Below are 101,000 nucleotides of genomic sequence, written 5' to 3' on the forward strand. Positions count from 1 at the left end.
ATTCGAGAACTAAGCTGTTCAAAAACCAAGGTACGACTGCACTCTGGCACTTTAGTCTGTGTGAGTGATCTCATGTGCGTAGATTAGCTGTTACAAAGGACTGCTATAGAGGGGGCAAGTGTACCTTGCACTCTCAGGGGCGGAGAACCTATGATCCTCCAGTTCTTATTGGACTACAACTCCCATCATCCATGGCCACTGTCTACACTGGCAGGTGTTGGAATCCAGTAGCAATTGGAGGGCAACAGGTTCCCCAAGCCTGCCTTGTTTAGTACCTGGGATGAATTTGCAAAGCTCCACTCTGCATCGACAGTACCGATCAGCACTTTTACAACTGCTAGCACTGCTAACATTTTAGATGCTAATGGGTCTTCAGTGAGTGCAGCAGTAGGTACCCCGATCCTCTGCTGGATTGGGGCCATGGCCTTTTGGCTCAGGGGCATCGGCCGCTTGCTCAGTTATTGGCAGTGTCTAGGAAAACACTGGCTGCAAAGAGCAGACATTTCCCTTTCCAGACAGAACAAAAGCCTGCCAAAAATGTGTGAGCAAATGGGGAGAGGATTTGCTTAGATGTATTTGCTTGAGAGTCCCATGGACTGCAAGAAGATCAAACCTATCCATTCTTAAGGAAATCAGCCCTGAGTGCTCACTGGAAGGACAGATCCTGAAGCTGAGGCTCCAATACTTTGACCACCTCATGAGAAGAGAAGACTCCCTGGAAAAGACCCTGATGTTGGGAAAGATTGAGGGCACTAGGAGAAGGGGACAACAGAGGACGAGATGGTTGGACAGTGTTCTCGAAGCTACGAACATGAGTTTGACCAAACTTTCGGGAGGCAGTGCAAGACAGGAGTGTCTGACGTGCTATGGTCCATGGGGTCACGAAGAGTCGGACATGACTAAACGCCTAAACAACAACAACATATGTGTTTAGGATCCTAATCAGACATTGTTATCAACCACTTATTCCAGTTTGGGGATACTTCATTAGTTTTTTGACACTGCAGTACTTCAGGGATGCTGTGAACATTCAAACTACAATCTTAAAACTGACTTGTAGAGAATCTGCACCATTTACCTTTGTAGAGTTTATTATTTCTGAGTAAATATACACAGGATTGAACTGTAAATTTCCAAGAATTATACCACTCTCATACTGATAGCACGGAAATATAAACAAACACAGCCCCAGCAATATTTGAGTTTTAACAAGTCTTGAGAATAAGGGGTTGATTGCTAAATGAAGTCTTACCTCAAAGGAAGCGCTAGTCTGCAATTCTGAATACAGTAATGTCTTTTCAGTGCCATATGAATTTCTCTTTATTTTCTAACACCATTTAAATTTTTATTATGTTGTGATTTAGTTCTCTGATAGGTTTTACTTCTTTGCTCTCTACTTTAATTGTTATGATTCTGTGGTGTTTTATTTGTTTGTTCTAAGTGATCTTTTGACTTTAAAGCTATCTGGTTTTAAAACTGTGCTTTTGCTGCATTTAAATTGTCTTTCACAGAACTGTGATTTTTTTTAATTACAATATTTTTTTATTGGTTTTTACAAATATTTTCTTGCATGACATCATAGCAACCTTTTTACAAAAGTAGAACATCTGGCTCCAAGAGCCTGTGACTTCCCTCCTCCCCGAGTCAACTGATGGTTTTCAAACCAAATCTCTATATATTGCATTTTCCTATATTTCTTATTCCTGCTAAATCTTATCCTTATATAATTACTGAATTAACTACAGTTACAGGTAGATAGCCGTGTTGGTCTGACGTAGTCGAAACAAAATAAAAAAATTCATTCCAGCAGCACCTTAGAGACCAACTAAGTTTGTCATAGGTATGAGCTTTCGTGTGCATGCACACTTCTTCAGATACACTGAAGCAGAAGTCCCCAGACGCTTATATGGTGGGGGGGGGGGGAGGTATTACTCAGAAGGGTGGAGGGAGTGGGTGATTGACAGACTGATAGCTGTTGATGACCATTAACGACTGCAAATGGTCTACAGGAAAAAGCAAAGGGTGAGAATTCCTTCCAGCTTTATCATGTATAATGAGATAAGAATCCAGTGTCTTTATTCAATCCAGGTCTCTCCGTGGTTTTAAGCTTGGTAATAAGTTGCAGTTCAGCAACTTCTCTTTCCAGTCTATTTCTGAAATTCTTTTGTAATTAGACAGCTACTTTGAGATCTTGTATAGAATGTCCTGGGAGATCGAAGTGTTCTACTACTGGTTTCTCTGTCTTGCGATTCCTGATGTCAGATTTATGTCCATTTATCCTTTGGCGTAGGGTTTGGCCTGTTTGTCCAATATAGAGAGCTGAAGGGCACTGTTGGCATTTGATGGCATACACAATGTTAGAAGATGAGCAATTAAATAGTCCTGAGATGGTATGTTGGATGTTGTTGGGGCCAGTAATGGTGATGTCTGGGTGTATGTGGCAGCAAATTTGGCATCTGGGTTTATTGCAGGCTCTGGTACCAGTGTCCATGTTAAGTCTGGTGGTTGTATTATTGTGGGTGAGTAGTTGTTTAAGATTGGGTGGCTGTCTGTAGACAATGAAAGGTCTTCCTCCCAGAGCTTGAGAAAGAGAGCTGTTATTGTCTAGGAGAGGTTGTAGATCTCTACAACCTCTCCTAGACAATGACAGCTCTCTCAGGAATATAAGCTATAAGAATTTCTGGGTCTTGGCTGCACTGTTATCTTTCAAGGTTAGCACATACTGCTTTGCAAAACTAACAGTTTTAAGTTCTCAGTGTACCCGGGTTAAAACACAGCTTTAATTAACTTTCATAATAAAATACCACAACTTTATTGCATTAAAAAATGCAATATAGAATAGAATAGGGGGTTTACTACAGTGATATACATATATTTGAAAGCATTATATCTAATAAAGAGTAAATGTAAATAAAATAAGAAGTAAAATAAAGCAAAATTCCAAGTATGTTGGTACTTGCCCAATAAATAATAATAATAATAATAATAATAATCTATCATAAACAAATGTTACAAACAAGCCTTGATTTACTGGGTTGCCAAACACACAAATTGGTCATGGCGCTTCTGCTTTATTAAGGCTGCCAACGAACCGCGTCGAAACAATACAAGACGCGGTGTAACCCTGACAACCCCTCCCAGGATTTGTTGCTGTTAGTCAGTGCTTCCCTCCAGATCAATGCTTAAATTTCAGGGGACTAACGAAGCAGGAGGAGCCCAGACCACTCAACTTCTCCCTTTATAAGTGCTAGAAACCAGACCTTTTAAGCTACAACAATTTGCAAGCTGCCCAGCTGAGTGCAAAGGGAGAGCTTTGTAGGCAACCAGGGATTCTGCGCCTCTCTTCTTCTTCTTCCCTGTTATTGGGGCCCGGACAGGCGTTGAAGTGACGGGACGCAGCCTCCAGGGGGAGCCCGCGGCGCCACCTACCTGGACCTCCTCCTACCCAGCGGGCCGCTGCTTCTTACCTGACATCTGATTACATACTGGAGTTCCGCCCGGCCCGAGGGCGCCGCGTCCCCCTGCGCGCATGCGCGGCGGCTCCCCGCCTCTCCGCTTGCCCTCTTGTTATCAGAGACTGTCTGCAGCCGCCGAGGAAGGAGCAGCGCAGGGAGCCGCTGCCACCGCCGGCAGGGAAGCGTCTCGCTCGGCTTGGCAGGTAACCCTTTTCTGTCCTCCTCTGCAACTTTGGCTCCCCGGGGCTCCCCAGCACCACCTGTGGCACCTTCTCACCTCCCAGCCCGTCCGGGGCTCCTCCTCTCCCCGGGCAGGGGCTCCGCAGAGCACCCGAAACACGCCGCTCCCGAGCAGCCGGGACGCCTGCAGGAGGAGAGGCCCTTCCCTTCCCTTCCCCGCCGCCGCCTCCGTCCCTGCTGCTGTGCTTTGCTAGGCACCCATGGCGGAGAGGCGCTAGGGTGGCCAGGAGCGCCTTCCTTTCCCCGCTCTCTTTCCACGCACCCCACGGCAGGGTGCCCCTCCAGGATCACCACTTCCAGCCCATCCTCAAACTCGACGGAGTCACCTTGCCCAGATACGCTCAGGAGCGGCTCCTCTCCTACCCCACGTTAGTTAGTGCACTCATCAATGAGGGTGTCTAACAGCCATATACCGATGCCACTAATTTAGATGCGAGAAGAGGGTGAATGAAGATAGTATTTGAAGGAGGGGGTAACCTGATGCTAGATAGCACTGCATTTAATAGTCTTTCTTAAGAGAGGGTTTGACACCCAGGATCTATGGCTGCTCTGTGTGTTTTTAAACCCTTGACACTCTTTTAAGTGGCTTTGCATTCATCTAAACACCCTAGGACTCAGCGCCTGTGTGGCCCGGGCATCTGCAGACGGCCACATTTTGCACAGTCAGTCTTTCTGTTGTTTTTCAGAAAGCCAGCATTTGCAAGTTGGAAAGCCTGCAAACGCGCAGAGTAATGTTTGCAACCCTGTGGCAGCCATAATGATGTCTGGCCAGCCAGTCGTCTGCTGTATTCTCCAAGAGGGTTTGTTGTTTCTATGCCCTGCTTCCCCGGCTCTGTCAGCTACATAATTTAATGCTGTTCCCAGCTGTCGTCCCCTATATTCCATCTTGAAAGCAGAATAAATTATACAAGGACAATTTATGCAAGTTTAATGAGGACAACTTATTCTGAACTTTATCTTGACTGAAGGGGGACTAGAATTTGGGAGGATGATAGAGAAGGCTTTGCATAGGAAATGAATTTGAGGCAAATTTCATGAAGGGAATGGGAAGGTGCTGGTAATTGTTGCTTAAAAAATAAACATTGAGAACAGATTGGAATTACTCTTCGTGAAGAGTTGACAGTAAAACTTTGTTCCTGGAGTTAAACATTGTCGGTTTTTCATTAAAACTTCTTTAAAGTTTTGATATGAACTTGACAGTTCTGCTGGATGTAAAGCAGAATGTGTTCATTGTTCTTAAAAATAGCGTCCATTATGTTGTCTAGAACAATTTATCAATAGGAGACCTACTTTCAATAGCATGCTAATACCTTGTAACTGGAGATTACCAATACTGTAAGTACTACAGATTTAAGGTAACAGTATTATGAAATTCAGGTTAAGTTGAAGGAAGGATAAATGGAGTCTCTGTTCCTTCCCAGTTAATGTTAAAAATTCTGGATGGTGGCTTGTGGGGAACAAAACAACTATTTTCTGAAGCAGTGTTTGGCTTAAAAAGTTGTGAAAGCAGCTTTTATTTTGATAGTTTTTCTGTCTCTCATTTTGTACAAGTTCTTCCTTGTCTGCTTGGTTCATAAATACTAGAGCATTAAAAATAAAGAAATAATGTATGGTTCTTTGAAAATTACTTCTAACATAAATAAAAGGTTGATAATGCATGCATTTGAATGTCATTACTGCATAAGTTTAATCTATTATACATGAAACAAGGGGGACGGTATGCAGAAATTTTAAAAAAATTGTGCGCTTTTTTGGTTTCTGGCAGTTTATGTATGTTTCCTGTTTTCTGTGCATGGTCAACATCAGCCTTTATCTGTCCCCTCCCTCCCTTAAGTCCTTTGTCTATTCTAACCCCCAAGGCCATTTAGTAGTGCTAGAGTTCTGTTACGCAAGGTTAACATTACCTTGAGAATAAAGAGGGATAAATAATTTATCCTAGTCATTATGCTTTTAATAAATAACTAATGTCCATGTAACTTGCAGCTGACACTTAATACTCAAATCTCATTTTAGAAGGGCCATATTTAGTGGAGAATATTCAAGTGTGTCTTAGAATTGTCATTTTCATTAGAGGAAAACATATTTTGAGTGTCATGACATCTTAGCACCCTGCAAACAAATGTATTTTGAAGATTTAAAAAATGACATAGAAGCAAGTTAATGGATATTCTAATGGTGGAAAAGTAGCATTGCACTCGGCCCAGATTGCTATGGGCACAGGTATGCACACTTAATTTGCCCAATGCAAGTGGTAGACAGTATTACCCCTAGCTGGCCAAGGAATCTCGTCCTGATTCATAGCCTCATTGCCATGCACATTCCCTGTCAATTGCTGCTTCTCACTGGTTGCCATGCTCCTTGGATACATAGGCTACTGTCTCATTTGTTAACCTACAGCAGTTGTTCTTCACACTGTGTCTGAGAACTGGTTGGTCTGAGGAGCAGTACCACTAGTCAGACTGAGCAACTGATAAGGATTGGGGAAGCAGAGAGATTTAGGGGGCAATGTAATCATCTGGAAAAGGGGGGGACATTATAGCTGTCATTTGGAGTTTGGACCTAATTGATTTAACAGTATTTCTGGCCTTAGGGTTTGAGTTAGTAGGTAACATTATGCAGCCACAAAGTTGTTGTTTTGCTTGCCTGTAAAAGTCCTGCAATTCTGTTAGCCCTCACTCCGTTTCCAAGATCACCTTGGTTCATTGCACTGCCTGTTTCATGTCATCAAGCAAGTTGTTCGTAGCTAGTGATATAGCCCAGCTGAGCCATTGGCTCAGTGGATTAGGTGCTTATCGAGAAGTGGCTCAGTGACCTAGCAGAGCCGTTGAGCAACTTGATTTGTAACATGCACCAAATACATGTTTGTAGTGATTATATGTCCATGATACTAGGAAAAGAAACAAGCAAGGCATCCTTCATATAACCTCACATACTGTACCTGCTATTGAATACACAAACTGCCATTTGTAAACCACTGAGCCTCTTGCCAATCAGAAGATCAGCAGTTCGAATCCCCGCGACGGGGTGAGCTCCTGTTGCTCTGTCCCAGCTCCTGCCAACCTAGCAGTTCAAAAGCATGCCAGTGCAAGTAGATAAATAGGTACCACTGCGACGGGAAGGTAAACAGCATTTCTGTGTGCTCTGATTTCTGTCACGGTGTTCCGGTGCCAGAAGCAGTTTAGTCATGCTGGCCACATGACCCAGAAAGCTGTCTGTAGACAAACACTGGCTCCCTTGGCCTGAAGCAAAATGAGCGCCGCAACCCCATAGTCGCCTTTGACTGGACTTAACCATCCAGGGGTCCTTTACCTTTTTTTATACTACCTACTCTGACTGATAGCAGCTCTCCAGGGTCTTTGCTAGCCACCTTCTAACAGAGAACTTTTATCTGGATGTCTTATGGATTGAATCCACAACTCTCAGTATGCAAAACATAGCATATATCACTGAACAATAGCCCCTTCATGTAGGGTTTAATTCTATACACTCTTGCTGCTTTTTGCGTAATACAGAAGTGCAGGAGAGGAGCATTGTCTATTGGTCTGTGTAGATTTATTTTATTGTCACACCGATGTCCCTCTTGCCTCAAGAGTGCTGAAGGTGTTGTGCTTGCTTCTCCTCACAACAACCTTGTGGGGCAGGTTAGCCTGAGAGCCTGGCCCAAGATTGTCCAGTTAACTTCATAGCTGGGTGGAGATTTTCCAAAGTTCTAGTCTATTCCAACATTCTAACTGCTATACCACACTGTCTCTTTAAATGTTTGGCTTTAATGGAAACTTGAGATTTAACACTAAAAGTGCAGAGGATAAGAGAAGAAGAAGAAGAAGAAGAAGAAGAAGAAGAAGAAGAAGAAGAAGAAGAAGAAGAAGAAGAAGAAGAAGAAGTGCCAAATAAACATTAACTCAAGGGAGATGCGCCCTTTGGTCAGAGTAAAAAAAAACCCATAGCTTTGTGTTGTGCAGAGATGGCAAAGATTGAAAGAATTTTGCTAGGAAGATTACATTTAAAATATTTAAGGAAAGACGCTGTCACAGTGGCCGGAGTAGGCTACTTCAGAGTAACGACGCTACGCAGCTCTGCATTTTATTCTTTTATTGGTGCTGCGTATTTACAGTGCTAAAGTCATTGCTATTTACACAGAGTGATGTGTTCAGTCGGTATCAGAACCTCCGAATGACTTTTGGCGCGTCTTTCCCCAGCACAAAAGCCTCGGAAGACCCATCCTCTTGCCCCTCCTCTTTCTGCGTAATTCTGGCGTTGGAGGGATGGGTCTCCCCCCCCTTACTTGCCCCTTCCTGTCCCACCTGGGACCCTGGCTCCGCTACCTTGCCTGAGCCTCGGACCCGACTTCCTGCTTCCCCACTGGAATCAGAGCTCCCTCTGCTTTCCCCTGTGGTTAGTGCTGGGCTTGAACTCAGGAGGGGAGGGACTTCGCGATATCCCCTGTCCCTCACATCCACCCCCCTTCCAAGCTCCCCTTCTCCCCTCCCCAGGTCCCCCCCAGGTGTCGGTGACGACTGGAAACCTAGGAACTCAGTGCTTTCCGAGCCCGTTGGTGTGAACACCTCCGCCCAGTCCTGCGAGGCCCCCCCTTCCGCCTGGGAGGACTGGAATCCCAAAAAGTCCGTGGCGTCTGAGCTGGTGGGGGTAAAAATGTGCTGCCAATCTGCTTCTGCCTCTGACTGGGTGGATCTTGGTGACACCCATACCTCGTCTCCCGATTCCTCAAACTCCGCCTCCCAGCGCCATGGTGAGCTGCTCTCCCGTGCCTCCTCTTCCTCCCCCTCCCTTTCCATGTGCCAGGGCTTGGGTCTGTGGGGAAAGAGGGCGTGAAATTCTTCCACCAAGAATTCCTCCTGTATCTGAGTGGCGGGGACCCATTCATTCTGGGAGGGCGGAGCGTCCTCCCATGCCATGAGGTACTCCAGGCCCCCCACCCCCCTCCGTGAATCAAGGATGGCCGTGGCTTCATTGAGTTGCTCCCTGCCTCCCCTCTCCCCCCCTCCCTCGGGGGTGTGTTCGCTGTCTCGGAGCCTGCTGCTTTCCCTGTACGGCGACAGCAGCGATCTATGAAACACTGGATGCACCCTCATGTCCTCTGGCAGTGCCAGCCTGTATGCCACCGGGTTGACCTGTTGCGTGACTGTGAAGGGGCCCAGCCTTCTGGGCGCCAGCTTTTTGCACCTCCCTCTGGTGGGAAGGCCCTCCGAGGACAACCAAACCTTGTCCCCCACCCTGATGACCTCCCCCTGTCGCCTGTGGCGATCTGCCCCCCTTTTGTACACTTCCTTGGCCCTCTCCAAGTGTTCTCTGAGCTGCTGGTGCACCGTCTCCAGTTCCTCTGCCCAATCCTCTGCCTGTGGGCCCTCCTCCTCCTCCTCCCCCTCCCTCTCTGGGAAAGATCTGAGGTCGCGCCCGTAATTGGCCTTAAAGGGCGACACCCCTGTGGAGACGTGCACCGCATTGTTGTAGGCAAATTCTGCCAGTGGCAGTCTATCCACCCAGTCTGTTTGCCGCTGGCTGACGTAGCATCTCAGGTACTGCTGCAGAATGGCGTTGACTCTCTCCGCCTGTCCGTTGGTCTGCGGGTGTCTAGCTGTCGACAAGCTGACCTCCACCTGCAGGAGGTTCATGAGCCGCCTCCAGAACCTGGAAACAAATTGGCGGCCTCTATCCGAAATAACCCTTAAAGGTAATCCATGCAGTCTGAACACGTGGTCCACAAACAGTTTGGCTGTCTCTTCTGCCGAGACCGCCCTGGCACACGGTATAAAGTGGCACATTTTGGACATGAGGTCCACCACCACCAACACTGCGGTCTTGCCCCTGGAAGAAGGCAGATCTGTGATGAAGTCCATGGACACCACTTCCCACGGCCTGTGTGGAGTGGCTAAGGGCTCCAGCAAGCCTGGTGGCGCTGCTCTGACCACCTTTGCCCGCTGGCAGGTGTCACAGCCCCGTACATAGTCTCGAACATCTTCCCGCACCCCTGGCCACCAGAAGTGTCTCATGACTAGGTGGGCGGTTTTGTCCCTTCCAAAATGACCCGCCGTTGGGTTGTCGTGCATCTGCTTTAGGACCGTACGTCTAAGCTGGGTGGTGGGCAGGTAGAGTGCACCCTTGTAGAAAAGCAGCCCCCTGCGTTCTGCAAAGTCTTTAGCCTGCTCCCTCCCCCCTCTCAGTTCTCTGAAGATGCGGTTGGCAAATTCATCCGCTGCCGTCAGTGCTGTGAGTTCTGCCTCGCTCACCACTGCTGCTCCGCAGGACCATGCTGCCGGGGGGAAGATGTGCCTGGGTGCTGGTGGCGCCTCCTCCTCCATGTACTCTGGCTTGCGGGAGAGGGCATCAGCCCTGACATTCTGTTCTCCCGGGATGTAGTGGATGGAGAAGTTGAAGTTCGAGAAGAACTCTGCCCACCGTATCTGCCGCTGGTTGAGCACCCTGGCCGTTCTCCAGAACTCCAGGTTCTTGTGGTCTGTGCACACCTGGATGGGGTGCTTTGCGCCCACCAGGAAGTGTCGCCAGTGCTGGAACGCAGCGTAGATCGCAAGAAGTTCCCTATCAAACACTGTGTAGTTGCGTTCAGGCTGTGTCAGCTTCCTGGAGAAGAAGGCACAGGGTCTCCACTCCCTGTTGGCGTCCAGTTGCAACAAAATGGCGCCCACAGCTTTTTCAGAAGCATCTGTCTCAATGCGTAGGGGCGCGTCCTGCACCACATGGAACAGGTTCTGGTCTGAGGCGAACACTCTCTTGAGGCTTTCGAACGCTGCTTGCGCCTCTGGTGTCCACCTGAACTTCTGCTTGCCTCTCAGGCAGTCCGTGATGGGAGCCGTAACGCGAGAGAAGTTCTTGATGAACTTCCTGTAGAAGTTAGCGAAGCCTAGTAGGCGTTGGGCATCTTTGCGCGTCCTGGGGCTGTGCCAGTCCAGGATGGCCTGCACTTTGTCCTTGTCCATCGCCAGCCCCTTGTCTGACAGCTTGTAGCCCAGGAAGTCCACCTCTTTGGTGTGAAACTTGCACTTCTCCAGCTTCACATACAGGTGGTTCTCCTTCAGGCGCTGCAACACCTCTCTGACATCTTTCACATGCTGCACTGGGTCATTCGAGTAGATAAGGATGTCATCTAGGAAGACCAAGCATTTCCTGAAGAGGAGGGACCCCAGGACGTGGTGCATGAAGGCCTGGAAGCATGCTGAGCCCCCTTGCAAACCGAAGGGCATCACCAGATATTCAAAAGAGCCCAGAGGCGTGAACATCGTGGTTTTCCATTCATCTCCTTCCCGGATCCTGATCAAGTTGTACGCCCCCCTTAGGTCCAGCTTGGTGAAAATCTTGCCCCTGCGTGCCGCTGTCAGGAGATCATCCACTCTGGGCATGGGGAAAGCCACTGGCTCTGTCACTGAATTCAGTCGTCTGAAATCCACCACAAGACGGCGCTGTTGCGTGTCTTTCTTGTCCACCCAGAAGACCGGGCTGCCCCCTGCTGCCTTGCTTTCCCTTATGAACCCCCGCTTGAGGTTCTTGTCGATGAAAGCGCGCAGATCCTCCAGCTCCTGGTCTGACATGGCGTACAGCTTGGCTGGGGGTATCGTCGCCCCTGGCACCAGGTTGATCTGGCAGTCAAAAGGCCTGTGCGGGGGTAGGTGGTCGGACTCCGCTTCGCTGAAGACCTCCTGCAGGTCCCAGTACTGCTTGGGTATCGCCTCACCCCCTTTGATATGCATGGTGGCCACCGTGGCTATCGGAGGCCCCTCCCCTGGTTGGTGCTGCATGCAATGTTCCAGACAAAAGTCCGACCCAAACGTGATGCACCTCTGGTGCCAACTGATGGAGGGGTCGTGGCGCGCCAGCCAGCTCATGCCCAAGACGATGGGGGGGTCTGAGATGGTGGTGACGTTGAACGCCAGTGTCTCTGAGTGCCTTCCCACCGTCATTCTCATGGGGGGGGTTTGATGTGTGATGGCCCCTCCCAGCAGCTCCCTGCCGTCAATGGTTGCCACGTGCAGAGGAAAATCTAACTGCAAAAGCTGGATTTGGTGCTCTTCTGCAAAGCTTCTTGAGAAGAAGTTGGCGGACGCCCCACTGTCAATTAGGGCGAGGACCGTCAGGGGATAGCCATTTGGGAGCGTTAGCGTCACTTCTAAAACCACTCCTGCTCTGGGAGGGGTGGGCTGGCTCTGCTCCTCTCTGTGCGGGAGGGCGGGCTGGGGCTGTTGTCTGCAGACTGTGCCTGGCTGCTGCCCCTTGTCTCCTGCAGCCAGGCTTTCCCGTTTCCCTGCTGTGGTGCTGCGTCAGTGGGGGAGGGCACCACCGTTCCCGCCTTTCCTTGCCACTCCCTGCGATGTGGGCAGTCTCTGACGAGATGCTGGGGTGAGTTGCAGAGAAAGCAATTCCCGCCCCTTCCCTCCTTGCGTCTTGGCGCCGCTGGGGTTTGAAAAGCCCGCGCGCGCGCGCTATCAATCTGCATGGGCTCCTGGTCCTGGCTGGCTCCAGGCGTGGCTTGAAAGGGTTGTTGAGGGAGTGGCTTCTCTTGCGACCGTGGGAACCAAGCCCGCTTTGCGCGCGTCGCTTGCTTGTCGTTCCACCGGGATTCCTGTCTCACCCCCACCGCCAGAGCCGCTTTGCTCAGCTGATCCATAGTACTGGGCTTTGGACCTCTCGAGAGTTCATCCTTCACCTCCTCGTGCAACCCCAAGTAAAACGCAGCTTGCATAGGAGGCGACTCCAAAACCCACCCCAGTCTGTGCACCAGCATGGTGAATTTCGCCCAATATGCGCGAACTGTCATATTTCCTTGGCGTAAATTATGCAGTTCCTCCTTAGTCTGGTCCAAATGACTATCGGACGAATACATCGTCCTCAAACCTTCTAGAAATTGTTGGACATTTTTCATGCAAGGATTCTTGGTTGCGATTAACGGTCTTAGCCACTCCCTGGCTGCTCCGGTCAGATGTTCCACAATAAACGCTACTCTGTGCTCATCATCGGGGAACTCATTCTGGTGCAGCTCAAGAGCATACACGATCTCAGTCTCAAAGCCATGATATTCCCTCGGGTCTCCATTGAACTTGCTTACAAGGGTCCCTGCTCTCCTTCCTGGCAGCACTCGGACTTGGGGAGCCCCTCCCGCCTTGTCTTTCTCTGCATCTAGCTTGCTTTGGAGGTCTACCGCCACCGCCCTTAATTGCTGCTCTCTTTCCTGAAGCGCTCTCACCTGTTCCACAAGTTGTAGCCGTTCTTCCTGGACCTTCTTAGTCTCTTCTTTTGCTGCCTTTAATTCTCCCTGTGCCTGCAGATGCAGCTTCTGCAGCTCCTCTTGCGCTTGTTCAGCGAGCTGCCGCCATTTCTCCGCCTCTGGCACTCTCATCCCGGCAACTCCAAAGTAGCCCAAAAAAGATTCGGAGGGTGCTGTCACAGTGGCCGGAGTAGGCTACTTCAGAGTAACGACGCTACGCAGCTCTGCATTTTATTCTTTTATTGGTGCTGCGTATTTACAGTGCTAAAGTCATTGCTATTTACACAGAGTGATGTGTTCAGTCGGTATCAGAACCTCCGAATGACTTTTGGCGCGTCTTTCCCCAGCACAAAAGCCTCGGAAGACCCATCCTCTTGCCCCTCCTCTTTCTGCGTAATTCTGGCGTTGGAGGGATGGGTCTCCCCCCCTTACTTGCCCCTTCCTGTCCCACCTGGGACCCTGGCTCCGCTACCTTGCCTGAGCCTCGGACCCGACTTCCTGCTTCCCCACTGGAATCAGAGCTCCCTCTGCTTTCCCCTGTGGTTAGTGCTGGGCTTGAACTCAGGAGGGGAGGGACTTCGCGATATCCCCTGTCCCTCACAGACACATTCTTTGGAATTTAAGATAGGTAAAGCTCTAAGCTTAAGATCTTTGAACAGCTCAACGCCATAGTAAACCAACAGTTAACATGTGTACTTGTTTCCAGAAATAGTCCATTCCTCCTCCTGCACCATAAGCTCACTTTACATTTCTGATATCATCTTTACAACAAAATTGATTAAATTCACACTTTCCCCCCAAAATATTCAGTTACATGTTATTACTCTTCCTTCCTTTTTATTATGAAAAAATTGCATCTGACAGAAATGGGCATTAGGGTCGCAAACAGGATTAGAAACCTCATTCCTTAATGGAAGAACACTGAAATGGGATTAATGCAAGTTCACTAGTAATGCATATAAGTTCCTACTCAAACAATTCTCATTTTTTAAAAAAATTGAAATGCTCACTTTTATTATACAATGTTTCTTAAAGTATGTAGTAACCTGGTGCAAATCAGCAGATGAAACTAGATTTTTTTTGTTGTTGAAAAAAATCTCACCGTAAACAGCAAGAGAAATCACAAAGCAGCTTTCTGTTTTATGCTGCTCTTGTTGATGAAGGTAGTCTCTGGTGATTGGCTCCAAAGGCTAGTGATGGCAGGAATCTGGGGAAACTTCCAGAATCCTCATCAAAGGTGTAACTATTCCCTTGCCTCCGACATTTTTTTTTTTAAAGTCTACTGATTTGATTATGCATTGCTTGCTTGGGATAAATGAGGTTGTCTTGCAGGCTGTTCATTAAGGGTTTTCATGCAGAGCCCTGATCTAAATGTGGCATTCTGCATTTGTGGGCAACTGCAGAGAGTGGGTGTAAGACGTCTGTGAATCTCAAAATGCCAAAAATAGCCCTAAATTGCAAAAGCCTGCTAGGGAGTCACGTGTGTTTATCAGTTCATGCTGTGAGCGGAGAATTAATTCTTCATATATAAATGTGCAATATCTTGAGTTAGCCTTCCCTTCAATGCTGTTGTTGCCCTACACATACAGAAAAAGCACATACAGTCTGTTGCCCTACACATACAGAAAAAGACACAAATCCTTATGAATCTGGTGGTGGGCAGGAAGTTGGAAGTTGAGCAGGGTCTGTGGGTTCTCTGGAGAAAGGGCCTTCCTGCTGAATCCCCATCTCTTTTGGCCTTGGCTTACCCAACTTTAGCAGCAGTCAGTTGCAGCCCTGGGTGGGCACTATTTAAATTTCCCACAATGCCCCAGAGTACCACTTCATTGGGGGAATTGGGGGGAATAAAATGGCACCTAGAACAGCCAGCCAGTGTGAGGTGGGGGAAAATCTAAAGTGGGGGGCTAGACAAACATTAGCACTGGGCCTCACCAGGGATTTGGGGTCTCGACAGCTGCCCATGGGCACTGAGTGCTGAAGTCTTCCCCTGAAGGGAAGACCATTACGGGGAAAAATGGCAAGATTATGTCTTTATTAGAAGTGGAAAAATATTTTTAAATCTAGTTTTTTTTTAAAAAATTGATTACTCATTTCTGATATGTAAGTTAGCATTCTAATGGACTGGAAAACTGAAACGGTATCTGAAATGGTCATTATCTACATAAAAGTTCCAATGTATATACAGTAAGTAGGATATGAGGATGGTAATAGTCTCTTCCTATTATGCACGTTTAAAATTATTTATATTTTTAAAACTTTGTAAGTTTTATAACTTTAGGATGTAGCTGGGAAACTGAACTGAGTTTCTATCTCAGACCCATAGCCGTCAACTTTCAGATTTGAAAATATGGGATCAGCAGCATCACCCGTCCTGGGGACAGTCTATGGTATATCTAACAATCCAGGATAGCAGTGGGAAACGGCACTGGAATAAGGGAATTTCCAGCAAAAAAAAGGGAAGGCTGACAGCTGTGGCTTGGAATATGGGAGTTTCCCCGCAAAAAAAGGGAGGGTTGACAGCTATGCTCATACCTTACTGAAGTACTGTACCCTCTTAATTAGCTGTGTGTCACATGTGCTTTCTGAAAATGTGGATTGACCCTGTGCTTGCGTGTTGTGTGGTGTATCATTGGAGAACTGTGTCCATGACTCCAATGTCTGGTGCTTACCGAGCTAAAGTGCATCATATAATTTATGAGCCACTTAACCAGAAATTGTACAGAGGCCAGTCCAAAGCTCTCTGTATTCAGAGCCTCTTTCCTTTAGTTAGCTTCAACTTTTGACACACGTGACACCGAAACATGTTTTAAGGTCTCCTCATAGGCTAATGCATTGTGTAAGCAAGCCCCGAGTGCTGCTGAAACCGTATCACTTTCACCCTCTTTATAGAAGTAAAACATAAGCTTTAAATGGTGGTTTGTTTTTTAAAGTGTTTTTACAACTTTCCGTCACTGTTTCACTAGGGATTTAAATATTGAACTTCCTTGTTTCTCCACACATGAGGCTTGAACTGGCTTTTCTTTGAGAGCGTAGAACTACTCTGGCAGTAATTTACCGGTGCACAAAATGTCTCATCTGCCATATAATAACTGTGACAAAACAGGGCATAACTATCTCTCTAGAAGTTCTAAGGTCCTTTTTACTTTTGAAATTGGTGCTTTCCAACACCATGCAATGCTTGGTAAGAACACAAAGTTGTTTTGTCTGTTTTAAATCTGAGTGAGCCCAAAACTGGTTCTTGTACAGTATTCATTTTCTTTGTTACCTCCAAGTGTAAATCACTCTCTCTAATAGCTGGTTTGGCTGGTGAGTGCTGACAGGATTGTAGCCAAAATGAGGCCACTGAAGCAAGAGAGAATGATTGGCATGGATCCCAGAAGTACAGAACATATTTGAGAAGAAATGCCCTAAGAGCTGCCCCCCCCAACCCCAGTCTGGCTAAAGCTGAGCATGCTGAGTGGACTCGAAAGGGACAAAAGTAAAAGGGGGTGGCATTGAATGGATTGGAGTATCCTGGAAGAGGGCGTTTCTTGACTGAGCAGGAGTTTTGTTGCAGGTCTCATTTGTACTTTACTAGTTCATCTTCTCCATGGAGTTTCCTTGGCAAAATACTGGAGTGGTTTGCCAGTTCCTTCTCCAGGTGGATCACATTTACTCTAAACTCTCATCTATGACCTGTCTGTCTTGGGAGAGAGCTGGAGAGCTGGACCATCAAGAAGGCTGATCGCCGAAGAATTGATGCTTTTGAATTATGGTGCTGGAGGAGACTCTTGAGAGTCCCATGGACTGCAAGAAGATCAAACCTACTCATTCTGAAGGAAATCAGCCCTGAGTGCTCACTGGAAGGACAGATCCTGAAGCTGAGGCTCCAATACTTTGGCCACCTCATGAGAAGAGAAGACTCCCTGGAAAAGACCCTGATGTTGGGAAAGATGGAGGGCACTAGGAGAAGGGGACGACAGAGGACGAGATGGTTGGACAAAATACGAATAGAGGTTTTTGTGCAATGCTGTCTCTAGAAACATTAAATTATTTACTGTAATTTGTTTACATCCTCTTCAGTGTCAATTACGTGCATTCCAAATCCTTTGTTTGAATGCAGCTGCCTGTCTTGCTAAAAGTCCTCAAGCCTCAAGATGTGCTTGGTGGGGGAAGGGAGTCCAGGAGTTGCATCAGGTGACAACCAGCTCCCTTGGGTCCCAAGTGCTAGAAGGGTTTGCATTATTGACTATATAAAACAAGGCTTTAGCAATGCACTGCCTTGGGAAGCTTTGACCCTCATTATTTTTACACAGTTGCTGTTATTAAAGATGTCCGGTCAGACACACTGAGTCAAAGTACATCGGATTCTACTGTAAATATTGAGTATTGAAGAACGGCACGGTATGGTCAAGTTATGTCTTCTGGTAGGCTGTGGACATTCTGAAAATAATTCTGGAAAAATCTTCTTATCTAAATTGGGGTGCTTTGCTTCGGAAAATGTCCAGATGTCCTAGAGCAGAGCTTTCCAAGCTGTGTGTCACAACTCCTTTGCTAGCTAGGGATGATGGGAGTTGTAGTCCAAAACACACACACACACACACACACACACACACACACAAACAACAAACAGCTGGAGACCCAAGTTTGGGAAACACTGCTCTAGAGGGTTGAGGGGAAACCCAGACCAGATTTGCGGTGGGGGGGGGGTGTTAAAAGGAGGTATTGTGTAAGTTTGTGCAAGTTGTATATTCAGACATACTTCTTCCTTACAAAGCAACCATTTGAGATGAGATGGGAGGCGATTTAGTTCTGGACAGAGTGTGTGCCTCTAGAAAACCAGTAGGACTACCAGGAAGTCCCTGTTTACTGCGCAGAGACTTAGTGGGGGGTTTCTTGGCAGAACACTTTGGCACTTGGGAGGTGCAGCAACATTCCACAGAAAATTACAGTGTTTCTTTTGTGTGGCTGTTTCTTGGATTATTTTCTTCGACAGTCAAAAGCTGGAGTACAGTTGTCAGGGTAGCAATTTATTGCACGCCACTTCTGCACGCAGTATGCCATAGGAGCGAAAATAACATTTTGAATAGAACTAAGCCGCAATATGCTTGTGGAAAAAAAGGATTAAGTGACTGAAATAGATATTAAGCTTTTACCTTCATGTTAGCAGAATCTCTTTCCTCTGACCCCCAGCCCCCGGCAAACACGTCTTTTCCATAGTTGGAACTTTCTCCATTTGTCCTGCATTAAATTATCTGAAAGCTTGTAGCTATCATTCGACGGTTCTCCTATTTTTGGTTTAAACCATGGGTAGGCAAACTAAGGCCCGGGGGCTGGATCCAGCCCAATTGCCTTCTAAATCCAGCCCACAGACGGTCCGGGAATCAGCATGTTTTTACATGAGTAGAATGTGCCCTTTTATTTAAAATTCATCTCTGGGTTATTTGTGGGGCATAGGAATTTGTTCACCCCCCCCCAAATAGTCCGCCCCCCCACAGGGTCTGAGGGACAGTGGACCGACCCCCTGCTGAAAAAGTTTGCTGACCCCTCGTTTAAACCTACCATCATTCCATGGTTTTGTTGTTTAGTCGTTTAGTCGTGTCCGACTCTTTTTGACCCCATGGACCATAGCACGCCAGGCACTCCTGTCTTCCACTGCCTCCCGCAGTTTGGTCAAACTCGTGTTCGTAGCTTCGAGAACACTGTCCAACCATCTCGTCCTCTGTTGTCCCCTTCTCCTTGTGCCCTCAATCTTTCCCAACATCAGGGTCTTTTCCAGGGAGTCTTCTCTTCTCATGAGGTGGCCAAAGTATTGGAGCCTCAGCTTCACGACCTGTCCTTCCAGTGAGCCATTCCATGGTATCCTATATATTTGTGGTGTTATCCTCTCCTTTCTCTAAGCATCTCTGAGCAGCATCTTAGTACCCTTGAAAGATAGGCACCATTAGACTTTACATCTGAATGGGAATGTGAAGCTGGGTTCCTCAACTGTATGTTTCAGCCACTGTCCCTATGTTACTTTGGCGAGGGCCCATTTGCTTCCCTCACTGTCTGTCTTGTCTCCTTCCTTTCGCTGTTTTAGCAACATGCTACTACTTTCCCCATTCTGCTGCTGCGTGTTACAGAGATGAAACGTAGGTGTGACCCCCCCCCCAAAAAAATCTGGTCTGAGTTTCCCCTCAACTCTCTAGAGCAGTGTTTCCCAAACTTGGGTCTCCAGCTGTTTTTTTGGACTACAATTCCCATCATCCCTAGCTAGCAAGACCATTGGTGAGGTATGATGGGACTTGTAGTCCAAAAACCAGCTGGATTTTCCCAAGTTTGGGAAACACTGCCCTAGAGCAGATTTAGGCGTTGTGCTGGGAAGGGAGGGGAAGGGAGAGTTTCATTCTGCTGCTAAAAGTGCTTGCACTAGTGGAATTGTTTAGTAGTTGGATACCACCCAATGGCTTAAGTGATTTCAGTGGAACTCCTAAGTATGACTTAGGTAGTTAGGCATCATCCAATGTCGCCATATCTGGCTACACTGTTTGCCTCTCCGTTTCCTAAGGGTAATCTCAGATAAACAAGCAATACAGCTGATATAGTGCAATAATTCAAAAATTATTCTCATTTTAGGACTTCGTATGATGAATCTTTTATTATGGCCAACGACACCCTGGAAGGTTTTCACGAAGTGAATCTAGCCTCACCCACCACTCCAGATCTTCTAGGAGTGTATGAATCCAGTGCTTCTGAACAAACTACCTCACCCACGGTCATCTACCGGCTTCATGCCTCAGCTGTGTGCTCCACGCCAATTCAGCCGAGTGCCCTGAACGTCTCTGATCTTCCTACACAACCCGTCTATTCATCTCCTAGGCACCTCAATTGTGCAGAAGCATCAGGTATCAGGTTGGTTGTGAGAATCTTCTCTTGATGATCTAAGCAAGCTTTGTTGCAAGCCGTTTTCTGGTGTATGTGTTGGTCTCTGTTTTGTTTTTTGTTTTTTAAATAATAATACTTTATGTGCAGCAGTATACATTGCTAAAATATGTATGCCTTTTTCTTTCAGCATCAATGTTACAGAAACCATTCCTTGTTCTACCTCGGGACTCCAAGGTGCGCCGTCCAAATATGATAATTCCAGAAAGGCAAGCGGCAATGCCGAGAGAGAATTTTTGCAGGGAGCAACCATAACAGACTCCGCTGAAGGAAGTGATGATGTTTTGGGACTGAGCACAGACAGTCTGTCTCGCCTACGGAGCCCATCGGTTTTGGAAGTCAGAGAAAAGGGCTATGAAAGATTAAAAGAGGAACTTGCTAAAGCTCAGAGGGTAAGATTAATGTATATGGTATGTTTTTTCAGTTCTGTGTAAGTGCAGTTTGCTGTTGAGCGCAGAATTCAGCATCCTGAAAATCTTGGAGTTTGTGCAAACTCCCAGGCTTCCTTTATTTATTCTCTTAATGTCATTGGTATATTGAAAATTGTTCATGAGGCACTTAATAAAAATATAACTTGTAAAATCAGCTGGAAGGAACCCCAAGGGTAAAAGATTTAAAATATGGTAGAAGCAGACAGATCTTCAAATTTCAGTCTTGATCAAGAGGTTTTGCACTCTAACGTTCCAGAGGAATAAAAATGTGATTGATTGCTTCTGAAAAGGAGGCAAATAACAAGGCCATATGGAATAGCCTCACATTGGGTTGATTGCAGAATATGCTCTGCTCTTAGCATCTGATCTAATCTTGCATCTGAACAAAACGTCATGTGTATATGGTGGGGAGAGTTAGGACTTCTTATAGAAGACTTTCCATGACCTGGACCCACTTAAGGCTTTAACGGTGCCTGGAAACAGTCTAGTAAGTAACAGAGCTGCTGTAAGATAGGTGTAATATGACCCCATCAGTTTCTTCCCATCAAAGATCAGGCAGCAGAATTTTGAGCTGAAGTTTCTGAACAGTCTCCAAGGGCATCCCCGCATAAAGTTCATTGCAGTAGTTGAGTGTGGAAGGTGCATGGATGACAGTGGGCATGTCTGTGGGACGATGAAGACTGGCTTCAAGCTGCATGGGCAATGCTTGGTGGAATCTCAAAGGTTGTGAGATAAGATGTCAATATGAATTTCAGTGGTTCAAGGGAGAGCGTTTCATTGCTCTGTACTCCCTCCCTATGAATAGTAAAGCAAACTACAAATATTTGCCAATTCAATGATTTATACAGGTTCTAACAGTACTATCCTTCAGGTACAGCATACTTCAAGTGTTAAAATACATAGTTATGAATAGCCAAATGGGCATTTTGCAAAGCTATCATTACTCTGTCATATTTTCTAACAGACCTCTAAGAAAGTGATGTTACAAGCCCCCCCCCCCCATTTTCTTGCTAATTACAAATGCTTGTTTAGCCAAGCTTAATCATTCAATCTCTTTTAAAATGAATATTATTTTTACTTCGGTATCCTGATGGCGATGATGTTGATGTTGTTAAATGTGTATATTGCCCATCACCCGTACATCCCAGGGCTTCAGTTCTGTGTCTATAAAATGAACTTAGGTTGACTGATTTCAGTTTGTAAAGTGATGCAAGTCTTGGGTTTTCCCTTCATTCATATAAATCACATATGACCATAGCCTGTGGAGATGCTGTGTGCAATGTAGGCATTGGTGTCATGAAAGAGAAGAAACAATTCTTCTGCTTGGTTTCTGTTTTTTTGTTTTGGAAAGGTCAGCATTGCTTTAAGCCAAGACTTCTCACGTCCCAATTTTCAAGCTGCTTAGTCCAGAGTAGCCCTATTCATGTAAACAGGGCTCTTTCTAAGGAACGGGCCTTGGAACTGCCTTTCCAGCTCACCTTGCTTTCAAAACGAAACCCTTTGCCACTTTGCAGTTTTGCAGAGTTGTTTGTGAGTGAGCTTTGCAAACCTTTGCAAATCTTATCTGTCACCCCGAAAGTATCCTGTAACCCTCCTGGAGATGTAACTCTTTGTTTTCCATTCTGTGTGAGCTTGTCATGCATGACTTCAAAATATTGGCTGCCCCCTAGGGCTGTCTCGCCTACCAGAGCCCATCGGTTTTGGAACACTGGCAAATTAAAAGGTGAAGGGATTGCTTCCATTTTGGTTCATTCTTGATGTCTTGGGGGGGGGGGGAGAGGCAAGGGTTGTTTGGCTGCGATTCCTATTTTGCCTGGAAGCATATCGTCAAGCTGAAACTCCTGGCTATGCACCAGTAGCAATTCTCTCTGAAGAGCTTGTATGGAGCAAGGTTTCTGTTCCAGCAAAAGACAAGCAAGGGGAAACAAGGCAACCCCATTCCCATAAGAAGCAGTGGGCCCTGTTTCTTTTGAAAATGTAGAGCTCAAGAACAGAAGGGCAGCAATAGCTTCTCCTCTCTTGCCTTGCTATGCCCCATTGCTTCAAGCACTTTTGTCTCCAGCACAACTTGCTGCTTCTGGTGTGAGAGTCATGTCAGGAGAAAAGAGCGGAAAGGAACAAAGTCTCCCATTCTTGCCTGCGTATTCCATTTCATGTAACGCCACTGCCCTTTTACACGCGAACAAAGCAGACACGTAAAATAAAAAAAATTCCTTCAGTAGCACCTTAAAGACCAACTAAGTTTTTATTTTGGTATGAGCTTTCGTGTGCATGCACACTTCTTCAGATACAGTGAAATGGAAGTTTCCAGGCACTTATGTAGAGAAGGGGTGGGGAGGGGTGGGGATGGGGAGGGGGGATCACTCAGAAGGGTGGTGGAAATGGGTGATTGACTGACTGATAGCTGTTGATGACCGCAAACGACTGCAAATGGTTTTGCATGAAAAAGCAAGGGTTGAGATGGCTGAAGATCGCTTATCATGTATAATGAGATAAGAATCCGATATCTCTGTTCAAACCAGGTCCCTCCATGGTTTTGAGCTTGGTGATAAGTTGCAATTCAGCAACTTCTCTTTCCAGTCTATTTCTGAAATTCTTTTGTAGTAAGACAGCTACTTTGAGATCTTGTATAGAATGTCCTGGGAGATTGAAGTGTTCTCCTACTGGTTTTTCTGTCTTCTGGTTCCTGATGTCAGATTTATGTCCATTTATCCTTTGGCGTAGGGTTTGGCCTGTTTGTCCAATATAGAGAGCTGAAGGGCACTGTTGGCATTTGATGGCATACACAATGTTAGAGGATGAGCAATTAAATAGTCCTGAGATGGTATGTTGGATGTTGTTGGGGCCAGTAATGGTGTTGTCTGGGTGTATGTGGCAGCAAAGTTGGCATCTGGGTTTATTGCAGGCTCTGGTACCAGTGTCCATGTTAAGTCTGGTGGTTGTATTATTGTGGGTGAGGAGTTGTTTAAGATTGGGTGGCTGTCTGTAGGCAATGAAAGGTCTTCCTCCCAGAGCTTGAGAAAGGGAGCTGTCATTGTCCAGGAGAGGCTGTAGATCTCTGATGATGCGTTGTACTGTTTTAGCTTGGGAGCTGTATGTGATGACTAGTGGTGTTCTGTTATTTTCTTTTTTAGGTCTGTCTTGCAGCAGGTTCTCTCTAGGTATCTGTCTGGCTCTGTTGATCTGTTGTTTAACTTCATCAGGTGGATATTTTAGTTCTAAAAAGGTTTGCTGTAGATCTCTTAGGTGAGATTCTCTGTCTGTAGAGTTGGAACAGATGCGGTTGTAACGTAAGGCCTGGCTGTATACGATGGATTGTTTGGTATGTTTGGGATGGTAGCTAGAAGCATGTAGATATGTTTGTCGGTCAGTTGGTTTTCTGTATAAGGTGGTGTCTATATGTCCATCCTGTATTTTTATAGTAGTGTCCAAAAAATGTATTTCTTGCATAGATTGGTTCATTGTTAGGTTGATTGTGGGGTGAAAGTCATTGAATGTCTGGTGGAAGGTTTCCAGGGTCTGTTGTCCATGTGTCCAGATAATAAAAATATCGTCAATGTATCGCAGGTACAGGAGAGGTTTGAGTGGGTAGGAGTTAAGGAAACGTTGTTCTAAATCTGCCTACCTGTAACCAAAGCAGACACGTGAGTAACATGCACATGGCTGCTGTATCGTGTCTAGTTTGGTCCAAACATCTCTCTCCTGGCCAGGGTTGGAAAAGTCGTAAATTGTAACTCTCAAAATCGACACCCATTTCTTTTTCTTAGGAGCTGAAGCTGAAGGATGAAGAATGTGAGAGGCTTTCTAAAGTGCGCGACCAACTCGGACAGGAATTGGAAGAACTTACTGCCAGCCTCTTTGAGGTTTGTTTGGAGACTTTGCTGTGATAGCATGCTCCGGATTGAGGTTGCCATTTCAGGATGTACTTGAATGTCTCCCCCCACCCCACCTTCAAAAATGGGAAGTTTGGGAAGTAGTTTATTCTTGTGAGCTCATCTACTAAAAGCGAAGCAAATTTCTTCACCAGTTGGGGTGACAGCAGATTCACCAGGGGGTGGGGGGGTGCTCATGCCTGTAAATGAGGTTGGGTAGTCAAAATTGTCCAAGCCATGCTTCTCCAAATAAATGGCGTGGGTGGAATAGCAGCTATATATCTACGTGGGGCTATCTTTGAAGGTGACCCGGAAACTGCAGTTAATCCAGAATGTGGCAGCCAGACTGTGACTGGGAGTCGCTGCCGGTACCATATAACACCGGTCCTGAGAGATCTGCGTTGGCTCCCAGTACCTTTCCGAGCACAATTCAAAGTGTTGGTGCTGACCTATAAAGCCCTAAATGGCCTTGGTCCTGTATACCTGAAGGAGCGTCTCCACCCCCATTGTTCAGCCCAGACACTGAGGTCCAGCGCCGAGGGTCTTCTGGTGGTTCCCTCATTGCAAGAAGTGAGGTTATAGGGAACCAGACAGAGGGCCTTCTTGGTAGTGGCGCCCGCCCTGTGGAACGCCCTCCCATCAGATGTCAAGGAAGTAAGCAGCTATCCTATTTTTAAAAGACATCTGAAGGCAGTCCTGTTTAGGGAAGTTCTTAATACTGAATGCTGTATTGTTTTGTTTTAATATATGTATGCTGTATACTCGATTGGGAGCTGCCCAGAGTGGCTGGGGAAACTCAGCCAGATGGGCGGGGTATAAATAATAAATTATTATTATTATTATTATTATTATTATTATTATTATATTATATTGTTGCCTTTTGAATGGCAATCAAACCGCAAAGTAACTGTCTCTCCTGATTGGACCTCGGACTCAAACATTATGACATTATGTTTCCAGCACTTTCCATCGCTTATCTTTAAGGCATGGGCGACTCGCCTGACGGTGCACTTGAGACTTTCAAAAGCAACGTGAAAAGCAGCTGTGTGGTTGGGTGACTTTAAAATCTTATCTCTACTATCTATTATTTATAAAGACCAAAAAAAAGAGAGCCACATTTCATAGCATCCTGTTTTCATGGGGCAGGAAAACCCGTGCAAAAGCATTTATATACCATTGCAAATGTTTGTTCTTATAGGAAGCACACAAAATGGTGAGGGAAGCGAACATAAAGCAGGCGACAGCTGAAAAACAACTGAAAGAAGCACAAGGAAAAGTGAGTTAATGATATGCCTGTGACCCAGAGGGGTCTGTTTTTGAGAGTATGCATTGCTTTCCCAAGCTTTTCACTCACAAAACAGCCTCCTCAAGTTGCCAGCTGACCTTTGAAGTCATGGTGTTAAAAAAAAAACCCACTATTGGAGTCAAGCGAGGATGTTAGATGGGCCTTGGGCTAGTTTCAGGTGGGCCTTGGTGCCACAGCCTGCCTTGTGCGTCCTCGTTGTGCCTTAGCTTTGTGGTTGGACCCAGTGCCAGTACCAACAACTCGTGCTGAGTAAAAGTAGGCAGGAGACAGCTGTTTTGGATGACACAGGAAGGAAAGTCTCCTTTCTAAGGAGAAAGGGCCAGAGGGCATGTTGTAGGCAATTGGAAAGTGAGGTGAAAGGTTAATATTATTAATAAAAATAAAAATAAAATCGGGAATATAAAGGAAAATTGATAACAGCGGAAAGCTGTTGCAGTTAGGAAGAAGTGAATGTGAAAGGACAGGGTCGGCTCTAGGTAGAGTCCTGGTGGCGCGGTGTGCTAGGGTGCCGGGCCGGTAGGCGGGAGCCGCGTGGAAACCATGCTGCACCCTGCGAGGGTGGGGGTGCCGGAGCGATCTCCACCCCTCAGTGCCAGGGCGCCCGGCCTGCTCGAGACTGCCCTGTGAAAGGACAACAGAGGAGGAGGAGGGGGAGGAGGGGGAGGAGGAGGAGGAGGAGGAGGGAAACATGAAGGGGGAAAGAATACAAAGTACAAGCTGAGTGTGAAGGAAGAACAGGAGAAGAAATTAGGAGTTGGGCAAAAATACTTTCAGAGGTAAATGGGGATGGGAAGGGGAGAATGAGAATATGAAAGAAAAAGTGTTTTCCATATAGAGCCCTCTGAATCAGCAAATTCTGCCCCAAATGGGGAGGCTGAGTCACTCCAGCTTGAGGAAAGCTTATACAGTGGTACCTCCGGTTACGAGGTTAATTCGTTCTGGAGGTCTGTTCTTAACCCCAAACCCTTCTTAACATGAGGCAGACTTTTGCTAATGGGGCCTTCTGCTGCCACCGTGCCGCTGGTGCGCGACTTCCGCTCGCATCCTGGGGTAAAGTTCACAACTAGGAGCATCTACTTCCAGGTCAGCGGAGCTCATTACCCAAAGTGTTTGTAAGGAGGACAGTACGTAACCCGAGGCTCCACTGTATATGGAATTCTTTGCCACACGGAAAATGCTGTTACATTTTGTATTTTTTTTTAGTAATTTCCAGAGGGAGATTAGATACCCAGTAGAAAATGATGTTAGTAATTGAGAGCTGGTGGTTTCAAACTCTGTCTCCATCCGATACTATTTAGAGATTGTTTGGCTTCGGTGATTCTCATTTATGTAACCTATAGAAATATTTGTATGACAATTTGAACAAATATATGAGCTAGTTCTTGCCAGAGGTTTAATTCACACTACCCACTTGGAGTTATGTCATTATTTCCCTTCGTAACTATTCCGCAGTATGTTACAGACTTCAGCTGGAACATTCTTGGCCCTTTCAGTCACTAGAGTTCTGTTTTTCTAGTTTAACAGTGAGCTGAGGTGATAGACTCCATTTGTAGTGTACTTAGAGATGAATAATTTCCTCCCCGGTGGACTTTCGCGTTTAGTCTGTTTCCATTGTATGGCAATGTGAGGAAAACAAATGAATGACCATGAATGGTAAACTGAAAGATCTGTTGAACAAGAGGATATAAAGTCGGCTGCTCTCTTGCTTTTGTGGAAATGACTTTATGTTGTGACTCTGGGGCACACAGGTGTCTTCCTATCTCCTGGTTTTTAACAAAACAGATCTTTCAAGCAGATGAAAGAATGAAACTAATAGTTGTGGCAGTAGTGCCATGCAGTGTTGCTGTTAAAGGCCTCTTACGTGGTGACCCCTAACCTCTGTAGCTAGCCCATTGCTGAGATTTCACCTTCAACTCTGCCAATAAGGCATTGCGCAAGTTACTCATATTCAGAAATGCCCCAGAGTATTCTTGTCAAATTATCCAAAACCAAACCCTAAACTAATTCAAATATACGAAGACTGCTAATGCAGAGTTCCGAATGGATAAGCTTTCTTCTGGTGTCTTACTGGCGAGTGAAATCCTAGGTCTCTGGGGCTATGTCCCTTGGTTACTTCAGGTCATTTTGGCTACAAAATACTTTATTCCATGAAGGACTTTGCCACCAATGGTGACTGTAGGAGAAGCAGCTTTTGCTTGCTTTCCGATCAATTACTTGCTGCTTGAAAGTTTGGTCTCTCTTTTCTTTTCATACGTGTTTAGATTGATGTCCTTCAGGCTGAAGTAGCAGCCCTGAAAACGTTAGTGCTGTCCACTTCGCCCACGTCGCCCACGAAAGAGCTTCAATCTAGTGGAAAGACCCCCTTCAAAAAGGGCCATGCGAGGAACAAGAGTACGAGCAGTGCGATGGGGGTCAGCAACCAAGATGTCGCCATGATGCAGCCAATTGTGAAAGACTGCAAAGAGGTATTTCACGTTTGCATGTGCTGTAGGTCTGCATCAAAACACCTGCAACAAACTAGTTGAAAACAATTGCACTTGGAAGCCGCCATGAGGCAATACCATCCATTGAGGCAATGGAACAAAGAATTTGCATTTCTCTTCCAAAGAACAATTTCTTAATTCAGCTGTCTAACTGTGGCCAGATCACCCTGTTCCCCCTCAAAAAAGTGGTGTACATTTTGTCTAAAGGATTGTCTTGAAGCACTGTTTTTTTGATTCAGTTGTTTTAAAATTCAGCTTCATTACCCAGTTAAGCAGGTCTTCAGAATGACCCGCAAAGAGAATATTTCTTATCGTTGTGAACTTCATAAAACTGGCTTATATCAGGTGTTCCATATTTCTTTCCTTTGTGCAAAATAATGCAAAATTTAAAGACCTGCAACCTTTTGTAAGTTAGTGTGAAGAGGATGAGCTGAGGTTAAGAAACAAAGGCAGATGTTGGCAGGTAACCAATGCCCTAGTTAGTGATTGAACAAGGAGGGAAATGTAACCTTTGTGCAACTTGATGCCTAAAGCTGTGGTATTAGGGTGTAATCTACCCGTGTTAAATATGTGTTAATCAGTGGGACTTAGGGGTTCTTATCACTGTCTGTATAGTCACGTAGATTCTGTATTCAAGGTGATTTGGGTGTCATCTGCAATATATGATTTTAGTATGGATCCTTCATTTTTCCTTTTTTTCTTTTTTTAAATGATAGGCTGACTTAGCTCTGTATAACGAATTCAGATCCTGGAAGGATGATCCCACTATGGACAGGGGATGCCCTTTCCTGGATAAAATCTATCAGGAAGATATCTTTCCGTGTCTGACCTTCTCAAAAAGTGAGGTAACGTTTTGGAACCATATACAGGAACTCGCTTCCTCAGGAGGCGGTGATGGCTACCAGTTTGGATGGCTTTCAAAATTTGTGGAGGAGAAAGCTTCCAACCATGATGGCTACTACTTTCTGCCTCTATGGTCAGAGCAGAATGCTTCTGAATGCCAATTGCTAGAAACCACAGGATCCTGCTTTGCAGGTTTTTCACAGGCATCCGGTTGCTTGCTGTCCAGAGACTCAGGGTTCAGCTACCCTGAAAAAGTGTTTTATATGCATTATAACACTGTGACACCGGATGGCGGTGTAATGTCCCGTCTTTCATCAACGGGATTTCCCGTTACGAAGTTTACAACGCGTTTTCCCAAAACACGTTTTTGATGTGCCTAGATCCAGCCTAAGTGTGTACAGAGGTACCTCGACTTACGAAGGCGATCCGTTCTGCGGCGCTCTTCATAAGTCGAAGTCTTCAGTTGCGAAGCGCTGGTTTTGCGCATGCGTGAAGCGTGATTTTGCGCTTCTGCGCATGCACCGACCACGCACACCACTTCTGCGCAGGCGCAGAACACGCACGCGGCGAAAAGACTTCTGGGTTTGTCGACTTCGGAAGTCGAAACCTTCGGAAGTCAGTTGTTCGGATGTCGAGGTACCACTGTAGTTGTTTCAGGGTAGCATGCTGTGTATTTAATATCTTTAGGAAATTTCAACAGATCTAAACTACGTGCTCCATTTTCAGCTGGCCTCTGCTGTCTTGGAAGCTGTGGAAAACAATACCTTAAGCATTGAACCAGTTGGCTTGCAACCTGTTCGATTTGTGAAAGCTTCTGCGGTTGAATGTGGAGGACCAAAGTATGTTCAAACTGGTGGAATCGGATCGTGCAAGAGACATTAAGATGCCATTTCAAAATAATGTCTGCCTGTCACTGGCATAGGTTTGCTAAAGGCCAGAAATGTCACAGGGTGCTGCAGAAAAGGGGCCATAGGGTTTCTTTTCCATCTGAGTTCCTTTTCCTTTTGAGCTGTTTTGTGCCAAAGTATCACAATGTGCATGTGCATCCAGGCATAGTAACATAAATGGCAGCTGCTGTGTGAACAGTGGGACATGCCTTCTCCTGAGTTCCTTTGAGGAAAGGTGGTGTTATGTGCCCTGAGTTCTCAGGCTCAAGAGTTGGGGAAGGAGCTGGACCAGGGTGGGGTTGCTCTCCTTAGGAAGGAGTAGGTCTCTACCTTGGGGGTGCTTCTCACCTGTCTTGGAGGCTCAAGTGGCCTTGGTGGCTAGGAGTCCCTTTTCCCAGCAACAGCTGGTTCTCCAGCTATGGCCCTTTGTTTGACAGAAATGACTTCAAATCTGCACTAAAATTTTGGAACTGAGCACTCCAACTTGATTCATTTTGGTATAAGGTAAACATTGCCATGTCACTGCCATAGAATCATGGAATTGGAACGGACCTGGGCTTTATTAGAGTGATTCTCGCAACTTGACAGTGCACTATAAAGTTAGCATAACATAGTTTTCTCTCTCTCTGTAAATACTGTGACTGTTTATTTATATTGCCTCATAATAGCTGAAAGTAGTGATAAGCACAGTCCTTTCAGTTGTCTTTAAATATTTGTTGTGTCTTGACTTTGAAATTATATCTAGCAATATAATCCACAGTTGAGAGTGCTACCGGATATCCTTGCCTCTGCTGTCCACCTGAGGCACATTAAGTTACCGAGAATTTATGGTGGATGTTCTCTCAAGGAGATTTTGGGACTCAATGAGCACGATTGAGGAAGAGAGCGTGAAAGCTGCATGACCATTGTGCACAACTATCGTTCACGATGTCAAGTGGTCTCTGTAAATCAGGGTGCAAGATCAGATTGCAGATTTCTTGTTTAATTGTAGGCAACTGTGCCAGACCTCAATTTTCATATAGATTCAATAGGTTTCAAAACAACAACAAACAAGCTACTTTTCTATTCTGTCCGTACAGGAAATGTGCTCTCAGTGGACAAAGTAAAACATGCAAGCATAGAATCAAGTTGGGGGACTCAAGCAACTATTACTATATTTCTCCTTTCTGTAGATATAGGGTAAGTATTGGGGGGGCTTCCTGTGCTTTGACTCTGCTCATGGAGCATACAGTTGTGTAATGTGCACAATTAAGTATATTAAATTATAACTCTTGCGTCTCTCTTGTGCAGATTACATCTGTATGTAACTTCTTCACATACATTCGGTATATACAACAGGGGCTTGTGAAGCAGCAAGATGGTAAGTAAAGCTCTATGTCTAATGCAAATACCAAAAATTACTTACTTAATGGTGAAATTACTGAAGGAAGGCTTTGTATCTATCTGTAGTTGAGACTTTACCGACCCTAAAGATTGCCTACTTCTTATTGGCAGTGACTCCCGTCTGAGTATCCATTAATTGAGCAAAGACTTCTACAGCAGGCTTTCCCAAAACGTTGCCTTCTAGATGCTTGGGACTACAACTCCCATCATTCCATCAACATTGGCCGAGCTGATGGGAGTTGGAGTCAGACAACATCAGAAAGGGCCAGAGCTTCCCCATCCCTGCTTTGCAACCTCTAGGGCTATGCATATAACATATACAGTCGTACCTTGAAAGTCGAACGGAATTCATTTCAGAAGTCCGTTCGACTTCCAAAACGTTCGAAAACCAAAGCGTGGCTTCTGATTGGCTGAGGGAGGCTCCTGCAGCCTATCAGAAGCCGTGGAAGCCCTGTTGGATGTTCGGCTTGCAAAAATAGTTTGCAAACCGGAACAGTCACTTCTGGGTTTGTGACGTTCGGGAACTAAGCTGTCTGACTTCCAAGATACAACTGTACTTTGGGAATATGGACAACTCAAGACCCTTTTCCCTTTCTTTAAAAATAAATAAATAAAAATAAGAATAAAAAACAAAATAACACACGCCTCTGTTCCTGGTGCAGTGGATGATATTTCATGTTAATATGTTAATGTTCTGGAATGTCTTTGTTTGACTCACACGACTTCTGCAACCAGTTTGCATACTGTAAAAGGGAAGGAATAACTTGAAAGGATACAAAAGTAGATAAGTATACAAAGCTGGGAGCTTTTAACAAAACACGTTTCCCCAACATGTCTGTTTTCTTTGTTTTACCTTTTGTTAAAATGTTAAAAGGAAAGCAGCACTAGTAAATCTTAGTAAAACAACACTAAACATACTAAAGGGAACAAAGGAAAAACGAAAACAAGCACTTCATGGAAAACCAAGGTAAGCACAAAGCAGAGAGGGAGCCATGAGACAACAAATGAAAAAAGGGAATGTTGTTAAGTAGGGTTGGGTGAAAGGGGGGCATGATTTGGACCATGCAGTCAAACAAAGTCAGGTGTCAGAGGTGTTGCCCAATAAAGTCATGCTTCACTGGGATAAGTAGCTTCATATGTTTATGTGTATGGCAAAGTCCTCCAAGTGGCAGCAAAGTCCACTGGTTGAGCAGTCCCCTTCAAAGCCTTAAGGTGATGAGTTAATTTTTCTGAGACACCTAAGAACAAACCTTTATTACACCAATAGTTCACCATAATAAACACATGCTTCCATTCCCCTTTTTACAACCAATCTAGCTGCAACTAAAATGTCTTGAGGTTTTTTCTTTCTTTCTTGTGCAGTGGATCAGATGTTTTGGGAGGTTATGCAGCTGAGGAAAGAGATGTCACTGGCAAAACTCGGATATTACAAGGAAGAGCTGTAACTGCGACACTTCTGGTGCTTGCATGCACTTCCATAAATGTACATATCTTCAGAGTGGTTCAAAATCCTTGTCACGACATTGATATTTATTTTGAAAAGGGTCCAAGGCTTCTCCTTCTGTGCAAATTGAGCTACATACTCTTGGAGTTCAGCAAGATTATTTTACTTAAGGATGGACATTATTGTTTTGTTTGAAATGAAGGCAAGAGGATTTTCAGGTGTACTATAGCGATTGTAACTTTTAACAGTTGAGAAACGCAGGTTTGATGCTGTTCAAATATTGTGTTCATTTTTGTGTTCTGGAGAGTTTATAATGTAGGATTTCAACTTAATAAAAGTTAACTCAAACTTGAGTCCTGTGATGTTGAACTTTAAAAGGAGAAGTGCGCATTCTGCAAATTGTGAGGGGCATGTTTATGCACAGATATTCCCATTACTACCAGTATAGGGAACTTGGCGTTAATAGCTTGGGGTAAATATATATGGCAATAACAACCAAAACCTAGGGCTTTGAAATAGTAAACCTGCTTCAAACTTGGTATCCCAAATTACCCATTTAGTCTCTATGGGGTTGGAAATCTTTTTATAGGGGTTTACCTCTGGAGTAAAAAGGTAAAGGTAAAAGACCCCTGGATGGTTAATTCCAGTCAAAGGTGACAATGCGGTTGCAGCGCTCATCTTGCTTTTAGGCTGAGGGAGCCGGCATTTGTCCACAGACAGCTTTCTGGGTTATGTGGCCAGCATGACTAAACTGCTTCTGGCGCAATGGAACACCGTGACGGAAGCCAGAGCGCACGGCAACGCTGTTTACCTTCTCGCTGTAGCGGTACCTATTTATCTACTTGCACTGGTGTGCTTTCAAGCTGCTAGGTTGGCAGGAGCTGGGACGGAGCAACGGGAACTCACTCCGTTGTGGGGATTTGAACCGCCAACCTTCTGATCAGCAAGCCCAAGAGGCTCAGTGCTTTAGACCTCAGTGCCACCCACGTCCTTTGCCTTTTACCTCTGAGTGAAGAACATGAGAAATCCCTTCTGGGCATTTAGTCCAACATCCTGTTCTCACAGTGGCCAACCGGATGCCTATAGGAAGCCTTCAAGCAAGGACTCTGTATGACAGCCCACCTGTCCACTTGTACAGCAGCTAGTCCTCCATGTCATCCTACCCCCCCTCCCCGGACCTCTTTTTCTGTATTGGATCTTTTACTTTCTTGGTTTATCTTGCATGTTTTCTTATTTTAACACCATTCTGTGCTCCACCCCTTTTCCCATATCAGCTTCCAAGAAGTGACAATTTACGCACCAGTCAGTTCTATTTCCTTCCAAAACCTAAATAAAATGCTTGTGCACTTAATGTAAGGTGTACATATCCCAACCATTCGGCGTCTTAAAAAGAAAATAACCCTGACAAATACTAGAGGACCATTTTTCCTTGCCTTGCGTGCCATTTTTTCATGGCATCTGAACTTTTGGCATATGACTTACCAGGGTATGGCCATAAATGTGTTTAAAATACCCCAGAGGCCTAGTCACATAACCACGCTGCTAGCAGCCAGATGCTGCTTTTCATTCAATCTGGATTGTGTAACTAAACAGGCAATCTGCGTATTTTGCACATCTATCCCATCTTTATTTATGGTAGTCTGCAAATATTCTTATGATGGGCAAGCCTTTTTGGTAATGTCCATCATGCAAGCTGATTTACAAAAAAAACAAAAAAAACGACCCGAGCCCTACTCAGAGTAGACCCATTGAAATGGATGGACCTGACTTACATTCATTGATTTTCATGGGTCTACTCTTCAGTAGGACTGGAATACAACTCCATCCCATAATAGCATATTCAGCATAACCGTAAGAAGTTGGGGTGTCAAAGATGGGCTCCTCCATTGTCTCACAAGGCAGAAAGATGCCAACAGCAAGGAGCTTACCTTCCAAGTCCCGGACTGCAGAATCCGGGACCGGCAGCCGTGTGACACCGGAAGTTGCGTCGACGTAACTTCCAGCTTTGCCCTTCTATGGGCACCAAAATGGCCGCCACTGACACCGGAAGTCGCATCTATGCACTTCTGGTCATGCGTAGACGCAACTTTTGAAGCCGGCGGCGGCCATTTTTTGTGCCCATAGAAGGGCAAATCAGAAAAAAATGGCCGCCGGCAGGAGAAAATAATGGAGAAAAACGGGAGACGAAGTGATACGGGGGACCACCGGGAAAAGGTAAGTAAAAACGGTAGTTTCCCGGGGAAAACGGGGGAGACTTGGCAGCTATGGCAAGGAGTTTGGGGGCTGCATGCCAGTGGTTGGCAGGGCCAGGCACAAAAGCAAGCAGAGAAGAGAATGTGAGTCTTACCACCGTATAGTTCATACGAACATTTGTACAGTCTTCTCTGTCCTCCAGCCTGGTAAGCAAAAAGTAGGACCAGAGTTTTGGCGGCACATTCCTGTCAGGCCAAAAGGAGGGCAAAAAAACATGGCTGGTAAGGAGTGTGGCCTGGCGAGAGTTCCTGGGACCAGCTAGAGAAACAGCCAGGAGGGCTGCATTTGGCTCCCTGGTTTGTGGTTCCATCCATGGTTCCCCATAGTTCCTCTAGGTGTGCTTCATGGCTTTAAGCGGGACTTGATTCCTTGGAGTTCCCTTCCTCAACAGAAAAGTTTTGCTGTTTTCCTGCCATGAGGGAAAATGGAGAAATGATTGCAAAGTTTTATTTGTTTGTTTGTTTTCAAACAAATTTGTTTTCAAACAAAGTACATAATTATATTATACTTTCAAAAAGTACATAATTATATGTGCACTAAACATGGTGAGATGTAAATAAAAAAGAGAAAGAGAACCCGTGTAGAAGGGAAAATAAAGGGGGGAAGGAAAAAAACACCCCAAAACTGGTATATTTTACAAGGTGGTTATTGTACTTCACCAGATGTTAACCTATTACAGTACAGTATTTGTAAGAATGGATTCCAAATATCATTGAATTTGTCCAGGGCAAATGGCAAAGTTAAAAGTTGTGCTCATTTTGCAAAAAAGTGCACAGAAATTAAAGCTGCCTAAAACTTCATTAACTATTTTACCAAATACAGTTCTGACACACACAGACACACACACACACACACACACACACAGACACACACACACACACACACACGGCAAATATATTGGAGGTTTGTGGTACCATACATAAAGTACATAAGAAGTGCAACTATGGATGGAGAAGAATGAAGTTTGTTCTGCATTTCACTTCCTAGACTTTAAACATGGAGACTGGAATATAATTACAGGATATCCTTCAGGTTTTACACTTGCTTTGCTATACAGGTGTTGGCTTCAAAAACAACAACAACCCAAATGTCAACTGTATTTTAAGATAAAATATGTCTGGAAATGTATATAGATATAAAAATGAGCATTTAAAACCTTTAAACAGATTTTTGTTGTTGTTTAATCAGATTAACACAGAAATGGGACAAAACAGATTTGTGAATGAATGTATCGTAACATTCATATCCCAACTTTTCTCCAAGGATCTCAAGGTGGCTTACATATTTCTCCCCCTCACAATAAACTCTGTTTGTTGGTAAGGTGGAGAGAGAGGGGCTGGTCCAAGGTCACCCAGCCAAGTTCATTGCTGAGTGGAGACTTGAACTCGGGTCTCCCAGATCCTAGCTCAGCAGTCTAGCACAGTGGTGTAACAAGCGACATCTCGAACCGGGACTGATCATCAAGAAATAGCTGCATCTTTAGCTTTTTAAAAAGGAAAGGAAAAGCAAGAAATCTGATCACACCTCCATTTATGGAAGTTACCTTAGCTATACATAGACAACATGCAGGGGAAGGAGAGGCAAGAGATAAGCAACCTTTGTTGCCTTCTTTATTGCACACATGCTACATAGCAGAGGGAATTAAAGGGTAAAGGTCCTTAAGGAAGGAAACTCTTACTGGGATCAGCTTTACGTAGGGAAAATACATGTTTTGGTCCTAAAGTTATTGTAGGATCTTTATTTGGTGCCGAAACCCTCAAATCTGACCAGGAGCTCATTTGCAAAAGTCCTGGATTCTCTCCAGCACACGTAGCCTGTGTGTTTTGACAAGAATGAAGGAGATCTTTTTTGGACATATTGACAGCCCTCTGAAAAGGTGCAAGCTCTCCGTAACTAGCTGAGCAAGTCTGAACACTCACAAAGTGGTTTGGGGTGCAAACTGCCTCCTCCTCCTCGTCCATGGATGTTGTGGGTGAAAATGAGGCTCTTCAACAGTTCTTCGAAGGTAGGTGGCCAGCAGCTAAAGCAAAAGGTTGTTTTGTCCACACTAAGGGAGTGTGTTGTATTTTCATCGCCTCTTCTGGTCATTCCTTATTCGTATACGCCAAAAGACTACTACTACTTTTTGCTGGGCTATTCTCCCAATTTCATTTCCAAAGAGAGCACATGTATTGAGTGAATGACTAGAAAAATAATGTATTTTAATATATTTATATCCTGACTTACCACCCAGAAACTTGAGATTGATTTATTTACAATATTCATATTTGGACTACAGGGACTACACAGTATATGAAGCATAAAATCAAATAACTCAATACAGAGAAAATGTAAACAGACCTCAGAGCAGACCTAAAGCCATTAAAATGTTTGGGTAAGATTTTTTTTTATTTAAAAAAAGTGTTTTCCCGGTGTCTAAAGAATAGCAGTGTTGGTGCCAGATAGTCTAGGTCTAGTTCCATGCATGACTCTACAACACAACAACCTTGTGCGGAAGGTTAGGTAGGTAGATGGTCACTGGCGTGAGCCCATCCAATAAACTTCATGGCTGAGTAGAGATTTGGATACACATGAATGTTCACCATAATGTCTGCAGCTTCAAGCTGTGATCTTATCCAGCACTGCATGCGTGTGGGATTTTAATTTTAAAAATCTTAGTACAGACGTACCTTGGAAGTCGAACGGAATCCATTCCGGAAGTCTGTTCGATTTCTGAAAAGTTCGGAAACCAAGGTGCAGCTTCCGTCTGGTTCCCGATTACACAGGTGTGCTGGAAACAATAGCAGAAGCCGCGACGGATGTTTGGCTTCCCCAAAAACATTCGAAAACTGGAACACTCACTTCCGGTTTTTGATCATTTGGGAGCCAGAATGTTCGACTCCCAAGTCATATGATAAGAAAATGAACTTTGTAGTCATCTTGTTCAGAAAACCCTAAAATTCTCTTGCAGCGACTTTACATGCATATTAATCAAAACATTTTCCTGAAATCTAACCGCATATTCACACATATTCATATTAGCCACATCCCATATTTTCTAAGCTATAAATATATAAAGGATAATTCAGTTTGTTTTTTTAGTATTGGACTACTAATATATATATATTTGCTGCTTTTGGTTCTGTATTCACCCCCCTTCTTTGGCATTATGATACTATTGTGCCTGGAATCTTTTGAAGTCATAATAATAATAATAATAATAATAATAAATAATTTATACCCCGCCCATCTGGCTGGGTTTTCCCAGCCACTCTGTGCGACTCCCAACAGAACATTAAAAACAGAATAAAACATCAAACATTAAAAACTTCCCTAAACAGGGCTGCCTTCAGATGTCTTCTAAAAGCCAGATGGTTGTTTATTTCCTTGACATCTGATGGGAGGCCGCCACTACCGAGAAGGCCCTCTGCCTGGTTCTCTGTAACTTCGCTTCTCGCAGTGAGGGAACTGCCAGAAGACCCTCGGCATTGGACCTCAGTGTCTGGGCTGAACAATGGGGGTGGAGAATTATGTGGTCACCGAAAAAATGAATATATAACAGCATTTTCAGCCAAAAACCATAGCCCGAGTTCTCCATGTTTAATCTTAAGGGCAAGATGTGCAGAGAGCATTGGAGAATGCATTGGTAGATACACGTCTGCTGGAAGAATTCATAGACAGTGATTTTGAATCGTTTGGAAGCCTGTAAGTATGAAAAGTACACCGTTTTCTTCATCATTTCCCTCCTCCCCCAGTTTCTTAAAATTGCACACAAATAACGGCAGGGATGACGCCCCATTCCAGAAACGGTGAAGATCCATGCCTTATTCAGAAAAGGTTTTTCAAGGGCAAGTGACTATTTAATTGCAGAATGGCTGCTAAACTAAGGTTACCAGACATCCCCGTTTCCTGGGGACAGTCCCCAGATTTACAAATCAGTCCCCATACAAAATCCATTGAAGTTGAAAAGTGTCCCCGGATTCATTGAAAAAAATCAGGTAACCTTATGCTAAACAGCAATGAGTTTTATTTTATCCCTGCTCCTGTGTCCTCCACCCCACATTGTTCAAGAGAGCCCCGTGCCACTGCCTTCTGAATAGGGTTGGGGCGGGGGAAGGTCGTAAGTGGCTGCAGGGGAAAGCAAGGAATTGCAAACTTTCCACTGTGAACTTAGGACCTGAGCCAATATCTTCCACAGCTCAATTGATACTTAAAAATACCCTGTGGAATGGGAGGGACAGAACAGCAAATGTGCCCCATGCTTCTGTTTCATGGAGCCATGCCAATGCCGAGAAGGCGGCAATATTATCAGTTCTGGATTATGCTTCTTCCTCTTCCATAGGCAACTCTTTGAATATGTCAATGCATCATATAACACATGTGAATGCGTGGTAAGACAAGTGCCAGCAGTCATTAGAATAGCAGACTCACTTTGGAAGGAGAAGGAAAGGATACAAATGCTGCTGTCATCGTGATTTCCCGAGAATCAATTGCAGATCTTAATAACCACAGTTTCTCTTCAATACTTGTTATAAAGCCATCCATGGGGGTTTTGGGTGGTGGGACCGACACATTTATTGGGCCTATCAGGAATCCTCGCAGAACGAGACTTTAATAGCTCACGTACATGTAGATCTGCATTAAAAACTAGTGTATCTGCATGGCCTTGGCATAGCTAACAAATAGGTTTTTTTGTTTTGTTTTGTAAACACAGAGAAACTACATTCTTGTTATCTGTATAATGGCTTTGTTTGTTTGTTTTTTGCCCTGCCCCTCTCAACTCCAATTCTAGGCAAAACAAGCTACCAGACTCCCCGCCAGATTCAGGATCAGAGCCCTGCTCTCCACCACAGACCAAAGGTGGGTTGTGTGAGTCCTGATTGGCTGGCATTCTGGACTGGAGTGTTCAGTGTTCATCTGAAGTGGTGACGCTGGATGATGCAATGCTTCTCTCTCTCTCTCTCTCTCTCGTCCCACAGTCGCATATTATGACATTTCATACCCTACCGGGTTGCGACCTTCAGCATCTCTCCCTTCTGTAGGGTCCACCAATAAGTTTCCTTGCAACTTTTTTGAGACTGCTTGTAAGACAAATGCTATCGGACAAGCGTGCGGTACACACCAAGACTTCAGGCTGAAGACAGGCAATGCTCCAACTCCCTGGAATAACTCCACGCCATCAAATAATCATGCTTTAAATGGCTCCCCGTTAAGACCCTCTCACAACCCCAGGTAATTTAAAATATATATTACTGTAACCAGTGCTTTTTTTCTGGGGGTACGCAGGGGTACGCATACCCCATAACTTTTTGTGAATCTAAGTTTGGCTTCATTGAGGGGCAGTATTTTAATATGAGTAGGAAAATGAGAGAACCAATTAAACATTTTTGTTTTGAAAAAAAAAAAGCATTGGCTGTAACTGAAAGAGATGGTAGCTGGGATGACTCATGGGTCAGCAAGAAAAAGTGTGCAGAAGAAAATGACTCTGATTTAAATTTCACCTGCAAAAAGAAATAAAAAACGCTGCTGCATCTTTTAGAGGCTCGTCATATTTTAGAGGCATTTCCTTTTGTAGGAAAGAGCTGCTGTCAGCAAATTCATGTTGTTAAGGCGCACGAAATAAGATTTAAATCTCTCCACAAGGTGGCAGCATTTAAATGTTTAACAGCTCAGTCTTGTACATGTTTTACTTAGAAGTAAGTTACAAGCAGGAGGACTCCCCTGCTTGAGTGCCTGAGGATGGATGGCGGCTAACAGATTGAGGTTGAATCCTGACAAGACAGAAGTACTGTTTTTGGGAGACAGGAGGCGGGCAGGTGTGGGGGACTCCCTGGTCCTGAATGGGGTAACTGTGCCCCTGAAGGACCAGGTGCACAGCCTGGGAGTCATTTTGGACTCACAGCTGTCCATGGAGGCGCAGGTCAATTCTGTGTCCAGGGCAGCTGTTTATCAGCTCCATCTGGTACGCAGGCTGAGACCCTACCTGCCCACGGACTGTCTCGCCAGAGTGGTGCATGCTCTAGTTATCTGTCGCTTGGACTACTGCCATGCACTCTATGTGGAGCTACCTTTGAAGGTGACCCGGAAACTACAACTAATCCAGAATGCGGCAGCTAGACTGGTGACTGGGAGCGGCCGCCGAGATCACATAACACCGTTCTTGAAAGACCTACATTGGCTCCCAGTACGTTTCCGAGCACAGTTCAAAGTGTTGGTGCTGACATTTAAAGCCCTAAACGGCCTCAGTCCAGTATACCTGAAGGAGCGTCTCCACCCCCATTGTTCTACCCGGACACTGAGGTCCACTACTGAGGGCCTTCTGGTGGTTCCCTCGTTGTAAGAAGCCAAGTTACAGGGAACCAGGCAGAGGGCCTTCTCAGTAGTGGCACCCACCCTATGTCCAGATGTCAAAGAGAAACACATCTACCAGAAGACATCTGAAGGCAGCCCTGTTTAGGGAAGCTTTTAATATATAATAGACTATTGTATTTTAATATTCTGTTGGAAGCTGCCCAGAGTGGCTGGGGAAACCCAGCCAGATGGGCGGGGTATAAATAAATAAATAAATAAATAATCATGTTCAGTTGAATTTAGGATTGCATTTGTCACATGATCTTCCTTTGAAACATTGCATTCATATTTTAATCAATTGGTATCAATGTTCATGTTTCCTTCTAGTCTTTCCTTGGTATCTAAAAAGAGAAAGCACTCTGAGATGTTGGAGGCCCCTCTAGAATTTCAAACATGGTCTGGCAATGTTGGACAAAGTAAGTGGAAATGTGTATTTTGTGGAAGGGGGTAGGAAGCATCCTTCAGTACAGATATGTTAACCTCCATACACCTGAGACTTTAAAGTAATATAATACAGTAGTGGGGTTGGAAGATGGAAAGCATGGAACTAAAAACACCCTGCCTTGAGGCAAGATCTACCTTATCTATCAAGGTCAAACTGATCATCGACATTCCTGAGAGGCCTGTATGAGAAGGCTTGGAGTTAGTTATTTCCTTAATTTTGTTTTTTGGTTTGCTGTGTTCTGTGGGCTGGAGATGAGCGCAACTCACATGTCCCATGTGTAATGCCAATAACTATATGCATTTGCACCAGGAGGGGAGCTGTCATTGATCCAATGTGCCAATGAGCCTGCCCCCTGATCCTGTACGACTGTTGTTTGAAAGGAAAGACCTGGACACCTTAGATGGTATTCAGTTCAGCAATTCTGCTAGCACAAGCACTTTTGACTGTGCAGCAGAACTTCCCCTACCACTCCTCTCACCACAAACCCTGTGCACTCCCTAAATCTGCTCTGGAGGGTTGGGAGGAAACCCAGGACATCTTTTTAGGAGTGTGTGGGGGAGTACACAGGCAAAGGAACTTCAGTTGTACAGCCAAAAGTGCTTGTTCTTGCATAATAGTTTAGGCGGGTGCTGTGCACCACATGCAATTGCACACACAATGTATAATAATAATTTATTATTTATACCCCGCTCATCTGGTCGGGTTCCCCCAGCCACTCTGGGCGGCTTCCAACAAAATATTAAAATACAGAAATCCATCAAACATTAAAAGCTTCCCTAAACAGGGCTGCCTTAAGATGCCTTCTAAAGGTCTGGTAATTGTTATTCTCTTTGACCTCTGGTGGGAGGGCATTCCACAGGGCGGGTGCCACTACCGAGAAGGCCCTCTGCCTGGTTCCCTGTAACTTGGCTTCTCGTAGCGAGGGAACACCAGAAGGCCCTCGGCGCTGGACCTCAGTGTCCGGGCAGAACGATGGGGGTGGAGACGCTCATCTTCTTTGGCCCCAAGATTCTGCAATTCTAATCCTGTAAACTGCAATCCAAGCACAACAAGCAAGAGATGGTACAAGAATGTTTCTATGGTTCAAGATGCCATCACCATCATTTATTGTTTATATGCCTCCCATCTGACTGGGTTGCCCCAGCCACTCTGGAAGGCTCCCAGCAAAATATTAAAAATACAATACAATAGGAACCATGAAAAACTTCCCTGAGCAGGGCTGCCTTCAGATGTCTTCTAAAAGTCAAATAGTTTATCTGTTTGACATCCGATGGGAGGGCATTTCACAGGGCAGGTGCCACTACCAAGAAGGCCCTCTGCTTGGTTCCTTGTAGCTTCACATCTCGCAGTGAGAGAACTGCCAGAAGGCCCTCAGAGCTGGATCTCAGGATCTGGGCTGGACATTGTGGGTGGAAATACAGGGCCAAGGCATGCTTCTTCTAGCCTGGCAGAGTTCCAGAACCAACAATATGACAGATTTGCTGATGATCTGATCTCCTTCCAGTGACTGTAAAGGATTCTTCTCCTGACATGCAAGAGTATGACAGTGGTGTGCAGAACGTAGCGTCTGTTGAAAAACCCTATCCGTCCCTCGCCTGGCAACCATATTGGATATCTCCCTGGAGCAGCCTGTTCAACCATAATTATGAAAAGCTGTAAGTGCTTATCACATTCCATCCTTTTTTCATTGTGATGCTCAGATTGGAAAGAAATAGACACCACGGACTTCTCTTGAGGAAGAGACTGAATTGATGCTTGAACTACAAATTTAAATGGGTTTGATGATGTTGATGGTAAATTTATTTATACCCCACCCATCTGGCTGGGCTCCTGCAGCCACTCTGGGTGGCTCCCAACAGATTAAAAACAGAATAAAACATCATGATTGGGTTGTTAGCTTGTAGGCTGCCTTGCCCCAAGTCAGAACACAGTCTGTCTGGCTCATACTGCTTCTGCTGACTGGCAGAAGTTCTCCTGGGTTTCGGACACTGGAGTTACCCCCAGGCCCACTTAAGAGATGTGAGAATTAAACCTGGGACCTTGCTACATAGGAGGCATTCTTGGGGAGGGAAGGATTAAGGGGAATTAATGGATGCAGGATGTCCCAGCCAGACACGCAGATGACATTAGGAAGGCCAAGCCCATGGGCCACCTTGCAGGTGGCTCACCCAGTGCACACCCAGCTAAACTGTTCGGCTTGACTGTGTGTCCACCTTCAAGATGGCATTTCTAATTTCTGTCCTCATGTCCAACATAGACAGCCTGCGTCCGTTAGTTCCAGGCATTCAGCATGGAGGCTGCCTCTGAATATTGTTTGCTGGGGAGGAACAGATGAGGAGAGCTATTGCCTTCATGCTAATTTGCAGACTTCCTAGAAGCAGCTGCAGAAAGCAGGATGCTGGACAAAACGAACCTTGGGTATGATCCAGCAACGCTGCTCTTCTTCTTCTTTGAAAATAAGAGATATTTTTCACCTGAAACTGATGGGTGTAAATCAGGGGTAATAAGCAGCCAGGGGGTTGTTGGGGTCATAAAAACAAGGCGCCATGGCATCTCTCTGGGGCTCTTGCACCCTGTTCGAAATCAAGTGACTGTCAATGTAGTTATGGTTAAGTGTTACTGCTAAAAACATAATATAGTCTTACTTTATGAATACATTATTTTACTTCTTGGAAATGCACAATTGTTAGAGCCATTTCTTGCTTTATCATCTTTTTAGAAGTAGCCCCATAATATGAAGAGGGATATGAGACTGGGCTGGGGTGGAGGTATCCACAATACAAAAGAGGAGTAGTGAATATCTTCTCAGCCCATTTTTTATTTATTTTTGGTCTTCGTTGTCCAAAACCGGGCATATCTATTCTTTCACCAGCAGGGTAATATTGGGACTACCAAATGTTTACTCTCCAATGTAGAAGAAACATTTAAAAATATAGAGAAAGCCTGATTTTCAGAAACTTGTATCTTTGAAACTTGATATTATCCTCTTTATTACACGCTTTACAAATCCAGAAGTGAGTGGACATTATTTATGAGCCACTTCTCTTCTCTTCTGTAGATTAAAATCTCATGAAGAAAGTGACAGGTCTCAAAAGGGACCATTTGCTCTTTCTTCACCATCCTGAGAGACCATAAAGTTGAAATAAATCTTTTGTGAAGGTCTATACATTCTAGCCTCTAACGGCCAAGTGAAAGGAGGAATCCCAAAGAGCTGCCTTTCATTTGCGGGGAGGAAAGAGGGTTTCTACAGTACCATGTGACAAGGGATCATTGTTCAGCCTTCCTTTAATGAACAAAATGACTCTATATAATGGAGACTTTGAGTCTTGGGCTGTAGCTTTCAAGTGATATATTACAGAGATGCAGACAGAGAGGCACAATTGTCCTAGATAGCTAATTCACTGCTTCTTTCTAGATGGCCTTTGAGACCTTTGCCCCATACACGATAGCAGAAAAGAAGGGCCTCACATTTGGTAGAAACACACGTTTAAACAGCCCATGATAGCAGTCATCCTCAGAGTGACTCTGCATAGTGACCGCCTCCCAATCCGCATTGGACAGTATATTTATTAGGACTAAAACAAAATGTCACAAAATAGGGTGCAGGTTTAATGCTCTCCAGAATTCTTCTCCAGGCTGGGATGTGACACAAAGCTCGTGGACTGGGATGGAGGTTGGGGAGGGAAACAAATAAGCAAATGAGGAACAAAAAATGGGCTTGAAGCTGTTGCTCTCTCGAGATGGGAGATTGTAGACTTGGTTGGATATGTCCCTGCTAGAGCCTGCTGCAAGTCTCAGGTTATGCCTATGATTTTAGGACAAAGAAGCAATCTGGAAACACCAGTGGCGTCAGTTTTCCAGATCTGTTTCTAGCATTAAGTGAAACAGACACGAGGAAGTAGAAAGAAACATACTTATATTAACTAAACTGGAGATCAGTTTAAGTGGGCATTAATCTTTGTGAGACTTCAAATGTAGCAAAAATTTTATTAACCAGAAAAATTCTACTGGATAATACTGCAGGAGGTTGAAATAATCTTCCATGTACCTCTGGTTAAGAACTTAATTTGTTCCGGAGGTCCGTTCTTAACCTGAAACTGTTCTTAACCTGAGACACCACTTTAGCTAATGGGGCCTCCTGCTGCCGCTGCGCCGCCAGATCACAATTTTTGTTCTCATCCTGAAGCAAAGTTCTTAACCCAAGGTACTAATGCTGGGTTAGCAGAGTCTGTAATCTGAAGCGTTTGTAACCCGAGGTACCACCGTATTCTTTTACTGTTGTTTACATCAGGGGGTTAGATAGCACACAATATATCCTCTTATGAGATGCTTCCTTGGTCAGTCTTAAAGAGTATACTTAAAGAGTATCTTCCTTGAGGGTGCTACTACATTTATTAATGAGCAGCTGCAAAACATCCGCATGTCTCTTAGACCTGATGTGGCTGTTAGTTCCTAGCTAGGCATTTTTTAAATAATTTTTTTTTTCCTGAGGCTGTGATTTTGTATTTCATATTTGTATTTTGACTTATTGGTTCGTTGACATTCATAAATATCTGACTGAATGTTTTAAAATGAGGGTTATATGAGAAAAATGAGTAGCCTTTTTGCTCACTGCGTCAAAGCGGCATCGTGAGCAACAGTGCTCCCTTCTGCTTCCTGTCAGCCCTGGAAGGAGCCAATCACTCTCTTAAAAAGGAAGCAGCCCTAAACAGTACTTGAGGTGTTTAGGTATCTCTACCTATTTCCTGTACGGTAATTTAAGAATCCATTATTACTTAAAAGACCCCCCTCCAAAAAGACTTGAATACTGGAGTATCCACATCTATGATATTGTCTGAGTGATGTGACTTGATGAAATATTATTCCACTAACAGATTCCTCTTGTGTGTGTTTTTTTCCAGCCCAGATGTGGGATATTACATTGTTACAAACAAAGGATTTAATTTTTCAACAGCAGATAGCGCTTTTGTTTGTCAGAAGAAAAATCATTTCCAGATAACAGTCTACATTCGAGTGGTTGGACACCCAAAATTCGTCAAAACCCATTTTGGGCTGAAGCCGGTAGAAAAGTTTTACTTGAAAACTTTTGGTATTAAGGCAAGTGTGTTCTCTCTCTCTCTCTCTCTCTCTCTCTCTCTCTCTCTCTCTCTCATTATTAATTTATTTCAGATACTTCTATGCTACCTTTTATGGCAGGTATGGGGAAGCAAACACAGCCTTCCAAATCCTTGGGACTCTTCACAGCCCCCCCCCCTTGCCCTGCTTCACACCTACCTTGAATGTTTTTGTGTGGCTGGAATATGCCCTTGAACTCTGATCCTCCCTCTTGCTTGCCTGGATGGAGGTCAGATAAGCTTAATGTATAGAAACCTTATTTTATATAAAATAAAATAAAAAGTCTTAAACCTCCTTTGCTTGTTATACCACATTTAGATGGAAGCTCCCAATCAAGTAATCACCATTGAGCAATCTCAACCTGATCGAAGCAAAAAACCTTTCTACCCTGTTCAGTAAGTAAAAGCAAACATACAAACCACAAAACACCAAAACCCACACATCATCATCATCACCATCACCAGTAGTAGCAGTAGTGTGGGATGCGGGTGGCACTGGGGGTTAAACCACTGAGCCTAAGACTTGCCAATCAAAAGGTCGGCGGTTCGAATCCCCGCGACGGGGTGAGCTCTCGTTGCTCGGTCCCAGCTCCTGCCAACCTAGCAGTTCGAAAGCACGTCAAAGTGCGAGTAGATAAATAGATACCGCTACAGCGGGAAGGTAAACGGCATTTCCATGTGCTGCTCTGGTTTGCCAGAAGCAGCTTTGTCATGACCTGGAAGCTGTACGCTGGCTCCCTCGGCCAATAATGCAAGATGAGCGCCGCAACCCCAGAGTCGGTCACGACTGGACCTAATGGTCAGGGGTCCCTTTACCTTTTAGTAGCAGCAGTAGTAGTACACTGCCCATCTGACTGAGTTGCCCCAGCCGCTTTTAGCGGCTTCCAACAAATATAAAAGCATAATAAAACACTGTACTTAACAAGTAAGTATATGTATCCATTCAGTTATTCATTGGACATATCCCACTCTTCTGTTCAGAAATATCACAGTGGTTCCTTTCGATTTCCAGTCTAGGCACCTCTCCATTCCAGACCCCCGCCCACCCAGCCACCCCTGCCTAAAAAGGGCAGGTCAAGCGGAAAGCTGCTCAGACCCAAGCTTTCTAGGCATGGCACAAGGGGTGGTGTGGATCTCTTAACTATTCATTTGCTAATGCCACTAAACTAAGGTTACCAGATTTTTTTTCAAAGAATCTGGGGACACTTTTTTTTTAAAAAAAAGTCAGTTGACTGGGTGGCTGGGCGCTCTTGCTCCCGACTCGATTTGGGTCGCGGTGTGTGTGTCAGCAGTGATAGTGGCGGTGGCAGCAGGAGTCTCAGCAGCCCAGAGCCAGCCTGGTAGCGCAGTTGGCTCTGGCTGGCTTCAGGACCTGCTCGCTGCCATGGCGCCCGCCATTTTGCCTCACCAGAAGTCCCCATATGATGTGTCTTGTGCCGTTGAACCAACCACACAACATTCATTCCCTACTCATAAATCTGCAACACTTAAAATATAAATCCGGGGACATTAAATGAAATCTGGGGACATTCCGGGGACGGATTTTGTCCAGGGACAGATTTGTAAATCCGGGGACTGTCCCCGGGAAACGGGGACGTCTGGTAACCACACACTAAACTGTTTAAGCATGCACTACTGAGCCAGAAAAACTTTTTTTACTAACTCTAAATTTAGTAAAGGTAAGGTAAAGGTAAAGGACCCCTGGATGGTTAAGTCCAGTCAAAGGCGACTTTGGGGTTGCGGCGCTCACCTGTTAAGGACTGAGAGTTAAACTTATTAGGCACCTTGTGGAAAATTTGCTGCGAATTAACAGTTAAGCTGAAATCTGTGTGCTTTCCCCTTTTTGTGTTATAGTGTTGATCTGCCAGGAGACCAGGTGACCAAAGTAACCTTGGCACGATTGCACTTTAGTGAAACAACAGCCAATAATATGAGGAAGAAAGGAAAACCTAACTCTGACCAAAGGTATTGCATCTGACAGCAAACATTTCACACATTTCACCTTATGTTTTAAGGCTCATTACTCTTCAACTCCTCTGTTATCTCACTTCTTCTTTTAATGGCCCATGAAAATTGCCATTGCACATGTAGTCCCACTGTTCAAAACAACGAACATCCATGGTCTAATTAATGTATATGGCATGTGCAGCCTTACAGCACAATCCTAAACATGTCTACTTAAAGCAAAATCCATTGAAATAATGGGCCTTACTCTGAGGTAAGTGGGTTTAGGATTGCAACATTTGTGTATGTATTGTTATAGGTTTGTGGGGTGCCTGGAGTCTCCTTCTAATTCTGGACCCAACTTCTAATTCCAGGGTGCCTGAATTTAGCATGTTAACATATAAGTCATGTTAAAACATTAGCCAGGCTGGCTTCCTGGTGAAGTCATTGCCAGGAAGGTGAACCATTAAAAGAGCACAAAGGTGGCCATTAGCAGAGACTCTCTGGCCCTGGTGGCAAATGCTGAAAGCCCCTCTCTGAGGTGAGAGATAATTAACAAAGACAAAAAGCCAGAGTTTCGGGGGGGGGGGCAGAACTGCAATGGGCAAAGACCTGGTAAGTGAACAGGAAAAGGTGTCAGTTTTGCAAGCTGGACAGGAGAGGAGCACGAGGTAGGCTATGCTTCATGCTGCAGAGAAGGTCAGACACAATGTTTGGGGGTCTCTTGGAACCTGAGGCTACAGCAGTAGAAGGAACAGGACCCTGTTGGGATGTGAATGCTCTGCACTCTCACTATCTAGGCTCAGGTTGTACACATGTGTAAATAAACCATATATCATAAAGACATCACAGTCTCTGTTGTGCCTCATTGTCCAAACAGAAACACAGACCCTGGTAAGGACACAAGACCCTGGAATCTCACACCGCTCAGAGATTGGGGTGGCGTGTCACAGTATGTTTACTCAAAAGTCAATCCCAGCTTCAGGTGTGGGATCCTCTGGGGGCTAGGCAGAGAGAGAGAGACTTAGTCAGGCAAGCTCCTAAGCATGTCTACTCAGAAGTAAGTGACATTGACTCAGTAGCATTGACTTCCAGATAAGTGGGTTTCGGCTTGCAACCTTACTCAAAGGGAAATCCCAACTTTGGGTGTGCTTTGGATCACATTAGCATCCTTGTAATGTAAGTCTTGGACAGAGTACAGGAAGCTTCTCTGTTTTTGAGGCGCACACCCCTTTGTTTCTGGAGTTCTTGGCCATGTCTGTGATTTTTTTTAATGCCTGAAATGATTTTCTAAATTAAAACAACATTCTATTTAGGTACTTCATGTTAGTTGCTGGGTTGTACGCCGTCAGTCAAGACCAGCCTTATTTGGTGGCTGCTCATGTTTCAGAAAGGATCATTGTCAGGGTAGGTCCAGTGCCAGATACGGCCCTCTGTGTTTTCATCTGCTCTTCATCTCAGCTGTACAGTATTACTATTGAGATTTATGGGGTGGCTTTGCTGCTGCAGTAATGATTTGGCACTCTTTGCCCCACCTCTTCCTCCCTTCCCCCATCTTTGACCTTGCAGTGGATCTGTGAAAAAATCCTTGCAATTACAAGGGGCTGCCAAGTGGATCCAGCCCTTGGAACTGGCATGGTCTCATAGCCTGGCCTAACTCACATGACGTTTGCGAGAATAAAAGCGGGATAACCCGTGTTTACTATTTTGATCACCACAAAAGCGTGGGTTGCCAATGTTCATTCAAAAGTTGGCATTTTTAAATGGATTTATAAAAAATTATATTATATATCACTGCATTCTAGAAATACATAACATTGGTTTGCAACTATATAAAACCATGCAGTAAAATCATTTTTTTTGAAAAATTAAAAACAAACTAAAAGCAAAATAATTAATAACAAGCGTCCAGAAATTCCACAACTGCCGTGTAAACAAAAGCCCTTCTCAGGCCTTCTTGTTTTGCATCCGATGAGAGGCACAAGGCCCACATATGTCAGCCTGACCCCTTTACCAACCCACCACAACCTTCCTGCGTTGATTGGGATGGTCTGAAAGGGGATTCCAACTGCACACAGCTGATCTTGGTTCCATCCCCCATCTCCAGACTATGCCACTCAATGTGGGATGGTCAGGGTGGAGGGGACTGGGCTGTCATGCAGAGTCCTGCCACCCCAGATACAGATTAAGAATGCCTGAAGAGGACTAAAATCTTAACAAGATCTTGTGCATCTGAAATATCTGCTTAACTTGGTATGTGCAGCAAAGGCCCGTAAGAGAGAAACTCTACTTCGCCTTTCCTGCAATACTGGGAGAACTCAGCCATCTACTCACCAAGTTGTGGTTAACAGGCATATCAGATCATGCTCTAATTGTGAGGTGCTTGGCTCCACATACTACAGATGGCAGAGAATGGTTAAAAAGAAGAAAGCTTTCCCCGGTGCTGTTTTGCTTGGATACAAATGGGAATCCTTGAATTCCATACTGACTGTCTGATCTTTTCTTAAATAAACACTAATAAATCACTAAAATCTCAGCATCGTCGTGTTTTGAACACCTGCCCTTATTTTGCATTCTCATCCCACTTCCCTGAATGGTAAGATGTTCTAGCAAAATGTTATAGTGTTTAAAGCACAATCCTAGCCATGTCTACTGAGAATTACTTCCGGCTGAGTTGAGTGAAATTTATTATCAGGAGACAGAGCAATCGTAACAACAGGAAGTGGGCATAATTTAGGCCGGTGTAATTTATGCTCTTACCCTTATTGCAAGCTTCCTTCAGGACCCTATGGGAAGGGGCTATTGCTGGCTGAACCATCATGGAGGGTGGGCCTGAGTTTTGAGGGCTGCGCGCTGGCTCACATGACTGAGCTGAACAGGGTTTGGAATAGGTGCAAGTCTCATCTCATACCTTCCGGTACACCAAAGACAAAAACCAGGACGCCATCTTCCGGGGTGCCATCTTTTTCTTGTGAAAGGATGGCAGCCATTTTGGATGCCATGACCTTGTGCAATTTCACACCACAATTTTCCCCTCTGAAAGTGCTTTTTTGGGCACGGCACCCATAAACATGCGTTTGGGGGAGCTGCACAAAATTGTGGCCCAGTAAAGGTGCTTTTTAAAGGGGGAAATTGCTTGAGATCATGTCACCCAAAATGGCCACCATCCTCTTCAGAGGAAAAAATGGGATGTCCCAGGTTTTTGGAGACACTTGTGGGGTATGTCTTCTTGCCCTGTCCTGCTCAGGCCACGTCCCAGAACACCCCATTGGGGGATTTATGCCATTGCAGATTCTCTTCTTTTTATCTAGCCAGATTTGTCTAATATCAGTTGTGCACTTTTGAAAGTCACTTTGCTTTAGTAGATGCTCCCAATCCCATCCTCTATCCTGCCCCCCTTCCCTCTCTGATAAGATTCCGTGAAGTGATTTTAGACCAGATGTTTGCTTCAGGCCTTCCCTTCCTTGCCCCCGATTGCATCTTTAAAGTATCTCAGCACACACCGACTCCTTTTGGGTGAGGTTGTTTTTACTCAGCTGTTCATTTTGCTGCGTCACAAAGAAGCATGAGGGTGCATTTCTCTGGAAGGATTTTGTGTGGTACTAATCCCCCCCCCCCCTAGAAAACGAGTTCTGTGTTTGTACACTACTGACCTGAAAATGTTTTCAGGCCTCTAACCCTGGACAGTTTGAGAATGACAGCGATACGCTCTGGCAGCGAGGACATGTTCCTGAAACCGTCGTATGCCACGGTCGAGTGGGAATTAACACAGACGCACCAGATGAAGCCCTGGTTGTCTGTGGAAACATGAAAGTTATGGGAGCAGTCATGCATCCATCTGACAGGCGAGCCAAACAGAATATCCAGGAGGTGAGTGAGACAGGGAAGTAGTTTCCCAACACAGCAGCGCATGTGCGCATGGAGACGGCGACTGAGAGGCAGGCATAGCGTTGCGAAGTAACCAGATGTTTCATAGCATTTGCTCATAGCTTAAAAAACTAGCAGGGTGCCAGAAAGGATGGGGAGAAAGGGGAAAAAATAAGAAGGTGTCTTTGTTGTTGTTTAGTCATTTAGTCGTGTCCGACTCTTCGTGACCCCATGGACCATAGCACGCCAGGCACTCCTGTCTTGCACTGCCTCCCGCAGTTTGGTCAAACTCATGTTCGTAGCTTCGAGAACACTGTCCAACCATCTTGTCCTCTGTCGTCCCCTTCTCCTAGTGCCCTCCATCTTTCCCAACATCAGGGTCTTTTCCAATGATTCTTCTCTTCTCATGAGGTGGCCAAAGTATTGGAGCCTCAGCTTCACGATCTGTCCTTCCAGGGAGCACTCAGGGCTGATTTCCTTAAGAATGGATAGGTTTGATCTTCTTGCAGTCCATGGGACTCTCAAGAGTCTCCTCCAGCACCATAATTCAAAAGCATCAATTCTTCGGCGATCAGCCTTCTTTATGGTCCAGCTCTCACTTCCATACATCACTACTGGGAAAACCATAGCTTTAACTATACGGACCTTTGTCGGCAAAGTGATGTCTCTGCTTTTTAAGATGCTGTCTAGGTTTGTCATTGCTTTTCTCCCAAGAAGCAGGCGTCTTTTAATTTCGTGACTGCTGTCACCATCTGCAGTGATCAAGGAGCCCAAGAAAGTAAAATCTCTCACTGCCTCCATTTCTTTCCCTTCTATTTGCCAGGAGGTGATGGGACCAGTGGCCATGATCTTGGTTTTTTTGATGTTGAGCTTCAGACCATATTTTGCGCTCTCCTCCTTCACCCTCATTAAAAGGTTCCTTAATTCCTCCTCGCTTTCTGCCATCAAGGTTGTGTCATCTGCATATCTGAGGTTGTTGATATTTCTTCCGGCAATCTTAATTCCGGCTTGGGATTCATCTAGTCCAGCCTTTCGCATGATGAATTCTGCATATAAGTTAAATAAGCAGGGAGACAATATACAACCTTGTCGTACTCCTTTCCCAATTTTGAACCAATCAGTTGTTCCATATCCAGTTCTAACTGTAGCTTCTTGTCCCACATAGAGATTTCTCAGGAGACAGATGAGGTGATCAGGCACTCCCATTTCTTTAAGAACTTGCCATAGTTTGCTGTGGTCAACACAGTCAAAGGCTTTTGCATAGTCAATGAAGCAGAAGTAGACGTTTTTCTGGAACTCTCTAGCTTTCTCCATAATCCAGCGCATGTTTGCTATTTGGTCTCTGGTTCCTCTGCCCTTTCGAAATCCAGCTTGCACTTCTGGGAGTTCTCGATCCACATACTGCTTAAGCCTGCCTTGTAGAATTTTAAGCATAACCTTGCTAGCGTGTGAAATGAGCGCAATTGTGCGGTAGTTGGAGCATTCTTTGGCACTGCCCTTCTTTGGAATTGGGATGTAGACTGATCTTCTCCAATCCTCTGGCCATTGCTGAGTTTTCCAAACTTGCTGGCATATTGGGTGTAGCACCTTAACAGCATCATCTTTTAAAATTTTAAATAGTTCGGCTGGAATATCATCACTTCCACTGGCCTTGTTATTAGCAGTGCTTTCTAAGGCCCATTTGACTTCATTCTCCAAGATGTCTGGCTCAAGGTCAGCAACCACACTACCTGGGGTGTATGAGACCTCCATATCTTTCTGGTATAATTCCTCTGTGTATTCTTGCCACCTCTTCTTGATGTCTTCTGCTTCTGTTAGGTCCTTACCACTTTTGTCCTTGATTATGGTAATCTTTGTACGAAATGTTCCTTTCATATCTCCAATTTTCTTGAACAGATCTCTGGTTTTCCCCATTCTATTGTTTTCCTCTATTTCTTTGCATTGCTCATTTAAGAAGACCCTCTTGTCTCTCCTTGCTGTTTTTTGGAAATCTGCATTCAGTTTCCTGTATCTTTCCCTATCTCCCTTGCATTTTGCTTGCCTCCTCTCCTCCGCTATTTGTAAGGCCTCGTTGGATAGCCATTTTGCTTTCTTGCATTTCCTTTTCCTTGGGATGGTTTTCGTTGCTGCCTCCTGTATAATGTTACGAGCCTCCATCCATAGTTCTTCAGGCACTCTGTCCACCAAATCTAAATCCTTAAACCTGTTCCTCACTTCCACTGTGTATTCATAAGGGATTTGATTCAGATTGTATCTTACTGGCCCAGTGGTTTTTCCTACTTTCTTCAGTTTAAGCTGGAATTTTGCTATAAGAAGCTGATGATCTGAGTTACAGTCAGCTCCAGGTCTTGTTTTTGCTGACTGTATAGAGCTTCTCCATCTTTGGCTGCAGAGAATATAATCAATCTGATTTCGATGCTGCCCATTTGGTGATATCCATGTGTAGAGTCGTCTCTTGTGTTGTTGGAAGAGAGTGTTTGTGATGACCAGCTTGTTCTCTTGACAGAACTCTATTAGCCTTTGCCCTGCTTCATTTTGAACTCCAAGGCCAAACTTGCCAGTTGTTCCTTTTATCTCTTGATTCCCTACTTTAGCATTCCAATCCCCTGTAATGAGAAGAACATCCTTCTTTGGTGTCATTTCTAGAAGTTGTTGTAGGTCTTCATAGAATTGGTCAATTTCACTTTCTTCAGCACCGGTAGTTGGTGCATAAACTTGGATTACTGTGATGTTAAAAGGTCTGCCTTGGATTCGTATCGAGATCATTCTGTCATTTTTGAGATTGCATCCCATTACAGCTTTTGCCACTCTTTTGTTGACTATGAGGGCCACTCCATTTCTGCTACAGGATTCTTGCCCACAGTAGTAGATATGATAGTCACCCGAACTGAATTCGCCCATTCCCTTCCATTTTAGTTCACTGATGCCCAGGATGTCGATATTTATTCTTGTCATCTCATTTTTGACCACATCCAGCTTACCTCCACTCATGGTTCTTACATTCCAGGTTCCTATGCAATATTTTTCTTTACAGCATCGGACTTTCCTTTCGCTTCCAGGCATATCCGCAACTGAGTGTCCTTTCGGCTTTGGCCCAGCCGCTTCATCAGCTCTGAATCTACTTGTACTTGTCCTCCGCTCTTCCTCAGTAGCATGTTGGACGCCTTCCGACCTGAGGGGCTCATCTTCCAGCGTCATAACTTTTATATGCCTGTTGTCTTTGTCCATGGAGTTTTCTTGGCAGGGATACTGGAGTGGCTTGCCAGTTCCTTCTCCAGGTGGATCATGTTTAGTCAAAACTCTCCACTATGGGCTTCCGGTTCGTCGCGGCGGTGAGAAGGACGCAGGGACTTCGCGTGCCGAAGTCCCTGGCTTCTCGGAGGGGGGGGAAGTCCGCAGAGCGAGCGGACTCCCCGTAAAAGCATCGGATCGAGAGTTCCGATGACTCAGGCGTCCAGCGGCTGCTCCGTTTGGCGGATCCCCCGCCGCCCGAGAGCTCAATAGAGCGATCGTGAGCCGGCGGGGTTGAACCGCGGGAGCCATTTTGGGCCACATCTTACCTCCGGGAAGCGAAGCTCCGAGTCCTGACCCGGCAAGCGGCGGATTCTTCCGATTTGAACTAAAGACTCCTAAAGAAGTAAGTGGAACTTTGATCTGGATCCTAAATTTGCCGATTGGAAAAATAGGAGAGACTTTAAAGAAACGGAAGTCGGTCTCTTCCTAATGGGAAACTGGGAGGCGTTTGGGAAAAAAAAACCTAAGCCGAACAACGAAAGAACTTGAAATTGTGGACCCGAGAGGGAAAAAAGACTTTTTTGGAACCATCTCAGCCCCTGAGTCCGGCACCCCTTGAGGTACAGCGGCATTAAGGGGAAGAGCGTTTTGACAGCTGTCAAAAGCTGTCAAACTGTCAAAAGATCGGGTGGATTGATTGTACTGCTGTGAACAGAAAAATTTGTTTGAAAACGTGATAGAACTATTTAAATTGGAAGTAAGAACGGATTTGGGACTGAGTTAAGAACTAAGGAAAAGAACAGCCAAAATGGAGTCGATCGTCTGAGAAAGGAATTTTCCAGTACCCATTGTTCCCTACCCCCTGTTTATCTGCGGTTACGAGAGGTATGAAAACAAAGCTTTCTCGAGCCTTCCAGGAGACTGTGCTGAACTACTTGCTGTCATGGGAAGACTTTTATAAGGAACGGCAACATCCCAACTTACCACCAGTCGAGATTGAAGTCCAAGTCCAGGACTTAGAGGATAATCTAAATTTGGAGACTGCTGATACTGAGACTGTGTGTGAGGAGAAACAACTGGATGAAAGTACTGAAGAGGACTTGGACTATGACAAATTTGTTTGGGATGAAGCAAAATATGATTTCCAAAAGGAAGAAAAACAAGCAGAACAAGAAGATGAGAGACAAAGGGATTTAAAGACTAATGGAATTGAAGATCCTGGAGGGGTTAAAATGTGGAGTGGTGTTTTTGAGGGATGGGAAGGACAGGGGCAGGGGGGGGCAAAGGTCTGGAGATGGATCTGGGAAAGAATGGGTGTGGGGTAAAAACTCTAGTTAAAAGGTATTGTTTTGGTTTCTGAAAGACGGTTTTCGAAATCTTGGCATGACAATGGAAATGCTGAACCAATTGGGGGGAAAAGACTTAGGGAGAGGAGATGGAATGTAAAAAAGAAAGGGAAAAAAAGTTATGTTTCCTTAAGGGAGTATAAGAATGGTTTGGGAAAGAATTTTTAAGTTACTGTAAATTATTGTAAGTTAAGTGAGGTGTTTAGGCAGAAAGCTGCCTACCCCCCTCTCCTTACTCTGAGGCACTCAGTGGCAGGGGGTGCTCAGATGGGTGAGGAGGAAATGGAACCTTGGAAGTGCTCTGCCCTGGAGGTTCCTCTTGTGGCAGGAGGGGACCTGTGGAAGGGCAGCATGAAAAAGGAGGAGGATTGAGTTAATATTACAAGATTAAGATTTGAAACTGAGTTGGAAAATTCGCCACAAGTAATTAGAATTTGTCAGGAAAACCATGAGGAAGACTATCGAGGGAGTCGCAATTAAGATGTTAAAATAATAAGAACTGGGAAGTTTTAACTTTTCCCAATTTTCCTTTTGTTTTTTTTCCTTTTTTTCTATGTTTTTTCCTTTTTCTTATGTGTTGTAGGTTTGTAAATATGACTATGAAAGAGTTGGGGGATGCAGTTCCCCACAACTCCTTCCTCCCTGTTCTCTCAGTGGCAGGGGGGGGGGATATGGGGGGAGGAGGGAGGGGGGAAGCAGAACTCAATTCACAACTGGACCCCTTTGATTCTTAAAGCACACGGGTTCCACTGGTGGCAGAAGTGGACCGGTGTGTGGAGGGAAAACGAAGGGATAGTGTTATATTATATGTTTTGTTTGTGTCTGTCTTGTTTGAAAATCAATAAAAATCTTTTTTTAAAAAAAACAAAACTCTCCACTATGACCTGTCCATCTTGGGTGGCCCTGCATGGCATAGCTCATAGCTTCTCTGAGTTATTCAAGCCCCTTCGCCACGACAAGGCATTGATCCATGAAGGTGTCTTATACAGCATAAAAGTATTTTTTCTATCTAGGCCAGTATTGCCAACTCAGGCTGGCAGCAGTTATATGAGGAAGGGGTTGCCCCCATCATTTCCATCAAGTGGGAACTGAGGAACATAAGAAGCTGCCTTATACGGAGCAAGACTACTGATCCATCTTACTCAATATTGTCTACACTGACTGGCAGCGACTCTCCAGGGTTTAAGGCAGGAATCTGCCCCAACCCACCTGGAGATGCTGGTCATTGAACTTGGGAGCTTCTGCATGCAAGACAGATGCTCTACCATCTTTCCCCATCTTGGGCCTTTTAACAGGAAGTGCCACTTAACAAAAAGTAAAAAATTCACTAATTTATATTTAAAGAATGTCTCTGTCGTCCTTCTTTGTGGTCACATCCACACCAGTCATTTAAAACATATAGTTCTCTCACATGTATTTTTAAAGGAACATAGCCTGACTACGTTTTGAAGTCTGTACAGTCGTACCTTGGTTCTCGAATGGTATCCATTCCAGAAGTCCATTCGACTTCTGAAAACGTTAGAAAACCAAGGCGCGACTTCCGATGGGCTGCAGGAGCTTCCTGCACTCAATCGGAAGCCACGTCAGACGTTTGGCTTCCAAAAAACGTTCACAAACCAGAACACTCACTTCCGGGTTTGCAGCATTTGGGAGCCAAAACGTTTGAGTCACAAGGCGTTTGAGAACCAAGGTACAGTACAACTGTATCTGGGTTGCATCCATTGGTGGTTTTGCACTAGTGGAAAGCACTTCCGTACTTGTACCAAATTTTCACCAACCTGCCCTATCAGTTTCAGCCCCCTGTGATCCCCCAAAAGCTACTGCTGAGAGTTGAGGAACCATCAGGGATGGTGTGGGATATGGCACAGATTATTTCAGTAGGTAAGCTGAAATTGGCAAAAATGGAGTATCCCACCTTGTGGAAACCCTCTTCCTAGGGCTCCCCCCCCCCACTCTCAGATGGGCACCATTGCCATTATAAGAGAACGAGGGAGGTGTTCGTGGTGAGTTCCTGCACCTCTTTTTCTAGATAAATAGCAGTGCCTCTCCCTTTGCCTCAAAATACGAATTGGAATATGGGGGCATTAAAGCTGCTTAATGACATCTAGGCATATTAACTGCGGCCACCTCAGACATCAAAAGCACGTGCACATGAAAGCCCTTTGACATGACTTGACTGCGTTAAATATTTTAACACGCTAAGCCTTGTCTTTGGTCAATTAGGTTGATACGCATGAGCAGCTGAGAAGAATAGCGCAGATGCGGCTGGTTGAATACGACTACAAGCCCGAGTTTGCATCCGTTATGGGGATTAACCAGATCCACGAAACAGGTATGCCATCAGATCATCTGTTGTTTTCAGGTCCTCAGGCATAATAATCTTGAATACACCCCAGCATCATCTTCCTTTATAATGTTGCAATGTTTGCCTTGGCAGTCAAGCGTAACGCAGCCATCTAATTAATGAATGTATCAATTGCATTGTATTGTGTTTTTTTAGACTGCCCTTCAATCACATCCCCAGGGCAATGGGCAAAAGAACGAAACACCTAAAATGCAAATGCGAACACAACAGCAAACCTTTACACAAGGCCGCAAGCTCAGAAAAGTGTCTGGAAAGTTGGGGGAAATAAAAAGGGGGTTGCCTAGCACAGGAAACACCTCATAGTAGGTACCTGGTCAGCCTCTTTAGAGAGGGTGCTCCAAAATTGGGGTGCCTCTGTATTCCAGTAAATAATAAGGTACAAAATGTGCAGGTGGGTCAAGGGTCTGAACTGGGAGGAACAGTCCCCTGGGTTATATCAGGGATTACATACAGGCAATTGCACCTAGACAAGTGGAATCTGCAACAAAATATTGAAGTGTGAAATGCTTCTGTTCGGGATTCAAATCAATAATCCATGTTCGGAGGGAGGTCCTCCCTGTTTTCCATAGCCTCTTTCATAGCAGTCAGTAATCCATTGTTTATTAATGTTTACAGTGCTTAAGAATAAAATAAAACTTCTAGCTTGTAGGTAAAGCAACAAGGAGTGCTTACAGAAGGAACCCCCCCGTGAGAAATGTTCTGCTTTCGATTGCACCTCTTCCTCTTATTTTTTTGTGAGCAGGAGTAATTGCCCAGGAAGTTCAGGAACTTCTGCCAAGAGCCGTGAGAGACACTGGAGACTTAACATGTGAAAATGGAGAAAAAGTGGATCATTTCCTCATGGTTGATAAGGTAATTCTGTTTTCCTACAGTGCCGTAAACCATCTTGCTTTGAAAACCAGAAGTTGCAAGTTCACTGTAATTAGTGTTCATGATTAGTCACATCATTTTTGAGATTCACCTTCAAGAGAAGTAATAGTATATTCTTTGATGGTACTGTGTTTTAATACAGCAGTGATTAGAAACAGTTGTCCCATCCAAGCGGGGAAAGGGAGAGGGCAACTTCAGAATGTTGAACTGGGGAGACCCAGGGTCAAATCCCAACTCGGCCATGTAGTGCACAAGAAGACCATAGGCCAGCCACTCTCTCTTGACTTGGTCTGCCTCAAAGGATTGTGGTGAAGATAAAATGGGGGTGGAGAAAGAGAGATTCATGTACACCACTTTGCGCTTCCTCGAGGAAAAGCAGAAAAGACATTGGAAATAAATAAAGTAGTAATAACAAGCTACCGTATTTCTTTCTTTCATTTGGATCTCCCTTTGGCCAACTAGTGTTATGGCAACGTTCCCAGCTGAATAAACTTCCAAGACTCTCAATCCTGCACCATTGGCATGAAATGGGACCAAGGGCAAACTTGAATGAAATGCTAGGCCTCATCATTTGGATCTTTCGGATACCTTGTTCTGGCTGCTCAAGATAAAGTAGACCTGTATTTTTCTTATCACCTGGGTCCTGATGGGAGATGAGCGTTTTCACAAAGGGGAATAGGTTAACCATACTTGCATCTGTTCAGAAAAAAATGTGCTGGATTTGATTGTTTCTGAAAATATTAATACTATATACCCAGGGCTGCCAATGGGGTGCCCTTCAGATTCTGGACTCCAGCTTCCATCAGCCTCAATCAGGCTCAGTCATCAATTAGGGATGATGGGAGTTGTAGTCCAACAACAGGGCATTACATTGGGTACCCCATACTAATAGTGATGTAATTTATCTGAGTGCCAGTCCTTATGATGCCGAAAGAGCACTATCCACCCCCACAAAAGAGCAGGCATCAGCAGGCTGGGGGATGTACAAAAGAAGAGGAATGATCTACACTGTGACTTTTTGTTTTAGCAGGCCCTTCCCCTCTTGTGGATTTCACTTTGAACTTGCACAGTTTCACTTAAATGGCTGCAAGCTCTGGCACTCTTGTGACTTAATAAAACTCCAGTCTATCTCCCTCTCCCTCATATCTCCCTCATACAAACTAGACTTTTGTGGAGATCTGGGCATGACCGGTTGGGAAGGCATCAGATGACAAGAGGACCATGTCATCGATGTAATGGCTTCAAGACCATGAGTGTTTTGAAGATACCCTTCAGCAAACCAATTGTGGAACGTCTTGTCTCTGTGTGGGCTTACCCAACTGTGTTGGTTTTGTTTATGCTACATACCATATGCAGCAGTACAATGGCAGTTTTCAATTTGCACGTTATAGTGTGGGAAAGCAGTTTGCCGAAATGCAGCGATATAAATAGTAGATCATCCTGGGGGCCTTGCATAGACAACTTCCCTCAACCATAGGCATGGCTGCACTTCCGTACAGAAATGTGTTTATTTGTGTGATGAGTAAGACAAACGGGAATGAAAGGGCAGTTTGCCTGAGGCATCACAACCCTGCAAACATCTAGGAAGAAAGCCAGGATCCTGAGGGAGCATTCTTAAGTCATGTGTGAGCTGCTTTCACACTCCTGTGGTTGCATTTGTGAAGAGGAACGATGTGGCTTGAGCCGATGATGTGGCTCCTTCTAGAGAAGCTTGAGTAATCCAGTCTTTGTGAATTCTGATATGGCCATCAAAGATTGGTCCAGGGCCCTTCCATGTGCACAGCAAGTGCTAAGTGCTTAGGACTGCACTATACACCACACCAGAGAGAGACACACTTGCTGCTGCTGATCCCAAGTACCTGGTATGCTACCCCTGAACCCGTTTCAGCTGTTGCGGGGTTAGGAGGAACAGGCGCTCTGAGCTCGTTCCTCCAGAAATTAGCCTACCTGTGACTACTCTGAGAATGTATGCACACAGAAAGTACAAGGCTTTAAGGACTGTGAAGATGAGGTGAGCTGTGGAGGAGAACCCCACTCACCAACCCATATATGATGTAGTGGAGGCATCAGCCCAGGCTTTGTACCATGGAAGGTGCTCATGGTGGAGAGGACCTCCAGGAGACACACGTTGTTATCAGCTGCAAGCCAAAGGGGTGCCTATGGTTAGTGACCTCACCCCAGCCAGGCAAATGCATAGATTGGAAGGCCAATGATTTGGTGCACTTCCTAAATATTCCAAGACAGTTCTCAGCTCAAGAGATGTATTGAAAGATTTCTCAAGTGCTTATTTTCAGAGAAACATCTACAACTTTAGATGCGTATGGAAGAGCCAGAGTGATATAGTAGCGCAGTGTGTTGGGCCACTTATGAAGTTTGCCATGTGGTCTTGGGCTCCAGTCATGCTCTCACAACCTAACCCACCCCACAGGGTTTTGTGGGGATAAAATAAAAAATAAAATGGGGAGGAGGGGACCTCTCCTTGGAAGAGAGATGGGATATAAATGCAATAAAATCAATAAGCACATTAAAAAAAAACCAGATCAACATGGAAATGAGACAGAATGGAGTTTCAGGTGAATTCACGAGAAAGTGTCACAGAGTAGAAATAGCAGATTTACCCATCCCTCGCTCCCCTCCTTTCTATCTCACTCTGGTGCACTCTGGAACATGTTTGGAACATGTTCTGCCATGTAGCCGCATGGCCACTTCTTCATGCATTCAAATTCAAACCATATTCCCTCAGTTCTTTCTCTGGTTTATATAAATTGACCGGTTCATACATAAGAAACAAGGACACCTCATAGAAGGCCCATAAAGAGGACCTGGTGTTAGCTGATTCAGTGTCTGTCATCTCGCTTAGAAAAAAAAAATACTTCCCAAGCTCCCAGTTCAGAAATAGCATAAGGGGACTCTCTTCTTCCATCTGTCTTTTTCTCCCTGGGGAAGTTGTGTTGGAGTTGCAAGATAAATGGTTCAGCTGAGTCTGTTTGCACCATCTGATCTGCACAGAACGTACTGTGTGACAGGGAGTTCTGAATCTGTCCATGGGAAACAGTTTGTAGAGGAAAAGATTCAGAAACCTCGAATGCCTGTCACGATCTATTTAGTGTTTAGGCACAACATTAATTCAAAACAAATGTTTTAGCGTGGTACTGCATGATGTCCTCTTGTTAGTCACTGCCTTTCCTGCACAAGTGCTCACCGGCAATTGAGTGCAGATGGCACATGATTTATTATTTTTATTATTTTACATACGTAACTGATCCAGCAGTTTGGGGGTTGTGAGGGGATTTTTGTGGTCTTTTTATTTTGAATAAAGGTGTTGGTGTTGCATGCAGTTCTACTTTAGGGTAGAACTGAGAAATCACATGCCAAGGGTAGCATCCAAAGGACTGTGAAGCTCATGCTTGTGTTTCCTGAACAGCAATCTCCTCTGATGTATGGTGAAGGGCTTTTGAAACCGACAAGAGTCTTAAAAGCAAATTGTGATTTGGTTAGTGTTGTGCCAAACTCTGCTCTCCAAATTCTCAAAAGTTTTCTTCCCCTGCAAAAGAAGTTTCCGTTTTTCTGTCACATTTTCAGAGCAAAAAAAAAAGATAAAAGATATGGGGAAACTTTGGCACACCATTAGTCATGATATAATGGAAGGGGAGTGAGTTTTGTGGTTTAAAAAAGCAGAAATAATACCTTCAGGAAGCCATCTAGGATGCTCAGCTAAGGTAACTCCTTTTTCCACATCTTATTTATTGATGGGATTGTCTCTCTGTGTTTCTTTCAAGGATCAAATTTTCATGGAGAATGTGGGCGCAGTGAAGCAGCTTTGCAAATTAACAAACAACCTTGAAGTCCGGATAGAAGAGTTAGAAGCGTGGAATAAAAAACTAGCTAGACTGAAACAGATAAACAGCTTGAAGTCAACGACACCCAGTGAAAAGAATACAAGAAGGTACAATATCTGCATTTCTCCTCAGGGCACACAGCCAAATTCACCAGCTTCCTTAACATGTCACACATAACCTGTATATCTAAAGGTAGAGTTGAATTCATAGGATGGCAAGTTCTGGATACGTCAGGAACATTTTTGTGTTTTCTTATTTAGACTGCAACTTTTTTCAGAGCACTTAAACAAACAAAAAAAGTAAGGCGGTTGAGGGAGCAATCCCAACTGAGGCTGGAGAGGTATGCAATGCCAGCCTGGCACAGGAAATAGACTGGGGCTTTGGTTCCTTATCAGCCTTGCTTGAGCCCAATCAGCCCCATTTTTGAGAGCTACAGTGACTACCCACTGGCGGCAGCAGGCACTCTGCCATATCATCAGTGTTGGTGTCCAGTGGACACCTCTGCAGCATCTTACCCTTTTGCAGCAGTGAGCGTCAGGGATTAGTACTCACCCATAGCTATCGCCATGGTCAGATTTGCACTTTGATACTCATGATTTCTGAAGAGTCCATCGTTTTGGCAAAACTGTTTCTAGCCACATACTATTTTCAGGCAAATGGAATGCACTCCAAATGTCTATGGGAGCTTACCCCGCCCATCTGGCTGGGTTTCCCCAGCCACTCTGAATATTATTGGGGGTTTCCCCACCTAACAGAATATTAAAAACAGAATAAAACATCAAACATTAAAAACGTCCCTAAACAGGGCTGCCTTCAGATGTCCTCTAAAAGTCAGATAGTTGTTTGTTTCCTTGACATCTGATGGGAGGGCATTCCACAGGGTGGGCACCACTACCGAGAAGGCCCTCTGCCTGGTTCCCTGTAACCTCTCTTCTCGCCATGAGGGAACCCTCAGAAGGCCCTCGGTGCTGGACCTCAGTGTCTGGGTTGAATGATGGGGGTGGAGACGCTCCTTCAGGTCTACTGGGGTTTTCAACATGAAAAACGATCTTTGATGGCATTCATCTGAGGAAGCTAACATCAGGCTTCACCTCCATGCCGATTTTCCCTTCCAATATTCTTCTTTTATCACTTGCTGCGATGAATTCACAAAGTAAAGCATTTTTAAAAAATATGTATTCCAGGATTTTTAGCCAAGCTACTCCTCGTTTACCACCAAGAAAATCAGCTCCCATAAAGGTGAGTGAAAGTAAGAACATAGATTGCGTAATTGTGTAGATAAAAAGACTGTCCATTTAAACAGAAAACCTGTTGAATTGGTTATAATCTCTTAAAAAGGAAGGGGGGGGGGCACAGTTGGAAATCTCCTTGCTTCCAGGTAGGAACAACCACGGGAAAGTCAAATCCTGGCTCTTCTAGGTAGGGCAATATACCTAATCTGGGGCTACAGTCCTGGAACCTTGAAACTGCAGCTTACTTCTGAACAGATGTATAAAAGAATGCATTGCAGGTTGATAAAGCAAGTGAGCTAAACTGCATGCTGTGGGGGCTAGGACAATTCTCCCCCCCAAAAAAAGAGCAACTTTTTTTGCAGACACCTCAACTCAGCAATTGGTTGTCTCAGGCAGCTGATTTTGGATGTAAGGAAAGGGTTTGTTTGTTATTCAATTCCCCCCCGCCCCGGCTTGGGTCAAGAGTTGGTTCCACTGAAATCCACTGAAATTAGACTTGTGGCCCATTGATTTCAGTGGGTTGACTCTGCCTTAACCCTGGGTCCAACCCCTTGCATTTTTATTCCCAGGGGGAAGTGCTTGTGGGATCTTCTGCCTAGAGGTCCCAAAGGAACTTTAACAGGGGTGAAATAGTTTTCAGTGTTGATTCTGAGCTGTACTCATACAAAAATATTCTGATGATGCACACTGCCTGCTCTACACAGGCATTATGGATTAAGCCCATGCTCCTTCCTTCCTTCTTCCTCAGATGTGTTCTCCAGAGAAAAACCAGTCATGGTCCAGCTCCAGGATCTTCCAGATAACTGTGATTGCTTTGGTTGCAGTTATGGCAGTCTGGTAAAGAAACGCATATTATTAACGAGATGTTGGGATGTAATTTCAGCATTGCACAAGCAAAGTTCTACTAGTGCAATGGGACTTACTTTTCCTCTCTGCCCCTCCACGTGTTATCAAATCTCTCCTGGAGGGTCCCTCAACCCTCTGGGTTTAGAAGGCTGCAAGAAGGAAAAGAGAGGAAGTTCCATTGTGAAGTGGAAGTCTGTTGTCAAGCAGAACAGCAGCACTGGATACAACCACTTGGTTGTTTTTTTCCCCATCAGTTCATTCATAAAACCTTTTTGTAAATAAAAAAAAGTTTATTGGTATAGGGAAGAACACACACATACATTTAAGTGGTGGTGATAATCATCAACACCATCAGACTTCATTTCTTTGATTCTAATATTAAGAACTGGTTTAATAAAAAATAAATGATAACTGAGGCTCAAAAGAGAACTTCAACAATGGGAAGGAGACATTTGAGGCAAAGGAAGAGACAAAGGCCATGATCCTAAACAGGGCTCCCCATGCTCATATTTTTCTGGCTCATATTATATGAATTCATAATATTTATTGATAGCTAGGTTACAGTAACTGGGTAGCAACAGTGGGAGAGGACCATTGCCTTTTTGTGCCATGTTTTGGACCTTCTGAAGACATATGTGAGAAGCAAGATGCTGGACTAGATGTAACTTTGACTTGAGCTGGCAGGGCTCTTATTAGTGAAGCTTCAGAAAGCATGAAGGCCACCGTTTGTGTTCCCAGATTCCCTTGTACTACTAGGGATCATCAGCTCAGTAGAGATGCCATGTGGCTTGCATGTCAGAGGCAGTAATGCGGGAAGCCAGAAAAGGGGAGAGTGCTGTTGTGCCTAAGTCTACTTGGGCATTTTGTGGGCAACCACGAGAATACGTTACCAGACTTGATGGGCCACCGGCCTCATCCAGCCGACCCTTGAAGTTCTTAATAATGAAAGTGGCAGCCTAAAAAGTTTCTCTGTAGATGTTGCCACAGAGAAACCTTCTTACAAATTGGGCAGCGGTTGTGTTCCAAGCCTATAGAACTTGGTGCTATCAAAGTTATTTGTCTCATGCATCTGGAGGCAGGTCAGTCGAAGACTTTGCTTCTTCTGTACTCTTTTTTTTGTATATGATGATAGATGTCAATCTATGGAATAAATGTCTCGTTACAGTGTTCTGTCGATAGCCACCATTTATGTCCTTAGCATACCCGACCCAGTCATGGCCAGTTCTACAAACAGGCAAGTAACCGATTTGTCACTCATTTGAACTTTAATTGTTTCCTCTTTGTAATGGTCTGGGGTTGGGCAGATAGCAGCCTATTTAAAGCGTATAAGCATTAAATGTAAAGGATTGGCAAGCCTCCATTGAGATGCAATTGCACTCTTTGAAAGCAGCCACTTTTATGTGCCTGTTTCCCACTTGGTGCCAGCAAAGCATACTTGAATATGCTTATATACCCTTGTTGCTGCTGTGTTAGAGTAATAGCTGCATGATTTTTTAATTTTATTTGCTAATGTGATTTTATTAACCTTTCCCAGCAATTCAACAAGTCTGATAACACTCCCTCCACCCACCACTTTGACAGGTACTGTGCCTTAAGCTATTATTTGAGGCTGAAAAAATGTCAACAGGGTAAATAAAAAAATTGCACCCTGCATTGATGGAATTTGGCAGGTGACACAGAATTCTGCATTCTCAGAACCATTACCTTCATTGTGCTGTTTTTCAAAAGCCCATGAGGTAGAGCCAGCATAGCATGAGTGGATATCCACCCATACAACAGGATCTCTTCAGTCCTGAAAAGCCTTCCATTCCTCCTAAATCTGCTCCAGGGGGTTGGGAGATGCCCTCAGAGCAGATGTTTGGGGTGTATTTGCAGGGATCTTGGGGGGCGAGTATGAGAAACAGAAAGTGCAAATGGAATTCTACTGTGCAAACAGGCGGGCGTCATTGGACGTTGCCCCATATTTCTAGGCTATAAGGCTGAAGAAGTACACTTAGAAATAGATAGGCAGCACTATACATTAGACTCACAACTTATGCTCACTTTACATACGCAACCTTATGCAGTGGGCAGGAAATAAAGGGAGATCGGGAGAAACGTACTGTTCCCTGCTCTCCCTTTATTTATTTTCCACACATCCAGCAGGTTTTCCTTCCTTACCAGCCTCTGGGAAGGAGGTTTGAGGGCTCTGGAAGCATCCCAGAGGCTGGTAAGGAAGATGGCACATCACTTACAATATAAAGCCACAAAAATATTGAACATAGTAACAAATGAAACAATACCCCCCCCCCAGGGGCTTCTCGGAGTTCCTGACTTTGCAGGATATTGTCTTTGAGCATGGATCCCCCCCCCGAACTGAACCCTCACATAAGTGGCATGCCAATTGTGTAATATTTCTGAAGGCAGGTATGTGGGTCAAAATTTCCCGTTGTCGTGGTGTGCATTGCTACTCAATGTGGAGAGCAGAAGTAGAATGAATTAACTGCTGAAAAGAAGCTAATCTGTTTGAACTGAAAAATTAGAATGTATCGACACACCCAATTTGGTTATGTTAAATTTGGTGAAGGTGATATGTGTGTCACTCATGGATTTCTTCTACTGTAGTGACCAGATACAGCACAATGTCTTCAAGCCCAAAACCTACTGGCGTCATTCCTGAAGTGAATTTTTGTGGCATTTTACCTTGTCGGGAAACTTACTGCTGTCCAAGTCATCAAACAGTAAGAAAAGACCTACATTATCAGAAGGTGAAGGCAAAAGAACATAGTAAGTTAAATCATGAATGGATGTTGCTACTACTTACTAGAAGGCAATTTCTGTGGCAATTTCTGTGATTGTAGTGATTGTGAAAATCTCCATGTAGCTGTGTTCCTACCGGTACACTTGCCCAATGACGATAATGTGGAGACAAAATTAACATTTTGCTGAAATCTGTTCTCAGTTTCTCAGAGGTTTTATTTCTCTGTAAAAGATTATTTTTCAGTTTTTCTGTCTCTTTTCTCAGCGAACATGAGGATTCCTTGAGAATTTCAGGGGGTGGGGGTATGGAGCTTACCTTAATGTCGCAAGGTGTTCAAAGGTGGATTATATATTTTTTCTTTCTCTTAAACTTTGCTCCAGTACTGTAGTTACTCATGTTATCTTTCTCTGGGCTTTCATTGATGGTGACCAGAACAGATAATGCTTTCAGACCAACACCAGGGGCTGGCTGAATATATTTTGCTATCTGAGGCAAATATGGTGAACCACACCCTATTCAATATCCTGGAAAGTGGCCGGACAGGTAGCTAAAACTTACTTCAAGACTGACAAAGGGACAGTTTGCTCCCCCACTGTAGCTGAGAGCAGCAGGCTAGCTTAGGACAGTATTCTTCAACTATGGATCTCCAGATGTTGTGGGGCTATAACTCCCATGACCCCATGAGGATGATGGGAGTTGTAGTTCCCACAACACCTGGGGACCCAAGGTTGAAGGACACTGGCCTATGGAGCACACTGCAGGTCACATGACACACACAGCTCTGTTCTCTCCAGCACCTCCCCACCATGCAAGGTCTGAGGTCACCACCTCACTCTACTTAACAGTGGAGCTGGCCCTGGCTCAACTTGCTGGGGCTTGCTGCTGCACCCCCCAACACCTAATCCGCTTTATACTTTATACAGCTCCACCTGCAGCTTATACAGCTTTATACAGCTCCACATGCAGCTGCTGGGTGACCTTGGGCTAGTCACACTTCTCTGAAGTCTCTCAGCCCCACTCACCTCACAGAGTGTTTGTTGTGGGGGAGGAAGGGAAAGGAGAATGTTAGACCTCTAGAGTGTGAAACAAGTTCCCTTTCATGAAATGAACTGTCTTCAGAATAGAGCAACTGCAAGCGTCCGTCAAACCCGTGCTTGGAAAACTCACGCAGAAGCTCATTTTGCTGTATTTGTTTTTGTCATACAATTGTTTCAGTTTGTGAAGGCCCTCTATTCTTCCCTCAGGAACGAAAAGGAAAGTACTGTCAGGGGAAAACTGGTTTGAGAAGCCTGACCTTGGAAATGACTGTAAAGTATTTTTTATTTCCTTTGAAAAACAAAGTTCCTCAAAACCCCTTTGGTTACTTTAAAATGTCTGTTGATCTAGTTTAGAGAAGTTATGCATATAGCTCATTGCCAGGACAGCTGGCGCATCTTAGTCTCTGTGGTCCATTATGATTTCCTCCTATCAATAGTTTTGAGGAAATGTATTAGACCCACTTTGTGAATAATTATTCTGGGGATGTCACCCACAACTTGGTTCAATGGGTCGTGTTGTCCTCCGCCTCTTCCTTTTGCCTCCCGTTACCAGCAGGAATGGGGAGAAATTTGAATCAGTTTGCATTTAAAGGTAAACCTACCAAATTTGCACTTTCTGAAACAATCCTTGGGGTTCCTTCATATAGAATCATAGAATTTTAGGGTTGGAAGGGATCTTGAGGGTCATCTAGTCCAACCCCCTCAAATGCAGGAATCCTGCCCACAGCCATCGAACCACCAACCATCTGGTTAACAGCCAGACACACTGACCCATTGCTCCACTAAGTCCCATGCTTTTTCCCCTGACACGATTGGTACATGTGTTTTTGAAATGGTAACATCTTAAAGCGGTGAGTGTACCATGCTGTTGTTTTCACATGTGGTGTGATTTGGATGAAATTGTGTGTGTATCAGAGTTACAATTCCAGAGGACTCTTCAAAGTTAATATGTCATCTGAAAGCTTGACTTTTGCTTCATGTGAAAACTGTAAGGCAAAGTCACTACCATTAATAGGGTGTTATGTACTAAGCTTGGATCCTAGAACAATAGGCAGGTAGGATCCTAGAATGCAACAACTGATTGGCTTGCAGGAGAAGACCAATCAGGCTCCAGGAAGAAGCTAATCAGCCTATTAGGCTGGTAGGATGGTAGAATGCAACAACTGATTGGCCTGCAGGAGAAGACCAATCAGGCTTCAGGAGGGAAGTAGAATCAGCCAATCAGACGGGACTCATTGTGTAAATAATGTATATAAAAGCCTGAGGTTTAGGGGAAAATTCAAACACTGTTTTACAAGCTGCAATAAAGAGCATGAAATCACTGCAGGACTCAGAGTATATTTCATAGGGCCTTTCACCAGGGGTGCCAGGGTGAGGGCAGAGGGCAAAGACAGTTAATGGAATGGGGAGCCGCTTGTAACAAAAAGTTTTCATATAAACTTTTCATTATTATTGTGTGTGCATTTTTTAAAAAAGTTTCTTAATGTCAAGTGTCTACGCTCACAAAAACAATTCTTCCTTTCAGGGACTGACACATCAATCATCTCTATGCAGATCTTAGAGACACAACAAAAAATAGATCGCCGTTATTGTCGCAAAAACCTGCAGTGTGGGTGGGTAAAATTGTTTCCTTACATCTCTTTGTCTAATGCAACACAGAGCCTCAATATGTTAAGTTGAGCTAAGGATTTTGCTGCTGCAGGTGGGCCACTGTGAAAAACCAGAAGGGATGGAGGGAAAATTTTATTCAGCATGCACTTAAAGCCAAATCCGACAAATTTCTGAAACAATATGCGGACTGAAACATAGCCATCCTTCAGCAATTGCACTTAATCTGAATTTTGCAATGAAGTTCTTGAGGCAGCCAATGTTTGCAGAATCACATATATTAGAGGAAATTGCTTACAAAAATTGGTACATTGATCAAAACTACACATAAACATGTATTTATTAAGAGAAATTTGCACTCGAATGCAGATGAGTTTTTATGAGGATTTTTTTAAAATGCCGTTGCTGTGAAATGTGGAAAACTGAAGTTCAGATTCAAAAAAACGAGAAAATGGATATTTGAATCCCTAGCTGTCAGTTGGTCTTACCATAACTTATAGTTAACTCAACAGAGATTAGCTACAGTATTTGGAGAGGGCAATTCTTTACCTGGGAGAAAAGTGCCATTGAATTAAATGAGACTTACTTCTGAGTAGACATATGTAAGGTGATAGTGTCATGCCTCCACAATTGACGGTGCAAATATTTTCATCTAAGAAAAAAAAAGTTATACTGCATGCTCAGGAAACTGATCTTGTGAAATCACCCTGTGATCTTTGGATGAAGGGCAGTATACAAATTTAATAAATAATAATGATAATGATCGCCACCATCTGCACATTGGGGTGCAGAATCTTCAGAAAGGCAAGATTTTCTAAATTTTGCTTTTGCTTTTAGTTCACACCCTAGCTAATTCATGCTCCTGTCATTTATTTCAGCTGTTTTTAATACTGAATTTTAAAGTGTTGTAACCCACCCCGGGACCTGCTGTTGAAGGTTGGATCATAATTTGCAAGAGGATGGCTGATTATCTTACCTGTTGCTCACTGCTGTTCTCCATTTAAAAAGCAGGCTACCTTGCTTTTCTCTGCAGTGCTGGTGATTGTCTCAAAGTGCCTCCCACTGAAATTGTTGCCCAGCTATGCAACTGGGCAACTGTTCATTGCTGTTTCCCATTAGAATAGTTGATAAAGTTGCTTAAGGCTCTACTTTGCAATCTCCAGTTCATATAGCTGATTGGCTTGGCACTTGACGTTGCTTTCACTTTTATTGATATTTGACTAGAAATTTCAAAATATTGAATGCCGTTGTCACTATTTATTGTTTTAGGTCTGGAAATTATAGTTACATTGTTCCCATTAACAAACACACACCTGTCATGGTGAAAATCTCTCTGGAAATCAAGTAAGTACACAGACAGATTTTGCTATAGATAAACTTTTTTAAAAAATATACCTTATCTGTTATTATGTATATGGTATGAATGAAGATTGTGCCCAGATCTTAACAGATCCTAAGGAAACTGCAAGGATGTGAAAGCACAAACTGAAATTTACGAATGTCCTTTAATGGTTCACATTCTGCTGGAAACCTCAGTTGGCCTTAATGGGGCTGGGTTGCATCCTTAGAGCCAATTCATGTGTTGCACTCATGTAAAAACACGCTGATTCCCGGACCATCCACGGGCTGGATTTAGAAGGTGATTGGGCTGGATCTGGCCTGGATTTCTCATGTTCTAGATGATAAACAGAGAAATCCCCTGGGCCAACCCAGTACATTTTGCCACCTGAGGCAGAGGACAAGATGGTACCTTCTCCCCACTCCACGTACAGAAGCTGAGTGTACTGGCTGTTGAATCTAACTTCAGCTCAGCACTGATGATGGGACAGCATCTTCCACTGAACCTGCGAGCAGCTGACTAATATAGGAGGTACTCCAACACCTCCCCTCTCCTCCCTACCCTCCAGCAATCCACCAGCCTAGGCAGCTGCTTCACTCTGCCTAATGGTGGGGCTGGCCCTGAAAGTCCATCATTCAAACATTCACAAAATTTGATTTGCACTATTGATATGAGTTACCCCCTGCTATGCTATGGTGCTGCTGGAAGCAGATCATTCACTTTATCTGCGAAATGGGAATGCAAGCAGTCATATATGAACTGGCCCATAGAATTTAAACTCAACATTTCCAAATTGCTATGATCCCATTTCCATGTCTGTACACTCTTTTGAGCAGCTGTATTGTTAGAATTAGCATTAATTTTCAGTGGAATTCTGTCTCCCAGTATGGAGCTTCACATTTGCCTTGGGTGCTTTGCTTGTTAAGCTCCATATTTCGTATATTTTTAAAAGCAGTACTATAGAATCTTGCAGCTTTTAACATTATCCTTGTTCCTTGAAGTACAACGGAACCACTCATTATCTTTCAATGCAAAATCACCTTTGGGAAGTCTTGCTTTCGTCTTCCACAACAAACCCGTCAAAAGAGGGAACCCTTTCCAGAAACTACACAGGTACTTAGTTCTGTTGTCTCTTCCATACAAGGAGTTTTATTTACTTCATCTGTCAGTTAAAAAACAACTAGAAGGAAGCACTGCCCACTGCTGTTATATTTTTGGGGACCTAGGGAGGCTCCAGCTCTTAGAAATAATACAATAAAGGCTTGTAAACAAGCAATATGTGTTTCCCTTGAGATAGGACAAAGTACTAATTCTCATTCTGACCTTGGCAAACCCCAGAATGGCCACAGCCTTAGAAACTCTAGCTTTCCCACGTGTGTAATAGGAATGCCAGAGAATTCTGATGAAAACGGGAAAGGAAGCGGAAATTACTGCAGTTTCCGTATTTGTCTGTGGTCAATGAAATGAATGCAGTTACTATTCATTCACATTGCTGTTGTTTTTGATGTACACAGATGATATGTAATTAATGGCCTTTTTTACGTGGTGGTGATGTTTCCGTTACATTGAAATGAATGTAAGTTATGTAAATTGTTACCTAAGTTATGTGCGCTAACCATAACTTATGTAACTTACATGAAATAGTAGACAGCAAGACAAATAATGTATTATTTGGTGAAAACTGAACTGCAGCAGAATGGAAACAGTGCTGCTTGCAATGACTACATGTCCGGACGGAAATGGTTGCCTTCTTACTTCCCTAATGTGCATTTGCAGCAATAGACATCTATGCAAGTTTCATTCCCTATCATCTCTCTCTCTCTCTCTCTCTCTCTTATTTGGTTACATAGGGATTCCATCATATTTGGTATCTCCCTGTAAGCTCGTTCCATGACAGTGCTTACCATTTTCGTGTTGCTGCTCCAGTAAGTCTTTTTTTTTTAAGACTAAAAAAGAACAAAACATTTAGCTATGATTATTGGATCTATCTCAATCTTACTTTGTTTATTGTTTTGTCCCACTAGGATCTTGCAGACTGTTCAACGGATCCTAACTATGCTGGGATATATTTCACTGATTACTTCTTCTATTTCTATCGGAACTGCATCTGAAAGGATGGCTTTAACTCTCCCTGAAAAAGATGGGGAATTTTTTAGTGCTGCTGAGAGCTTGTTTGCCGCATTAATTCTTCCTGGCAAACACTTAATGAACTTCTGTTTTATCCCCTTGTTTTGGGAATATCAAATGGGAGTAAATAAAACTGAAGCATTTTGTTGTTTTGTGAGGTCTTCATAGAAGCTGCTAGTAAAACTGTGTGGTTGCTGATGATTCAAAGGCAAGCACATGAGCTGACTTCAGTTTAAGCTGATTTCCCGCAGTAAGACACAATTGGCTTAAATCCAACTATCTGTCTGATCTAGTTTGTGGACTGGGCTGTAATCATTCATTCTAATGGTGCAATAGAGTAACAGAGTAATTGGACGGAAACAATCTTATTTTGCAGAGCCTCTCGGCATGTTTAACTGCCCCCCTAACCAAAGGGAAAAAACAATTGGATTTCTAATGGGATTTGTGCTCCATACACAATACTGTGCTCTTGCAACCCACACTAATCAATTGGAGGGGAACGGGGAAAGCTACCATGTTAACCAAATGACTTTTTCTTATGTCACCTATAAATGCGCTTTGTATGAATGTATCGTGAGCTGATACTGTTACAGGCCTCTCCCAATAGTATAAGCACCCCACTTACATGCGTGTAAGGTTGCCAGGTGTCCACTATTTGAGCGGACAGTCCGCTTTTTTCACATTATGTTCACTATTTCCCCCCACAAAATAGTGGACATTTTTTTTTTATTCCAAAGCTTTATGATGAAATGGTACGTAATCTAAAGCTGTACAATCTAAGAGAACAAGGATAGGAGAATCACGTTTTGTCTTTTTTTTCATAAGTGAGAATGAGACAATTGTTTCACAAGACATTTAAAAAATGGGGGGGGGGGGAGGCGCCTCTTGCCAGAGTTCTGCCCCGCCTGTTCCTGACTCGCGGGGAGAACAAAAGGGAGAGGCGCGAAAGAAAAAGACGCCCCTTCCTGTTCTTGACGCGCAGGAGCAGCAGCAAACCAGCTACCGGTAGAGGTGCGAGGGGAAAAGGTGGGCTTGGAGGAGACTTGCCCGATGACCTGAGGGAGCGAGATCCTTGCCCCAAGGATCACCTCCCTAATACAGGAATGGTAAGAAGGAACCCCTGTTGGGAACTTGGGTAGCTTTGCCCCAAGGATCCCTAAGAAGCATAGAATTGTAGAGTTGTTGGAAGGGACCACGAGGATCATCTAGTCCAACCCCCCTGCAATGCAGGAATGGAACCCATGGGGGCTCGAAACCCATGACCCTAAGATTAAGTGGACTTTGTATATTTTTTAATATTTTGCAACGTTGTTCTGAAATTAAAGAATTATTCCTTAAACACAAAGAATTGATCAAAGCTGCGCAGTCAAATAAAAAATACACACGACAGCAAAGTAAAATGTAATCTAATATTTTACATACTTATTTGATGTTTTGAATTTAAAGTAAAGTTTTGGAGTGATTATTTTAATACGTGTTAAAATGTTTGCGAGAAAATATTTAATTTAATTTAATTTAAACCCCCAACCCCACTTGTCTGCTACTTTTTTGGAAGCAGACCTGGCAACCCTACATGCGTGACTACACACGCACATGTGGTGCTGGGAAATAAATAAATAATTCAATTCAAACCTGGAAATGGCAGGAGAGAGCTGGTGAGCCCTCATGGCTTGCAAGGAGACCCTCCCTGGAGCCTGACGAGGATGTCATTGAGGGTGGAGCAACCCCTGAAGAGACTGGGGGGGGCCTTGTTTAGGCTGCTCAGCCTCCCCACCTAACAGCTGATGTGTGGGGCAGCATGGCAGCTGCAGTCACTTCCCCACGCCTCCTCCAGCCAGCCCCAGAGCGTCAATTCTAGGTCTTCAATTGTTGGATACAGTGTTTTTGGTCTAGACTGGAGAGGGAACAGCAGAGAGGGTATTTAGATGAGCTCCCCACTTACGTGATTTTCGCTTATGTGCACGGGGATCCAGAGCGTAACTTCCGTGTAAGTGGAGAGGGGGGATGTCTGTGCAGTCACAATGTTGTTGTTGTTTAGTCGTTTAGTCGTGTCCGACTCTTCGTGACCCCATGGACCATAGCACGCCAGGCACTCCTGTCTTCCACTGCCTCCCACAGTTTGGTCAAACTCATGTTCGTAGCTTCGAGAACACTGTCCAGCCATCTCGTCTTCTGTCGTCTCCTTCTCCTTGTGCCCTCAATCTTTCCCAGCATCAGGGTCTTTTCCAGGGAGTCTTCTCTTCTCACGAGGTGGCCAAAGTATTGGAGCCTCAACTTCAGGATCTGTCCTTCCAGTGAGCCCTCAGGGCTGATTTCCTTCAGTCACAATACTCATATCTAAATATGAGTATTCACAATACTCATATCTAAATATGAATGTTTTGATAGGCCAGAGTAATTTTACATGGGCAACCAGGCCATGGCAGCACAAATGATGCATGTACAGCCCATGTTAAAAAAACCAAAACATCATATTTTTTGTGGGTGCTGAAAAGCCCATTCCTAAATCTACAAAACAAACATTTGATAGTACAGTATTGGGTGAAAGGGTCCTGTTTTGTGTTGTGTCCTCTGTGGAAACATATTTTTACAGAATTCGAGCTCTGCATGGGTTTTTGGCAATTTTAGTGGTTTGTGGAGGTTCTACACACCTTGCTGTCAGGGCTGTTAGTGCAGGCCTGCAGCAGAAGAGAGGAAGAAGAAGAGTTTGGATTTGATATCCCGCTTTATCACTACCCGAAGGAGTCTCAAAGCGGCTAACATTCTCCTTTCCCTTCCTCCCCCACAACAGACACCCTGTGAGGTGGGTGGGGCTGAGAGACTTCAGAGAAGTGTGACTAGCCCAAGGTCACCCAGCAGCTGCATGTGGAGGAGCGGGGAAGCGAACCCGGCTTCCCAGATTACGAGTCTACCACTCTTAACCACTACACCACATTGGCTCAGCAGGGTTTCTTTCTAGGCCAGGGAAAGATGGATTATGCTTGAGGGGACAGCGCACAGTTAATTCACTCTGTATGAATAAAACACAATCCTGACCCACTTTATTCCCAGTTACTAGTTACTAGAGAATTGACAGAATTGCAGAAACGTGTGTGTGTGTGTGTGTGTGTGTGTGTGTGTGTGTGTATCTTCATCTTCACACACAAACACACACACAAAGTAAATCCATGTGGGGTAAAAATTACAGCCTTTTATTTCTCTCTGGCTTAAATCCAGAGAGCATGCGCATCTCCTGACAGTTGGCTATAGTTTCCGTTTGTTAAGAAGGAGCAGCAATGAAATTGCATTCGCTTTGCAGGGTCATCATCTTTGTATTTTACATAGCGAATTCACATCATACATGTAAAGCACATTTAATGCACATTTAAAACCCTCCTGCAAAGAATCCTGGGAACTGTAGTTTTAAAGGGGCTGGGAATTATAGCTCTGTGATGGGTGAATTACAGTTCCCAGGATTACTGGGGGTGGGGTGGGGTGGGGTGGGTAGCTATGTGCTTTAAATGTGCTTTACAAAATCCATATACCACTTGATTGTGACAAAACCTTTGGTGCCCAAACAAGGAAACAGCATTTCTGATCCTGTTGGCAAGGACCCACCGCCAACCTGTCCCTAGTGTGCTCTTGACCACATGAAGTCTCTTTCCTGCTCTCTGTTTGCCCCCTGGAAGATGAAAAATTATAAGGGCTCAAGCTGAAAGCATCATTAAATGTTAATCTGCCAGGGCCGGCGAGGTCAGTTTGTGTTGCTGAATGTAGCGGCAGATGGAGAGTCCTCTGTGAAATAATGCAGCTTTGCCAAAAGCTGTCGGTACATGAGCTGTCTGTCATCCTGCACATGTTCTCACCATGCGCCCTATAAGCAGGGAATGTGAGCTGGATGGGGAAGCTCACAAAGAGATCACCAGCGGATCTAGATTCTCTCATTACGGAGCTTCTAACTATGGGAAACTTGCTTGTGGTAGTCTGGAGGTGGCGGAGACAGAGATAAAAGACGACAGATGCAGGAATACATGTTTCCCATTTCTTTCTTTTAACACCCCCCCCCCCCCAAGTAAGAATAAATATTAAACATGTATTAATCTATACAGTGTTTAAACTTCTGGGTATGTTTAATTTAGGATTAACTTTCTACATTCGTTCTCAACAAATCTGTGGTGCATGTTTTAGTCATCTCCTTTTTACAGACAGGCAATTAAGGTTGGGAGCTTTGTCCAGGGTTATTGGTGGAATGAAGTCTTCTCAGAGGACTCCGCTCTAAAATATATGGCACAGGATGGTGATGCAGTTAAGAACATAAGAACTCCACAAGCAGGACCAGAGGGAAGCAGCACTCTCTCTGCTTGTGATTGCTTCTTGGAAGAAAAGCAATGACAAACTGAGACAGCATCTTAAAAAGCAGAGACATCACCTTGCCGACAAAGGTCCGTATAGTTAAAGCTATGGTTTTCCCAGTAGTGATGTATGGAAGTGAGAGCTGGACCATAAGAAGGCTGGTCACCGAAGAATTGATGCTTTTGAATTATGGTGCTGGAGGAGACTCTTGAGAGTCCCATGGACTGCAAGAATATCAATCCTGAGTGCTCACTGGAAGGACAGATCCTGAAGCTGAGCCTCCAATACTTTGGCCACCTCATGAGAAGAGAAGACTCCCTGGAAAAGACCCTGATGTTGGGAAAGATTGAGGGCACTAGGAGAAGGGGACGACAGAGGACAAGATGGTTGGACAGTGTTCTCGAAGCTACCAACATGTGTTTGACCAAACTGCGGGAGGCGGTGGAAGACAGGAGTGCCTGGCGTGCTCTGGTCCATGGGGTCATGAAGAGTCGGACACGTCTAAACGACTATAAACAACAAGTTCTATTATAATGAGAGCAGGAGAACATCTCCCTATGCACTTTCTCTATACCATGTATACTTTGAGTCACCTCTATCATACTCCCTTTTACTTGCCTTTTTTCTAAAAAGAAGAAAGAAAAAGCCCCATATAACATCCCCATATTTGTGTAGCTGTCTCTTGCCTATAATTTGGCTAAAAGAGACTGAGCTACAAATCAGGAGGTGCCTGGCTCAAATCTTGCCTCTGCCACGAGTGCAAAAGAGATTGGAATAGCTCAGCTGGTAAAACATGAGACTCTTAATCTCAGGGTCATGGGTTCAAGCACCATGTCGAGCAAAAGGTTCCTGCATGCCAGGGGGTTGGGCTTGATGACCCTTGGGTTCCTTCCAACTCTGCAATTCTATGACTCCATTCTAATAGGCACATTGGGTTTCTTCTGATTATTTTGCCGTTAATCTGCCACTGTGCTTCGTTACCAGTACTGTATTTATTTTTCACTAGGCTGTGTTGGGTGTGCCCACCGTCCTGTTCTTGAACTAAAACAATTTTTCTCAAGAACCACTTAACCAGACTCAAGAAGCCTTTTTCTTTAAAAAGTGCTTGCATGAGGAGTAGGTCAGGCACAGTTAAATGCATAAATTTTTCAAGCTGATGGAAGCTAAGCAGCATTCTTGCAGGAGTGAAAGAGCACAACAATTACAAACGTAAAGTGGCGGTTGTTGTAGTGCCACATTACGTATGACGCAACAGTACAACTGAAGCTTCACAAAGCCTCTGTCGGTTGAATGCTACACACGCAATAGCAAAAAAGCTTGCAGTCTGTGCATAATATGCATTTTTGTATTCTTTTATCTTCTCTGTTAATTCATGCTCTCCAGTGTTTCACAAATGAAAAGAGAGTTGTGCTTTCAACACTCCAGTGCCCAGGATCACATCAAGAGTTCTACCGCAGGGTTGACAAATTTCAAGAGGTAAAAATCCAGACACAAAAAGTGCCACCTGAGCTGCCCGCACTAGAGCCTGAACAAGAGCCATTCGGGCACTTTTTTTAAAAAAAACCAAAAACAAACCCCAAATCCAGGACATTTGCTTTAAATTGTAAAATTGCCCCCGGAGGGGCATGTAGGACCACCAAAAGAGGACATGTCTGGGAATTCCTGGACATATGGCAACCTGCCATCTCCATTGTTATAGAGATAGGTTGTTGAAGATTTGCCACTGCCTGCTGTATTCATTGGTGGCTCAAATATGGCCCTGCCCGCCACTGATTTAAATGCTCAAACAATTTATTCCTCTTTTGGGTTAAAGTTCAACCACCGAAGATGTGCTCGGCGGGGGGGGATTATCATATAATTTCATTATTGACAGTTCAAAATATAGGACAGCAGCTGCAGTTTTCGAAGTGGCTGGCTGTGCGCCATATGTCATCATAGGCTGCAATCCTATTCAGAGGCGGGGCTAGGCTCCCTTGTAGCCTTGGCAAGGAGATGTGGGCCACTCTGAGCGTTGGAAGAATGGCCTGGGGACTGCACAGGTGGGTTCCTAGCTCCTCAGAGCCAGATTGGAGAGGTATGATTTTTGTGGCCCCTTAGCCAGCCACCTAGGGACACCCCTGATCCTATACCAACTTACCTTGGAGCTATCTGAGACATCTATAGAATGTAGGTGGCACTATGGTTTAAACCACTGAGCCTCTTGAGCTTGCCGATTGGAAGGTCAGCGGTTCGAATCCCCATGACGGGGTGAGCTCCTGTGGCCATGCCCCAGCTCCTGCCAACCTAGCAGTTCAAAAGCACGCCAGTAGGTACCGTTAAATAGGTACTGTTGCAGCGGGAAGGTAAATGGCATTTCCGTGTGCTCTGGTTTCCATCATGCCAGAAGCGGTTTAGTCATGCTGGCCACATGAACCGGAAAGCTGTCTGTGGTACCCCGGGCCTGAAAGTGAGATGAGCGCTGCAACCCCGTAGTTGCCTTTGGCTGGGCATAACCGTCCAGGGGTCCTTTACCTTACCTTTTTTTACACATGGATATGCATGCGCACTTAGAAGTAAGATCAGCCCTCTCCACCATTTGAGATCTAGCTTCTAGAGCTCCTGGGCAGGAAGCTAAATCTTAAAGAAGGGGGACTCTAGCAATTTACACTAACTGCCTTCTTGATCATGGGACCTACTATTGGTCTCGTCCACCGGAGCCTGTCTTCACATGCAGGGGAACTTCCTAACTCACTGAGGGTTCAAGATCCACCCCAACTGCACTCAATCAATAAATGAGAAAATGATTTGCATTTTAAAGTTATAAAACGGGAGAGAAATTTTCCATTAAATTCTCATAGGTGGGCTGCAGGCTTTGTAAAGGATTGAATTGCGTCCAAGAGTCTGAAGCTCAGTCAAGACTAGTTAGAGGGGCACATTGTACGAATCAGGCAAAACATTTTACTGGGATTTTTATTGTAACAGCTTCAGGTGGTGTTAGGAATGTGTAAGCATTTGATTATTATAAAATTCTTACAAAAACGCAAGTGACAAAACCAAAGAAACTTCACGCACACACACACAAAATTATCAGAAAAATAGAAACAGCTGACAAAGCCATTGTCCCAGGAGCCAATAAATTGATTTTTAAAACCTTCCATTTTATGGGTTAATCTTTAAAATGTATATATCTCAATTCATATTTCTTTGTAATAAAAAGCACTAGGAATATGATTGAAGGGTGATATAAAAACAGTGTTAATAAGGAAATGTACATACTGAATTACTGGCCACCAGAGAAGTTTTGATTTCATTCTCAATAAAGCAGTTAAAATTTAATTACATTTTACAGTTTCCCGTGTCTTTAATAACCTTTCTTTCTTATGGTTCCTGTGGCATTTCCCAATATTTCCCAAAGCTGCATCTGACCTCAATGGGATCGATTACTTGACTATCAAGGTACAGTATCAAACTACAAACTATTCCTGGAATCAGGTATTAGAAGAGTGCATCTTTTTTAGCTCATAGATCCAATTTCAGAGACATGTACATGTATATTACTGAAGACTCTGTGCTCACTGCTATGCATAGGAATCTCCCCTGTGGACTGTATCCAAAATGGCAACCTGCTCCCACATGTTGGATGTCATGCGTGACTTAGGGAGACAGCAGCAGCAGGCAAGTTATTTGAAAAAACCCACCGGCTTTGCATATTTGAAATATCACCTTCTTCCTTTCATTGTTCCATGATGATGTAAAATAAACCAAGTTTATTATCCTGTTTGTTTCTTCTATGCACCATTTAGATCTAGAAGCAGAAAGGTTTGGGCAGAAAGTGATTTCCCCAGTCCTCCGTCCCCCTCTCTGAAAAAGCCCGTCCCAAGGAGGACCTGCCTGAACAGGGTGAGCTGTAGTATGATGAGCCGAGGGCAAAAGAGGCTCCCTGAAAATTGGGTGGTGCTAACTCAGAGTGTTGCTGAACGGAGAAGGGGGCAAGCAAATTACCTTCTGCCCACCCTCTTCTGGTGGGATTTCTCTAGTAACTCAATCTAGTAGCTGTAGAGTTCTGTCCCACAGAAATGGTAGCCTATCCATTTGAAAACCCCTCAATTAAAGAGCCTTAATGCAATTTAAAAATGGCGAGATTAAACTGCTGTTTGATGGGGTGGAGAGTTGGGAAGATTAATCTTTTTTTAGAGCTGGGGTGTGTGTGGGTTTACTATGAAGATTCTGCAGTAAGAAGAATTATGTGTGTTTGGTTTTTTTCAACCGGCATGACCCTCTCAACCTAGGTGATGTGACGGAATTGACATATAAAGAAATAGAATTTCTCGGCGTATCCTTCTGCTTGAACTAACACAAAGGTATCTGCTGCCAGCGAAGTAATTGCAAGTCTGGTACTAAGCCTTAACGCTGATTTAGGAGAGTGGCCAGCGAGCACAGATGGAAGTCATTGATAGAAGGGAAGGGTGCTGTTGCCAGGCAGATTTTGCCTCTTACACCCTCACTAGGTGTAATGACTTTCCATGTGTGGTGCATGTGATGAAAGGATTATGTTTGAATGTGAACTCTTCTTTAAAGTAATACTCTCTGCACTGAACCGAGTAATACTCTTTTCCTTGCCACTCTCCATTTATTTTTGTTTGAAGTCCTGAAGGCTATTTGTGAATAAGTACTTATTGCCAAAAAAAGAGGAGGATTTGCTATGCCAGGATTTTTTAGTCAAGGATTAGTTCTGTTTGGAACTGGATTAGGCATGTGCTGATAAAATAAATTCAGCATCTGGATGGCTTCCATAAACAATACAGCGTCTTATTATTTCACCAACTTTTTCAACACCCCCTCCCCACTGAACAATTTCACACCAATTTCTGCCCAGGTTATGTTTGTTATCCAGAAGGAAAACCTGCATTTCCACTTTTATGTAATCTCTCTTGCTAGGCATTCAATTATACGACCCTGTCTTGAAAACGACTTGCACCAATTTACTAGAAATCCTGCTAGGAATAATCTCGCTTTGTTCGTTTTGAAATTAATCCTATATGATCTTTTCAGCTCAGATGACTGACATAGATTTTCCTGCTAGGCATTGCATATATAGAAGCCTTTCTGGCTACAGTCCAGCCTACGCTATTGTTTCTGCTGCCAAAAGAAGGATAGATGGATAAGAGATCAAAGAACAAGGACTACAGAATTGGAGGATTTGGCGATAATAATCCACACACAAGGGATGCTCTAAAGGACACCTTGAATGAAATGGTGATTTTTCATTTGCCTCCTGGCCTTGGATACTTGCGTATCCAAACAATTGCCTCAGGCAGCAAAATGTCTTGGTCCGGCCAGTGGTGGTTGTTGCCTATTAGTGCTGTTGGAGGCCAACAGTAGGGGGAGCCAGAAGCAACAGAAGGCAGAGCCAGCTCATTGGAGTTTTGTTCCCAACCTCCTCCTGCTGTAAGAGGCAACACTGAGACTATGGAGGAGGGAGATTTACAGGCAGTGCCACTCCTTGGAAGTAAGAAGGCAGGCAGGTGGGGGCTGGCTGAGGGCAGATAGAGGTTGGTGGAAAAGTGCCCCATTTGCTCCCCTGGGTCCATCCCTACTGGGAAGTGAAGTGGCCACAATGCTGAGGAGGAAATAAAAATGGCAGCAGTGAAGAGATGGAACCGCTGAGGGTGATCTGCCCAAGAACCTCCACCACCACCACCCAAAAAATCTGGAACCAACTCACAAGTTTGATGTGGGGATTAAATGAGGAGGGGGAGAACCATTGAGCTTTCTTGAAGGAAAAGGTGGGGTATAGGTGCGATAAAACAAATAAACAAACCTCTCAGGGGTTGCCAACATGGTGCATGCAGAGGCCTTCCCTGGAGCCCATAGATTCTTCTCTGCCCCACTTCTTTATGAAATTAGGCTTGAAAGAAGCCTTCAACTGTGGCCAATAGAACAGAGCGTATTAAGTGCTTGGTTGAGGGGTGTGTGGGCGCCCACAAGTTTGTCCAGTTTGCAGATTTACCCACAGACCTCAAAAGATTGGTGACCCCCCCTATATGTTACTGCACTGACTACCTACCATACGTCCAAAGAGCCCCTCTGTGCTTCACTACTCTATTTGGTTTTTAAAGTTTTCCTTTCCTTCCTGATTTTGCAAAGTTTAAACTAGTACACCTGAGCTTTGTCCCATGTCCCACTTTGAAGGTTGCTGTCCTTTATGTTCGAGTGGCAGCAATATTTCATTTTGCTATGCATCATGCACAATTTCTTGTAACAAAGTATAGTTCAGAAGCTCGTCAGTTTCTGGGATCTAATCCAATTGTTTATTTGCTCTTTGGGGGATCGCTTAATACGTTGCAAGGGATTTCTCTCTGAAGTCTGTGTTTCTCTTTTGATGTTCACTTTGGAATTGTATCCGTGTCCTTGCAGAAATCCAATGTCCCGACTAATATAGAGCAGATATGTGGGAAGTGGTGAAAATGAAAAATAAGCTGCTAATAGTGAAAGATGTTAATAATACTTCATTGGCACTGGTGGAACTATCCTGTTCTCTGCGACTTCTTCTGGGAAGACTATAAACTGATTCTCAAGAGAGCTGTTTCAGTGTCTTTTTCAGATTTTATCTGTGCTCCCCCCTTTTTTTTAAAAAAGCAAACTTTAAAGATATGGTGACAGTAATTATTGTGTGAGATTTTTGAAGGCATGTGGCTGACAACAATGGGAGGTGCCAGACTGCACTATATACATCTTTAGCCTGATCTGGCACAGTTCAGAGATCTTCTGGGGGTGGTCCGTGGGGGGTGGTCCGCCCCAGGTGTCCCCATTAAGGGGGGATGACAAAATGCCGGGCGGCACTCACTGCAGGGCCAGCAGCATGCCCAAGCCACATGTCTCTTCTGGGAGTGACGCGGTGGCATGGGTGCCCACAGGCTCCGTACTGCCCCAAATGGTCCGCCCATCACCTCCCCTTCAGCTGTAGGGCGACTGAGTGGGAGGAGGCAGGCAGACTCCTTGGAGGCCCTGTGGAGCATCCTGCCCCGGCTCACTCCGCCCCATGGGCAGCTGGCCCCGCCCCTGGGTGCAGGGCACACGCGCCGTCCCAGGAGCCCGATCAGCTTGCTCCGCCGCTGCTCGGAGTTCTGAATATTCTAATAACAACACTGCTCGCCACTGTTTGGCAGGGTACGTGGAGGAGGTGGGTGGGTTGGTGTTCAACATTTCCCCTCAACATTTGATTGGTGCTGCTGTTAGACCTGACCACCCGCGGAAAGGAGGGAGAAAAGAAGGGAAAACAAGGCAAAGGAGAACAGGGGTCCACTTGCTCCATTGCCGTCCCCATCGCCTCCACCTCAAGGGAGAGGAGGGGGCCCTTGGAGGAGGGAGAAGAACCCCGACCCCGACCTTGTTGCTGCCACCGCCGCCACCTCGCCGCCATCCCGAGAAGAGAGAAGAGACACTCAAGTAAGCTGAAACCCTTCCCTGTTGTCCTGCCGCCGCGCAAGCATAGCCGAGTGAGGGGAGAGGTGGGCTGAAGAGGGCCACAAGGAGGCACAGGCCCAACCTGAGTCCACCTCCCCAGCAGCATACCCATTGGAGGAAGGCCTGAGCCCACAGTCCCACTGAGAAAGACCTCTGGGTTTTGCCTTATTTCCCCCCCTTTTTATTTTTTTTATTTTTTTTAAAAAAAATCTTGAACAATTTCCCCCTCCCCTTTTCCCCTTTTTTTAAAAAGGGGAAACAATTATATATTTTTGTTATTTAAACTATAAATATTGCAAAATTATGTTTTTTCCCTCAAAGTGACACACCACCTGAGTTATGCTCGGTTTTTTGGCTCAAAAGGTTCCCCATCACTGCCCTAGAATGTATTTGAGGGGGGGTTGAATGGGGGTAGGAGAGGGAGGGGACATTCCGCTGCATAAGCAAAATTCCTTGCATGAATGAGATGATTTTATTGGCTACAACTCGAAGCTAAATGTAAACATTAGCTGTGGTCTTTTCTATATTCCACTCCCTGCCATATTAATTGAGTATTTACAGGCTTTTAACAAACAACGACTATGAAACACCCAGTTTTACAGCAGTCATAACCCTGCAAGACTGTTTTGGAATTGGCAAGACACGTCTCATTTCTCTGCTGCCAGGCCAAAGTATTTTCCACCAGCAGACAAAACAGGCAGCACTTACTCATGAGCAGCTCTTCTTGGGAATGCGCCCGAAGTCTGCCATTTCAAAGTGCAAGCCCACAGAGAACTTCTATTCACCACAGCAGCTTGAATCCAAATGTGTCCTTTTATGAATGGGAAGCCTCTGCCACTCACACAAGGACTGTTTCCAACTTTGTGGAAGAACGGTGCATGATGAAAAAATCTGAAATCCAGCCCATTTGTGCAAGTCCCTGCACAACTATGTGCACCGTTATGTATTCAGCGGTCTGTGTTTGACTGAGCTTGAGTCTGGACTAAGGATTCTGAGCTCCTGTGTTCTGATTAGATACATGATGCCCAATCACAGAACATTTCAGGATTTGGGCCTCTGCCATTGGCCCTTGAACTCTGAGTTGTGATTCGCAGCTTGGAAGTTTAGACAGCCAATCACATTGGGAGTGGCAGTGGCCCAGGCTTTCAGGAATGTATATAAGCAGTTGCTTTGCCCCTGTTTCCCAGTTATGTAGTTCAATAAAGGTTCTTGCTGTTATAGCTGTGTCTTGCCTCATGGGAACCCACCTACACTTCATGCATATTATAGCTATTCCTGTCCCCCCCCTTTACTGTTCTTTGCATAAATCCCTTACATGTGTGGGTAGCAAGCCTCAATGGCAAGGATACATGGAGTCCCCCAATGCAGAGCAAGACACTAATGGCTGGAGAACAAAAAGCTCCACATTGAAAAGAAATACTTGATTTTGCTGTTGGGCAGAAAAAGCGGCTGCAGCTGTGAGAACTGTATGGGCTCTAGCCATTACGCCTTTGGACTTGATTTGCGGCACACATGCAAAAAAAACGGTTGACCATCACTGACCTCCGTCTTTTGTGTCTGTCCATTTCAGACCAACAAAGAGGTAGCCATTTATCTGTTTCCTGGCATCTGGAAAAAAATAGGTCCCCCCCCCCGCATCCCTGGTTAGCGCATATGCTGAATGTATTAGGAAGGGGTTGGGTTGTAGGACCTCTGGGATCTCTTCCAACTCTTGACTCTAAGATTGCTGTGAAAAATCTACAGTCCGGGTGGGGGTGGGGAATCAAAGAAAGTTAAGTGCAGACCCTCCAAGTGTCCCTGTTTTCCAGGGACAGTCCTGGATTTACAGAAGCTGTCCCAGTTTCTGATTTGATCAAGAAATCAAATTTTCCTTAAGAAGTCCCTCTTTTCATCGTACAAACGTTGGAGGACATGGAGTGATCTGAACCCGAAGTCATCTGAAGGCAGCCCTGTATAGGTAAGTCTTTTAATGTTAAATGTTTTGTTATTATTTTTATACGTTGGAAGCTGGCTGGAGTGGCTGGGGCAACCCAATCAGATGGGTGGGGTATTATTATTATCACCTTGCCAACAAAGGTCTGTATAGTTAAAGCTATGTTTTCCCAGTAGTGATGTATGGAAGTGAGAGCTGGAGCATAAAGAAGGCTGATCGCCGAAGAATTGATGCTTTTGAATTATGGTGCTGGAGGAGACTCTTGAGAGTCCCATGGACTGCAAGAAGATCAAACCTATCCATTCTGAAGGAAATCAGCCCTGAGTGCTCACTGGAAGGACAGATCGTGAAGGTGAGGCTCCAATACTTTGGCCACCTCATGAGAAGATGGTTGGACAGTGTTCTTGAAGCTACGAACATGAGTTTGTCCAAACTGCGAGAGGCTGTGGAAGACAGGAGTGCCTGGTGTGCTCTGGTCCATGGGGGTCACGAAGAGTCGGACACGACTAAACGACTAAACAACATTATTATTATTATTATTATTATTATTATTATTATTATTATTATTAAATAGGATGTCCCTATTTTCATTGGAGAAATGTTGGAAGGTATGGAACTGGAAGATGTAATTGCAATGCAGGGAGAGAGATATGTATGATTTTCTACCTCTTATATAACAGTTGACAAAATTACTTATTTTGCAGCAAATTCTCTGCATGTATGCTCAGAACTGAGTCCCAGGAAAGTGGATGTTGGATCGCAGCCCAAATTTCTTTATTTATTTCCTGAGCTTTCTTTGAAGTTTCAGAGCTGCTAACAGAGTCACTAAAAACATATTTAGATCATTTTTGCGGGGGGAGGGGGGATGGTGAGGTAATACAAAAACATCAGCAGCTGAATATAACCTCGTCTTTAGGATGTAAAAAGCATAGAATGCTCACGGCATTCTGAATAAATCAACAGCAGGGCAATGTTATAAATGCAGAAGCATTGTCAAACGAGATTAAAACAAGTCCGGCAAATATTTCATTGCAAAGCCTTTCTAAGAAGAAAAGTTTTCCCCATACAGTCCATGAGAGAAGGAGCAAGACCAGCCATTCCTTGGGATGATTTGCCCACGTCTACAGACCCACCCACCCATAGCTACCAAGTTATCCCTTTTTTAAAGGGAAATTCCCTTATGCTGAATAGGCTTCCTCGTGAGAAAAGGGAAAACTTGGCAGCTATGCACCCACCCCCACAATTCAGCAAAAAAGCTACTTCTTTAACTCAGTCTTTGACTATATTGTTTTACCTTCATCTTTAGCTCATAAACCATTCATTGTCCTTAGCAAGCTAATTTATATGTTAATACACAGCCAAAAGCTTTTGCAGCAGTATAAAATTGATCTTCTGATTATTAGGTCTCCCCCTTTTATTGCTCTGTTCTGCCAAATGTTATTTGCAAATAAAATTGGTTAATGCATCCTGCTCCAGACAGATAGATACAGTTACCCCCACGGCCTGCTAATACGAGCTGTTTTTAAGCCAGCAACTTAAGGAGACCCATTTATACACACAGGAGAGGCATCACTGCTTAGGCAAAGGATGTGCCTTCATTAAAATGAAAAATGGTTGGATGCCAGCTTAGAAGATGCTCTATAATGTTCACAATTTCCATACTGTGACTTCAGATGGCTTTGGTATGACCTTTGATGCAAAATATAAAGTAAACTTAGTGAATCGATTCATTTTTTTTAGGCTGCTGGTGTGCTGCAGTGTAGTGGTTAGAGAGTTGGGCTAGAACATTGGTGAGGAACCAATAGGTGTGACTAGACCTATATATGACAGGTGTAGGGCAGGTAAAGACATGACCGGGACAAAAAGTGGTTTGCAGGAAAGTGCCACACCTTGTGCACGGTGCCCTGCATAGCTCTCTGCAAGTCCCAACAATCAGCTAACCATCGGTGCTTGTAGACATCCATGTGTGGCACTATGAAGCCCCAATGATCAGCTGGTTGTTGGGGCTTCAAAGCGCCATGGAGAAAAAATGGGTGTCACTGTGATATCAACAGTTTGGCAGCCCCACCCAACTGCCCCACAGGGTGGGGGATAAGGATTGAAATCTTCACTCAGCTGCAAAATTCACTTCGTACCTTACAACATTTTGCCCTATTACATCACCGTATTACTATTTCTAGGGCTGCCATACGTTTCCTGGACATTACTGCGATTTCAAAGGCAGAACTGACGTCCAGGGGGGAATTGCCAAAAGGCAGCGCTTTGTCCTTGACGTTAGGGAAATCAATTGAAAAATCAATGATTTTCGAAGAAACCCTCAACAATTTGTATTCCACAATAAAAACTTCCCAATGCAGGGTTGCCTTCAGATGACTCAGGGATTGGATAACTGGATGACTTTCCTGGCCAATCACACTCTCACACAAGTGCATTGTGAGGATAAAGGGAATGAGGGTATTACAGCAACAGCCCCCTGGAGCTCCTCAGAGGAAGGGCAGGACTGTACAGCAGGGATGGGCACTTTGTGGCCTTCCAGGTGTTGCTGGATTTCAGCTTCCATCACCCCTGGCAATTGGCCACGTCGGCACAGCAATATCGAAAGCAACACGATGGCCGGAAACAATTACAGTATAGAAAACTTTATGGAATAATGCAAAACATCAAAACTATCAAACTGAAGTCTCTGAAAACAAACATATCTACATGCTTCTAGCTACCATCCCAAACATACCAAACAATCCATCGTATACAGCCAGGCCCTACGTTACAACCGCATCTGTTCCAACTCTACAGACAGAGAATCTCACCTAAGAGATCTACAGCAAACCTTTTTAGAACTAAAATATCCACCTGATGAAGTTAAACAACAGATCAACAGAGCCAGACTGATACCTAGGGAGAACCTGCTGCAAGACAGACCCAAAAAAGAAAATAACAGAACACCACTAGTCATCACATACAGCTCCCAAGTTAAAACAGTACAACGCATCATCAGAGATCTACAGCCTCTCCTGGACAATGACAGCTCCCTTTCTCAAGCTCTGGGAGGAAGACCTTTCATTGCCTACAGACAGCCACCCAATCTTAAACAACTCCTCACCCACAATAATACAACCACCAGACTTAACATGGACACTGGTACCAGAGCCTGCAATAAACCCAGATGCCAACTTTGCTGCCACATACACCCGGACAACATCATTACTGGCCCCAACAACATCCAACATACCATCTCAGGACTATTTAATTGCTCATCTTCTAACATTGTGTATGCCATCAAATGCCAACGGTGCCCTTCAGCTCTCTATATTGGACAAACAGGCCAAACCCTACGCCAAAGGATAAATGGACATAAATCTGACATCAGGAACCATAAGACTGAAAAACCAGTAGGAGAACACTTCAATCTCCCAGGACATTCTATACAAGATCTCAAAGCAGCTGTTTTATTACAGAGAAATTTCAGGAACAGACTGGAAAGAGAAGTTGCTGAATTGGAAATCATTACCAAGCTTAAAACCATGGAAGCACCTGGGATGAATAGAGACATCGGATTCTTATCTCATTATGCATGATCAAGCTTTCTTTAGCACCTCAGCCCAGGACTAATTGCAGCCATCAGCAGCCATTAACAGCCATCTACAGGTTTACCACTCCCATCAGCCCATCACCCATTCCCACCCACCCCCACCACCCTCTGTATATATATAGGGTCTGACACTTCTGTTTCTAGTGTATCTGAAGTGTGCATGCACATGAAAGCTCATACCAAAATATAAACTTAGTTGGTCTTTAAGGTGCTACTGAAGGAATTTTTTTATTTTGCTGAAGTCTCTGAAAGTCCTTGAATAAGTCACGGTGCCAGACTTTTACCCAACGGAGATCAAGCTTGTAAAGCTTTGTATAATCAGCAAATGCCCAATTCTGATGTCCAACTTTTACAAGCTTGATCTCTGCCATCATGTTGCTTTCGATATATTGCTGAGTCATATTTTGCAACAATTGGCCACGTTGAGCAGACATGTATAGGATTGCACTGTAAGATAGCAAAATATTAAATGGTGGAGAGATTTCTTCTGGAACTTGATCAGCCTTGAAACATATATATTCTGCATGGCGCTTCTTCATACTCCCTGTTTATAGGTTGAGGTTTCAGTAATTTGCAATGACCCTGCTTTAATCTCCCATCACAATGGCATCGTCAGGGGGCCTTTTATGGGCATGCAAGTTGGGCTATTGCTATGCCAATGCAATCTCACTGCTATTGCTGTTTCCTCCATTGTAATGGGTTTTGTCAAGGGCTTAATTTCTAAATTTAAGCAAACATGCTTATGGCCGAACTAGGCAAGCCTTCCAGATTCTGAAATGCTTTGCCTTGCTAAAAATTCCCAGTATGATGATGATATGCATGCATGTATGTATGTCTAAAAAGGTAAAGGGGCCCCTGACCATCAGGTCCAGTCGTGTCCGACTCTGGGGTTGCGGCGCTCATCTCGCTCTATAGGCCGAGGGAGCTGGTGTTTGTCCGCAGACAGCTTCCGGGTCATGTGGCCAGCATGACAAAGCTGCTTCTGGCGAACCAGAGCAGCGCACGGAAATGCCGTTTACCTTCCTGCCGGAGCGGTCCCTGTTTATCTACTTGCACTTTTTTGATGTGCTTTCGAACTGCTAGGTGGGCAGGAGCTGGGACCGAGCAACGGAAGCTCACCTCGTTGCAGGGATTCGAATCGCCGACCTTCTGATCAGCAAGCACTAGACTCTGTGGTTTAACCCACAGTGCCACCCGGGCCCTGTATGTATGTCTAACTGTAGATAATTCCTGATTCTTCTCTCAGGTTGCAAAACATATTGGCGGGGTGTGTGTGTCAGTTATTATTAGGCTCCCGATGTGCTTAGCATTATCAGGATACACTGGAAATGTGGCTTCTCCTTCCAAAAATAAAAATTAAAATCCTAATAAAAATACCCCCAGAGGTTGAATGATAATTTCTAGGGCTCCAAAGCACTCACCCAGCCCTGGTAAGATTCTTTATGGTGTTTTAGGGTTCACATTTAGGGATTGGGCTAAATCATACACTTCTCATTAATTTCTGAAGATATGGACCCAAGCCACTGCCGCCCTGTTGTTTAACACAACTATAAACATTAAATTTTATAGATTTCATATATCTGGAGGTGCTTTTACAGCAGAGTAGATTGCAGTCCTGAGGCAATAAAGGCAAACTGCATTGTGGCAAAATAAGTCACACAAAACTATTGGCACTGCAGCTAGAAACATCTTCACTCTCCTTTTGCTGCAGTCTCTTCACACAGCAGGCCAGATCCTGCAACTGCCATTATCCCTGACTAGGGATGGGTGAATGTGTCAATTATGGTTTCTTTACGCAAGCCCTCTCTCAGAAACAAAGCTAAACTGTCGTGCACGAGATAGACACCACACTTGACCTGTAACTCCGCTTAAACCCACCAAGGCAGGAATCATTTTGGCATTATACCATTACAGTATTGCAATAACTATTTAAAAGTGAAACCTGTTTTATTGTTTACTATTGTTGCCTGAAAAGGTGTCTTCTAAAACTGCAAAATGTAGGGATATAACTACATTTGCAATTAAGGGAACACTCCAGACATTCTACCGTAGATTATTTATTCTGAGAGGGAGTTGCTTTGGCAAATGCCTGATTGTGATGGGACATAATCGCAATTGGTTGTGTTGTTCCTCAATGCACAGCACAAGGACATGAGAACATTTGATTAAATTAAAGGGCAGTAAATTTTCAAATGCTGCTTTGACAGCAGACAGCAACACCCCTGATACTTTCTATGATGAGAGGCTCTTGAGATCTGGCAGTGGAGCTGTGGCTTAAGGAAGTCGAGAATATTATAATAGCAAGACAATGCTGGTTGGCTGAAATGGTACCTTAAATGGCTCAGGACTGCAATACCCCAAGGACTGCCTCACCCCTTATGAGCCAGCCTGGACCCTGTGTGCCTTTTTCGTGTGTCTCCTCCACAAGAGGTCCGGAGGGTGGCAACATGAGAACAGTCTTTTGCTGTGGTGGCTCCCCATTTGTGGAAATGCTCTCCCCAGGGAGGCTCGCCTGATGCCTTTATCATGCACTTTTAGGTGCCAGGCAAAAACATTTCTCTTTAACCAGGCAATTTACTGATTAACAGTCTATGACCTTTTAAATATGTATTGATTTGTTTCTGTTTTTATTATGTACAGCCGTACCTTGGATCCTGAACGCCGTGTGAGTCAAACGTTTTAGCTCCCGAAAACCGAAAACTCGGAAGTGAGTGTTCCGGTTTGTGAATGTTTTTTGGAACCCAGACGTCTGACGTGACTTCCGATTGGCTGCAGGAGTTTCCTGCAGCCAATCGGAAGCTGCGCCTTGGTTTCTGAATGTTGTGGAAGTCAAACGGACTTCCACAACGGATTCCGTTCGACTTCTGATGTACCACTGTATTTTGTGTTCTTATTTTGTATTTTTCTGTTGTGAACAGCTTCGTGATCTTCATATGAAGGATAGTAAACCAATTTAATAAATATTAATAATAATTGTGAGGGGGGTGGCCCAGGAAGCCCAAGTTCTGTCCTGGATCTCCTGCCTAGGTGGGTTGAGCTAGTGATGTAGTTTAATTTCTACCCTTCTCTCAAAAACATGTTTTTGTTTTACTTTGGTGGCAGGGTGGCTAGGTGTACTGCCAAGTGCATTGCTGGTGAGATCCCACCCACCTGGCCTCTGGATTTGCTCATTCTATGCTTATCAATCAGCACATGCAAATTTGTGGCAAAGTCCTTTAAGAACTTGGCAACACTCTTGCAGATAGAGCTAGAAGCCAGCTGTCCATGCTCCCTTTTTTTCTCCCCAAATCCATAGACCTGCTCTTTATTTATTGTCTCGATATCCCACCTTCCTTCCAAAGAGCTCAATGGGGCATATACCTGGCTCTCCACCCTCCCCATTTTATCCTCACAACAACCCTGTGAGGTAGTTTAGGCTGAGAGACAGAGACTGACCCAGGGTCATTCATTAAGTCTGAGTGGGGATTAAAACCCTGGTCTCCCAGTACCTAGTCTGACGTTCTAACCTCTACACCACACTGGCTCCCGGATGGTAGTGGTGGCCATTGCCCAATGCCATTGTGGCTATTTCTATCTGCTGCTTTTGCAGCCAGGACTGCAATTTGCCTTAGGATGATTTCTAAGAATGTATCTGGGTAGGAAGCGCTTGCAGCTGACCTCCTTCATCTGGAACGAGTTCAAGCATCCAAACCTCCATCAACTCAATATAAATGAGTGCAGGAGGTATTGTGAGAAAGACACCCAGCTCCAGTAAAGGTAGGGGGACTCTTAAATGTAAAAACATTAAATGCTGAACATATACTTTGATTAATATCTCCCCTTCCTTCCCCAGTAAAGAATCAGCAACACGTCCTCACTCCAAACAGCAGCTGAGCGATGATGACAGCAGCCACTGATTTCATGAACGAACAAAGACTAAACTATTCCACTGCCTTGTTTGAAACGTGATGGTAATTTGAAGATGGATATAAAACAGGCAATCGGCCAAAATATCCATTTGTGATGCCCCTGTGCACTAGCCTTGCCCAGCATTTATATCCTTTTTTAAAAAAAATGCAAAATATTTAATGTGTCTGCTAAACTATCTTGCATGCACTTAATGAGGAAGCCCTGTGGCGGGCATGAAAGATGATAAAATGAGAAAGGTAACTTAAGGAGGTAATAGCTAGCTTTATTGGCTCTTTATAACTGGCAACGGACCTTAAAAGCTTCTAAGATAAAGGGGAGGGGAAACACATTTTTCAGAAGGATTCCAGTGTCTTCTCCTGAGCTTCAGTTCTATCGATTAATCTGATGGTATGAATGAAGCTGTGATTGCCCCAACAGGTGCTGCTATGACTACGAGACCTTAAGGCCTAAAATGTACACTATTTTGTGCAGAAAGTTTGGCATGTTTACAGCTAATACTACCTCCAGCTGTGGATCTTTTATTTCTCTTAAAAAACCCCACATACCCTGCATTCCACCACATTGGTGTGTCAATGCAGCTTACAAAATAAAAATACAAGATTGAAAACAGGGCCTCAGATATTAATGAACCAAAGCAATAGAACAGCATTCGCGGCGCAAAGGTTTCCTGAAGTGAAACAGTTTTAACCGGGTGTCTGAAGCTCAGCAGGGGCAGTGCCTGTCTGGTTTTGTTTTTGTTTTAATTATATTTTATTGGAAATTTTCAGTAGAGAGTGATTTTCACTGCCTGGTTGTTAATGGGAGGGAGTGCCATAGTTAGCTGGTTCTTGCAGGGGTCCCCAACCTTTCTCAGCTCTTGGGTACATTTGCAAACGGGAGAAATTGTTGTGGCGACCAAGAACACACTGCGACCACAACACTCACTCTCCCCTTGCCAGCATTTAGGCTTGGAATAAAACTTTCTTTTGGCTGCAGTGGAAGGCTTTGTTTAAGTTTAAGCAAGGAAACAGAGGCAAGGTAACCATCCAGAGAGCCAGCGTGGTGTAGTGGTTAAGAGCGTTAGACTCATAATCTGGTGATCCGCTCCTCCACATGCAGCTGCTGGGTGACCTTGGGCTAGTCAAACTTCTCTGAAGTCTCTCAGCCTCACTCACCTCACAGAGTGTTTGTTGTGGGGGAGGAAGGGAAAGGAGAATGTTTGCTGCTTTGAGACTCCTTAAGGGAAGTGAAAGGCGGGATATAAAGTCCAAACTCCTCCTCCTCCTCCTTCCCTGGGGGCATTGGGAAAGGCTTTTCTGGTCGCATGTCTTCCCATGGGTGCCATGTTGCAACCAGTTTGGGGCTGTGCAGTTTGACCAGTGGGAGTGTTGAGCTGCTCATCAGGCAGTCCTACAGGTGTTCTTGTGCTCCCCAAACATTCCTGCTGCCTTGTCCAGGGAAGCAGTAGTGATGTTGGTGTTGGGAAGGTGCTCTGTGGCTCTACTCCAAATGCACCAACCGTGCCCTTACTGGTATCTATGGTGTGGTATCTGCTGGTATGAGGCAAATTGAAAGGTCATTGTCAATAAAACAATTTTGTAGACGAGTGATGCCCTTGGGTTTCAGGAGGAGGTAGGAAGATAGGACAATTGTGGTTTGGGGTGTTGACTACTATGTATAAACCAAGATATCTGCAAAGGTATTTGTCTCTCAAGAAGAGATGGCATCATGACCCATCTTGTCACATAATACGATGGATAAATATAGTTGTTTTCAACAGGACATGTTGGAACTATTCATACAAGCTATTGGGTATCTGCAGAAGCTGGCTCCCCAAAGTGCTAATTAGAGCCGCTTCCAATGTCAAACAATTTCTGCAATAAGCCAGAGAGAGACAGGAAGTTGTTGCTTGCTTCACTGATTACGGGTTATAACATCATATATATATTTTTAAATAGAAATTAAAGGACTGGGTTGAGGCAGAACTCCAGATTTTTACAAAAAGTTTTGTTCTGTAAAATGTAGCATGATCATTCCAAAGTAAGAATGAAATGAACACACCTGCTCACCTGTTCTACACAGACATCCCACGATTATTTCAATAAGCCAGAAACAGCCCAAGTTTGCATCCTCAGCATCTTCAGCCTGGATAGGTCAGCTGGTTAGAGCATGGTGCTGATAATGCCAAGATTGCAAGTTCAGTTCCCATACGGGACAGCTGCATAGTCCTCCATTGCAGGGGGTTGGACTAGATGATCCCCAGGGTCTCTTCCTACTCTACAGTTCCATGATTCCATGATTCTAAATATCCCTCACATATTATGAGCTGAATAAAATTTAATCCCTTGGCCTTACTGATGAGAACTGAAGGTGGACTTTCACCATCCCAAAGCATGAAGCTGAAGGAGCGATCAGGAGCAGCACAATTCCTTACAAGCCTGAATTGCAATGCTTGTGATGTATGGTGGGTCATGCATGGTGTAGGTCAGGGGTGGGGAACTCATGTCCCGGGGCAAATGCAATCTTTTCTCTCCTGGCTGCATTCTCGCATTTTCCTTGAGTACTTCTGCCTGTCTGGAATATGCCTGATAATGGATTTTGATTTTGCCCCTTGCTTGCCTGGATGGAGGACAGAGACGGGGAGGCGAGAGTGTATAGAAACTAGTCTATCACACAAAGGGAAAATACACATTTGTAGCTCTGTCTACCGCTGTCATCTCAGAAGGATGTGCAGAAGGAAATGCAGCCCTTGAACTGAAAAAGATTCCCCACTCCTTATGTATATAGTTTAAACGTTTGTAGCCATGACTGTCCTATGTCTGAGTTCAGAAGGATCATCACAGAAGGGTTGGAAGAGGAATGGAGAAGAGTCTGGATGGAGATGAGTTTTACACTAGAGTTGGAGAGCCTCGGGCCCAAGGACTGACCACAACCCTCCAGCCCTCTCTTTCTGGTCCATGGGACCCTCTGTAGCCACACCCCTTTGTCCAGGCCACCACACCAGGCCTTCTTCATAGCCTCCTATGATTCTATCAATGATGTCTCTGAAAAATTTGACACATCACTTGGGACAGGTGAACGAATGTTAGTGTACTGGAAGAAGCAAAGATCACCAGTGTCGAAGCAATGATTCTTCAACATCAACTTTGTTGGACTGGTCATGTTGTACGGATGCCTGATTATCGCCTTCTGAACTTTAAAATGGAAAGCATAATGCTGGTGGTCAACAAAAGAGGTTTAAAGACTGTCTCAAGGGAAATCTTTAAAAATGTAGTATATACACTGACAACTGGGAAACACTGGCCTGCAAGCACTCCAATTGGAGAACAGCCTTTACCAAAGGTGTCATGGGTTTTGAAGACGCTCAAACTGAGGACAAAAGGGAGAACCGTGCTAAGAGGAAGGCACGCTTGACAAACCCTCACCATGATCCACTCCCTCCCGGAAACCCATGTCCCCACTGTGGAAGGACGTGTGGATCCAGAATTGGCCTCCACAGTTACCGTAATTATGGACTCACTGTTAAAACTGTGTTCATGGAAGACAATCTTACTCGGCTTTGAATGATCGCCAAAGAAAAAGGAGACATAGCCTCCTTGATTTCTTTTGCCTGGCTGGAATGTATCCTTGAATTCTGATAATGCCTCTTGCTTGCCTGAACGGGGGACAGAGAGGGTGTAAAAAGGGGGAGGAACTACAATCATTGCTGCGCTCAGTTTTGCCTCAGGCCCCATCCACTACTGGCGTGTGGCCCCTAAGGGAATGTGGCCCCTGTTGTAAGCAATCCATGGTTCCTTGTCCAAAATCCAGCCCCGTTGGCATGACTGTGGTTGAGAAAGGATTGTGCCTGCTGCTGCCCTCCGGGACCTCCACGCAATAATTGACCTGCCTGAGAAAGGCATATGTTGTGTCCAAACTGTGCAGTGTGGGAGGGATCATTCCCTGACAGCAAGCTTTTCTGCTAGCCAGATGGAATGCTTCCCCTTCTCCTCCTTTTGCTCACTGTTCTGGGGGTTCTTCAGACACTCCAGAGTGGATTTAAGGGAAAGAGGACACATGAGGGGAGGGTAGAAAGCCCAATGGCACTAGCAGGAGCCTTTGCACTGGCTTCCACTAGCACGGTGGGTTACTTGAAACTGGACCATAATCTGTATCCCGGGGATGCCCAGCCTCTGTGTGGACACCAGAGACAAGAAGTACCATTTCAAGCCCCCCCCCCAACATCCATTGTACACACCATGTTCTGTGCACATGCTGTGTTTTAAGACACTGAGCAGCTGTTTGGTTTGATAATGACTGTGTAAAATCATGTAGTAATTGCTTTTTTTGTTCTTTTGACATTGCTATGCTACAAGATCACTCGTAAGAAACAAAACCTCATCGCTCAGCTGAGGCTACTGCTGTTTCCCTCCCCTCCTCCCTTTAGCATCCCCATTTAGAGCAGAAGAAAAACAGAGACATCTGCAACTCTTGAAGGATCAAAGGCGAGGAAGAGGATTGAAGGTATATGAAAAGTATAAATTGCACCTTTTCGTTTTATCCTATGCTAATTAAGGGCTGGGGATCCAAGCCTCGTCTGGTGCCATGAAAGGCTCTTATGTGTGTAACTAGGATACATGCTACTGCGTGATTGTACATATATCAAATTGGGGTGGGGAATTTATTCTTTAGTGATTAATGCTGTTATCTGTAGAATGCACAGTCTTGGTGCAGACAGTCTGTTATTCAAAATATGACTTTGTCCAACTAAGAAGGTGCTGTGAAATATGAAAGTTTCCTGCAGTGGTGCTATCA

At 44.5% G+C, this 101,000-nt stretch overlaps 2 protein-coding genes across 9 annotated transcripts; both read left to right on the forward strand.

Annotated features, from left to right (window-relative positions):
* The first annotated feature begins 3,507 nt into the window (after nt 1-3,507).
* Nucleotides 3,508-32,830, forward strand: RAB3IP (RAB3A interacting protein). Of its 5 annotated transcripts, none has more exons than XM_035128033.2 (11): nt 3,518-3,658; nt 19,528-19,803; nt 19,964-20,225; nt 24,032-24,127; nt 25,335-25,412; nt 27,704-27,907; nt 28,642-28,770; nt 29,495-29,607; nt 30,735-30,834; nt 30,946-31,015; nt 32,401-32,830. In XM_035128033.2, exons 2-11 carry the CDS (start codon nt 19,553-19,555, stop codon nt 32,481-32,483), a joined length of 1,386 nt encoding a protein of 461 aa, XP_034983924.2. In that variant the 5' UTR covers nt 3,518-3,658; nt 19,528-19,552; the 3' UTR covers nt 32,484-32,830. The 5 variants fall into 5 exon arrangements, with proteins under 5 accessions (XP_060135641.1, XP_034983924.2, XP_060135640.1 ...); XM_060279657.1 differs by lacking the exon at nt 3,518-3,658 and adding an exon at nt 13,538-16,925; XM_060279658.1 differs by lacking the exons at nt 30,735-30,834; nt 30,946-31,015; nt 32,401-32,830 and having other exon boundaries at nt 3,508-3,658; nt 28,642-29,634.
* A 3,338-nt stretch (nt 32,831-36,168) lies between these two features.
* Nucleotides 36,169-78,463, forward strand: MYRFL (myelin regulatory factor like). Of its 4 annotated transcripts, none has more exons than XM_060279661.1 (25): nt 36,169-36,740; nt 38,326-38,419; nt 39,507-39,574; nt 39,739-39,946; nt 41,393-41,481; nt 43,015-43,165; nt 46,412-46,607; nt 46,944-47,020; nt 48,479-48,589; nt 49,885-49,975; nt 52,238-52,438; nt 59,239-59,347; nt 60,123-60,232; nt 64,030-64,196; nt 65,274-65,328; nt 66,070-66,158; nt 67,333-67,401; nt 67,702-67,748; nt 68,772-68,933; nt 70,152-70,214; nt 71,470-71,557; nt 72,822-72,896; nt 73,893-74,004; nt 74,742-74,816; nt 74,916-78,463. In XM_060279661.1, the coding sequence occupies exons 1-25, from the start codon at nt 36,695-36,697 to the stop codon at nt 75,000-75,002; spliced, it is 2,640 nt and encodes an 879-aa protein (XP_060135644.1). In that variant the 5' UTR covers nt 36,169-36,694; the 3' UTR covers nt 75,003-78,463. The 4 variants fall into 4 exon arrangements, with proteins under 4 accessions (XP_060135644.1, XP_060135643.1, XP_060135646.1 ...); XM_060279660.1 differs by having other exon boundaries at nt 36,170-36,740; nt 39,694-39,946; XM_060279663.1 differs by having other exon boundaries at nt 36,170-36,740; nt 39,757-39,946.
* The last annotated feature ends 22,537 nt before the right edge of the window (nt 78,464-101,000 follow it).

This window comes from Zootoca vivipara, chromosome 10, assembly GCF_963506605.1.
Source record: "Zootoca vivipara chromosome 10, rZooViv1.1, whole genome shotgun sequence".
Lineage (NCBI taxonomy): Eukaryota > Metazoa > Chordata > Lepidosauria > Squamata > Lacertidae > Zootoca > Zootoca vivipara.

Coding starts and splice junctions, on each gene's coding strand:
- MYRFL (XM_060279660.1), top strand. CDS start 36,695: ATGGATGTTGTGGGTGAAAATGAGGCTCTTCAACAGTTCTTCGAAG. Junction 38,420..39,506: donor TTTGAATCGTTTGGAAGCCT/GTAAGTATGAAA, acceptor CTCCAATTCTAG/GCAAAACAAGCTACCAGACT. Junction 52,439..59,238: donor CCAAACAGAATATCCAGGAG/GTGAGTGAGACA, acceptor TTGGTCAATTAG/GTTGATACGCATGAGCAGCT.
- RAB3IP (XM_060279658.1), top strand. CDS start 19,553: ATGGCCAACGACACCCTGGAAGGTTTTCACGAAGTGAATCTAGCCTCA. Junction 19,804..19,963: donor GCAGAAGCATCAGGTATCAG/GTTGGTTGTGAG, acceptor TTTTTCTTTCAG/CATCAATGTTACAGAAACCA. Junction 27,908..28,641: donor TTGTGAAAGACTGCAAAGAG/GTATTTCACGTT, acceptor TTTAAATGATAG/GCTGACTTAGCTCTGTATAA.